The 144,179-nt window shown below is 46.0% G+C and overlaps 1 protein-coding gene across 4 annotated transcripts; it reads left to right on the forward strand.

Annotated features, from left to right (window-relative positions):
• Positions 1–9,294: 9,294 nt before the first annotated feature.
• Positions 9,295–81,621, forward strand: ACTR3B (actin related protein 3B). Of its 4 annotated transcripts, XM_081284707.1 has the most exons (12): positions 9,298–9,499; positions 24,825–24,880; positions 36,547–36,671; positions 37,243–37,353; positions 46,845–46,940; positions 48,127–48,234; positions 51,020–51,163; positions 53,713–53,886; positions 55,288–55,380; positions 79,132–79,257; positions 80,002–80,085; positions 80,747–81,621. In XM_081284707.1, exons 1-12 carry the CDS (start codon positions 9,456–9,458, stop codon positions 80,840–80,842), a joined length of 1,257 nt encoding a protein of 418 aa, XP_081140833.1. In that variant the 5' UTR covers positions 9,298–9,455; the 3' UTR covers positions 80,843–81,621. The 4 variants fall into 4 exon arrangements, with proteins under 4 accessions (XP_081140836.1, XP_081140833.1, XP_081140834.1 ...); XM_081284710.1 differs by lacking the exon at positions 24,825–24,880 and having other exon boundaries at positions 9,295–9,499; XM_081284708.1 differs by lacking the exons at positions 24,825–24,880; positions 36,547–36,671 and having other exon boundaries at positions 9,361–9,499.
• Positions 81,622–144,179: the final 62,558 nt, after the last annotated feature.

The raw sequence follows: 144,179 nt of genomic DNA on the forward strand, positions 1-144,179 counted from the left end.
CTTCTTGGCTTGCAGAATTCTCATTGTGTTCTCACACAGTGTGTCTTTATGCTGTGTCCTTAGAAAATGGCTATCCTCCTTCCTGCTGATTGAACAAAATTCCAGTCAGGTATTGGCAGTCATACACTTCAGAGGACACAGGCCCTTTTAGTCTTATGGGATTGTCTTCAATAGTCCAAATCAATACAGTACTGCTGACTGCTTTTGGCTTGACTGGTGTTATGGGTTAGACTGTGTCCCTTTAAAAAAAATATTGAAGTCCTAACCTTTGGTATCTGTAAATGTGACCCTATTCGGAAACAGGATGTTAGCAGATGTAATTAAGTTAGGATGAGGTCATAAGAGTGACCCTAATCCAATGTGACTGGTGTCCTTATAAGAAGAGAACACCAGGGACGCCACAGAGAAGCGATTAATTAGCAAGCAGGGAGGAAAGTGGCTGCCATTGGGTGGAACCCCGCCGGCCAAGCCTGCACTGACCCCCGGGCTGAGTACGAGATTTCAGACGGGGAAGGAAGTGATACAGTCCCGTCCCCCACAACGGAAACCCCTCCAAGGCAATCAGCGGCCACCATCTTGGAGAGCTGAAGTATCCACCGCCACTCTCCTATAGACTGCAACAATAAAACAGGTCTGTGTCTCCTAGGTTCTCCTAGGCTTTCCGGGGAGGGAGTATCAGAGTGAGCCCGCATAAAGACTAGGGAAAAACTAGAGACACCTGACCTTCAACTCCCCCTCCCATCAGCAGCCAAAACGAAACCTGTCTAGCCAGCGCTGGGGGAGGGGCAAGCAGAAAAAATCAAAATGATAGAGTGCCAGGGATCCCAATAGCCAATTGTGCGACCCCGGGGATCCGGGGTGACTGATTCGCGCGGCCTTCCCCACGGCTACAGAAGGCGGGGCGCCACAGAGAAGTAACTAATTAGCAAGCAGGGGGAAAAGTGGCTGCAATTCTGTGGAATCCTGCTGGATGAGCCTGCACTGACCCCCGGGCTGAGTGCGGGATTTCAGAGGGGGAAGGAAGTGGCACAGTTCTATCCCCCACAACGGGAACAAAACAATAGAGTGCCGGGGTCCCCAATAGACACACTCCACACCCAACAAACGGCAGGTCCAGAGTACAGTTTGAACTGCCGAGAACCATCACTCAGGGGAAATCTGGTCTAGCAGGAGAAACCAAGACTAGCAGGAGAAACTAGGGGACTAGAGGCCAGGCCCTCGCGACTGGGCGGCTGGAAACCGCAGGCCCGCCGGCGACAGTTCACCCACTGCCCGCGTAACTGGCGGTAGGAGAACACCCGCCCACCGGCTACCGACCGCAGGACGGGGTGCCTAGAGATCGCCTGCCCACCAGTGACAGCCGGCCCGCTGCCCGCGCGACTGGGCGGCTGAAGTCCACTCCCCCCGCCGGCGACTGTTCACCCGCCCGCTGCCTGAGATACTGGGCGGCTGGAGACTGCCCGCCTGCCTCGACGGGGAGCTGAAACCAAACAGAGTCAGTCCAGTCACACAGCCCCATTAGGACACCCCAGCAAGGAGCCTGGGGCCCGTCATAGCAGAGTAGTGACGTCACTGGAGCTCGGCCGTCGGAATTCCTTCCCAGCAGAATCCACGTTAGCAGGCACAGTTTAACAACACAAAGAAGAAACAACAGAGTAATACAGAACCAAAACAAACCTATAGAAGAGAGCAGAAACACGGCAATCAAATAGAGCTGGAAAGTAACGTGGACAACATGAGAAAACAAGGGAAAAAAGGAGTACAAACAATACAGGACAACTTAATTCTACAGGAGGACATAGAAACATCAGAAGCAGGGATAGGGAATGAACTCAAGGCCTACCTAACTCAAATGGAAAGGAATATTAGGGAAGACATGAGACAGCAAGTCCAGGCAATAAAAGTATATTTTGAAAACAAATTAAACAAACAAATTCAAATGGCAAAGAACGAGCTCTACCAGGAGATAGAGATCTTAAAAAAAAAATCAAACAATAATCCTAGAATTGCAGGAAAATATAAACCAAATTAAAAACTCAAACGAGAATATTACAAACAGACTTGATCAAGTAGAAGTCAGAACATCAGATAATGAAGACAAGGTTTATCAACTTGAAAAGAATATAGTCAACACAGAAAAGATGCTTAAATCCCATGAGCAATCTATTCAAGAGATATGGGATGTCATAAAAAAACCAAATTTGAGGGTCATTGGGATAGAAGAAGGCACAGAGACTCAAACCAAAGGAATGGACAGCATATTAAATGAAATAATTCTATAAAACTTCCCAGAGATGAAAGATGAAATGGATTGCCAAATCCTGGAAGCCTACAGGACCCCAAACATTCAAAACCATAATAGACCAACTCCAAGACATATAATTATGAAGATAGCTAATGTACAGAACAAGGAGAGAATATTAAAAGCTACGAGAGAAAAGAGGCAGATTACATTCAGGGGTAAACCAATTAGGTTAACGACCGATTTCTCATCACAGACTTTGAAAGCTAGAAGATCCTGGAACAATGTATTTCAAACGCTGAAAAATAATGGATTCCAACCAAGAATACTGTATCCAGCAAAATTAAGCTTCAGATTTGACAATGAAATTAAAATCTTTCACGATAAACAAAAGCTAAAAGAATTCGCAGCAAGAAAACCAGCACTGCAAAGCATTTTGAGCAAAATACTATAAGAAGAGGAATTGAAAAATAGTGCCCAAAACTAACAGCAGGAGGTGCCTCAATAAAGGGGGAGGAAAATAACCAAAAAGTAAAACCAGCCAAACTAAAATAAATAAATAAAGAAGCATGACTGGAAGTACAAATCATATCTCAATTGTAACCTTAAATGTTAATGGCCTAAACTCACCAATCAAGAGACATAGGCTAGTAACCTGGATCAAAAAAACAAATCCAACAATATGCTGCCTTCAAGAGACTCATATGATAGGAAAAGACATACACAGGCTGAAGGTAAAAGGTTGGGAAAAATCATACCACTCACATGGCCCTCGGAAGCAAGCAGGAGTGGCCATACTCATATCGAATAAAATCAACTTTAAACCTAAGTTAATCAAGAAGGATAAAGAAGGACACTATATCCTGTTAAAAGGAACCATCCACCAACATGACATAACAATTATCAATTTGTATGCACCAAACAATGGAGCTGCAACGTTCATAAAACAAACTCTCCTCAAGTTCAAGAGTCAAATAGACCACAACACAATAATTATGGGTGACTTCAACACACCACTCTCGCCATTAGACAGATCCTCTAGGCAAAAACTGAATAAAGAAACTATAGAACTCAACAGCACAATCAATAACCTAGACTTAACCGACATATATAGAATATATCAACCATCATCAAGTGGATACACGTTCTTCTCAGCAGCACATGGATCCTACTCAAAGATAGACCATATATTATGCCATAAGGCAACGCTTAGTGAATATAAAGGCGTGGAGATAATACCATGCACCATATCTGATCACAATGGAATGAAATTGGAAATCAATGATAAAAGAAGGAAGGGAAAATCCTACATCACATGGAAAATGAACAATATGTTACTAAATGATCAATGGGTTATAGAAGACATAAAGGAGGAGATGAAAAAATTCTTAGAGACAAATGATAATACAGACACAACATACCGGAATCTATGGGACACAATGAAAGCAGTTTTAAGAGGAAAATTCATTTATTGGAGTTCTTTCCTCAAAAAAAGAAATAACCAACAAATAAATGAACTCACACTACACCTCAAAAACCTAGAAAAGGAAGAGCAAAACAACAGCAAATGTAGTAGAGGACAAGAAATAATTAAAATTAGAGCAGAAATCAACGAAATTGAAACAAAAAAAACCATTGAAAAGATTGATAAAACTAAAAGTTGGTTCTTTGAAAAAATAAATAAGATAGACAGGCCCTTAGCCATGCTAACGAAGAGAAGAAGAGAGAGAACTCAAATTACCAACATACGGGATGAAAAAGGCAATATCACAACAGACACTACAGAAATACAGAAGATAATTAGAAAGTATTTTGAAACCCTATATTCCAATAAAATAGAAGATAGTGAAGATATCGATAAATTTCTTAAGGCATATGATCTGCCCAGATTGAGACAGGAAGACACACACAATTTAAACAGACCAATAACAAAGGAAGAAATAGAAGAAGCCATCAAAAGACTACCAACCAAGAAAAGCCCTGGACCGGATGGGTATACAGCGGAGTTCTACAAAACCTTCAAAGAAGAATTAATACCAATACTTTTCAAGCTATTTCAAGAAATAGAAAAAGAAGGAGCTCTTCCAAATTCATTCTATGAGGCCAACATCACTCTGATCCCAAAACCAGACAAAGACACTTCAAAGAAAGAAAACTACAGACCAATATCTCTAATGAACTTGGATGCAAAAATTCTCAATAAAATTCTGGCGAATCGAATACAAAAACATATCAAAAAACTTGTGCACCATGATCAAGTAGGATTCATCCCTGGGATGCAAGGCTGGTTCAATATATGGAAATCAATAAATGCTATTCACCACATCAACAGACTTAAAGACAAGAACCATATGATCATCTCGATAGATGCAGAAAAAGCATTTGACAAAGTACAGCATCCCTTTATGTTCAAAACACTAGAAAAACTAGGGATAACAGGAACTTACCTCAACATTGTAAAAGCTATATATGCTAAACCTCAGGCTAGCATCATCCTAAACGGAGAAAAACTGAAGGCATTCCCTCTAAAATCTGGAACAAGACAGGGGTGCCCTCTATCACCACTTCTATTCAATTTAGTTCTCGAAGTACTAGCCAGAGCAATTAGACAGACAAAAGAAATTAAAGGCATAAAAATAGGAAAAGAAGAAATTAAATTATCGCTATTTGCGGATGACATGATAATATACCTAACAGACCCAAAAGGGTCTACAAAGAAGCTGCTAGAGTTAATAAATGAATTCAGCAAAGTAGCAGGTTATAAAATCAACACGCATAAATCAAAGGCATTCCTGTATATCAGCAACAAAACCTCTGAAATGGAAATAAGGAAAACCACTCCATTCACAATATCCTCAAAGAAAATAAGATACTTGGGAATCAACCTAACAAAAGAGGTGAAAGATCTATACAATGAAAACTACAGAACCCTAAATAGAGAAGTAGAAGAAGATCTCAGAAGATGGAAAAATGTACCCTGTTCATGGATAGGCAGAACTAACATCATCAAAATGGCGATATTACCCAAAGTTCTCTACAGGTTTAATGCGATGCCAATCAAAATCCCAACGGCATTTCTTGTTGAAATAGATAAAGCAATCATGAAATTCATATGGAAAGACAAAAGACCCAGAATAGCAAAAGCAATTCTAAGCAGGAAGAGTGAATCTGGAGGTATAGCGATACCAGAGTTCAAACTGTACTACAAAGCAATAGTAACAAAAACAGCATGGTACTGGTACCAGAACAGGCGGGTGGACCAATGGTACAGAATAGAGGACACAGAGACTAATCCACAAAGTTACAACTATCTTATATTTGATAAAGGAGCTAAAAACATGCAATGGAGGAAGGAGAGCATCTTCAACAAATGGTGCTGGGAAAATTGGAAATCCATATGCAACAAAACGAAATTGAATCCCTTTCTCTCGCCATTCACAAAAGTTAACTCAAAATGGATCAAGGAGCTAGATATCAAATCAGAGACGGTGCGTCAGATAGAAGAAAAAGTTGGCTCCGATCTACATATAGTGGGGTCAGGCTCCAAATTCCTTAATAGGATGCCCATAGCCCAAGAGTTAATAACAAGAATAAACAAATGGGACTTACTTAAACTAAAAAGTTTTTTCTCAGCAAGAGAAACAATAAAAGAGGTAAATAGAGAGCCTACATCATGGGAACAAATTTTTACCCCTCACACCTCAGATAGAGCCCTAATATCCAGAATGTACAAAGAACTCAAAAAATTAAACAATAAGATAACAAACAACCCAATCAACAAATGGGCCAAGGACCTGAACAGACACTTCTCAGAGGAGGACATACAATCAATCAACAAGTACATGAAAAAATGCTCACCATCTCTAGCAGTCAGAGAAATGCAAATCAAAACCACCCTAAGATACCATCTCACTCCAGTAAGATTGGCAGCCACTATGAAGTCAAACAACAATAAGTGTTGGCGGGGATGTGGGGAAAAGGATACACTTGTATACTGCTGGTGGGACTGCAAAATGGTGAGGCCAATTTGGAAAGCAGTATGGAGATTCCTGGGTAAGCTGGGAATGGATCCATCATTCGACCCTGCTATTGCCCTTCTCGGACTATTCCCTGAGGACCTTAAAAGAGCGCACTATAGGGATACGGCCACATCAATGATTATAGCGGCACAATTCACAATAGCTAGACTGTGGAACCAACCTAGATGCCCTTCAATAGATGAATGGATAAAAAAAATGTGGCATCTATATACAATGGAGTATTATGCAGCACTAAGAAATGACAAAATCATAGAATTTTCAGGGAAATGGATGGCATTAGAGCAGATTATGCTAAGTGAAGCTAGCCAAGCCCTAAAAAACAAATGCCAAATGTCTTCTCTGATATAAAGAGAGCAACTAAGAACAGAACAGGAAGGAAGAGCATGAGGAAAAGACTAATAGTAAACAAAGACGAATGGGGGGAGAGAAAGGGAGAGAGAAGGGAAAGCATATGGAAATGCTAGGAGACCTTCAATGATACACAAAATTATAAGAGGTTATGAGGGGCAAGGGGGAGGGGGGGAAAAGGGGAGAGAATTGAACAACAGCAGAGGAGGTAGAGAGGGAAGATGGGAGGGGAGGGGAGGGGAGGGGGGATAGTAGGGGATAGGAAAGGAAGCAGAATACAACAGTCACTAATATGCCATTATGTAATATTGTGAGTATGTAACAGTTGTGATTCTGCAATCTGTATCTGGGGGTAAAAATGGGAGTTCAAAACCCAATTGAGTCTAATGTATGAAAGACGATATATCATGAGCTCTGTAATGTTTTGAACAATCAATAAAAAAAAAAAAAAAAGAAGAGAACACCATGTGAAAATGCGGACAGACCTCCGGGGAGAAGGCTGGGTGACAATGCAGATTGAGGCTGAAGTGCTGTGTGTAGAAGCCAAGGAACACGAGGACTGCCAACGCTACCAGAAGGCACAGAACAGACTCTGATGTGTCATCGTCAGAAAGAGCTCGGCTCTGCTGGTGCTTTGATCTTGGACGTCTGGCCTTCAGAACCATGAGAGGGTAGTGTTAAGCCGGCCAGCTTCTTGTACTTGTTGCGGCCACCTGAGGAAATGAGCTGGCTAACAAACAAGAGGGGAGCAGCTGCAGGCTCTGGGAGTAAGCCTTCTCCCTTTTCCTCTCAGAAAGGGACTCAGGATGAGGCGCTGCCCTTTTCGTCCCTTACAGCTTTGGGGCTGGGAGCAGTAATAGCCATCTCAAAAGTGCAAGAAGCCAAGCCTGAGGACAAAGGCCAATGTGCAGAGCCTAATGGAACTGAGTATTTGGGCTCACAATGACATCACCGAGTTGATGACATCACTGAGTTGTGGAATTGTCTGGAGTTATTGGACTTATTATACAAGAAAGTTTGGTTATTACTCATTCTACTTTGAGTTGGTTTTTCTGTTTCCTGCCAACAAAAACATCTTTGATAGTTCAAGGGCTAGTGGTCCCTAGTGGTATCAGTGAAATCAGGAAATCTGTTATCTGTACCAGCTGTTGATGGTGACCACCATTCCCAGTAAGTCCTATACAGAAGTGACACTCTCTGAAAAGGCATACCCTTCATTACTAGCTGGTCCCAAACTTCTACAGAGGCTTCTTCCCTGATGCCGAGAAGCCTTGAGGTCCTCCTGGCCTTGGCACATGTTTCCCATCCTAGGATTACTTTCCAACCTAGCTGCTGTTAACCTACCCTCTAGGTTTTGGCTTAGACTCTATGGCTTTGAAAAACTCCTACAAACCCTCAAACCAGAGTTAGGTACCCTCTAATGGGTTTCTGGGCTCCCTGGACTTGTGCCATGTTAGCATTTACCACATTGTATCACTATGTCTGTTTTCTGGGGCTATCTCTCACTAGACTTGTGGAAGGGGATACTGTGAACATCCTGCTTATTATTACATGACCAGTCTAATATGAAAACTGACTCACACATAGTAGGCATTTGATACATTTGATAAATATGCATTAAGTAAATAAAATAAAAAACATGACAATGACAACATTTTGTAATCTGGAATTTTTCTATGATGTCTTGGCTACTGCCATGACAGAATTGGAGCTGGGAGGAGAGTGGCAAATGCAGTATAGACAAGACAGTCATCGCTGGCCTTGAGGTTCTATAGTGGGATCTTCCACACTCCTAACCTTTAATGTTTCTCCCGTATTCTATGTCTTTCTTCAGTTCTCTTAACATTATCTAGGTCGAGGCCTTATTTAACTCTTGCAGGTAAAAAGAAAAAAAATGTGTTACCTAGGAATTAATCAATTCTGGTTTTTGTAAGAACTTTGGATGACCATATCACCTTTGATACTCGAAAATATTTTCTGGCTATGGTCTGGGTGTGGTGTTGACTCAGTCTAAGGTGGTTCATTCCTTAAGCTTAGCTGTGCATTTTTTTTTTTTTTTTTGCAGATTTTTCTTCTTAGAATAAGTTATGCAGTTCTCTACTAAGATACGGTAATTTTAACAGCAGTTTTTTCCCCCTCTATATAAAGTTATTCATTCATTCGTTCAACATTTGGGTGCTTCCCATGAGAGCACCAAATGCTGTTAAGTTGGCATTGGGTCATCAATAGAAATTTGACAGACTCGAACCCTATTCCGTGCAGCCTATAGTCCAGTAAGGGAGACAGACTATAAATGAACGAATGAACGAACGAACGAACGAATGAATGAGTAAATAAATGAATAAAGCTTTTTTTTTTTTTTGCTTCAAGTCTTAGGAATGAAGCCAACAGATTGTTGAGATAAAGTTCGAGGAGGGAACCTTGGTAGGGTGATCAGGGACAACGTCCCTGAAGGTGATTTTTGAGCCGAGACGTAAAGGAAGAGAGGATGAGAAAGGAGCCAGGCCTCGGAAACCGGGTCACATTGCACTATGAGTCAGTTAAAAATAAACCCCAATCTCTTCCACAGCCAGGTTGGGCGCGTGGGCTAATAAGCCTCACTGCCAGCACTAAAGATGGCGGGCGAGGGGTGGTGCGCCCACGCGTCCTGATTGGCTGTCCCGGAATGACGTCACGTGGTGGCGGCGGCGCATCCGGGCTCCTGGCGGCGGCGCTGCGGGGGCTCGCGGGAGAAGCGGCGTGCGGGGCGAGCTAGCGGGCGGCGGGGCGGACAGCGGCCGGTCGCTCTCAGCGGCTGGCGGGCCCGAGCGCCGTGCGTCCCGAGCATGGCGGGCTCCCTGCCTCCCTGCGTGGTGGACTGTGGCACCGGGTAAGAGCCGCTCGGCGCGCACCCCCGCTCCCGCCCCCGCCATCACCTGGACGCGCCCCCGCTGGGCTCAGGCCCCCGTCACCTGCACAGGTGGGGGCGCGGGCTCCGGCCCCGCTCGGCGCCTGCGGCTTGGCCCCGGGCTTCGCCCCGCGGTCGCCGGCAGGGCCGCGAGGGGACAGGCTCCTGCCGGGACGCGGCGCCCGGTCTAGGTGCGCCCCGTTCGCCTCCGCCCGCTGCGCCCGCCGCTGCGAGGTCTGCCGGCCCGGGTGCGGCGTGGGGCGCGGGGCGCTCAGGTCCTGCGAGCGCTGGTCCACCGGCCGACGTCGCCCTGCCGGTGACATTCTCTTCGCTGGTGCGCCCGTGTCCTCACGTGCGTGTCCCTTCTCCTGGCGGATGATGATTCCTTAACACCGACTCTGGAGACGTTTGCACGGATTTGCCAACTTGACACCCTTTTCTTTTTTCTTTCTTTCTTTCCCTTTTTTAACTGCCCACTCCGCTCTTTTCCTGAAACGGCACACCCAGGCCAAGCTCTTGCATTAGTTTGCCATAGACTTACCTTTTCTCTTAGAGATGATGTATTTAAAGACTCCATTTTGAAGAGGAGCCTAAATTTGGGAAAGTCCTCCCTCCCTTTTTGATTGTGATCGCTTCTTTTGATGTTTAAAGAGACTTTAGGAAAGATCCCGTACTCTCAGCGGCCCAAGATCAGCTGATTTTTAATGTGATTGCTGAATTCACCTCTCTGGGAGTTTGAGGATTACAAGCTTGCTTGCTTGAATTGTGGATGTAGGGCTTAATAAAGTAGCTTGGGAGTAAATTTCGCTTCTTGAATGATATTTCAAGAAGGAATTTAAGTTCTTGTCTCATAAAATATTCCATGGCATGTTCAACTCTCCCGTGATTCTTTTCTATAGAAAAATGTAGTTGGTTTGGTTTCCTTGACAACCTTGTGGGGGTGTTTTCTGATTGCTACAGCCCATCTCCTACTGACGGTCCTTTCTGTTTGCTGTTGAAGGACCACTGTTGGTTACAGACTGGAAAAAACTGCCTCTTCTGCTAATTTTTCTTTTTAAAATAGACATTGTGTTAGAAGTTTAGTGGCTTTCTCTTTTTGAAGCTGCTGTTGCTGCTCAAAACACAAGCCCACATCGAATTGATATTTCAATCCTCCTCCCCCAATTGTTGGCTCCCTTATTCATCCTCTCTCCCTACAGTCCCACGCCCTAGGTCTTGTGTCACCCGGCAAGGCAACCCCTAAAAGTGTTCTATTTACATGGGGGATTTTTGCTTTTGTTTTTTGGTCTTGCCAAAACTATTGAAATGTAAAGCATTTGTTAGTAGTATTGAAGTAATACATTTTGTCATACCTTCAATATTAGTAATCTGGGGACCTTACTCATTCTTGGTGTAAATATCTGAACTGTGCTCAGTTAGGACCTTTTGAGGTAAGTGATTAGTGTAACTTGGCTCACTGGGAAATTTACCTTTGGTAGATCATTGTGGCCCAAACCTGTGCTCCAGGCTGTCACAGGCTTTGAAAGTAACAGCATGGAGTCTTCCCAGAAGGGTTCAGGTGGACATACTTTACCATGGAAGCAGCTGTGTTATGTTGAATTCCCAGTGACCAGTGTAAGGACAGAAGGAGCAGTCAGGAAGAGCCTAAACTTACCCGCTTTAGCACATTAGTAGTTCTTAACATTTCCCAGAAAGCTAAAATTGTTTTTGGATTGAGTTTTACCTCAGAATAGAGGAAAAATTGGTAAAACGCAGATGAAAATAATGAGGACTAAGGAAAAGAGTGGACTTGAAAAGTTGCTGTGAAGTTCACAGTAGTGGCCCTCACATTTGGCTTTAATTTTCCTATCTGATGTCATCCTAAGAGAATCATTGTTTTGTAATCCCTGTTGTCAGAAAAAAAGAGAAATACCTGTAATCCAAGTGAGAATGCCTATTATTTTTTTTTTTTGAATTCTAAGAGAAAAATTTACATTGAGGAAAAATAGTGGGCACTAATGATTTAGTAGACAATTTACCAAGTAGCCAAACATCCCCCCTGCCCTGAACCCCATCCACCCTCAGATCATGCATGCTAGGCAAGTGCTTTACCACCAAGCTGTAGCTCCAACTCCAGTGTTTAGCAAATGAATTTCAGCCTGGTAGCCTCAGAAACTGACGAATCCTATGGCCAACAAAGAGACCAAGGTAATATGGACAGGGGGATCTGCTAGAATCACTGCATCCTGTTATTCCAGTTTCACCAGCTATTAAATATTTATTTTCTCATTCTCTCTGGATAGCCATACATAATATTATGACTTTTCAGAACTGAGAGAATGTTGTAGACATCATACCCTTACACCAGAATACTTCAGTGTTTACTTTCTAAGAACAAGGACTTTCTCTTTTGTAATCACAAACCAATTATTGTTATCAGAAAATCAATCATTTATTCAGTAGTAGTATTCTATATACGGTCTGGATTCATGTGAACAGCCCCATTTATGTCTTTTATAAAGTCTTTCCCTGTCTCCCATCAGCATTTGTGGTCATCATATATTTTAGGTTCCATATAATCGAGAACAACTCCTTAGCCTTTTTTTGTCCTTTAGGATGTTGATATTTTGGATCACCTGTTATGTATAATGCCCCTCAGTTTAGAATGGCTAAGTGTCTGACTATGGTAGGTCTAGTTATGTGTTTTTGTCAAGAACAACACAGGAGTGATGTGATCCTTAGTGTATCCCATCAAAAGGCTTAAGATAGCAATTTGCCTCATTTTCTACATTTCTTTTAAAAACATTTTTTTCTTTTAGTTGTCAGTGGATCTTTATGTATTTATTTATGTATGTGTACGTGGTGCTGAGGATCAAACCCAGTGTCTCACATATGCTAGGCAAGTGCTCTATCACTGAGCTACAACCCCAGCCCATCATTTTCTAGCTTTCTCGTGGGGGAATTCTAAGTCTGATTAGGCTTTGTTTCTGGTAGAAACAATTTTGGTATGTTTTATTTGTCATAAAAAACATTGATTTTTGGGCTGGGGGGTTGTGGCTCTGTGGTAAGAGTGCTTGCCTAGCCCATGTGAGGCACTGGGTTTGATCCTCAGCACTACCAAAAAAAAAAAAAAACCTAAATAAATGAAATGATGGTATTGTGTCCATTTACAACTAAAATACAAATAAATAAATAAAAACAACAAAAGATTGATTTCATCCAGAGTTTTCAAATGTATGTGTAATAACTTCTTGAATTTTGAAAGTCTGTTTTTATGATTATTTCCCTCTGTCACTAAAGTTCTTATATTATGTTTTTATCCTTTTGTTCCTGATACTTTAGTTAGTGGCTTTTCTATGTTGTAGATGTTTTTCAGAGGACAAGCTTTGATTCGATTCATTCATTTTGACTCTTTTCTATTTTTTGACTCATGTATTTGTGTTTTTATGATTATTAATTTATTTTTGTTTTGTTTTTGAATGGGATGTTAAACGTATTTATGTTGAAAAGGTATTTGGTATTACAAAACTTGTAAGCTGTTTTTAGCTTGTATGTATACCTCTGATTTGAAAATTTTAAAATCATTTTCAAGAAATTTATTTATTTTTGTTTTGAATTTCCTCCTTGACTCAACATTTCTATGCTAATATGTTTTAAAACTGTCAGGTGAGACAGCCTTTTTGTTTTTGCTTTTAATTTCTACTTTTATTACTTTATGGCTAGAAGGGTTCTATGTTATTTCTGTTCTTTGGACTTCATTTTTTGCCATCCAAGATTGGTTTGTGAATGTTGTGTGTTCTTAAAAGGAGGTATCGTCTGTGTTAACAGTTTGTTCAGAGTTCAACATATATCTGTATGTGCTACTTTATTAGTGATGTTATTTAGAGCTTCCAGGTTTTATTATTTATTTATTGTTTGTTTGTTTGTTTGTATTTTGTTTGGTCCATTCAGACTGTCTTGGACTGGGGCTAGTGTGTTAAAGTCTTTTGTTACTAGTGTGTTTTTCCTTTCTCCTTGAATCTTTTATAGTTCTGCTTTATGGAAGTTGTTGCTGCCTTACTGAATGCCTAAGGAGAAATAACTTGTGTTTTCACTTGACTTTATGCATTATAAAGTAGCCTTTTAGTGCTTTGGCTGTCAAGATGTGTGATTCCTGTTTGCTTCTTGTGTTTGCCTGGTGTATATATTTGCTTATTCTTTTGTTATTATCCTTTCTCTGTCTCTTACACCCAACATTTTGTTAGATTTTGCTTTGTTAGCCAACATGGAAAAAGTTGTCCTTATTGGGAAACTTAAACTTTTTTTTTAAATAATAAAAACAACTAACATTTATTTTGTGCTTGATTTATATATATATATAAATATATATATGTATAAAAATATAAATTTTGTGGGACTGCCATAACAAGTTACCTACTCCAGGTGGGTAACTTAAACTAAACTTTTTAATAATTATTAACAGATGAGTTAAACACATAGTACTTATTGACATGATCACTATATTTGGCTTTAGTTTTGCTTTATTGGTTTATATTTATACATGTATATTTAAATATAATTTTTTGCCATATAGTCATTTTTATATGATTAATTTTTTGGGAGGGACTTTGGTACAGTTTTTTTTTTTAAATCTAATGGTTACATTTGCATATACCTTTTTTATTTTTTTTAACTTACCCAAGTAGCTGAGGTTACAAGGAGGCACCACTACACCTAGCACACATACCTTTTACTTGTGGCTTTTTCTACTGACTCTCACCTATGAGCGTTGATGAAATGAGTTAGTAATAAACCCCCTTTTCCCTTTCCCCTTTCTAGCATCTGGTTTGGAGGAAAAAATTCCTCTTATTTCTAATTAATAGTTTTAAAGTGATCTCTGAGCTTTTTAAACTTTTTTTTTGTGCTCTTTTTGAATTGTATTGACTATATGTTGTCAGAGAATGGAGCCATTTATTACTACACTTTTCCCCATATAACCTTACAAGTTTCATTTATGAAAAGTTCTCTAAGTCCTTAGTAGCACTGATTGTACCATGTAGCATATATCCTTTTTATACTAAAAGGCTTTTGAGAATTTTGTTGGACATATGGTGGTCTAAATATATATTCACATAACACTTCTTCCTGGAACTTCCTAAAATGAACAAGTCAAATCGGAAATAGAGAAGAAAACAGCTAAAATTTATATTCATTTTATGAAGTTTACAGTAAAATCTGGACCCACTTAACAGGAGTATACTGAGATGTGACATTTCTGCCCATCTCTGGCTGGTTGCAGGTGTCTTAGCGTAAGTGACAAGTCTCTGAAGGCACCATTCAAGCTGGGAGGTGAGGAATGAATAGGCCATTGCCAAAGAAGGCACATTCTCGCAGTGGTTCATTTCCATGCCACCAAATAGCGGGGTCTGCGGGGCTAAAAGAGCCATGGATCATGCCTTAATACTGTTTTTATGTTTTTTGACTTGGCTTCCTGAAGGGAAAAGCCTCTGAGGATGGTCATCTTATATCTGAGTAGGGATTGCTGATTGAGCCATTTCCCCTTAAGCTCCTTCACCCCCACAATGAGCTTTGTAGTTTTATGTGTCCCCAGAACAAAGGATATAATAGAATAACTGTGAAAGTATAATATTCCCAAGTTCAGGCTCTGACAGCCTACTATTCCAGTGAATTCTTAACCTTTTCCTTCCTATCAACACCTAAAGATTTGTACAGAGAATGCTAGACATTGTATTTAGTATCTCTGTAAATGGGAAAAGAGTTATTTGATTGTTGAGCAAGTAGCAAGTCTAGAGAGCAGAAAATACCCTTCATGGGACCTATGCATAAAAAATAAGGAGAGAAAGATGACAAAGGAAAGTAAATGAGAAGTAGATTTTGGAAAAAGGAATGCTTCAGGAATCAGTAACATTTTAAGCAAAGACATTTTGCTCTCAAAAACTTTTCGACAACATGGGTTTAACAATGTTAAAGAACAAAAAAGTAATTTAAAAAATTGGAGATAAAAGGAGGATGTGAAAGTGAGCTGACATCTGTAAGGAAAGAAATAAAAATCATTTCAGAAATGAAAACCGTGTTGGAAGCTAAAGGAAGTCGTACCATGGCTGCTGAAATCTCAGCTGCAGGGAGGATAAGCTTTGGGAAGTTATGGACACAGGCATTTCTGATTGTATCAGTGTGCTTTGGTCCCTGTCTTTGGATTTTTTGTCCTAAGAGTTTTCTCTTTACACACTGCAGAGAATCAACTTGCAGCGAATGCTGGAACCAGGAGAAGCAGGTGCCCACAGTATGGGGCCTGGCCGGGAACTTAGTTTCATTCCCACAAGTACTGTATGGCTTTCAAGTCTGGAGCCTTTAAGGGTCTGTGCTGGTTCTTAGCTTTTTCTTAATGTCAGAATTCCAGGGCCAAAATCTTTCTGTTGTCTCTTCTTTTCTTTGTGGTTTAATATAGCTTTTAAAAAATATGGCTTTAGTTTTAGTGAGGCTTTGGGAAAGTGTGAAGTTAGACTGTTTATTCCACCATTTAAACAGGTAAAGCACTTTCTTACACACCATTTTAACTTGGAAGTCAGAGCTCATTTTATAATAACCAGAAACCCCAAAGTGAGCTGCATGTGGTGCTGTATCCCTGTAATCCCAGTAGCTCAGGAGGATGAAGCAGGAGTATTATTAGTTCAAAGCCAGCCTCAGCAATTTAGCGAAGCCCTAAGCAACTCAGGGAGGCTCTGCTTCTAAATAAATATAAAAAAGGGCTGGGTTGTGACCCAGTGGTTAAGTGCCCCTGGGTTCAATCCCTGAGGGAAAAAAACAAAACAAATAATAATAATAATAATAATAATAATAATAATAATAATAATAAATCTGAAAGGAGAAATAGACAAGTTTATTAGGTAATGTAAAATTTAAGGGTAGATCAAATAGATCAAAGATTGAATTTAGGTAAAATTATTAATAAATGTCAGCTTGTATGTTGAACTCTTTTCTAAACAGAGGTTACAGTTTGCTATATAACAACTCAAAGATAATTTATAAATTGTGTATTAATTTACAGTGCTGTGAAGGATTGTGTATTATTTAAAAACTATCATTAAGATCTGGAAAAAATTTTATGTGAAGATCTTAGGAGACAGTAGTGCTATTGTGGTTGAAGTTTAGGGTTTGAGATAGGACCTCACAAGGATCTCAGTCAAATGAATTTCCCTGCAGGATATAGTCTGAGAACAATATATAAAGATGTAAAAGACATGAAACTGTTTTAAGATACAACATTTCCACTTTGGAACATAAATTAATTGAGAGTACATTGTCACCTTCTGCTAAGACACATGGTTGTAGGAGGAATTTCAATTATATATAAAGATATTGAGTTGACAGTAGATTCAGTTCTCCTGACTTTGCAGAATTGAGAAATGTACATGTTTCTGTTGTTGGAAGATAGTGACATTTAATAGGAAGAGTGAAAGAGTCTTTGTACTAAGAGTGTTTAAAATGTTCAGGGCAAATAAGGATATATTTACAGAAAAAAATGTTAGATAAAAAAGAAAAGAAGGTGGAAGGCAGAAACGTGGGTAGTCACGAGAGTGGGAGTGAGACTTCTTTATAGTACCTTTCATGTTGCTCTGAATTTTAAGCTGCTAGAACATACTTGTTTTAAAGGCAGAGGTGTAACTATTGGTATTGCTTTATGCAGCTATTGATTCTATTGCTTCCTCTTCTTTTTGCTGACTTCTGAATGAGAGAAGATCTCAGGTCAGGGTGCACATGGAAAGTGGTATTGCGTTCCAGAATGCAGCCGGCAGTCTAAGATAGGTTCTGTGGTTTTGAGAATGGTGCCTGCCTCTACAGTGCTGACTGTCTTTGGAAGGTAGTATTAAAATACAAAACCAAGAGCTTTTTTTTCTTTTGGTATCTACCAGGGATTGAACCCAGGGGTGCTTAACTAGTGGGTCACATCCCCAGCCCTTTTATTTTTATTTTTTTTAAAGTTGGTATTTTTTTTTGGACCTTTATTTTGTTTATTTATATGCAGTGCTGATAATTGAACCCAGTATCTTACACATGCTAGGCAAGTGTTCTACCACTGAGCTACAACCCAAGCCGCTTCCCAGCCCTTTTTTTAAAAAAATGTTTTATTCAGAGGCAAGGTCTACCGAGTTGCTTAGGGCCTCGCTACAGTTGCAGAGGCTGGCTTTGAACTTAACATCTTTCCTCAGACTCCTGACATGTGCCTAGCAAAAACCAGGAGCTTTTAATTAAAAATTTATTGTCTTGAATGCTTATACACATGTTTAGGAAAATTTGGTTAGTGTAGTTCTTCCTATTTGGGATAAAAAGATATACATAAAACCAGAAGGGAAATAATATGAAATTTTAGTATGTAGAGGGACTTTCAAAGTAGAAATGATGAATAAATTATTTAGGAAAATGTTTGGTAGATTTGACCACCTAGACTGTTGTATTTCAGAAAATGTATGTTCACACACTGCATAATGGCATTTCAGTGGACTGCATGTAGGATGTTGGTTCTGTAAGATTGTATCAGTGAGGTGATAGCTATCTTAGTTTGTGTAAGTGTGCTCTGTGCTGTTCACAGAGTGATGGAATCAACCATAATACTTTAGAGTCTTATTAAAATCTTGTTGACAGCATGTGACTGAAACTCAAGATAACACACTGAGAAAAAGTATAGAGTAGCTTTGTACATATGAGTAAGCATTAATATCCTCGATGTATAAAGAGGTAACTATGAGTAAGCATTAATATCCTCGATGTATAAAGAGGTAAAATTGGTAAGAAAACACTAAGACTCTAGTGGACATTATCTGAGGATAGTTCATGGAAGAAATGGAGATTAGTAATAGTGTACATAATATATTATTCAGTAGTAGTAAATAAATAAAATCATTGAACTATGAGGTCCTATTTTCGTTTACTGAGTTAGGAAATATTTTCAAAAAATGGTAAAATTCAACATTGCGGTAAGATTGTTCTACACATTTTGCTGATGAAGAAACAGACATGGAGGGATTAATTTACTTGCTTGAAATGATATGGCTAGTGCTAGGATTTGAACCCCAAATTGTGGTCCCATTAAATTGCCTCATGTCACAAATATATATTGCTTGCATCTGCTTGCAACTGTATTATACATCTATTTATGGCAGTAGCTCTCAATCTTCCTTTTAAATATTTGTGTAGCATTTTATTGAATTGATAACATAATTTATTACATCCTCTATTTTGAATGTTTCCAGTTTTTTGTTTTGCTATTTTAGTGTGTCAGTGAACTTTTGTGTGTGTGTGTGTGTGTGTGTGTGTGTGTGCATATCTTTGTATGCACTGCTACCCATGAACAACTCACTACACTTCAGGAGTACCCCTGAGTTTGAATGGGTTTATTAAATTTATAGGTGGGTTTAATGATCTTTTAAGGATATTGATTCTTTCTGTTTAAGGTGAGGGCATATCTCAAATTTTTTTCTTCTTAATATTTGGAGAGCTATCTACAGCATACAGTTTATTCTTTTTTGTGATTGGTTGGTCTTTCTTTTCTTTCTTTTCATTCTTTCCTTTCTTCCTTTCTTTTTTTTACTGGGAACTGAATCCAGGAGCTGGTACATGCTAGGCAAGTGCTCTACCACTGAGCTACATCCCCAGCCCTTTTTGAAACATTTTTATTTCAAGATAGGGTTTCACTAAGTTGCCTAGGTTGACCTCCAACTTGTGATCCTTGTGCTTTAGCTTTCCAAGTAGCTGGGATTACAGGTGTGCACCACTATGCCTGGCTCTTGTAGTTTACTTATTTATTTTTAACATATTATTTTTAGTTGTAGGTGAACACAGTACCTTTATTTTATTTGTATGTGGTGCTGAGTGTCAAACCCAGTTTCAGGCATGCTAGGTGAGCACTCTTCCTGAGTCACAATCCCAGCCCTGTAGTTTATTCTTAAAGGTGATATTCCAGAGTTGATGCCATTTGGTATGGGATCTTTTTATCCAGTATATGTTCTTGTTGACTGTTGTCTTCATTTAGTAACTAGTCATCTTACTGAATTCTCTATATTTAATTTTTCACTTAATTTTCCTCACATAATCTAGGCATACAGTTACTTATAAATGATTAATTTTTTAGATTTTTAAAAATTATTCTTTTTTTAAGAAATATTTTAAAAAATATGGATACAATATCTATTTATTTTTATGTGGTGCTGAGGATCGAACCCAATGCCTCACATGGAATCAACCATAATACTTTAGAGTCTTATTATAATCTCACAATATAGCTCTGCCACTCAAGTCCAAAATTTATTCTTTATAAATATACATGACAGTAGAGTATATTTTGACATATATACATGGAGTATAACTTCCCAAATGATTACATTTTTGTCTCTTATCCAATGTGTATTCATTTTATGTAGTTTTTTAAATTGTTGCTGGTGATTTGTAATATCTAGTTTCTCCAAAACAATGTTAAATGAGAGAGTGATGATTGGTCTCCTTGGCTTAATTTTCACTTTTGTAGAGATATAATAGTATTTTATTATCATTTGGTTTGATTACCCCTCCATCATCTCATAAGGATTAAATGCTTCTGTTTTTCACTATTACTTGAGCCTAGTTTTTTTTTTAAAACGAAGAAACTACATTTCATAAGTAAGTTGAATTGAAAAGCATTTTTAAATAGACATAGAATACTGAAATGCACAGTGTTTCTAAATAATAAGAGAAAATTGTCACATCTGGGTCCCTACTTTTGTACCTCTGATTAGTGTTATACTTCAACACATTGGTATGTTTTATTTGGTGAATGTGGTGAGTGGTGGGTGGTTTGTTGGAATGTGAATGTGAGGTTGGGGGCTTGCATTATATAACAGTGTGAAGATGATTGCCAGTGGTGTAGTTGAGGTCAGGATTTCTCAGCTGGTTGACCTTCAGAACCATGGTGGAAGGGCAGAAGATATTAAAAATACTTGTGTGCAGACCCCTTTGGAGACTCCCATTTGTGAGTCTTTCACAGGACCTTGGAATTTGTATGTTAGGATTTTCACAGGTGTGGCTGATTTTTTTCTGAATGCCTACCAGATGATCTTAAACTTGCCTGCTATATAAAGTGGGCCAGGCTCCCTCGATGTGAAGTCATATTTCTAATAGGTAAACATTTTGAGAATCACTTTGGGGACCTTTGGGCTCCCTTGCTTCCCAGTGTCTTCAGTGACTAATACAGTGCTGGCTATATGGTTTACATTTTGGTAAATTGGTTGAAATGAGAAAAGTTTGTTTTTGTACATGGTGTCTTGACTTTCCAGATTTAAGAATTGTGTTTACTTGTTGACTCTTTTTTGGGGGAGGGTCCTGTGCATTGAGTAGTTGAACTGTCACACAGCCATCCCTCCACCCTCCTCGCCCCCATATTGTGGATCAAACCCTGAACTTCACACATGCTAGGCAAGCACTGGGCTATGTCCACAGCTCCCCTGTGTTTTAAATTTATTTTAAACAGGGTCTCACTAAGTTGCCTAGATTGGCCTCAAACTTGTGATCCTCCTGCCTCAGTCTCCTGAGTAGCAGGAATTAGAGGTGTGTGCTACCACATCTGGCTCTTAAGAGCATTTCTCTCTCTCTCTCTCTCTTTTTCTTTCTTATTGAACCCAGGGCCACTTAGCCACTGAGCCACATCCCCAGTCCTTTTTTAATTTTTTATTTTGAGATAGGGTCTCACTAAGTTGCTTAGGGCCTAACTGAGTTACTGAGGCTGTCTTTGAGCTACTGGGATTATAGGTTTGTGCCACTGCGCCTGGCCATGATCATTTTTGATGGGGTATGATAGTCTAGTATCAGGTTGTCCTTCTAGGAAAGAATTTGAGGGTGTGCAATGTTGCAGTTGATAGATTCTCACTGAAGGTTGGTGTGAGCCTATGTTGATAGTTTATTAAAATTTTAAACTTAAGTGTCTTTTTTGGAAAAATCTTGATAAACACTCATTATATTGTGATTATTCAAAATATACAAAACCTCAGGTGTATTTGATGCTATTTAAAGAATAGTATAGGAAAATTGAAAGATTTTAAATTGCCATAAAGTGATCTAGATCCTATGTACTTTTGCCATTGAATTTAATATGGCTTTAGTTCTGCTAGGATGGTAAGGAAACATCTCACAATAAACTGTTAGTACATAGGAATACAACTATGTCTTCATGTTAGTTTGCCTTAGGCAGGAAAACCACTATTTGTTCAATGTTACTGATGCTTAAAGCATTCCTGAGACTATTAACAGAGGCCTCCTTTCAAGACCTCCTTTTAAGACCTTCCTGTTGTTTGACAGAACCCTGTGGCTTAGGGTCTTCATGTTCCAGCACCTGTTGCTGAGTGGCATTGTCAATATGTAGTTGAATTTTAGAACTGTGAGCCTAAAAGTGCTCCAGTCCATTTCTGTAGTCTGAGCTCTTGTTCTTGGGCCACAGTTCTAGTTCAGGTTTCAGAATGGTGGGAAAGAGATGAGACATAGCTGTTATCTGTTAATGAATATCTGTTATCTTCTAGTGACTCTAGAGATAACAGATATCCTTCAACAGCTGTGTTTCATGGTGTGTACATTCCATCCCACTGCTCCACAAACCAGACTGGCCATGCTGTACTGCAGAAAGAGTGGAAACTATGGCTACTGGGGATTGAGTCAGGGGCACTTGATTACTGAGCCACATCGGCAGCACTGTTTTGTATTTTATTTAGAGATAGGGTCTCCCTGAATTTCTTAATACCTTACTTTTGCTGAGGCTAACTTTAAACTCTTGATCCTCCTGCCTTAAAACTGCTGGGATTATAGGCATGCGCCACACACCCGGCTACTTTTCAAAATTTTAAATAAGAAAATATTTCACAGATACAGAAAAATAATAGAAAGATAAGTGAATCATATAATAACAATGTTGTTCTACCATTCTTACATATATTAACCCCATTATCATACTAACTGTAGGAGGTGGGTTGTATTATTATTTCTATTTTCCAGATGGCAAAACTAACACATATGGAAGAAAAGTAACTCCTCCAAATTTGGCAAATGGCTGAACTGGGATTTGAGCTCAGGCAGTCTGGTGCCAAAGTGCATGGTCTTATTAACTAATAAAAAATATAGGAAATAAAAAAAATAATGTAACAGACATGTGTGGTACTTATGGGATTAAATAGAAAGTCTCCAGTCTTTTCTGGTTCCACCATTTTTTTTCCTGACTTTCTGCATCCCCTTTCAGACATTGGTCCCTATCTCAGCAGTTTGACAGTGCTTACCTTTTCTTACACCTGGGAAGAATTCATTCAGATACATGAACTGTCTGCCACATACCAGGCACCGTGAGTAGATGTGCATTTGTGAAGGATCCAGTTCCCTACATCACGGAACTCATAGTCTTAATGGTGTGGGAAGTTGGATTTACTTAAGTGGTTTAAGTTCAAGTGCATGGTTTCTTTTTAGGGGAGTAAAGTGATAAGACTTGTTAAACACATGATTAGATTTGATGATTTTGGTGGTTTCTGGTCTGCTCATTGGGTTCTATGGGCTGCTTTTGCCTTGGGTTAGTAACTTGTTTACTTAAGTTTATCATCTGGAGTTTATTTCCAGAATGATGTTCAAATTGGGGATGATCTAGAACTTTTTGAAGTTTCTGTTGCTCCATTCTGGAAAGTCCCCAGTTCTGGTTTGGCTTAGAAACCTTCCTTTGTGGGTCTGTGGACCTGGGAGTGACTGCTCTAATTGCTTGTGTACCCTTATCCTAGACCTGAAGTCTGTGGACTTGTGAGGGCTTCAGATGGGTCTTATCCTGTGGGGCCAGGATCTCAGGGCTTGGCCTCATCCTGACTGTGGTGACATGAAGAACTTGTATCCCTGGAGGATGAGCAGTATGGTGTGATTTAAGGACAGCTGACTATTTTTTTTTCTTTTCCCCAATCCTTCCCATTTACTATGTGTTCAGAAATACTAAGATTACCATATTGTAAAGTACATTTAAAAATCATGAAGTTAAATTATTACTACCATGTGATAAGATCCATTTAAAAATCTCAAGGATAAATCTTTAGAAGTATTACCACATTAAAAATTTTCAAAAACTTAATATCAAGGGCTGGGGATGTAGCTGAGTGGCAGAGTGCTTGGCTAGCATACACAAGACCCTGGGTTCAATCCCTACTAGTACAAAACAAAACAAAACAGGCATCTAGAAATAATTAATTGAATAGAATGAGTTCATAAAGCTGCTTTTACACTGCCAAAGCTCTGTTCGGGATCAGTGCTGTTACAGCTTAGGGTGTGGCTGTCCCAACCTGGCTGTGGACGAGAACAGCCCTGATGGGAAGTGCTGAGGAGCCTTCAGTTCACTTGCTGCTTCTCAACTGTTCCTCTCCAGCAGATGGTCGGAGTGGTGCTTTTTTACCCCTCTTTTTATATTTAGGAAATTAGCAAATGCGTTTGGAACAGATAGTAGTATTTTGGCATTTGTTTTAGTGAAGACTTCTGGAATCTATCGTACAGAATATCCTGACAGAAAATGGGCTTCTTCTGAAATGAAATGAAAAAAGAGGTGTTCCTGTCAGATGATTGTCAGAGCAGTAGCTGTTTCTAGACATATGCATGACATTTTAAAAAAATTATGTGATCATTTTCTAACCCCCCCCGCCCCCCCCCTTTACAATACAGGAAGTTTGGGAAATAAATATACTTCCTACAGAACTGTGTGGGAATTAGCCTGCCAAGTTAAATTGGGCTCTTTTTCTGTAGTTCACTGACAATTTGGCCTTGGGCAACTTAACTAACTTCTCAGTGCCTCTGTTTTCTTATCTGCAAAATAGGAAGAACATCAACTTTCTTCATTGCTTTTGTAAAGATGTATAGAGTATGAAAGTAATTTTAAGTGTCATTAGGGATACAAATGAAGCTTTTGTGTGTTACTGTATGTGTTGCCATCATTCTAGTAGAAGTTTAGCATTTTAAGTAGCTATAAACTACTTTCTTTGAGCTTTGCCTAGTGGTGCACACCTGTAATCCCCAATCACTACCCTGGGCTAGTGAGACCCTGTCTCAAAATAAAAAGTAAGCTGGAGATGTACCTCAGTGGTAAAGCCCTTCTGGGTTCAAGCCCCAGTACAAAAACCAACCAAACCAACCTGCTTTCATTGATATTCAGAGATCACAGAGTTTTAAAAAAATTTTCTAGGGAGTGTTCCGAGGCTCACTATTTTAGGACTTGGAGAACTTGATAATAAAAGACATTGGTGGGATACAGACAAGAACATTGTTATCTAAACCTGTGTTGATGACTTTGTGCTTTTAGGTATACCAAGCTTGGCTACGCAGGCAACACTGAGCCACAGTTCATTATTCCTTCATGTAAGTAAAGCTCTACCCTCGGGTGTTTTAAGGGTTGTGTTTCTCAGCATTCTCATTTCTAAGCATTCCAGTTCTGTTTTCCAAGGCATATTATTTTACTCACCATCTTCTTTTAGAAGATTATTCTAGTTTCTGGGAAGGGCTGGCTATTTTGATGCCTGGTTCCTGAATGTCGCTGTTGGTGGTAGCTATGACCTAACTGCAATGCTCTAGTCTTTTGGTTCCCCTGAGAAAGCCCTTTGTCACTCTCAATGGAGTTTCATCTTGGGTGGTTGGCAGGGGACTTTGATTTAATCATAAATGTCTGAACTGCCTAGAAAAAGTGTGTCTGGGTTTTTAAGGCTAATTTGTAACCTTAAAAATACAGTTGTATTAGCTTAGTAACTTCATGTCTATTGAAAGATAGATATTCACTCTATTGAAATTTTTTTTTTTTTTTTTTGTGGTGGAAACGAGTGGCCTGCTGCTTTTTTGAGTCAAGAAGTGTTTTGTTGTTTAATTTTTAGTAGAGCGCGATAAGCTTAAAAGAAGCACCTCACATTTTGTACAAGCTCCTTCTAGGCACTCTTATTTTCCTTAGGACAGGCTGGTTATTTATAGGTAGAATTCTTGGGTGCTACCTAAATCCTAGGTTATATTTGGAGTGAGTATATCAGTCAAGAGTGAAGTAAAGATTGGCCCCTATATGTAACTCTTGTAAGATAAGCTCTGATCTTAAAAATTGTAGGTGGTTAGTAGTTGTGTAATGTCATGACAGTCTCTGTGGGCAGGACAGAACTGGGATGGAGTGGACGGAGGGAGCTTGGGTAGAATTTATTGAAGGGAAGGCCAAGGCCTTATTTGATGATTGTGAGTATGAAGATCACTAGAAAGTATACTCCAGATTCCTTGAGAAGATTTAAAGGAACCTTGTTCCAGTTCCTTTCTTACTGGATAACAGACCGTGATTGTGATTTTCTTGCTCTAAACACTGATGCCCTAATGGATTATCCCTGATAAGAGGCATTATTGGTCTGCTGTGTCCTTATTTTAAATCTATAAATGGGAATATTTGTCTGCCAAGGATGCCAAAACAAAGTACCCTGCGCTGAGTGACTTAAATAGCTGACATTTATTTTATCATAGTTCTGGAGGCTCCAAGTCCAAGTCGCTGTCATGGTTGATGAGGTCTCTTTCCCAGGCTCACAGAGGGCTACCTTCTTTCTCAGTGTTTCCTCCCATGGCCTTTTCTTTGTGAATGTGTAGAGGGAGTGGGGCTACTCTGTGGCCTCTCTTCTTGTAAGGCCATACTCCTGTCACATTAGGATTCCATCCTAATTTGATCTTAATTACCTCCCTAAAATTCCTTTCTCCAAATATTATCACATTGGGAGTTAGGGCTTCAGCGTTTGTGGGACATAGTTCAGTTTATAACAATTGACGTTCTGTAGGATGAATTGCCTTTTGTGAATTTATTAATGTGAATGCCCCAGAACTTGATCATTCCATGCTGAGTGGACAGATTAGACTTTCTGACTTTCAAAGCAGGAGGTTAGATTTTAACTTTGTAAAGTGCATCCACTAAAAAAGACTGACCTTGTACCTTTTGCTTTAATGTGCTGTCGTTTAAAACTGTGAGCAGCACTCATTTGGCTGTGCCATTTAACCTGTCATCATTAATAGGGAGGGGAATTGAAGACAGTTGTTAGTGGGATTTCATTCACTGTCAAAAGACGGGCAAGCTCTCAGACTGGGCTGTCTGAACCTTAGCAGTGGCAGAAGCTAGAAGATGACAAACTGTCAAAGAGGTGGGAGTAAAGAATAGTTATGCTGTTGGCTAAAAGTGTTGAGAGAGAAAGATCCCAGAAGGCAAGGTAAGGTGATGCTTGGGCAAAACGGAGCGGGTGGGACAGGCAGAGGGTACTGGTTCCCTTGCTTGGCCCACTGCTTGTATTGGTACTGGGAGTGGAACCTGTGTTCTGTGTACAGAGACCTTGTTCTGAAGACAAATTCCAGGAGGTACATGGCATCAAATAAGAAAAGCTGGGCTAGAAGTGTAGCTCAGGGGTAAAGAACTTGACTGAAATGTGCAAGGCCCTAGGTTTAACCCATCACTGAACATTAGTAAGTAGAAGAAAAGCTTTTGTGCAGAACCACCTTTTTCTGGTTCTGATGGATCTCGACGTGAGACGGTAGTGAGGGAAGGAGAAGCCCCAGTGATATTGGACTGCAAGTGTGGAGAAGGGCCAGGTGTCTCCTTAAGGCACTTTGTTTGGTACATCAAGAATACTCAGATGGTTTCTGAAGCGTCCGTCTCTCAGGGCCTGGTCCCAGGACTAGACTGGTGCTAAGTCTGTCCTGGGCTCTGCTTTTGTCTGGTTTTATTTGAACTTCTGTGCAGAATTTTCCCAGTTGTTTGAAGAAAGTTCTTTTTCTACTTTTCTTTTTAAATGTTATTGGAAAGCTTTGGAAGTCATTGAACAGTTCCACCAGAGGGGTGGATGGTGACCATGTCACATCTAACCTGGGAGGGGAGAGAGCATCAGAAAGGCAGGGACTTTGTGTGTGAGTTGAGGTGTGAAGGCCTGGAGGCTGCTAGGACAAAGCTTGATGCCCAGAAGAGAGCTCCACACGAGTCATGAGATGCTTTTTTTTTTTTTTTTTCATTAAATAGAGCCTTAAAATTCTGATTTTTCCAAAAAAGTGCCAAAGAATATTAACAAAGACCCATGAACCCACCACCCAGAATGAACATGTTAACTTGTTTCATGTTCATGTCAGAATACAGTCATGCACTCTGTAATGAAGTTTTGGGCAGTGTGGATCACATATATGACTGGTATTGTAAGATTGTGTCACCGAGTAACATTGTAGCTGTTTTACTGTGTGTAGCTGTTTTAGTTTGTGCAAAGTGCGTATATGACTGGTCTTGTACACGGAGTGACGTGTAGCTGTTTTAGTCAGTACAAATGCGCTCTGTGACCACCACTCAGCTGTGCCTCTCACCAGCTGTGCCTGTTGTCAGATGGTGTATAACTGTGAACGACACCTTACGGATGGATCCCAGCCCTCATTTCTGATAGATCCCAGCCCTCATTTCTTTTCCAGTTCTTTCCCTTTCTTTTCTTGCTTTCTTCCTTCTCTGGTGGATTTTTTCTGGTAGATTTCTAATCCATGTTTTATCTCTACACTATGTATATACAAGAATACATGGTTTTATGAGTTGAAACATTTTAAAAATGATTTCATAGTAACTTTCTGTGTTATGTTTAAAATTCTCCTCAATATTGTTTTTAAAACTTATCACTGATAATATACACAGGTTAAGATCAGAATTCTAATGTGAATATATAGCTTTTTCTTTTTTTTTTAATGGCCCTTTCCTAGTTTTTCTCTTTTGCAGAGTAGTTTAGTAGATATCTCCTGAGGTACATGTGCTATTTTCCGAAGAGGAAATAATCAGAGATGGAGTTGTTTCATCAGGTTAGCCCTGCTTCGTCCGTATTAGGTATTGCCAGATTACTTCCAAATAGTTGTTCTGATTTATAACCCATCAGTAGTGTGTGAACGTTTCTGCTTCCATGTGTCCTTGACTTAATTTAGCCAGTCTGATGAATGTAAAATGGTGTTTAAAATTTCCATTTTTTGCCAGATGTGGTGGGGCACACCTGTGATCCCAGGAGCTCGGAGGCTGAGGCAGGAGGATTGTGAGTTCAAAGCCAGCCTCAGCAACTTAGCAAGGCACTTAGAACTCAGTGAGACCCTGTCTCTAAATAAAATAGAAAATAGGGATGGGGATGTTGCTCAGTGGTTAGGAGCCCCTGCTTTCAATCTCTAGTACCCTCACCCACCCCGAATTTACATTTCTTTTGCTGAAGTTGAGCATGATGCCTGTTTATATCTGCCCACTTTTCTCCTGCTTGTTTTGGTCTTTGTTATGGTGTCATGGGAACTCTTCTCTGTGCAAATGCTAATTTGTTGCCAATGTCATATTCTAGTACATGAGTTTCTTCCCCCTGTGGTGCTGGGGTTTGAACCCTTCTTAGTGGCAGGCAATGCTTATCTCTGAGCTTACTTCTAGCCCTGTATGATTTTTTTTTTTTTTTGGTTTCTTTTTCTTTTCTTTTATGCTATGACATTTTAAAAGGATTTTTTTTAACATCTAGAAATTTTAAATTTTGATATAGTTAAAATTTTCACTTTTTTCTTTTTTAGTTTTTTATTTTGGAAAATATACCCCTACTCCAAGACAAAAAGAATTTCTGTGTTTTCCTGTACAAAAATTTTAAATTAATATCTTGAATATGGTATGAAGGAGATAGCTAATTTGATTTGTTTTACAAATGCAAAGCTTGTTGTCTAAACACCATTTATTGAAGAATACATTTCAAGTTGACATTCTTTTTCAATCGTGTTGCGGTAACATTTATGCTTGGGAATATTTTTGGTCTTTGTTTTGTTTCATTGATGTATTTCTCTATTTCTGCTCCAAATATGCAGTGTTGAATACTAGCATTTTGTCATGTGTCTTTTTTAAAAAAATATTTATTGAGTTGTAGATGAACACACAGTAAGTGTGTGTTTTATTTATTTTTATGTGGTGCTGAGGATTGAACCTAGTGCCTCACACATGTGAGGCAAGCTCTTTACCTCTGAGCTACAGCCCCAGCCCCTGTCTTGTGTCTTTATCTAGTAAGTTTGGTTTCTCCTCATCTACTTTCCTTCTTCTCTCCCTTCCTTGTTTTTGAACCCAGGGGCACTTTACTGTTCAGCTACATCTTTTAGCCCTTTTTATTTTTTATTTTGAGCAGTGTCTCTTTAAAAAGTTTCTGAGGCTGGTCTCCCAACTTGTGATCCTCCTCTTTCAGCCTTCTGAGTTGCTGGGATTACAGGTATGCATCACCACAACTAGCTAATTTTTCTTTTAACAATAGCTTTGGCCCGTACTCTTTCCTAAAAATTTTAGAATCAGTTTAAGTGAACTTATGAAGTATTATGGTATTTTGATTAGAGATATGTTATTTATAGATTCGGGAAAAGGTTGACATCACATTGACATTTATGGATAGGAATTGAATATTCCTACTTGGGAATATTTGTAAATTGAATATTTCTATCCATGAATGTGTTATGTGTAATTTATTGTTTATTCATGTCTCTTGGGTTTTCAGTAATGTTTATGTATGTTCCTTATAAGTTTATATAATGTTCCTTGAAATTCTTTTACAGACTTTTTGCTAGATTTATTTTTAGTCACCTTTGTGTTTTGTTGCTGTGAAATTTTTTAAAAAATTATATTTTCAAAGTAGTCTTTGCCTACAGACAGGAGCGCTACTGAGTGTTGCATGTTGTTCTTGACTCCAGCCTCTGAGAGTCCTTAGAGTTTTCTGTGCAGCCTTTTGTATTGCCTGTAAATAATGGTCATGTTCTCTCTTCCTGCCTAGCTTTCTGTGTTTCCTTTCTGCTAAAGTAGTGACCAAGACTGGGGATAGCAGGTGCTCTTGTGTTTCTGACTTCAGAGAGAATAAGACTTTAGAGTTTCATTAGTGATTGCTCTAGGTTTTGTGGAACCTTTATCAGGTTAAATAGTGCTCTTCTATTCCTAATTTAACCAGAGTGTTTTGTTTTTTAACCATGAGTGTTGACCTTTACTTAAGGAAGGCTTTTTATTTGTTGAATTGATCACATAGTTGTGCACTTTTGTGCTTCTTAATGTGATGGATTATATTAATACATTTTCAAGCATTGAACAGTTATTAATTTTATCTTTGGGATAAATCCTACTTGATTATGAAATACAGGTACATGCTGAACTATATTTGCAAATATTTACTGTCACTCAGTGATGGGGGATATATTAGGCGACTTTGTCCTTATGTGAACATCATAGATTGTCCTTGAACTAAGATGACTATGACCTTACTTGATGATGTAATTTTGTGGGACAATAGTCAAGTAAAATGTGCTGTCCATTGTTGACTGAAGCATTTTTTGTGTGGTATATGACTAAATTTAGGATTTTTGCATCAATGTTCAAAAGTCTATACTTTCGTTTCTTACACATTTTTTGTCTGGTTTGTGTATCAGGATGATACTGATTTCATAAAATAAATTTGTTAGCTTTTTAAATCTCTGGAACAGTTTGTATAAGATAGGAATTATTTATTTCTTGAAGTTTTAGTAAAATGGGTAGCATTATTTTGAGAAATATATTAGATATTTTCAATCTTATTAATTTACTGGAGATTAGATCTTGCAGTGTTGCCGGGCTGGTCTTGAACTCCTGGGTTCAAGCTCCCCTGCTTCCATCTCCAAGTAGCTGGATTACTGGGGCGATATATCTCTATATATCTCTCTATATATGTATGATTTTTTAAAACAAAATTACTGGTGGAGTATTTTTTTAAAAAGTTTGTTCTTATTAGTTATACATGACAGTAGAATGCATTTTGACACATCATACGTGGTGTGTTTCTTAATTTCTGTGCCAAGTACAGAATCATAAGTCCTTACGTGTATTATTCCTTATATATGCTCTCTCTAATAATCTTCCTTAGATTATCCTCAGATTGTCCTCAAATTTCTTGGCCCTGGAGTCTGTCTCTTCTAGCTACTCAAATTTTTTATCCATACTTTGTTTTTTTTTTTAAACTAAAGAACTTTGTTCTTTACTAAGTTTGAGAACATTTTTCTTTATTAAGTTTAATCTTGTTAGTTTGATCATCATTAAAACTGAGGTGTTTTATAATTCAGATTGTTTAAATCATTTGTGAGCTTTATTTTACATTATTTTATTTTGAAATAATTGTTGATTCATGGGAAGTTGCAAAGACAGTTTAGAAAAGTCCTGTGTATTCTTTACTCGGTTTATCCCGAAGATCACATCTACAGTGTTAGAGCCGGGGATCTAGTATGGTACAGTATGTGTGCACAGTTCTGTGTGTTTGTAATTGTTCCCTGAAGGGTTTTATGATGGCTCCTGCAATCCTTGCTTGACAATTGTGGTATCTGTGTCATCTTGGTTTGTCACTTGTTTGTCACTTGTATTGTTTCAGTTGAGTCCTCCCCAATTGTTTCTTTGGTGAAATTGATCTGTCTTATCAAAACCTGAACATTTTGGGTGTATGCTTTGAGATTCTGGTCTTATTTTAAGGGGGATGCCTCTTCATGACTGCCAGTGTGGTGTCAGAGTCAGGCTCCCCATTTGGCCTTTGTGGATACCCAGTTGGAGAGGGGCTCAGAGTTACTACTGGGTGGATGGAAGTCAGGATTTTGAAGCAGGCTGTGGGTCCTGGGAATAGCTGGGGTGAAACAGGTCATTATTTTATGAGAAACATGGGCAATCTAGTCTCTTGGAAATATTTCTTTATTTTGTTCCTAAGGACTATTTGGGCCATATCTTGGCTTTCATAGATATATATATGAAAAAAGATCTTGAGTATAAATTTTATGCACATACATATATAACTTATTTATTTTGAGATTAATTCTTGCAGTGTTGCTGTATAGTTTTTTTTTTCTTTTGCCCTCAAATACTCGATTAAACTTAAAGGATATCATGGGTTGCAGAATCATTTTTTCCTTCATCTCTTAGCAATTTTTTATAGTGACTTGGCAGTTTAAATTTACATTTATACATATTAGGTTTGATTCTGCCCAGAGGATAGAATCTGAGATCTGCTGCAAGCCTTCTTGCCAGTTGCCCTTGGGAATATCCAACACATATATCAGATGGTTCTGTGTGGTGTCTGTCAGTATGCCCTTGATTTCGTAGTCAGTTTTTTTTTTTTTTAAAGTGGGCTAAAGGACTGTTTTATAAATCAGTTTTTTTTAAAAACATTAGAGCATTATAGTTATACACAGTAGTTGGGTACATTTTGACAGAATTGTACATGCAAAGAATTTGATTTCAGTTCCCATTCCCTTCCTTTCTTATTCTGTTCCCTCTCCCTGTTCTTCTTCCTCTACTCTACTGATTTTCCTTTCACTTGTTTATTTTTCTCTCCTTTTTTTTGTGGTGCTGGGGATCTAAACCCTGGGCCTTGTACATGTGAGGCAAGCACTCTACCAACTGAGCTATATTCCCAGTCCCTCACTAGTTTAGTTTTGATTGGCAGTTTCTACAAATAAATAAATAAATTCCCTGTGGAACATTTATATGCACATATAACAGTTCTGTTAAATTCATTCCTTATTTCCTCCCCTTTCCCATCCTTCCTCCCTCTTGCTCTCTTTCTGTTCCACTTATCTTCCCTATATCTTTATGATATCTGATTTCCCCTGCCTTCTTTCTCCTTTTTTAAAAATTGCTCTAGCTTCCACATAAGACAGAATATTTTATCTGACCCTTGGTTTTCTGAGTTGGCTTATTTCACTTAGCAAATCAGTAAAACCACTTTGGAAAGCAGTGTGGAAATTCCTCAAAAATCTAGGAATGGAACCACCATATGACCCAGCTATTCTACTCCTTAGTACTTATCGAGAATAACTAAAGTCAGCATGCTATAGTTATACAGCCACTTCACTGTTATAGCAATACAATTCACAAGAGCCAAGTTATGGAATCATCCCAGATGCCCGTCAATAGATTAATGGATCAAGAAAATGTGGTACATATACGGAGTTCTACTCAGTCATAAAGAAGAATGAAATAATAGCAGTCTCATGGTCAGTTTTCAGAGAGGAGTTTCATTTCCTGCTGTGGACTGCCTTGTTAGTTTTGGCCCCTAGATTGTTGCAGCCACAAGGCCTCGATGCTCCAGAGGCTCCAGGGCTTTGCTTCTCTCCTGCTTGCTTCGGTGATGCAGGGTTCTGTCCTTTGGGCTTATGCCCAATTTTTATAACTGGAAAGCTGAGAATTTATTTTTATTATTTTAGGAGGTGCTAAAGATTAAACCTGGGGCCTTGTGCATGCTAGGTAGATGCTCTACCATTTAGCTACATTCCCAGCCCTTTTTATTTTTTTATTTTTTCTTGTAGCAGGGATCAAACCCAGGAGTGCTTAACTGATGAGTCACATCCCAGCCTTTTTAAAATTTTTCTTTCTTTCTTTCTTTCTTTCTTTTTTTTTTTTTTTTTGTGATCCTGGGAATTGAACAAGGCAAGGCAAGCACTCTACCAATTGAACCATATCCCCAGACCATCCTTTTTAATTTTTTATTTTGAGAAAGGGTCTTGCTAAGTTTCTTAGGACCTTGCTAAATTGCTGAGGCTGGCTTTGAACTTGTAATCCTCCTGTCTCAATCTTGTAAGCTGCTAGAATTATAGGTGGGTTCCACTGTGCCTGGTTTTAAAATTTTATTTTTGATGTAGGGTCTTACTTAGTTGCCCAAGTTGGCCTGGAACTTGTGATCTTCCTGCCTCTTCCTCTTAAATAGCTGGTATTTTGGGTATGTGCCACCTAGGAATTATTGGATAAGCACATTTTTATAATGTTTCTTAGTTTCTGTCCTAAGTGATTAAATTTCAGTTCCTCTCAAGTATCTAGCCAGTCACATTTGTAGTCTCCACACTTGTGTAGATAAATTTTTTAAAAAATATTTTTTAATTGTAGATGGACATAATACCTTTATTTATTTTTATGTGGTGCTGATGATCAAACGAAGTGCCTCATACATGCTAGGCAAGTGCTCTACCACTGAGCTACAAGTACTCCAGCCCTTTGTGTAGATAATATTTATTGAGTACTACTCTATAGCAGGTTCTCTACTAAGCACTCCACAAATGATAGGCAGTTTAATCCTCAGCCCTGCCAGGTAAGTGGTGGGATGTGAAATGTAGAGGTGGTATTTGGAGCCTCAGGTCAGCTAGCTTTAAATGCTGAGCCCAGCCTGCAAACCATGGCTTATTTAACTTCAAAGTCCACTCCTTCCACGACATGAAGCCTTCATGTGGAAAAATAAAGTTGGCTGGTCTATTTGAAGAATTAGTTCATATCAGAGACACTATATTTACCTTTCTCTGAAATCTAGTCACAAGCATTTTGATGTTTTAATTATGAGAAACTTTGTCTAGCACTGGTTGGTGCTAGAGAGCTAGGGTTTCACCAAAAATACAGTAAGCCAATAGTGAAATTCCATTAGTGTAGTTATGGGGTTAGGCTTATATTAGAATTATTTAGGTATAGTTTGAACATTTTCCAAATCCACAATGAATATTTTAGTGCAGTAGAATATTAGTTTAACAAATATTTCTGTAATGCCTACTCAGATAGTAACCACCTGCTTAGGAGCCAATCTTGGCTTAGTCTCTCAGAAGCTGTGTGACCTTGGTCATTTGTTAAGCCTTCACCTCTTTGAAGGTGAAATCATAGCACTTAACCTGTGAATTCAGCTGTCATGGGCACTAAATGAAGTAGTGCACGAAAAGAAACTTAGCAGTGCTCAACTAATGTAAGCTACTGTTATTGACATATGTGCCTGCCATTAGAGAAACAGTAAAAGACTTATGGTTATTTGACTTAAAGAAATTTGCAGTCTTGCCAAAAGTGATGATGTACCTGTAATCCCAGCTATTCAGGATGCTGAGGCAGGAGGATCACAACTTTAAGGACAGCCTGGGCAACTTTAGAACTGTCTCAAAATAAAAAATAAAAGAAGGGCTGGGGATGTAGCTCAGTGGTAGACTACCCCTGGATTCAATCCCCAGTTCCTCCAAAAAACCCAAAATACAAAAACCCTACAGTCTCATTGGTAGACTGATGTCAAACATTTACAATTATTTGTGAAAAATGACTTACTGGAAGTTTAGGGCTAGTGGGAACATTAGAAACACTAATTAAACATTAGGAACACTTCACAGGAGTGGTGACCCAGAGACGGGTGGCCAGTGGGAGCTTATGGGAGCTTAGTGTGTGATGGGGTATGGAGTTTGAGCTAGAAATTGAATCTGCGAAGGTTTTTACAGTTTGTTAGATGTCACATTCTAGAATAAAGTTTTACATGATTATTTAGGATCTTATTAAAATAAAAATGTGCAGCCATTGGTATTTACATTGTTACTGTTTGATTATTGTGCTCTTTGCAACAGATACTAGCCAGCACCTTTTGGTTTTTCTTTTCTTTTTCTTTTTTTAAAAAAAAAAAAACTTCATTTTATTTATTTATATGTGGAGCTGAGGATTGAACCCACGGCCTTCCAGGTGCCAGGCGAGTGTTCTGCTGAGCCACAACCCCAGCCCCTGGTTTTTCTTTTTAATGGGATATCACAGCTTTTTGTTTCCCCCTTTTAACAAGACTAGACATTTTTAAAGCTGTGTGATGTAGTATTTTATAAAACGATTAAGAGTATATAGACATTATTTTTCAGTTTACTCTCCTTTTCTGTATTATACAGAATTTTGTCCCCTCTATACTGTATTAAAAAATTTAAACCATTGGTATATAATCCATAGGAATTTTACTTACTATCTTGAGGGATTTTCCTGGATGAAACTGAGAGATTTAGTATCATACCTTCTGTCTAAAAGCCCAGTTCCTTTGTACCATTCTGAAAAAATAACTCGTTTCTGTATCATATGCTCATTGGCAGTGTCTTTTCTGTGAGTACCCTTAACCTCAGATAAAACTGTAACATGGAAAATTTACTTATACATATGTAGGGGTTATATTTTTCTTTCTTGGTCTTTCACATAAATGTGGATACTGATGGAGATCTTTTTGCTTTTTTTTTATTGTTTTATTATTAAGGTATTGCCATCAGAGAGTCAGCAAAGGTGGTTGACCAAGCCCAAAGGAGAGTGTTGAGGGGCGTTGATGACCTTGACTTTTTCATAGGAGATGAAGCCATCGATAAGCCTACCTATGCTACAAAGGTAAATTTCTGACAAGAGTGCCAAACCAAGAATAGAATAGTAAATAGAATGCAGAATGGTTGGATGTCTAGAAATTGTGCTTGTGAGCTGTGGAATATAGTGTTATTCTTACATTTGAGTTGGATATGGTTGTTTTGAATAGGTGTATTTTTGAGTGGTGAATCACATGAATTAACAAAGACCTGGCATGCAAAATTGACTCAGGGAACATGGAGTCACACTTGAAAGCAAAGTCTGCTTTCCTGGAAAATTACTGGTTGACTAATGAACCTGTCAGATATGGAAAATTGCAGATTGAGTCATTAACAAGAAACACTAACATTATTTAAGTAGATATTTCTTCTTCTTCTTCTTCTAAAAAAAAAGAGCCGGGCACCAGATCCAGTTGTGGTGGAGCTGCATCTGCCTCCCCTGTGGAGGCGATTCTTTGTACTGAGAAGTGGGTGGTGTGGAGTATGAGCAGCATGTAGGTAGTTTTTTAATAAGGCCTGTTGTTTCTTCTCATGGTTAACACACAGCCTCGGGACTGTTGCTTTGATTGTTTCCAACATTTTGGTTTCTCTTGCTTCAGTGGCCAATTCGACATGGAATCATTGAAGACTGGGATCTTATGGAAAGGTTCATGGAACAAGTGGTTTTCAAATACCTTAGAGCCGAACCTGAGGACCATTATTTTTTAATGGTGAGTAATTGGCAACTAATGGGAATATATTCTTGTAACCTGTAAGTTCCTGATGCTTAGATTTTACACTCAAGATATTCCCAAGGGAGTTTTTAATTCCTTCTAAAGATATTTACATGAATCAGAATTTATGTTTAATTTTTGCAAATAAACTTAATAAAAACACCCATGATCAAAAGGGGCTTACTGTGTTGCTGTACAGGAAGGATAGAATCAGGCTGCTTGCATTACCAGTCAGAGGTGGAATCCTCCTTTAGTTTGACCTCTTCTGTTCCTCTCAGCTGCAGGATTGCTTCCCAAGTTCTTAGTCAACTCTTCAGATATTTTTGCTCAGATGTAGAGGGGAAGTTTTCCTTATACATCACCTTTTAAGAATTCAGAAACCCCCCACAGATCTGCCCTCTCTGCCCAAACCTGGCCTTGTCACCAGCAAGAGGAATGCAATTGCCAGGTCTGTAGCTTAGTTTAGATTCTCTCTCTGGGACTGGGGACAGTGGTGGACCATGGCTGATTGCTTGGACCCTGGGAGAAACTTAGGTACCTAAACAGCAAATACCATAGGAGGAGACCTGGTTTTGGGAAGGAAACCAACTGTGTTCTTCAGTGTCCTTGAGAAATAGTTAAGACACTCTGATTATTACCACTTGTGATAGCAGAGGAGTCTGTTAAGATGTTCTTTTTTCCTGGGTTTAAATGTTGTCATAAAATAAAACTGAGCTGAGTTGTGGGCTCTGACTATGATGCTTAACTAATTGTGTTCAAACGAAACATTACAGAGGGATGAAATATCTTGGTTAGAGATCTGTTCTAATTGTTGTACTCAGTATTACATATTTTCTCCCATGAAATGTTCCATTTAAAATTAATTGCATATGTAAAAGGTTTGCTTTATAGAGAACATTTCATACAACATAAGCTGCATATTAAAAATATATAATTTAACTTTGTTTTTTTTTTCTATGCAAGTATAATGTCATAAGATTCCAGATCTAAGTATGTGATTCCTTTTAATGTTTGAATATATAATGTTCCTTTAGAATGATCTAGTTTAAAACTGTTATCTATAAGGCTAATAGTGAATAGAATGTAAATATTTAACATTTGTTAAAGTAAGTCCTTGAAAGTGCTCTGATTTTTTTTTTTTTTTGTTGGTGATTGAACCTGTGGCCTCACACATGCTAGGCAAGTGCTCTACCACTGAGGTGCTTTGATCTTTTTCCTCAGTTACATCTTCACAGCGGAATTGTCGAGTATGGCTACCATGTTTTATAGACCACTCTTGTTTTTTCTCCTGGACATGTATAGTAGTTTATATAAAATAAATGGAGCCAAGAAACTGACAGTGTATGAGTGACTTTTTCTTTATGACCCAAGTAAATCACAGATTCCTACCTGTCAGACTTGCCGTGTCCCCTTGTTTAGCATATCATCTCCTATCTGTCTGGAGATGATCTTGGAGCCAGGCACCATGTTTAGCTGCTGCTTTCTGTCTGTTCAGCTTGCTGTGCTGGGAGTTTTCCTCCCTCACTAAAGGGACATCGTGTTCAAACAAAACATGACAGAGGGATGGAATACCTTGGTTAGGGATGTGTTCTTTGTCCTGTAGAGCAAATGCAGGCCACCAGGACACAGCCCGCAGGGCACTTTCCCTAAGAGATGTTCTCTCCCTAATTGAGCTGGCATCTATGAGGAAGTGAAAGTGAGGCATCGTCACTTTCCAAGAAGGGACTGGGGGTGTGTGTGAGCTTGGGAAGTCCATTTGCTGAAAAGGGTACCTACAGCAAACATTGAAAAGTGATCGATCATCATCAAAATATAAGAAGGCATTGTGTTGGTGCTTTGAATTCTGTAAGTTAGTTCCTTTGCATGTGACTGAGGAGGTAATATGGACCAAAATTCCACGATTATTTCCTTATGTATTCAGTTGATGGGATGATTCAAGGGAATGAAATGCTGCATTAGACAGGGCTTCTTGGTTGAAGAGTCCAAGTGACTCAAATGATGGGTCCCTCAGAAGCTCACAGGATAAGCTCTTCTGACATGTACCATGCAGATGAGCTCATGACACTGGATGTTGTCATGAGGGTTGAGTAGGTGGCAGATGGGAATCATACTGCTGTCTCTAACAGTGGGATCATTTTAGTGTGGCAATTGAGTTATGACTTCAGAAGAGATTATCTTGTGCTAGGGGTTGAACCAGGGCCTTACTCAAATTAGCAAAGTCTTGACTGTAACTCACACAAGAACAAGCAAGCAATTTGTGCACGTGACCAGCAGTGAGCACACATGCAGACTTAGAGGAAATGATGAAGTTAGTGTGACAGAAGCCCCGTGGGAGACGGGGAGAGGTCAGGAAGAGGATGTGGGGCAGTGTGGCATGGTATGAGGCACTGGAGCCTGGCTGCTGTTTGAGTGAAGAGGGCACATGACCAACACAGGCTTTGTGGTCACTCCTTGAGAGGGAGCACCTGCCTGAGAGAGGGAAGGTGTGCACACAGGGCAGTAACTGCTCTGTAGGGCTCTTAAAATTGATAAGGTGAAGTCATAGTCCAAGTGACCTGTGAGAATCGCTGAGGAAGGGCCCGTGTAAGAGGCTGGGTGGGAGTCCTCAACAGGTGGAACTCACTTTCCTCCAACACAGAGGAACTTTGTATGCATCAGCTGAGGTAGCAGACTTGGATTTAGGGGAACATTATGGGGTTACATGTCTTTTATTAAAGCTACCCTCAGTCTAGTGATAGGCTCTTGCTTTGAGAGTATGCGGAAAAGGAGACCAGCTAAGGAAACCACCCAGAGCAAATCCTTCTTAGGTAGGGTGGCACAGAAGCATATATGTTTTTCACTTAGTTGTTTTCTTGTTCTCTTTTATTTGGCCTCATCATTCTTGTTTATTCTCTCATGAGCTTATCTGTGTGTTTTTTAAAAAAATTTTAATTGTAATTGGACACAATACCTTTATTTCATTTATTCATTTTTGTGTGATGCTGAGGATCAACCCAGCACCCGACATATGCCAGTCGGGTGAGCCTTAGCCCCTCTTGTTTTTTTTTTTAATACGGGGTTGGGATTGGACCTAGGAGCACTCAATACTGAGCTATGCCTCCAGGCCTTTTTATTTTTGCTTTTGAGAAGGGAGGTATCACTGAATTGCCCAGGCTGGTCTTGAACTTAAGACCCTCCTGCCTCAGCCCTGAGTTGCTGGGATTACAGACATGCATCGCCACTGTCATTTTTTGAAGCAGGTGCAGTTGGTAGGATAGATGGTATGTGGCAGAGATCTATAGGAGGAACAATTGGTGTTTTTTTGTGGTTAGAATTAAGCAGCTAAAAGAGGAATGAAGAATGACCCAGTTTCAGAACTTTTAGTTCTCAGGTGGTCTGGGATTGGGTGAAATGGGGACGTCAGAAGAGACTTAAGGGAAGACGAAGGAGTGTTCCGTTTTGAACACACTGAGGCTTAAGGGTCACTGGGCTGCCCAGACCAAAAAGCCTGGAAGGAGCCAGCTTGGAGCTTCGGGTGTTGATGGAATCATGACAGTCACATGTTGGAAATTAAGTCTGATCATCAAAAATAAAATAAGAGGTGAATGTGAGAATTCATGATTATCTTGAAGTCTTGTATGTAAAATTTAGGTTAGAGCTCTGTGGAAGAAGTTTTTTGGTGAATCTAGTGAAATTAAAACTTGGCAGCTTTGTATTAACAGTGCTGCTCATCTGAATCCTGTGTGCCCCAACTCACTGTAGAGGTCCCTTCCTGCATTTTGGAGAATGGTTTAGATCTGCCTTGTCCACTTCAGTAGCCTCCAGCCCCCACAGAGGTCGATTCCCTGGATTTGCTTACTTAGTACTGCCTCTCAAGCCCTTTGGCTTCTGCATGTTATCACCCTCCCTCCTGCTCCCTTTTTTTTGGGGAGGGGGATAATAGAAATTGAACTCAGGGGCACTCAACCACTGAGCCACATCCCCAGCCCCTTTTTGCATTTTATTTAGAGACAGGGTCTCACTGAGTTGCTTAGGGCCTTGCTAAGTTGCTGAACCTGGCTTTGAACTCGTGATCCTCCTGCCTCAGCCACCCAGCTGCTGGGATTACAGGCGTACGCCATTGTGCTCACCCTACTGATTTCTCTTCCTTGAGCATCTGTATTTTTAAAAATGTTTCTTTACTGCAATTATGGAGGGATGAGGGTGGAATAATATTAGTTCATGTGTTCTTTTGAATTTTTTTTTTGTGGCACTCATTAATTACTCATTTTTTAGTCAGTACCAGGTGGTAATATTACTAGTGCAATGAATAAAAATGTTTATGTAGTTTGCATTCATGAGGTGTTCTGATGATTTGCTTCACTATGAAAAAAAAAAAAAACCCAAATGTGATATCCCACTTTGGATTATGTTGTAATGATGGTTTGGGAAAATTTTACTTAACTTTGCATCCTAAAGGAATAATTACTAAGTCATTGTGGTAGATGAGGAAGAAATGTAACATGGAGGGACAGATGGGCTTATGATGTGGCTTTTAACACATGAAGATGTGGCCCTAATAATGCTGGATTTGATTCAAGAACCAAGGGGATGTAATTGTATGGTCAATATTCCCTAAATGGAAGTATATGGATTTTTATTTTTAAAGGTAGTGAATTGTAATTGGTGGCAAATAATAAGAGGTATAAAAATTAGTAGTTTAAACAAGTTGGGGTTTTTATTTTCCCTAAATAAAATTTTTTTTTTTTTTTTTTTTGGATTCCGGGATTGAACACAGGGTCACTCGACCACTGAAAAACATCCCAACCCTACTTTTTGTATTTTATTTAGAGACAGGGTCTCATTGAGTTGTTTAGCACTTTGCTTTTTGCTGAGGCTGGCTTCGAACTCATGATTTTCCTGTCTCAGCTTCCACCTGGGATTACAGGTGTGGCTAAATTTATAGTAGGGAGTCTGCTGATTTGGCAGCTTCCTGATGTCATTAGGAATTTCTCTTCTCTAGTGTCTTTCATCTGTGGCTTCCATGGTGAGGATGCCTCATGTTCACAGGTAGGTTACTGCAGCTTCTGTCATTACCTCCATGTTCTAGGAAGGAAGAATGAGTTAAGAGAAAAGGGAGTCTACTTCTCTTATTTTGGAGGGTACTGGGGATTGAACTCGGACACTTGACCACTGAGCCACATCCCCAGCTCTATTTTGTATTTTATTTAGAGGCAGGGCTCACTGAGTTGCTTAGTGCCTTGCTTTTGCTGAGGCTGGCTTTGAACTAGCGATCCTCCTGGCTCAGCCTCCTGAGCAGCCGGAATTACAGGTGTGCACCACCATACCCATCTTAGTCATCCCTTTTGACAAGGAGCCTGGGAAATGCCTTTGTCTGGGCCCATAGCTGTTCAGTCAGTAAGAAACTCAAAGAGTGTCAGTGTAGCCTGTGGAGAGTTTGCTGTACTGGGGGACTCACAGGTATGAAGGCCAACAGAACAAGAACTCACTGCTTTCACACCTGTGGCTGGATTCTGCCCACCTAGAGAGTGTCCCGAGGCCAGGGAGTCAGCAGGCCCAAGAGCAGCTGTGGCAGATGTGCACCACCTGGTCCTGTTGTGTGGCCGTCTTGCTTCTGCTCAGGCTCCTCTGTGAATGAGCTGTCCGAGAGTTGCATAGGAGTCTGTGTGGTCTGGCCTGCAGGCCACGATGCAGGCCTGCGTAAAGGGCCCTCATGACACTGCAGCTGTACGACACAGTACATTTGGAAGATGTCCTTACAGCCTTTCACGATGCTGTCACATTATTAACGTAGTTATTGTTAACATTTAGGATTTTTCATTTCATCTTTTTATCCATGTTTTTTATATTTATTTTTTAGTTGTAGTTGGACACAGTACCTTTATTTTATTTATTTATTTTTATGTGGTGCTGAGGATGAAATCCAGGGCCTCACACATGCTAGGTAAGTGCTCTACCACTGAGCCCCAGCCCCAGCCCTTTATCCATGTTTTTATATGATTTTATACATAATATTACAGTTCCTATATTTCCTCCATTTTCTTTATTTTTTTTTTCCTCTTTCTTTTTTCTGTGGTTCTGGGTGTTGAACCCAGGGCCTTGCCCTACTGCTGTGCTACATCACTAGCACTTTTTTGGTCTTTAAATTTTGAGACAAGATCTTTCTAAATTTCGGAGGCTGGCCTTGAACAGCATGTCTTCCTGCCTCAGCCTCCTGAATTGCTGGAATTATAGGCACGCGACACTGTACCTGGCTAAGTTGAGTTCCCTTTTTACTTCAGATGAAACGGGCAGCTCCTGACTGACAAACAGGAAGCATTCCCTGGCTGCCACTTTTCATTTCTTTTTCTTTTTTTTTTTTGGTACCCGGGATTGAACCCCCTAGGGGTGCTTAACCGCTGAACCACATCCCCAGCCCTTTTTTATTTTATTTTTAAATTTGAGACAGGGCCTCACTGAGTTCCTTCTGGCCTTGCTAAACTGCTGAGGCTGGCCTCAAGCTTGCCATCCTCCTGTCAGCCTCTGAGTCCCTGGGATTCCAGTGGGCACCACTGGGCCTGGCTACTTCTCATTTCTTTCTGACCCTCCTTCCTGGATGCCGCCCTCTATTCAGTTCAAGGGCTTGGTTTTGAAAGCTGACTTACAACGCTTGGCTTTTAGTCAGGGTAAGAAACAGTGTCACAGGGTCACTTTGGTAATTGTATGTCATTTCTTCTGGTAGGAGATACATTTTTGGCAATTAGTACCTATGTTTATTAAGCACTTCCTACATGCCTATCCCTGTTCTAAGTATTTACAAGTATTGATTCGTTTATTTAACCCCACCCTCTGGGGTAGGTTATATTATTATGTATGTTTTTCAGATTGATAGGCTATACCGTAAGAGATACATGTGAACAAATACTGTTGGAGTCTGCACTTATTGCTCATGTGTGTGAGTGGTTTTTTTTTTTTTTTTTTTTTTTGGTACTAGGACTCAGGAGCACTTGACCACTGATCCACATCCCCGGCCCTATTTTGTATTTTATTTAGAGACAGGGTCTCACTGAGTTGTTTAGTGCCTCACTGTTGCTGAGGCTGGCTTTGAACTTGTGATCCTCCTGCCTCAGCCTCCTGAACTGCTAGGATTACAGGTGTGCGCCACTGAGCCAGGCTCATGTGCTTAAATGAAAGTAATCTAAAATAGTAATCACATTGGTAGTACTAACTATGTTCTGGACACTAACAGGTATTAGGAGAGTTAGTATTTTTTTTTTTTTTTTTGCATTTTTAAATTTGTCCTTTTTAGACACACATGACAGTAGACATACATATCATTCCTGTGGTTGTACATTATGTGGAGTTACACTGGTCATGTATTCATATATGAAATAGGAAAGTTATGTTTGATTGATTCTACTGTCTTTCCTTTTCCCATCCCTCCTCCTTTCCCCTGTTCCCCTTAGTCTATTCCAGTGAACTTCTGTTCTCCCCTTTGCTATCAGAATATTTGACCTTTGGTTTTGGAATTGGGTTATTTCACTTAGCATGATATTTTCTAGTTTCATCCATTTACCAGCAAATGCCATAATTTCATTCTTTATGGCTGAGTAATATTCCATTGTGTATATTACCACATTTTCTTTATTCATTCATCTGTTGAAAGGCACTGAGGTTGGTTCCATAGCTTACTATTGTGGATTAAGCTGCTATAAACATTGATGTGGCTGTATCACTGTAGTATGCTGATTTTAAGTCCTTTGGGTGCATCCCAAGGTGTGGGATAACTGGGTCTTTATACTGTTTTCCATAGTGATTGCACCAATTTGCAGTCCCACCAGCAATGTATGAGTGTGCCTTTTCCCCTGTGGGAAGGCCTGGGATGCAGGGGACTCCCCCCACTCTCCCCCCAGAAGCCTGGCAGCAGGCTGTGTGCTCACTGGGCTGGCCGAGGCCCGTGGTAAGGTCCCCCATCTCCTTGCCAACATTTATTGTTACTTGAATTCTTGATAAATGCCATTCTGATTGGAGTGAAATGGAAGCCCAGGGTAAGGAAATATTATCTTCATTGCACTTGGAGTTGGGCATATTAAAATAAGTACTGTGCTGTTGAATGCCTTTTAGGTCTCCTCCTTGGAGTCTGCTGTGGAGAAGGATTTCATTGTCTTTTCTCCCACCATCTGAGTTTTCTCTCCATCCGTCCCCGTCCATGGGGCGTATTAAATTCCAGTCACAGTGACTGAGACAGCACGTGTGTTGTAGTTTGAGCTTTGTGCCAGCTGCTGCTCCAGAGTCTGAACTGAAGGGCTGCGTGGGCTGGTGGGTGGATTTGTGGGTACGTCTGACGACTGCTATGCACAGTGTGGAGCATACAGGTCCTGGGGCTTCCCAGCACCCCCTCTGCCCCTTCTGCCCTGGCCCCAGGGAAGAGCTTAGTCAGCTGGTTTCATCTTGGGGAGGTGATGATGTGCGCAGACCTGTGGGTTAGACAGACTTTTTTTTAAAACACAAATGGTAATCCAATACATAAAGCATCTTGAGTTTTTTATTTAAAAATCTTTGTTTAAATTGTAAGCAAAGCAGATGTTATAAAATTCACCATCTTAGCTATTATTAAGTGTACAGTTCACTAATGTTAGCTATATTCACATTGCAGTGCAACATCTTGCACAACAAATTCTGTACCCTTTGAATGGTGACTCTCCATTTCTCACCCTGCTTTTTTAAAAAGTAGTTTGCATTACAGATTGTTGATATAAAAGAATATTTAACTGCATATATAACTGAACAGCTTTCTCTGTTCCATTCAGCAATTCATTGTAGAGATGGTTTTTTAATCACACATATAGTGCTCATCTTTTTAAATCACTGCAAAGTATTATTATATTTTATAGGTTTAGCATCATTTATTTAACCATTTTTTTGGTGATGACTGCATAGGTTATTTTTGATCTTTTATTACACAATACTGACTTTTGATCTTTTGAACCCATCTATTTTAGATGGGTCCTGGCCCCAGAATATAATTCTATTTAATTTTTTTTTTAAAGATTGAGAGGAGAGAGAGAGAGAGAGAGAGAGAGAGAGAGAGAGAGAGAGAGAGAATTTTTTAATATTTATTTTTTAGTTATCGGCAGACACAACATCTTTGTTGGTATGTGGTGCTGAGGATCGAACCCGGGCCGCACGCATGCCAGGCGAGCGCGCTACCACTTGAGCCACATCCCCAGCCCCTCTATTTAATTTTTTTAGTCCTAACTGAGGGGGGTTATCAAAGACCGAGTCTCCATTTCTGTAGCTTATTCCTGTGAGGGTGGGTCCTGAGAAAAGAGGCCTGTAGAAAGGTTTTCATCTTAAAGCTCTTACAACCCATAGACAGATTTCTTTAATTAGTTGCTTTAGGTGTACACTGACTGTGAATTTAGGCAGTGGTATAAATATCCTTGCTAACATGTTTTTATACTAGTCTTTTTATAATTCTGATGTAATTGCATGAAATTTAGGTGAACACTAATAATGTTTTCTTACAGACAGAACCTCCACTGAATACACCAGAAAATAGAGAATATCTTGCAGAAATTATGTTTGAATCTTTCAATGTACCAGGACTCTACATTGCAGTTCAGGTAAAAACAGTTATTTTTATGTTTCCCAAATAACCTTGGCTGTCTGGCAGGGGAAGAAATAGTAGTTTTCGCTGTTGTAAGTTATGCTGTGTGTTTTTCCTTTTCCCACTCCTTCAACACACACGTTCGTGCCATTCAGTTTGAACTAAAGCACTGCAGAGACTGTTCCATGACTGATTTGTATATTTATATCGTTGTTACATGTTTGTCTGGCTTTTTCTTTTTCCATGCAAAGTCTAGTGTATTTTTCTCTGGGTGACAAATGGGAGTGTTCTCTCTTTAGCTTCTTTCACTTATTTCTGATCTAAAACAACAACAGGTACTGTAGAATCTGTTGAAAAATAGAGTGAGTACTGTGGGGGGCCAGTGCGTACTTGCTTCTGTTTGTCCCAGGGCACCCTCCTGCTTCTGAGAGACTCCAGGCTCCCAGGACTTTGCAGAACACCTTTAAAATGAATTTTTTTAAATATTTATTTTTTAGGTGTAGATGGACACAACACAATGCCTTTATTTTTATGTGGTGCTGAGGATCGAACCCGGGTCCCGGCCGTGCTAGGTGGGCGCTCTGCCACTGAGTCACAATCCCAGCCCCTGTTTTTTTTTTTTTTTTTTTTTAAAGCTTTTGGTGATTTTATATGTGCTACCTTATACTAAGGAATTGACTGAGATAGTTGGGAATATATAAGGGTGTTTAGCAGCAGCCCTGGCCTGTACTCATAGGCAGACCCCCACCAGCTTCCCTCCTTCCATAGGCGCCACAGTGAAAAATGGCACCAGGTGTCGCCAGTGTTCCCCAGGTGGTGAAGCTGTGCCTGCTTGAGGACTAGGGTTGACAACCATCATCCTCTGTAATTTTAAAACCTCTGAGTCTGTGGTCCCATGTGAGAGTCAGTGGTCTAATTGAAATGTGGGTCTATCATTAAAGTTCTTTTTTACTGGATTTTCTTTGTAGAATTTTACATTTCATTATTGAAAAATGTGACTCCTAGAGTTGAAGTATGTGAAATTTTGCATTTGATGTCTAAGTTGGAATTGAGTTTGTGGAAAAAGGAGACGGAGGATGGGGAAAGGAAAGACATACTCAGACTCCTTCAGAAAGAAAGAGTTCGTTCATTCACCCTCAGGGCAAGCAGTTGGGGGCTTCAGTGAGAGCCCAGGCACTGAGGCCTCTGTGTCTTCTCTGCAGGCAGTGCTGGCGTTAGCAGCCTCTTGGACATCTCGACAGGTTGGCGAGCGGACGCTGACAGGGATTGTCATTGACAGTGGAGATGGAGTCACCCATGTTATCCCAGTGGTAAGTGTACTAACTCAGGTTTCACTCTCTGAGGCCAGATTCCTGATTGGAGATTAGGGAAGCAGTCAGACAAACAAGCCTAACACTTTTGATAGTTAAAACTCCACTTTTTAAGTACTTACAAAAGGTAACAGGAGTTTTAAAAAACCCAGGTCTGTAGGAAAGAGTGTAGAAGATGGCCAGGTTTATGGCTTTGTCAGTTGTAAATGCTTGGTGGCAGATTCTCCAGTCAGAGTGTCAGTGGTTGCTTGAGATCTCCTGAGGTTTTGCTTGATTCTGGGAGGTGTAACATTCAAAGAAACATTTCCTGGCTTACTGCTCTGAGCAGTTGGGAGATGGGCATCAATTTGGATGTCAACTTTGTAGGTGCAGAGCATACCCATTTATTTGAAAGGTTATATCTATGCTGTTCAAAAAGATGTGAATGGCTTAATTGGCTCATGCTTTAGAAAATTTGCTTCTTGCTTTTAAAATTTATTTAAGAACCACAAGGAGAGATGGTACATTTTGACTTGTAGAAGGCTCTGCAATAGCACCCTTTTTGGTTTTGATTTTTTAAAAATACTAGAGAGGTAACTCCTAATTCAGACTTCAAGAAACTGTTATGTTTTTCTTTTGGTCAAGTAGATTATTTAAAATTTGGATTTTTGAAAATCAATTGGTTATCCAGTGGTAAGTCAGGCTTATTCCTGATTGTCCTCCCCTAGGTCTCCTCAATAACCATAGTTACTAGTTATGTATTTTACAAATATTTTTTCTGCATATATGTGGGTGGGTGTGTAATTATACCTCCTTTTAAAAATGCAAATTAGGGTTTCAAAAGAACCATCCATTTACTTTAATTGAAAAAATAGTCACTATTTCATTTCAAGATTATAAAAGAATGATGTCCTAATGTTGTAATTCTTTTAAAACCTTAAAGGTGAAGATACTGGTGATGGAAAGGCTTGGTGGCTGATGTGCCTGCAGTCAGGAAGGGAAAGCCAGTCCCCCCCACCAATGTGTCCTCAGCATGGGGAAGAGGAGTATGAGCTCCACCTGAGCCCTGTGCACTGAGTTCAGAACACCCCATTGTGTGAATCACTGGGAAGTGCTAGTGCCGTGCTATGTAGGAGAGTTGAGCCCTCTGCTTTCTGCTCATAGAACCACCTTGTACTTTTGATCATATAGTCTTCTTTAAGAGACAAACAGGTATACACACATGACACATGCTTCTACACATTTCCAGCAAAATTAGAATATCCTGACTGGTTTTGTATTCTGATTGTATAAATCTTAAAGTTACATTTTGCATGTTAATTTAACCGTATTTTTTCCCTTTATGATCGAATACTCTGAAAAATATCTAGTAACAACACAGTATGGGCATGACATAACTCACTGGGTGATGTTTCTGTGCTGGGCGTGGATGGAGCGTGTCATAGAGTGCTAGTGCTGTGCTGACACTGGCACTTGTCACTGGTTAATTTTAGAAAATGTTGCATTTTATGCATAGAATAAATTGTGAGTAATTTGTGTGCTGGGAAGCTAACATTTTGTGGGTTCAGGTTGATCTTTACTATATTAATAACTTGTACATATCTTTTATCTCCATCTTTAAACATTTTACAAATATGCTGCAAGGCCATATCTTCTTTGCTTCTAGAAATTAGATAATCCAGAAAAAAATTAGGAGGAATTCAGTAAGTTGTCCTTGTGGCTTAGCTGCGTCCAGTGTGTGTGCAGTCAGAGTCAGTGTGTGCTTCAGTGCTCTGCGACTCTACTGGGTGTTGTGGCACAGAAGCTGTGAAGAGCTGCAGCCTGAAGCGGGAGGGCATCTTTTTGTGTGCCAGTGTGGTGGTGTGTTACCCGCTCTGACCATGACCACCTCCCACCACACCCCAGCAGAGCACCTGGATGGCTACCTACACCGGTGGCTTCTGTGGCAGGTTTGTGCCACAGAGGGGCCACAAGGGAGGCTTGCATCCCTCGCTGCTGTGGGCATGTGGCACCAGTTCTTCTAGTGAGGGGTTGCAGAGTCATGCATGCATCTCTTCCTGGTCCTTGATGGGCAAGTCTTCACTGGTTCAAGAAGGCAGTGGAGAGAGAGAGTCCAGCCTGAGCCATGATGGAGGGTTCAGTTAACTAACCAGGATTGTTTCTTGGTATGATAAATGGAACTATTTTGAGTACTTTAGTATGTATCATAAAATAGTACTATGTGTTTGACATACAGATTTTATTTAATCTCTATTGTAAAGTGCACTTGGTATAATTTGCTCCATATTCTAGATACAGATACTGAGGCTGAGGCATGTTTACCTTGTCCAGTTACTCAGCTAACAAATGTGAAACTGGGATTTGAACCTCAGACCTGTCTACCACACTATTGACTTTTAAATATAAGTAGATTTATAGTTGTTTAACGATTAATAAATAAAGTCTTTTCCTTTTTGCTAGAGAGGAAAAGAAACCCCTGTTGGAGTTACTTTTCTCCCAGGCAGCATTACAGTTTAGAAGTGAACTATCCTGTTTGGTTTCCCCACCATGTTCCTAACATCATCATTTGGTTGCTTATGAAGAACCTCAGGCTATTGGAGTAATTTAGAACTTTCAATATTAGTGAAGCACATGGGTCATTTTGAAGGACCTTTGGAACTGATTGTATGGAGGGGCTTGGCAGATGCTGGCTGTGCCAGGTGGGGGCAGGCACGGAGGCTAGGGCTGGAGATCTTTTGAGTGAGTGCATGTGGTTCCTGACTGGGGGTCACTTACGTGGGCTGTTCTGCCTCCTCTTCTTCCCCAGGCAGAAGGGTATGTCATTGGAAGCTGCATCAAACACATCCCGATTGCAGGTAGAGATATTACGTATTTCATTCAACAGCTGCTAAGGGAGCGGGAGGTGGGAATCCCTCCTGAGCAGTCATTGGAGACGGCAAAAGCCATTAAGGTAAAAACAGACGGGAAACCGGCTGGTTTGGGGGTGGTGTCTGGACACTTGCCCTTGATGCCCTCATTCCTCCCTTCTTTCCTTCCTTCCTTCTTTCTTCCCTGTCCTCTCCTCTCCCTTGTGTGTGGACCTTGGTTTGTTTCCCAGTGAGTTAGGTGGGCTGAAGGCTTTAGGCTCAGCCCCCTCTTCTACTACGGACCCTCTGTTGAGGCTCCGACTGTGAGCAGCAGCTTGATAACGGGTGCTGAGCCACCAGCATGTGTGGAGTATAACTGTGTAATGAAGCCAGTGCACAGCCTTCAGTTAGCTGAACATTGCTTCCATGTTTCCCTCCATGCTTTGTTTTAGAATTAGGAGGCGAATCAGCAGCGGCAGTGACCACCAGGAATCCAGTGGAGTCTACCATGTTTGTGAACACTTCAGAACAATGCCATTCTAGGGTCCAGGATCATTAAACAAAGCTCACTGTAGTGGTGGACTCTAGTTCCCATGCTAGAAAGGTTAACAGGCCATTTTAGAATTTAATAAGATTGGGATAAAAATGGCTTATTGGGCCTTATTTGGAATGTCAGCTTGATCCAGTCTATTAGTTTAGCCTTTGTATTATCCTGTATATGACAGTTACAGATCCTTTAGGTGAATTTTTCTTTTCAGGTTGTACAATCAAGACATTTTTAAAAAAGATCAAAAAGCAAAAAAAAAAAAAAAAAAAAAAAAAGAGTAAGAAGTCCCTTGTAAGCCAAAGCTAATTATCACACAGACACGTAGGGAAGGACTTTGTTTTGGAGAAGAATTTAAATGTGGGGATGTGATGGTGGCCTTGAGCATCTCCTTTCTCGTACAGCTCATAGTTACTGAGCTGCAGGGGAATTGGGGGGCTTGTTGAGTCTAATGCTTTTCTCTTATCTGTGCATCTTGTAACTGAGACTGCTTGTATGGAAGAAAGGACCAGAAATGATTCCCAAGTTTTGATTGACACTAGGTAAAAACAGGCATTCCTAGGGTGAGAGCTGGGAAGAGGTATAGGGAGGCTCTTGCAGGTAGGATGCTCCCAGCCTGGCTTCCCTGGGATGGGAGTTTCCAGGGCTGGGGGCTCAGCACTTCAGTGATGGATCCTGGGTAAATGAGAAGAGTTAGTCCCTTCCCTACATGGGGAGAGTTCCAGAAGAGTCTTTTTTTTTTTTTTTTAAACTAAAATATCCGTAAGGTTTTCCCTTCCTCCTTTCTTTGCCTTTCTTTGATGGAAAAAAATTTGGATATTGGATCTACCCTTCCTTGCCTGCTCAGATCTGTTACAGATGTGAATGAGAACTGAACTTCTGCTGCTGATGCCCAGGATCACTCTGGGAGTCTGAGGGTTCCCTTTCTTAGGGTTCCCAAGCAAGCAATACCACTCATGAGGTGCCTTCCTGAACCTCATGCTGGGCATTTACTTTATTCACTGGCTTTGTTTCAGTTCTGACCCTGAAATCCAGGTATCCTGAAGATGGAATTAGGATTTAGGAGTTTTAAGAACTTCATAGTTAATGTCATGGAAGCACCCGTGGAGGTCCTTACAGAAGGGCCATTCCTTCCAAAATGTGTAGTGAGTGTCCCCTGGGTGCTGATGTTCCCTGGTGTGGCTGTCTCCCCCAGGGAGGTTACTTTGAGAAGCTGGTACTCATCTGCTGCTTTGCTGAGGTGAGCTCTATGGACAGGTGATCAGCACAAAGATCCCAAGAACATCAGTGTTACTTGGTCCTCGGGACTTTGCACATTTCAAGCTGGTTGTTGGTGCCAGGCTGGAAACAACTCACAAGGTCTCTTGAGCGGCCACAGATGAGCACCTCCAATCCCCCTGCCTGTTTCTGTTTTTCCCTTGTTCTGTGGCACCTGTCCCCTTTTGCCATCATGCTGTTTACTTATTGTGGCTGCCTGTTGCCTGACTCTTCTCTGGAGTGTCACCTGGCAGGGATATGTGCATTTTATTCACTGTGTATCCCTGGTGCCGAGACACTTAATGAATGTGTGTTGATCAAGTGACTTAGAATACCTGATCAGCAGGGTACCTCTTCAGGCATGCAGCACTCTAGGTGAATGAGCAGCAGGTGGGTTGGTATCACTCCCTACTGTCACATGCAGTCAGGCATTAGGATGTGGACAGATGTCATGTTCAGTAGATTAGCGTGGTCTTCTATCTAGAGGTGGACCACAGAGAGTTGCCTGGCCGGCACCAGGTGGGGCACCTGCGGGAACAAGCACAGACTGGATAGAGACAAGATACTCTAATGGACACCTAGTGTTTCACATCATCAGGCAGCAGAACTTGAGAGAGCAAGGTTGAGTTTCCTAGCCAAGTTTCAGAGAAAGTAGACTGTCCAAGTGTAGTCATGACTCGTGTGAAAGCTGGCAGAGCATGAGGCTGGGTAGCATCTCCACACTGGAGTTAAGTTGTGGGTGGATCTGATTTCATGGGTGTGTTCAATGCATGGGGCTCCTGTGTATTTGTCATAGGGCAGAGGCACTGGATAGGTGTTAATACCTGGTGATGTCTTTGTGTGCATATACAGGAGAAATACTGTTACATTTGCCCTGATATAGTCAAGGAGTTTGCTAAGTATGATGTGGATCCCCGGAAGTGGATCAAACAGTACACGGGTATCAATGCAATCAACCAAAAGAAGTTTGTTATAGATGTTGGGTATGAGAGGTTCCTGGGACCTGAAATATTCTTTCACCCAGAGGTAAGTTGGTTCTCTTGTGAGTTGTTGGAGTGCAGTGTGTGTGGAGCAGTGCTGCCACCTAGTGTGTGCAAAGAACAGTTTTCAATAAGTGGCCCAACAAGCGAGCCGGCAGGCAGTCTTGCTGGTTTGTCTGCTCAATGGATTGACTAACCGCTCCACAAACTAATGTGCTTTAATAATTGAAGCTGGATTGTCTCTTGAGATGTTAAGAAGAAGTTTTAAGAGTACTAAAAGATGAAACAATTGAAATTGATCTCAAAGTTTGGGGTCATGTGTTAATGACAGCTAGTTAATCTCAAGACCTATATGCAGGTTTCCTCTGCATAAAAGTTGGATACCACATAACCCTTTTTATCTTTGTGATTGTCCTTCCTAAGCCCAATTTCAACCCTAGACATTTGGTCCTGCTGTGTCCCCAACTGCAGTTTGGTGAAGTTTCTATCTGAGGGCTGACATTATTACTATTATTTAGATAGTGCACAAATTACAGATGTTATCATTTTAACTAATAGTCAAAAGGAATTATTAAACTTTTACAGAAAGCAGTAATTAAGAGGCAATATTCTAAGGTTTATATACAATGCATTTTATTTATATTTTGGTGCATTTACCTGCCTAATTCAGTTTATATTTAGTAGGTAGGTTGCAAAGTGCTGCCTGTTTTTAGATACATATATATTTTGTACAAGGAAATGGCACAAAATATATGCCTTACTGGTATTCTAATGGATAATAGTATTCACCTAATGAATAATAATCCAGTGAATACCCACTCTTTTGATGATATTGATTTACAATAGACATAAAACTGACAGATATCTACTTGGTGGATGGCTGGATATTGCCGACTTCTCTGAGACTTTCACATTAAAGCTTTGCTTGATTTTTAAAATAGATTTCAAATGTAGTTGAGTTGAATGACATACTTTAGCTTATTTAACTTACAGAATTGAGTCTAAGGATGTGTCCTCAGTAACACTATTGTTATGTGGATTGTTTCATTTTAGAACCTCCACCATCACATAAAGAACATTTCTCCTTTCTAATATTCTGTGTTGTTGACATTGACAAATGACTGTGTGTGCTTGAACACCACGATGCTTGGGCTCAGGCTCTTTCCTTCCTTGTTGGTGTGAGTCCCACACGTGTTGCAGGGTTGGTGCATATTACTGATTTTGGATATTTTTCCTTCACCCACAGTTTTGTCTCTGAGGAGACTCAGAGCATTACTGTACATGTACATGTGTTCAAGTCACTGGAATTCTTTGACACGCCTTCATTCCAGTGTGACATGTTTTCAGTTATAGTAAATTATGTATTTTTTATTTTTTGGAAGGCTTTTTTTTGTTTTGTGCTGTTGATGAAGGTGTAATATTTCTTTTGAATTTACGTACAATTTAGTTTGCCAACCCAGACTTCATGGAGTCCATCTCGGATGTTGTTGATGAAGTAATACAGAACTGTCCCATTGATGTCCGTCGCCCGCTGTATAAGGTATGAGCTGCTTGGGTCAAGTACTTTGATTTTGTTCCCTACAGTTCTGAGAATGGGTCCCTCCTGTCACTGTGCAGACATCCCCATCTCACCTGATGTATTGGATTTGTTGTAAGCAGTGTAATTGTAAAAGACTACTTGGATGGGAAATGACGTAAATGAAATATGACTCTGCCAACTAAGATATAACTAAATATTGTGTTCTTTTTTTCTTCTTATCTGGCAAGCTGTATTTGAAGTTGGAAAATTTAGCCCCCCCCATATATATATATATATATATATATATATAGATAGATAGATAGATAGATAGATAAAGTGATACCCCTCAGTGTTTTCTGTGAGCTGGTCTGATTTCATGCATCTTTAGAGTCCGATGTGATGCAGGTGGAAATTAGGGCCTGAAATGGAACATTCAGATACAACATTCATGTAGTGTTTTTTCCCAAATTCATTGGTTGTCTGGAATTCTGAAATTGGCAAAGATAAAAATCTGGTCTGGTTAATTATTGCTGATAGTCACATACCAAGAACAGAAGGGGATGGTGCGTCAGCCTTCCTGTTCTTCAGGTCACCCCACATGAGTGCGTTTTGCTCTTTACCTTCAGCCTCGTGGCTCCTCGTACCTCACACAGACTCAGGAGGCTGGATTTTAAAGAGGAGAGAATGAGGCTGGGTCAAGAAGACTCAGTAGATTTTGTTTTATCTTTTTTCTGTATATTCTTTAAAAAGAAGTAGGTAATAAACCGTTGTAAATTCAGATGAAAGGATATCTGTAACATATGTTGTAAAGTGAAAAGGCACGTTATAAAATTTACATATAATATTTCATTTTATATAAAATATAGTTTGCATATTTAACTCTTAAAATATCTTTGGGTAAGGTGAGGGATAATTTTTACTTTCTCTTTTTTGTATTTTAAAATAATTTGAGTTTTTTTCAGTGAACATTTTTATAATTGGAAAATCATTTTTCTATATAGGTAACTTTTATGGGTGAAAGCAAATTAATTCTATTTTTGTTTCATATCCTTTTTTTTTTGGTACTGGGGATTGAACCTAGGGCCTCACATGCTATGCAGGTGCTGTACCTCTGAGCTACATCCCCCTCCACCCTCCCTGCCTCTTTTTGAAGCAGGACCCGCTACATATCCTAGGCTAGCCTTGAATTTGGGATCCTCCTGCCTCAGCCTCCTGAGTAGCTGGTGTGCACCACCAGGCCTCGCTTTGTTTCATATCCTTAATTAAACACATCTCTCTTCCAATAAAACATACCAAGAAAGGGAAGCTAACGAGAGACTGGCTGTAAAAGTTAAGAAAAAGAGTGTGTCTTGCCTGTCGCACTTCTTCTGTCCCACTACCATGGGCGGTGTAGTCCTGTCAGTGAAAGCAAGGGCCGTGCACTTTTGGAGTAATGCTGTCACAGAGGGAATGTCCTCTTTTGATGGGTGAGAGTCTTCCCAATTGACGGTTCAGTTCACTAACTACCTTGGGTTTTATAGAGTCAGAAGTAGCGGTGGCCTTGGAGGTCATGTGGATGATGACGCCAAGCCCAGAGATAGGGAGGGCAGCAGGAACTTGAGGCTCCAGGTGAGCTGTGTGATTGTCTCATGGTGGCGGGTTCCTTGACCTCACTGGCAAGACAAGGCTGAGTAAACCAACACAGTGCTGTGTTGCCTGGAAGAGCTGAGACCGTCTGCTTTTCCTGTGTTGCTAGCAAAGCCCACCTGAAACAGTCTTCCGTCTGTCTGGTAACTTCACCATGATGCCATTTTCAGTCTTGGAATGATTAGATCATTAAATAACATGGCTGAGTGTGCTGACCCTGCACTTATGAAAGTGACCCGAAGGACAAACCGTGTGAGTGCTGTAGGACTCTCAGTCACGTGCCTTTCCTTAGGGGTGTGCTACGTTAGACGAGGCCATGCTCGTGTGTCAGGAGGGAAGTCCATTGTTGGAGAAGATGTCTCCCTGGAGAGAAGGAGGATTGGGGTGGGAGGGAAGGAGACTTATGAAGAAGAGGAGGAAACGAGGCTGGGGGAGACAGTCTTTCTCCTTAGAGGACATATGGCAGGATACTCCGTCCTGAGCCACCCTCTGGACATCCCACCCCAACTTTCCATCTGCTTTCCCCACACCACCAGTTGCTGATCCTAGAGCCACCTTAAAAGCAGTGCATAGACCGTCAGCCCTGTTGATTGCTGTGTTCTTAATTGTGTTGCTCTTTCCCCAGTCACCCTAAATAGGGTGCTAGGAGGCACCAAAGACAGCTGCAGAGTGCTCAGATCATGGTGATCCTAATGGGGTCTCTGTGTCATGAGATAGCATGATCCTAGTTGGGTAAGTGTGTTCTTTCAGAACCATTCCTATAGGAAGTACACAGTCGAGAGAGGAAAGAAGATGTCAACCCTGACGATCTCTGTGTTCAGAGCAGTTATCACGGGTGTTGGTGGGTGTGTAAGTAGCTGTTTCCTGTAGATTGTCTGGCTAGAGGAGGTAAGAATAGAATCCACTGTTGATTCAATGGAAGCATGGCCTCCACAGGGGTTCTACTTGGGTGAGATTTGGGAGAGGTAGCTTAGCAAATACAGGGTATTTAACTTAGTTACTTACATTTCCTAATAGATTTTAAAAGTCTCTGTTTGCATTGGCTGTGTGCTCAAGGAGTGAGAGAGCATGCTTCAACTTAAAAGAGCAACGTCAGCAGTAGGTAATTTCAGACTGGCTTTTTGGAGGCTCATTATTCTCCAGGTATCACACTTTTATTCAGAAATGGCCTTGAGCTTCTTCTATCCAAACAGATTTTGCTCGAAATTACATTAGTAATCATAGACTTAAGCCAGTTTGAGTTGCTTTGTAACATAAGTGGATGTCTGTTTCTCTGTTCTGTTCATGTGGTATCTTGTTAAATTAGGGGATTTTAAGTGTGTGTGAGGTATGGTTCTTGTGTTCAAGAGCTTATTTAAAAAGCTGAAAGTACTGAAATAACTCTAATGGGAACCACTGCAAGCTAAATGTCGTTAAAGTGATTCATGCAAATTATGGTAACACAGAGACAGGGCAGATTGTATTTAATTAGAGAGGATCAGGACAGGCTTTGGGAAGGCGTCATCTGAGCCACATTAGGCATGGCCTATGGAGCTGGTGTGGGAAGATCATGAGCAAGGAAGGAGGACGGGCCAAGGGGAAGTGGCTCTCAACGTCCTCTAGCAGGGGATTGGAAGTTGTTAAAAATTCTGCTCATGATGTTTGTCAAGGTGATGTGAACACCTCTTGATACAATTGGCAGATTTTTTGGTAATAAATTGCTTAAATTGGGCATATATTCTGATTATCTTATTGCCTTTTAAATCAGAAAACTATGTTGCAAAGCAAAAGAGTTAAATACATTTTATTTCTTATTTGTGTCAGATAATTTCAAATATCTTTAATATTTAAAAACAAAATTAGGAAATTTATATAAGATACCATTTTTTTTTTCCAGATAGGCAACCAGATGCATTCTGGTTGAAGTCTAATATGTGAGCAGATGAGAAGGTAGCTCCTGTGGTTTGGGCAGAGGTGGTTTCAGAATTCTGCTCTTTTAGTCCTAACACCACATTCCTATTCCCTCGTAGCTTTTTAAAATTTTTTAAAAATATTGTTTAGTTGTCAATGGATCTTTATTTATTTATATGTGGTGCCAAGAATCAAACCTAGTGCCTCACACAGGCTAGGAAAGTGCTCTACTACGGACCCACAACCCCAGCCCCCACCCATAGCTTTTAATTGATACTTCTGGCTAATATATCCCTAAGTGGCAAGATATTTTTGTCTTCCTGGAAGGGAAGCCTGAGGTCAACAGTTGGTCGTGGACTTGCGCAGTTGGAGAACTTCAAGCAGCTTACTGAAGCCAGGAGCTATGGTACACACCCGTGATCTCAGTGACTTGGGAGGCCGAGGCAGGAGGATTACAAATTTGAATCTAGCATGAGCAACTTAGTGAGACTCTGTCAAAAGAAAAAATCAAAAGGGCTGGGATGTAGGGCAATGGTGGAGGGCTTGTGAGGCCCCGGGTTCCAGGCCCAGTACTTAAAATGGCAGCAGCTTGCTGCAGCGAAAGGGTGACAGAGGCACCAGTGCTGATGCTCCGTGGCCTTGGCAGCACGATGAGCGTTAGCACTGCAGAGTGCTGGGCTCACCACAAGCTCGAGGCTGCCGGTGGGCAGCGTGGCCATGGAGAAGCCTGGGGCCCCTGCCCCCGTGTGGTCTCTGCCACGCTGGAGGCCTCTGTCCAGCTGGAGGGAGGGCACTGGGGGTCTAAGGCAGGGATATGGTGGGACTGACATGAAGGGTTTAGAAGAGTGCTCGGGCTGCACAGGGATGTGGGCTGGAGTCGTAAGGGAAGAGAGTCAGAGGCTACTGTAGTGCCAAGGGCAGGGCCGGACTGACTGCTCTCAGTGGGAAGTGCTGGCAGTCGGTGAGTGGAGAGAGGGAGGGGAGGCTCCACAGTCCAGGTGAGATTTTGGTGAGGCAGCAGGCAAAGGGGCAGAGCTGGGAGGTGTACGGGAGCAGGGGAGCCCCCTGGAGGGGTCAGCGGGGAGTTCTCATTGCTGGAGTGTTGGGTTGCATGTGTAGGTTGAAAGCTCGGAGGAAGATGTGGGCTGGTTGGAACCCGTGGAGTGTCATTAGTCAATGCATGAGACGTGCAGGTTTGTGAAAGGATAGTAGCATCAAGGGGGAGGGGAGGGGGGTGGCAGCATGGGGGAGGTGGCATCAAGGTGGGGGAGGGGAGGTGGCAGCATGTGCAGCCCTTGGGATTGGCAGAGAAAGGTGACCCAAGGCGGTACCAATGACTCTTCTCCATAAAATCAGAACTGTAGGCATATCTCTATCTCTGCGTCTGTCTGTGTATCTATAAATTTGTTTTAAGGAATTAGCTCATGATCAAGGGGCTGGTGAGTCCAAAATTTATAGGGCACACAGGTAGGCTCGAAGCCCAGGCAGGAGTTGGCACTGTGGTCTTGTCTTGTCTTTTTTTGTCCTAAATTAGTTATACATGACAGTAGAATGCATTTTTGACATATTGTACAAAAGTGGAGCACAACTTCTCATTCCTCTGGCTGTATGTGGTGCAGTCACTCCAGGAGTGTAATCATACATGTATAAAGGTAATAGTGTCTGTCTCATTCTACCGTCCTTCCCATCCCGACAGCCCCTCCCCTCCCCTCATTCCCCTCTACACAGTCCAAAGTTCCTCATTCTTCCCATGCCCCCCTACCCCACTGTGGATCAGCATCTGCTTATCAGAGAAAACATTGGGCCTTTGTTTTTTTGGGGATTGGCTTATTTCACTTGGCATAATATTCTCTAGTTCTGTCCATTTACCTGAAAATGCCATAATTTCATTCTTCTTTAAGGCTGAGTAATATTCCATTGTATATCTGTACCACATTTTTAAAATCCATCTGTTGAAGGGCATCTAGATTGGTTCTGTATTTTTGCTATTGTGAATTGAACTGCTATAAACATTGACCTGACTATATTACTGTGGTATGTTGATCTGAAGTCCTTTGGGTGTAAACCAAGGAGTGGGATAGCTGGGTCAAATGGAGGCTCCATTTCCAGTTTTCTGAGGAATCTCCATACTGCTTTCCGTAGTGGTTGTACCAATTTGCAGTCCTACCAGCAATGCATGAGTGTACTTTTTTCCCCACATCCTCGACCACCTTTATTGTTGCTTGTATTCTTGATAATTTCTATTCTGACTGGAGTGAGATAAAATCTTAGAGTAGTTTTGATTTGCGTTTTTCTAATTGCTAGAGATGATGAACGTTTTTTTCATATGTTTGTTGATTGATTGTATATCTTCTTCTGTGAGGTATCTGTTTGGTTCCTTAGCCCATTTATAGATTGGATAATTTGTTTTTTTGGTGTTAAGTTTTTTCAGTTCTTTATATATCCTGGAGTTTAATGCTCTATCTGATGTGCGTGTGGTAAATATTTTTTCTCATTCTGTAGGCTCTCCCTTGATGTTACTGATTGTTTCCTTTGCTGAGAAGAAGATTTTTAGTTTGAATCCATCCCATTTATTGATTCTTGATCTTACTTCTTGTTAAGGAAGTCAGGTCCTAAGCCGACATGGTGAAGATTTGGGCCTGCTTTTTTTTTTTTTCTTTTTTTCTATTAGTTGTAGGGTCTCTGTTCTAGTGTCTAAATCTTTGATCCACTTAGAGTTATTTTTTTTGTGCAGGGTGAGAGGTAGGGGTTTAATTTCATTTTGCTGCATGTGGATTTCCAGTCTTCCCAGCACCATTTGTTGAATAGGCTATCTTTTCTCCAATGTATGTTTTTGGCACTTTTGTCTAGTGTGAGATAACCATGTTTATGTGGGTTTGTCTCTGTGTCCTCTATTCTGTACCGTTGGTCTATCAGTCTATTTTGGTATAATACCATGCCATTTTTGTTACTATAGCTCTTAGTATAGTTTAAGGTTTGGTATTGTGATGCCACCTGCTTTACTTTTCTTGCTAAGGATTGCTTTAGCTATTCTGGGTCCAAATGAATTCCATGATTGCATTTTCTAGTTCTGTGAAGAATGTCATTGGAATTTTTATAGGAATCGCATTAAATCTGTATGACAGTTTTTGTAATATGGCCATTTTGAATATATTAATTCTGCCTCTCCAGGAGCATGGGAGATCTTTCCATCTTCTGAGGTCTTCTTCAGTTCCTTTCTTTAGTGTTTTGTAGTTTTCATTGTAGAGGTCTTTCACCTCTTCTGTTAGATTGATTCCCAAGTATTTTTTTTTTTTTTTAGGCTATTACGAATGGGGTGGTTTTCCTAATTTCTCTTGCAGTGGATTCATCGCTTAGGTATAGAAATGCATTTGATTTATGGGTATTGATTTCATATCCTGCTACTTTGCTAAATTCATTAATTAGTTCTAGAAGTTTCCTTGTGTAATTTTTTGGATCTTCTAAACACAGAATCATGTCATCGGCGAATAGTGATAGTTCAAGTTCTTTTCCTATTTGTACTCCTTTAATTTCTTTCGTCTGATTGTTTTGGCTAGAGTTTCAGGGACTACGTTGAATAGAAGTGGTGAAAGAGGGCACCCTTGTTTGTTCCAGTTTTTAGAGGGAATAGTTTCAATTTTTCTCCATTTAGAACGATGTTGGCCTTGGGCTTAGCATAGATAGCTTTTACAATGTTGAGGTATCTTCCTATTATCCTTAGTTTTTCTAGCATTTTGAACATGAAGAGGTGCTGTATTTTGTCAAATGCTTTCTCTGCATCTATTGAGATATGATTCTTGATTTTACGTCAATTGATGTGATGTATTTTGTTTGTTGATTTCTGTGTATTGAACCAACCTTGCATCCCTGGGATGAACCCCACTTGATGATGGTGCACTATCTTTTTAATATGTTTTTGTATGTGATTTGCCAGAATTTTATTGAGAATTTTTGTGTGTATGTTCATCAGGTATATTGATTGAAGTTTTCTTTCCTTGATGTGTTTTTGTCTGGTTTTGGTATCAGGGTGATACTAGCCTCATAGAATGAGTTTGGAAGGGTTCGCTCCTTTTCTATTTCATGGTATTAATTCTCCTTTGAAGGTCTTGCAGAACTTGGCTGAGAATCCATCTGGTTCTGGGATTTTCTCAGTTGGTAGGCTTTTGATGGTGTCTTCTATTTCATTGCTTGAAATTGCTTGAAACATTTCATTGCTTGAAATGTTTAAATTGTGTATGTCCTCCTGATTCAGTTTGGGTAGGTCATATGTCTCTAGAAATTTGTTAATGTCTTGTGAGATTTTATTGGAGTATAAATTTTCAAAATAGTTTCTTATTATCTTCTGTATTTCAGTAGTAGCTGTTGTGATATTTCCTTTTTCATCATGAATTTTGAATTTTCTCTCTTTTTGTTAGTGTAGCTAAGGGTTTATCAATTTTATTTATTTTTTCAAAGAACCAACTTTTCCTTTTGTCAGTTTTTTGAATTGTTTCTTTTGTTTCAATTTCATTGATTTCAGCTCTGATTTTAATATTTCCTGTCTTCTACTGCTTTTGAGGTTGATTGTTCTTCTTTTTCTAGGGCTTTGAGATGTAATGTTAGGTCATTTATTTGTTGACTTTTTATTCTTTTGATGTGTGAACTCAATGCAGTGAACTTTTCTCTTAGCACTGCCTTCATAGTGTCCCAGAGATTTTGATGTGTTGTATTGGTGTTCTCATTTACCTCTAAGTATTTTTTTAATTTCCTCCCTGATTTCTTCTGCAGTTCATTTGTCATTCAATGGCATGCTATTTAGTCTTCAGGTGTTGAAGTAGCTTCTATTTTTTTTTTATTTCATCGTTGATTTCTAGTTTCATTCCATTATGATCTAATAGAATGCAAGGTAGTATTTCTGTTTTTTTTTTTTTATTTACTGAGAGTTGCTTTGTGGCATAACATATGGTCTATTTTAGAGAAAGATCCATGTGCTGCTGAGAAGTGTATTTTTGGTCAATGATCGATGAAATACTCTATGTCTGTTAAGTCTAAGTCTTTGATTGTATTATTTAGTTCTATAGTTTCTTCATTTAGTTTTTGTTTGGAAGATCTATCCAGTGTTAAGAGAAATATGTTAAAGTCACCCAGTATTATTGTGTTGGTCTATTTGATTCTTGAAATTGAGAAGGGTTGGTTTGATTAATGTAGATGCTTCATTGTTTGAGACATAAATATTTATGATTATTATGTCTTATTGATGTATGGTTCCCTTAAGCAGTATGAAGTGTCCTTCTTTGTCCCTTCTGACTAACTTTGGCTTGAAGTCCACTTTTTCTGACTTGAGGACAGAAACCCCTGCTTGTTTTACACAGTCCATGTGGGTGGTATGTTTTTTCCCAACCTTTCACCTTCAGTCTGTGGATGTCTTTTCCTATGAGTCTGTTGAAGACAGCATATTGTTGGGTCTTTCTTTAAAATCCAGTCTGCCAGTCTTTGTCTTTTGATTGATGACTTTAGGCCATTAACATTCAGGGTTATAACTGAGATATGATTTGTATTTTTGGTTTATTTTTTGTTTTTAGCTTGACTTAGTTTCTCCTTTGATTGTCCTTTCCTTTAGTGTAGTTCCTCCCTTTCTTGGTTTTCATTTTTTTCCCATTCTTCCTCATGGAATATGTTGCTGAGGATGTTCGTAGTGCAGGCTTTCTAATTGTGATTCTTTTAACTTTTGTTTATCATGGAATTTTTTTTTTTTTAATTTTTATTATTTATTTTCAGTTCTCGGCGGACACAACATCTTTGTTGGTATGTGGTGCTGAGGATCGAACCCGGGCCGCACGCATGCCAGGCGAGCGCGCTACCGCTTGAGCCACATCCCCAGCTCATGGAAGGTTTTTATTTTACCTTCAAATCTGAAGCTTAATTTTGCTGGATATAAAATTCTCTGTTGGCATTCATTTTCTTTCAGAGCTCGATGTATGTTATTTAGGACCTCCTGGCACTGAGGGCCTGGGTTGAGAAGTCAGCTGAATTGCGAATTGGTTTCCTCCTCTATGTAAGATGATTTTTTCCTTTCTCCAGCCTTTAAAATTCTATCCTTATTCTGTATATTAGTCATTCTCATTATAATGTGCCTTGGTGTGGGTCTGCTGTAATTTTGTACATTTGGGATCCTGTAAGCCTCTTGTAGTTGATTTTCCATTTCATTCTTTAGGTTTGGGACATTTTCTGTTATTATGTCATTGAAAAGATTGTGTGTTCCTTTGGTTTGTATCTCTACATCTGTGTCTATTCCAATAAATCTAAAATTGGTCTTTTCCTGTTATCCTATATTTCTTGGAAGTTCTCTTTATGGTTTCTTATCATCTTCTCTTCGTGGTTGTCTTCTAAGTGGCCTAGTCTGTTGGTGATGCTTTCCATTGAATTTTTAATTTGGTTTATTGTTGCCTTCATTTTGAGGATTTCTTCTTATAATCTCTGCCTCTATTTAAGTGATCTTTCATTTCCTATATTTTCTCTCTGATACCATCCTTTATTTTGAAGATTAGTCTCACTGTGTACCTTCTAGACTCCTTCTCTGACAGTTCTTCCACTGTGTTGTCTGCATTCTATTGTTGGAACACCTTGGTTTGTTTGAGGTACTTTGTTCCTTTGGTTTTTTCATGTCTTTTGTGTGTCTTCCCATTGTGTGGGCCAGCCAATAGCAAGATGTTCTCATATCCTCTTCCAGTAGTTCCACCCCTTGTAGCCAGCCCCTCTGTCCCTGGGCACTTCCAGGCTCCCTGAGCTGAAGAGAGCCCGGTTTCCTCCACTTTCTCCAACCTGACCTCCCCCAGGGAACTGTCCCTAGTCGCTGGCTTTCCACAGGCTTGCCAGACCCAGACTGGCCCACGCAAACCCAGCTGCAGTCTGATGGACCCGGGATTCAGATTCCCGAGGCTCTGCCTTCTGCAGTACCAAGATCTCAGTGCTGTTTCAACTTGCAGAGAGACCAACAGGGATACGCTCACACAAAGGAGCGACCCTGCAAAGAGGCAGTCAGATGTTAGCCACTAGCACACCCGGCAAAAGGACCTCAGGTGTAACCAGACTTGCAGGTACCCTGACAATATATCTTCAGGCCCTGGCCAGTGTCCCCAGACTGAGGCAGCCGTGTCCCAAGATGGCGGCAGTGGCGGAGGCAAACCTATAGGCCCTGGCGGGTGTCCCAAGGTGGCGGGTGTCCCAAGGTGGCGGCTGCCACTTGTAACCAACCCTGTGGGTACTGTGACAACAGACTTCCAGGCAACAGCTGGCAGCGGGGAATCCGCTGGCCCTCTGCGGGTAGTCTGCAGGCTTACAGCAGGCGATTGGCGGGTGGTCGTCAGGTGGTAGGCATTGGGTAGGTGAAAGGCCAGGGATGCGCAGGCAAGAGGCAGGCAAATGGTAGATGATAGGTGGTCTGTGCTCAAAAAGCAGGTGACACGCTGGCAGGAGTTGCGCGATCGTGGTGGATGAATGAGGGGCAAACATGAGGGGGTCGGTGGGCAGCGATGGCTGCTTCTCAGAGAAACAGTATTACCTTTGCTTGGAATGTAGCCTCCCTCTAGTTCGCCATCTTGGAAAAGGGCACTGCAGTCTTGAGACAGAATTCTCTTCTGGGAAACCTCAGCTTTTGCTTTTAAGGCCCTCAGCCTGGTGGATCATTCCCTACCCTGTTGTGTTACTTAACGTTAGCCACAACTACCCCGTACTGTTTCGGCAACACTAGGTTAGGTTTGGTTAAATCAGCATGTTCGGTGGCCTGGCCAAGTAGACACATAGAATTAACCATTGCAGAGGCCAAGAAGGAGCAGTCTCTAGGAGAAGAGAAGGAAACTGGAAGCTAGGGTAGACAGCTGTCATTCGCCCTGTCAGGTTACACAGAGAGGTCCCACAAGTGAGGGCCGAGTGGCACCACCAACAGATAAACAGTCTTGAGAGAGGAGTTGGGCAGAGCCCCAATCACAGAGTTGAAGAAAAAAGAGTCACAAGGAAGAGAGCTTTGGGGATGATTCCTGCCCGGGTTCAATTTGCAGCATTGAAAAAAAAAAACACCAAAAAACTAAAATTAAAAACCTTTTGTTCCTAGAGAAAGATAAACTTTCTAGAACAAGAATGGGGTCCTAATTAGAATAAGACATATTCTGTGCTTGTATAGTTTTATCAAAATGGATTCTACTGTCATGTATAATTAAGAACAACTAATAAAATATTATTATTTAAAGAAGAACACAATGTAGCAATGACAGGCTTCTCACAGAGTTGGTAGTGTAACCTGTAGCATTGGGACATCTAGTGAGAGATGAGAAGGCAATTCATCTGAAGTGTCTTTTTTTTTTTTTTTGAGGGGGTGTGATACTTGGGGTTGAACCCCTAGGGCCCCCTGCACCCTAGGCGAGTGCTCCACCTCTGAGCCATACCCCTAGTCTGCTGAGCAGTTGTGCCCACAGTTACACACAGTGGCTGATAGGTGGCACTGTGTGTCTGCCACACTGGGCCTCTAGCACAGATACGCTTGGCATCACAATATCATATTAAATATTAAAGAAATGAGCTTGGCTCTTCATGTGGGTTTTATTTCAGATCTTTCTGACTCATGTTTCAGGAGGCTGACAGACTATGTGTGGGGTTCATGCTGTGTGCTGGGTGTTCTCTTGCTGCTGTAGGCGGGACCTTCTCGTTTGCAGGGGTGATTTAACTTGGAGGCTTTTATCTGACGTCCTGAGGTAGACATCTACCCAGGAAGGTGAGGTCTGTGGTACTTGTTGCTGGCTCTTGAAAAAGTCCAGTCACTACAGGGAGCTTCAGCAGATGGTGTCTCTGCACCAAGCCAAAGTACACTTGACCAGTCAGGATTCAGAGCCCCTGAACAGAGAGAGGAGGGCCGCTGGAGAAGTGCCTTGTAAACCAGGTTCAGGGTAGGAAATGTAGATTCTTTATATGGCCAAAGATCATTATTTCTAATTTAAAATTCATACTCATTTTAGAAGATTTTAGATGTACAAAATTTTTTTTATTATTTCCTGAATTATTTGATCTTTATTCAGGTGTGGTAAGATTTTAAATATTTCAGTATATTGTTTTTGTTTGAATGAGTTATTTGGTTATATTTCTCTCCCTCTCTTTTGGTACCAGGGATTGAACTCGGGGGCACTCATTCACTGAGCCACATCTCCAGCCCTATTTTGTATTTTATTTAGAGACTGAGTCTCACTGAGTTGCTCAGCACCTTGCTTTTGCTGAGGTTGGCTTTGAACTGGCAATCCTCCGACTTAGCCTCCCCAGCCACTGGTATTATAGGTGGGCACCACTGTGCCCAGCTTTTGGTTATATTTCAAGATCATCCAAGCATACAACAAATGACATGTAGAAATAATTCCATAAATAAATTACTGTATTCCTTTGCTGATCATCTTGGGATATATTACAAAAACTTCGATAAAAGCAGAAGTCACTCTGTAATCACTGTTATCATTATATCTTTTTCTTTTATTGTCCTGTAGTATAAACAGGTACATAGATGTATTGTGTTTTGATAATATTTTCTATCTTATGACATACTCCTTGGCATTATGTCATAAGCACTTTCCTAAGTAATTAAAACTCTTCAAAAACATTATTTTCAGGGAGGTCTGATGTGCCTTCTCAGTACCAGCTCTTTTCCTATATTTGGGTTCTGATATTTTTCTACCAGGACACTTTTTTTTTTTGGTGGGGGACATAATCTGCTATGTGAGAGTCTGTAATTAAGATTTTTTGATTCAGATGGTTCTGATTTGAGAATTTGCTGTCTTGAATGAAGCAAATAACTTTCTGACTACAAAATTTACCTGGCTCACCGGGTCTTTGAATACACTTGGATTTCCCCTCAAAATTTTAAGTGGACCTGTGGGAGGGAAACTGAGTATTGGGAAAGTGCCTTTCCAGAAGATTTCTAATGGGTAGAACCCTAACCCATGAAATTTTCTGATCTAATGATAAGGAATCATTTTGTTTTCTCAATTGAACTGCCTTTAGAGTGAATCACATTGAGATTTGGCTTTTGTTGAAAGCGTCTTGATCAGTCTTAACTGTCATGTCATCGTCTTTTTTTTTTAATATTTATTTTTTAGTTTTCGGCGGACACAACATCTTTGTTTGTATGTGGTGCTGAGGATCAAACCCAGGCCACACGCACGCCAGGCGAGCGCGCTACTGCTTGAGCCACATCCTCAGCCCCATGTCATCGTCTTTTAAGAGTAGAAGCTCCACAGGTGCACAGCCTGCGTTTTCACACTGACCGGAGCCCCTTCCTAGCATCTCAGTGCCAGCCTCTCAGAGGCGCTGCTTCCCCAGCTGCAGGATGGGTGTGATGGGTGTTATTGGAGGGTGTAATTAGGTAGCCCTTGTAAAGGTTGAAAGCATAGCACTTACTATGCAGTAGATGTTGCTGTTCTCTTAATCCTGGGGCCACGAGTGTGGGAGGGCTTGAGTGGCGGGGCTGCAGCTTCCTAGCTTTGTGGCTTTGGGCTAGTTATTCGACCATTAGTGTTTTAATCTGCAAAATGGGGGTACGGAAACCTACTTCAGCATGTTGTTGTGGTATTTACGTGGGATGAGAAACAGCACAGTCACTGACACTATTAGTATTGATCATAAATGAAGAGGCCCTTACAAGTTAAAAGAAGCAAGACACGTAGAGATAAAAATCTAGTGAATAATCTAAGGTAGTATATGAGCAAGTCCATGACATATACTGCAGTCTACAAATTTGAAATGAACACCAGTTTAGACTTAGTTCAGAGAAAATGCTACAGTTTTAGTTTATTCTGATAGAATAGTTTTATAAAACTATGTTCTTATTTGAATTAATTCCATGGAGGAGGAAGGGAGAAATTGTGTTATATTTTTAATAAATTGATTTGACTTTTACAGATGAGTGCTCTTTGAGTTTTTACCTCTTATCATAAGACTCTGACAAAGACTGTACATTGCAGACATGAAAGGAGTGAGAAAGTCCCCTTTGGCTGAAGGTTTTTTGAAGGTCTAGGGTAGAAGTTGAGGCTTTGGCTGAGTGGAGGTGGACCCAGGGAGAGTGATCATGGTGTCTCACAGGCCCTGCAAGGTCCATTTACTCATTTATTCTCTGATCTATGTTTATGGGACCTGCCATCTCCTGATGGTGGTTCTGGACACTGTAGGATTGGCTGCGACCAAAACAGGATCAAAATTCCTGCCATGGTGGAGGTCACGTCTGTGTAGGGCAGCAGACAGTAAAGCAGTGAGAGTAGGTGCTAAGGAGAAAGTGAAACGGGAACCGGAGCAAAGGCGTGCTGGGCTTGGGGCGTGGGCCTCACTGTCCCCAGGCTGCGCGTGTGGCCTCTGCATGCTGGCTGAGGAGTGGGCTCAGGCAGGAGACTGAGTTTCTGCACTCTGTTCCCACTGCTTTGGATGAAGAGCTTTTTATGGCCACACACCATGCTTATTAAGGGATGGCAGATTGTTTTATTTTAATAGACCCCAAGGGCAGGATTCCGTGTCACCAACTTAGAGTTTGTGTTCTGTTCTGCTGAGACTGTGATGTGTGGATGGGGCTGTGTTTTGTTGGGGGAGGGCTCACATTGTAAGAGGCTGGTTGTTCAGTTTTGAAGTATGTCTGAGGAGGGTCATCAGAACAGTGAGAGGTCTTGAAGGAAGTCCTGGGAGAAATGGTGGAGGGAGATAACATTATTGGGCTTGCAATTTGGTCGGGAACCGTCAGCTCTCTTGGAATCCTGACAGGCAGATGGGTGGACAGGTGGGCAGCGGTGCCAAGGGCCAGCCTAGGGCCAGTGGTTGCAGACTTTAGCCTGTGTGCTGAGAGCCACTTCACAGATGGGTCGCCAGCAGGCTGGGGCTGCATGCTGTATACCTGGAAGGGAGGCACTGTGGACTAGTGTGAGTGTGGTGGTGAGCACGGACGTGGATCTCACTGCTCTAGTACCCTTCTTAGAAGAATGGGGCAGTGTTGTGGGAAGATGCAAGAGTCTGGTTTGCAGAAATGCCTGCAGCAGTGCCCATGACCAGTAGAGCTGTTGCAGTGTTCTTTCAAGGGTAGTAGATGCCTCCTGCAGCCAGGGCCAGGCCAGCAGATTCTGGTCTCTGCTCCCTGGCTTTCCCAGTTTGCAAGTTATTTGCCTATATATTTTTGCAGCAAGCACTGCCTTTTGGAATTGTTGTGCATTTAGGACCACTGGCCTTTTATCCAGCTAATGCTTGTGAGATGCCTTAGTCACTGCATCATTTTCTTTTGCTTAAGTAGCACTCCAGCAAATGGCTACAGCACAACTTGTCCATTTTCCTGCTGATAGACATTTGGGTTGTTTCCAGTTTTTGGTTCTTACAAAAAACTTGTTATGAACATTTGGCTCTGTATCCAAAGGTCTGTGGATATGTTCTGTTTCCCTTGGCTGTATACTTAGGAGTGCAGTTGCTTTGTCACATGGTACATGTATAGTTAATTTTATGAAAATACCCAGCTTTTTCCAAAGTGGTTGTACCACCAGCCTCTACCACGCGGCCTGCGCAGCTCAGTCGGTAGAGCATGAGACTCTTAATCTCAGGGTCGTGGTTTCGAGCCCCACGTTGGGCGCCAATTCTACCACGCGGCCTGCGCAGTGGTTTCATTAATGAGGTTCTAGGCATAAAGTTAGTTAGAAGAGATCGAAATAAAACACACAAACCAGTTACCTTATTTATATTGCTAGGTCCGAGATGGCTCACCTCCCTGGTTCCCACCTCTAGCCACCCAGCAGGGCAGTGACGATTACTCTGGGCTAGCAGGAGAGAGAGAGAGTGAACACGCCTGGAGTAGCCTTTTATTTGGGGAACAAGAGATTCAGGGGAGAATTCCATCCAATGAAGGTTGAGGGGGGGCTGCACTCCAAGGTCAGGGTCAGTGATTGGGTCCCCGGGATCAGTGGTCAGGCACACCCCACACGGATGGGCTCTCTCATCAGGAAAGGGTCGGGAAAGCTTCGACACAGCCAAAGCGCCTCAGGCCCTTAACGGGAGTCACCCAATCACGCGTCAGAATGGCCCCCGACACCAGCCTATGAGAGTCCTTTGTTCATATCTTAGCCTAAATTTGATGTGTGGTGCATTTTATTGGTATGATCTTAATTACAATGAGTGGCTTGCCTTTTTGTGTACTTATCGGTCATTTGTATATCTTTTGTGAAATGACTGAATCTTTTGTCCATTTATGTATTTTTTTATTGAAATTTTATTGATTTATCTTATTGAGTTGTAAATGTTCTTCATATATTTTGAATATAAGTCTTTTGTCAGATGTGGGTATTGTTGTTTTTAATTTTTTAATCATAACTTTTGAAGAATGTAAAAAGTCTAGTTTATCAGTGTTTTTCCTTAATTGTTCATGCTTTTTATGTTCTAAATTATTTTTGCCTACGTCAATATGAAAGTTTTAAATATTCTGTTTTAGAAATTCTATAGTTTTAACCTGCATATTTAAATCCATTATCTATTTTTAAATAATGTGTATATGACATGAATTAATGTGTATAGAACAAGTAGATGCTCTGTGGATGTCAGTTATACCAACAGCTTTTCTGAAAAAGACTGTCCTTTCCTCCTAAAGTACCTGGGCAACTTTATCTAAAATCATTTGACCACAACATGCATAATGCTGCTTTTATGATTTTTGTGAATAAATGAAAAATGACTCATACATTATGCCTCTGATGGCAACTCAAGATCTTGCCGTGCTTCTGAACTATCATGATGAACATTTATTTTCATACCCTGGTGAATTATTTTTTAATTAAAAAATCCATTGCAGAGATGAGACAAGTAATTGCAAAACCTGACCTCACACTGGATCCTGGCCTGGAGAGAAAAACATGCTATAAAGAATATTAATAGATCAAATGACAAGAGTTGAATAGGAATAGTAGATTAAAGTTTTATAATAATGTTAGTATATGAAGTGATAATCGTACTGCGGTTACGTAAGAGAAAGGTTCCTATTTTAGTAACACATACTAAAATATTTAGGAGTACACTGCCAGGATGTGTATAATTTACTTTTAAATGATTCTAAAGAAATGTGTGAGGGAGTAAGGAAGCACTGCTGATAAAGCAAATAAAAACACTTTACCCAGTAGTAAGGTTTGTCACTTATGCTAAATGTAATATTATTTCTAAATAAAAATGTTTCAAAATAGTGTTTTAAAATTTATTATATCATCTTGTTGACTTAAAATTTGCTATTTTGTAAAAAAAAAGAATTTAAATGTATTAAAATAGCTCTTAACAGTGATTTTTTTGAAAAATGTGAATAGAAATTTCTTGGGATTCTGGGAGTTGAACCCAGGGCCTTTGCACACCCTAGGCAGGCAGTCTACCACTGAGCTACACCCTAGCCTGTCAGTAGAAATTTGCTTGAAAAATAAATGGCTATTCTAGATGTAATTTACCATTTAAATTTTTTTTTAATTAAAAAAAAATTGGTACTAGGGAATGAACCCAGGGGCCTTAACCACTGAGCAATATCCCAGCCCTTTTTAATATTTTATTTAGAGACAGAGTCTTACTGAGTTGCTTAGGAGCTTGCTGAGTTGCTGAGGCTGGCTTTGAACATGTGATCCTCCTGCCTCAGCCTCCTGAACCACCATACCCAGCCTAGTTTACTATTTTTTAAAATGCAATGTGATGATGTCTTATATTGCAGGTTCTCTGTCTTTAAAATCATGCTCTTAATGTTTTGGGATAAACTGGCCTCTCTGAAGTTTTCTGATGACAAACGTGTTCTCTTCCAGTATCTTTTTGGATACCTGCTTTGACTGATGTGAATGGTTTAAAATGATCACAGAGCTATGTGCACAAGAACACTTTGTCTGTCCTAGGATGGCAGGATTACTGTGAAGTTCTGATATAGCTCCATGGATCTAATGTGAACCTAGTTGTGTTTTTTTTCCTTATTTTTTTTTATATCTTTATTTATTTTTTTATGTGGTGATGAGAGTTAAAACCAGGACCTCACGCGTGCGAGGCAAGTGCTCTACCACTGAGCTACAACCCCAGGCCCCAGTTTTGTATTTGATCCGTGTTCTGTTACAGCAAAGTCCATATACCTACAGAGCTGCCGGACAGAAGATCTGCTTGTAGCCCGGAAGCCTGAGAGGCTTAGGGCATAGCAGACAGCCAGTCAGGCCTCACGGAGCCTGTGAGCTGGTCTGGTCAGGAGACCATCGTGTCCACTTACGGTGATCCCTGAGGGTCGTCTTATCTACTCAGGATGGTCGGGAAGACACTGAGGGTTGTGTTTTCCCCCGGGTGGTCGCCGAGGCTTGTTTTATCCACTTGGGACAGTTGGGGAGACCACGTGTCGGCTTCATCTTGTCCACCTGTCATGGCCAGGTGGGTCCCTTACTGTATTGTCTCACCGCTTGCCACTTTCAGGGTCTTAGCTGACTCAGTTCTGGTGCTTTATTTTCTCCCCTCCTCGTGTGAAGGGCAAGTGTTCGTCACTGCGGTGCGTGTGGTGCAGGCCTGTCTCACTGTGCCTGGCCTCAGAGCCCCTGATCTGGGGTCTCTGTTCCTGCCCTGTGGCTGTGTCTGCTGTTCCACATTCCTAATGTCTGCTGAATACTTTTTCAACTCCTGAGATTACTGTTGGGATTTCCTGACTTCTCTAGAATCCTCTCAGTGGCGAGGGAGGAATCCGTCCTCATGTGGCCAGTGTTCATGCTCATGTTGTCTTCAGGCTTCACTGTGTTGTGTGGTCTCCTGGTTCTGTCTTCAAAGGAGTGACTTCATCACCCTGGACAGCGCAGTGGCCTGTGAGCTCTAGTCCACGCTGAGCCGCACGGATTGAGCTCCTGCTGCATTCTGCAGTGAGGAAGTAATACTGGCGCCGTCCTCCTGAGCTGAATGCCTGCTGCTGAAGTGGCTCTGCTGAGGGTTGCTTGGCGGTGTCTATGTGTGCACGGTCACGGCACTCTTGTGAGAGAGAGCTATGGGCACTCCAGAGGGACAGTGCTGTTGCTGCTCAGGGCTGTGCCTGCCTTCCGGGCTTCATGGAGACTGAGGAGTGCCTTGCATCCACTCAGCCATGGACATTCACAGCTCCTCTCACGCTCTGCAGTGAGAATCAAGGTTCGCTCAAGAATGACTTGCTTTTTTAAAAAAAAATTGTAGGAAGTGAATAGAATTCCTTCTTAAAAGTCTAAAATGTATTAGGAAATTGAAAATACTGTTTTAAAAATGTATCTCCATATGAGAGACACTGTCTTAAAGGTTGATTTTTGCATTTTAAACTTTTTGAGGTCACAAGCCCCTTTAATCTTTTAATTTATTTTTTGCAGTGCCAAGAGATGGAATGCTGGGTCTCTCATATGCTAGGCAGGTGCCCTACCACCTCGCCGTACCCCCCAGCCACGGGCCTCTAGGAATCTCTAGATGTAGGAGGTCAGGTTTGGATTCTGCCCTCCCGGGTCACTTGCATGCCTCATTTCAGCTCAGGGCCTCTCAGCTCAGGGCCTCTGACCCCACAGGAGGTGCTTGTGGGATGGAGTAGGTTGTCCTCCGTGGATCACTGGTGTGTGTAGATTGCCGAGTTTGTTCAGTGAAGAAGGAAGGACTTCCAGTGGAAGACTAAGCGTTCTTTTTATGAACCAGTCTCATTGAACTTGTTAACCCTGTTTTGCCTGAAGATAGTTCCGTTTCAGCATACCCCCCTCCCACCTGCCTGCCTGCCTTCTAGTATGCAGAATCTGAGGCGGTCAGGAGAATGTATCCAGGACCAAAGGAAGGAACAGCTGGAGGCATCTGGGTAGGAGAAAGCCAGGATGGCAGAACAGTGCAGCCGGGAGAACAGGGGCAGAAGGGTGCACGCATCGCGCGGGCCTGTCTAGTCACAGAAGAGAGGCCTCCAGGGTGCTGCGCTCCCCAGCAGCCCAGGGAAAGAGGGACACCTCCTCTGTAATGAGTCACAGGGTCCGAGAGCAATGTGGTCCCAACCAGGGGGCTTTCCTAACAGGCTGCTTTCCTGACACCGAGACTGGAGAGAGTGTTCGGACCTCCCACTAATCCTTCATCCTGAGTCCCGCAGTAGCCAGGGCAGTGAGCTGCTGGTTCCTCTTCCAGTGGCCTGCGGGCCCCTTGTGGAAGCACATGGCGCATGTGCAGTGCTCCAGTGGGGATGGCAGGGTGAAGCCAGAGCCCTGAGGAGAGGTGAACTCCACGCCTTTCATGTCATCCCTCGCAGGAACACAAGCAAGGGATGTTTCAAGTTTAGCCTCAGAAAATTATTGTTGATGTATGGTGTTGGTATCCAGTGCTGGAATTGAGAGCAGACCCATGTCTTCTGTTGTCTGGGGAGGAACAAGCTTCCCACGCATTTCTGTGGTAATCCCGGAGCCTGGCTCTGTGGCTCTCTACACTGAGGGGAGCAAGGGAGCCTCCATACTGGCCTGGCCCCCAGGAGCCACTGCAGGGACCCTGGCACAGGGGCTGTTAGGAGACCAGAGCTGGGACTTCCGTGCCAGAGAAAGGCTGCGGTAATCATAGCCTGCAAACCTTGAATGGAGTGGTGCAGCGCACTCTAGGAAAACCAAAGAGAACAGAACCACGGCTGATGCAGAGTCCTGTCTTGCTTCCTCCCCCACCTCTGTGATTCTTTTTTTTGTGTGTGTGATGCTGGGGATTGAACCCGGGGCTTTGTGCATATGAGGTAAGCACTCTACCAACCGAGCCACATCCCCAGCCCCTCTCGTAATTCTGAATTGAGTGGAACCATTAGAGGTTTATCCTAAGGTAGGACGGTCAAGGTATCAGGAATGCTTTGAAATCATGATTCTTAATAGTAAAGAGGTCCGATGTGTCTCCAGAAGTGTTATAGGCTAAGATGCCTGTCTGAAAGGGAACCTGTTGTACATTATTTAAAATTGTTCCCCTGACTTGCCATTCCGTGTCATCTTGCATGAGTGTGGCCACCAGGGGCTGCCTCTGACTGCAACTGTGGATGACGGTCCCTGGGCTCTGACAGTAGGTCCCTGCTGCACTGAGGGATTTCCCTCTGTGGTGACGGGATGGCAGTGATCATTCATGATGTTGACCTGGAGATAGGATGGGGCTTGGGAAGTCCAGGTTTGCAGTTTTTTAGGACGGAGGCAGGTTCTCTGTGGCCCCTCGTCTGGGTGGAAAGGGGAATCAGAAGGCCTCTCCAAGAAGGGGTTGACTGCAGCGCAGGTTCCCTCCTGTGCCTGGGTCTTCTAACTCCAGGGACCAATCCCCAGTACCCCCCATGGGGCATCTTGGCATCGAAGCCCTGGGGTGCTGGCAGACTGCCTCTTCTATGGCAGGGAGCCTCAGCAGGTGCTTGCCCCAACATCTGTCACTAGGTGGGCTCCCTGACGGAGGTGCCCCAGGGTCTGCCCCACCCCTGCTGGGAGTTGAGAAAAGCACCAAGGGATGGGTCAGGGCTTGGGCTTCCTGAATACTACTCACCTCTGCAGAGAGCCTGGGGGGTTGACTCAGAGCCTGCCTCGCCCTGGCCCTCAGCCAAGCCCTCCCTTAAGAATGCATTAGACTCACTGGTAAAAGACTATTAGCACAGTTGGTGAGACCACCAGTGGCCACTTGGCTTCCCAAGGCCCCTGCCATGGTCTTACGATAGCCTTGGGCCGTCCTCTTCACCCAGCAACTGGAGCGTCGGGCTACAGGTTATCCAGGACTTGTTAGGGGGTTGTTAGAGCTGACGCTTCTCTGCAGGCTCAGCGCGCAGCTGGAAAAGGTCCCCAGGCGGAAGGCCAGATGGCAGGTGGGCTGTCTGCCTGCTGCTCTTCCTTCTCCACCCTCAGCTGTCTAATACTGGGTGCCTGTGGTGCGGTTGGTGTTGCAGGGGTCAGCTTGGGAACCCATCCCTTCTGCCCAGTACTGGCTGTTGTTTCTGGGGGCAGCAGTAAATGGGAGAGCCTGTTCCCAGTTGCATGACTTACAACCTGGGTGCTCTGGTTCCTTGAGACATCTGCTTTCCTGTGAACTTGGTGAGGGGTTTGCTGTTCAGACACAGAGCTGACTGAGTGCTGCTGGGAGAAATGCCCGGCGGCAGTTGGTCCTGCAGTGACTCAAGTCATGTGGGAAGGTTAGGGAGGAATGCGTGTAATTCCACCACCTCAAGGAGGGCCTTTTTGGCTCTTTTTTTTTTTTTTTTTGGTACCAGGATTGAACTCGGGCACTTGACCGCTGAGCTGCATCCCCAGTCCTATTTTGTATTTTATTTAGAGACGGACTCACTTGCTTTTTGCTGAGGCTGGCTTTGAACTCTTGATCCTCCTGTCTCAGACTCCTGAGGCGCTGGGATTATAGGCGTGTGCCATTGCACCCGGCCCTTTTTGGCTCTTTGATGGAAGGATTATTTTGTTTTTCTTATAGTTTCTTCAAATGGCATTTTTTTGTAAGGGAGGTAAATCAGGTTATATTTAATCACTTTCATTGTTCTACACATCATCCTGTAGTCCTAGAGCGACAGCTTTTCTATCCTCAAACTCTGATAGGCAGTTTAATGACATTTGCCCCCACTGCCACACAAGTGCCTGGTGTGGCCACTTGGCAGGCCTCTGCAGGCAGAGGGATGGCTCACTTGACGTGTCTCCAGGTAAGTTGGGTGTGCTTCCTTCCCACTGAGAAAGTTCAGGAGTTAGTTGGAAGTCGCTGAGGCAGAGCAGCTAGAGATCCAGTGTTCGTAAGGTTCATAAGGTGGCCTCAGTCTGTTTGCCAGCTTGTGCAGGCTTTTTTTTTGGGGGCGGGGGTGGTACTGGGGATTGAGCCCAGGGACACTTAACCACTGAGCCACATCCCCAGCCCTTGTCCATATTTTATTTAGAGAGAGAATCTCACTGTTACTGAGGCTGGCTTTGAACTTGGGATTCTCCTACTTCAGACTCCCGAGTTGCTAGGATTACAGGAGTGTGCCACCGCACCCAGAAGCTTGTGCTGTTTGTTTGGGCTTCTTGATCCTCACAGGGGTTCTGCCGGGTCCAGAGGGAGCATGCAACAGAGGTGAAGAAAAGTGCTGGGAGGACAGTTGGTAGCACATGGTTGTCACAGGAAAAAAAATAGATAACATCTTTTGGGTAGCATTGACTTGCTAGTTAGTGTGTTCGTCTAGGATTGCCTGTGTGTTGCATGTGGGAACTCTGCTGTGGGGCAGTTCCTGGAACATGGTGGGCAGGTGATCTCATCCAGGGCAACCTTCTGCTTTGTGTCTTTTAGAATGTCGTTCTTTCAGGAGGCTCGACAATGTTCAGGGATTTTGGACGTCGACTGCAGAGAGATTTAAAAAGAGTGGTGGATGCCAGATTAAAACTTAGTGAAGAGCTCAGCGGCGGCAGAATAAAGGTAGGAGAGGCGAGTGCCTCTTGGTGACTTGCCCTTACACAGAGCTGTAGGAGCGTGTCTGTTTGGAGCTCAGAACGAGCCGGAAGCTCTTTCTCATCACACAGAGGCGCAGCAGGGGCTCTTCCTGAGCTCACTCCAGGCCTGTGGTTACGACTGAGCCCTGCACCAGGGCAGCGGCCGTCTTGGCTCTCAGCAGCCCCCAGTGCCAGTAGTGTTCTTCTGTGTTTTAAGAGTTCCGAGCATGTAGCGTGATGACCAGGACCCTTTCGTTGACAGTGGGGATCTTTGGAAATGTTCTCATTAAACTAAAACAACCAAGATTTCTCCAGCATAATTCCTAACTAGCTGGTGACTTCATTTGGATGTCTGACCAAGATTGGGCTTTGTTAGGGAAGGAGAGCAAGGAGGGAAGCCCACTGACGTGGAGACAGCTGCTGGAAAGGACGGTGTCCTTTGGTGTTGCAGGTGGCTTTCGTCACTAGAATTGCCTCTGCAGGGCTCAGCCATTGGGCTGGCCAGGGTGTTTTCCCATTCAGATGCTTTAGTGTAAGTGGTGACCTCTGCTGGCCCATCTGCTTTGGTCCCTGGACCACCTGCCGCAGGGGGGAGTGCGATGAATGCGAGGGAAGGTTTCCTTACCCTCATGGTGGAGGGAAGGCCCAGAGGGAGCCATCGTCTTACCAGCTGGTAGAATAAGATCTGCTTGCACTGCTTGGACTAAATGTGAGCTGGTTCATTTTGCAGCCCAAGCCCGTGGAGGTGCAGGTGATAACACATCACATGCAGCGCTACGCCGTGTGGTTTGGAGGCTCGATGCTGGCCTCCACGGTGAGTCCCTTCCTGGATGGTTCTGGGTTTTGGTTTTTGTTTTGCATTCTTTGTTGAATTTGGATAAACATTGTCTCTGAGGGTTAAATAGTAAGTATTGTACTTATATGGCTTTAAACAGACACATGTTTAATTTTGTCAGATACAAACATATTTTAATGATCATTTAAATTGAACAGCTAATTACTAAGTATCATTGCTTGGGATGTAGATAACATGAATAAGTAAAATCTGAAAAAAAAAATCTTTCATTAATCACTAATTCCAATGATTTTCCCAAGTGATGATTTCTTTCACCCTCAAATTTGTTAATATAAGGCCAGCACATATTTGGTCCTAAATAAATGGAGGCTGAGTAAAAATTTTTGGTGTGTGGTGCTGGAGGTCAGCGAGGGGTATGTTTCTTTTCCTGAGTCGCTGGGATCAGACCCAGGCCTCACGCACGTGGGGCAAGGGCTCTGCTGCTGTAGCACGCCCCAGTGAACTTGTGAAAGTGATATAGACTGCTGTTTAGTTCAGCATGAGAAAGAGGCAGGACCTGACCACTGTGGCCTGGAGATAGCGTGGAGGTTTGCATCGGGAGGTTCTCTGTGCCCAGCAGTTGCTTTAGCTTATCTCCCTCTGAGCACCTGGGCTGCCTTCTCACTGCTGCCTCTCGCAGCCCGAGTTCTTTCAGGTCTGCCACACCAAGAAGGACTATGAGGAGTACGGCCCCAGCATCTGCCGCCACAACCCCGTCTTCGGAGTCATGTCTTAGTGTCTGCCTTGAAGTCGCATTCGATAGTGTCATGTTGGGAACGAGTGTCCTCAGAGCCCAGAGAAGACTGCAGCTCCTGTACAGGCGACGCATTGTGTGGGGTCCCGCCGCGAGCTGGCAGCGCCCAGTGCATGAGGCACCATGCTGTCTTCACGAAGCCATTCTTGATGTGCTGGCGGCAATCTGCCCTTCTGCCTCCCTCCCTCTCTGCCCTCCCCATCTGAGCTTCTAGTCGACAAATACAATTCTGAAGGAATTCAAATGCAACTTTAAAAATTATTAGAGAAAAAAATGGTGTGAAATAGTCCCCCCCCTGGAAATATCGTGGGGGCGTAAACACTGATCCTCCCAGCTTATTTTTGTAAATAAAACGTTATAAACTTGAAATACAAATCGATGTTTATATTTCCTATCATTTTGTATTTTATGGTATTTGGTACAACTGGCTGGTACTAAGCACGAGTAGATATTGATGTCATGGAGTGCTGTAATAAAGTTTTTAATTGTGAGGCATGTTCCGATATGTTTATAGACAAACAGAATAAAGCGAAGACTTTTTGCCACACGTTTACTAGAAAATGATACACTTTCCTGGGGTGATGTGAAGTCTGAACACTAAACAGTGTTGTGTGAGAGTCATCGTGGGTACTGTGTCTGTTAGGTGTTCTGTTTGAGCTTTCTGGAATTGTTTTATAGAGATGATGGTTCGATGTTGGTGAGTGTTGGATGAAATGCTACCTTGCATCTTGTAATAAAAGCTGTTAGAATCTTTATAAATATTTTCCTGCTGTGGTGTGGTGGTCTTTTGATCCCCTTCCCCCCAAACTTTTAAAGAATATTAAAGTTTGTTTCACATGGGTGGAGAATTTGGTGATTAATGCATTGTTGGTGGAAGGGGGTGTCTAAAATGACTCACACTGCCAGTTCTGCAGCAGCCACCCCATCGCTGGAGTGGACGGCAGCTAACATGTCAGATGTGGTTTGGGCTGGGGTGTGGGATGGTCCTGTGGACCTCCGGTGCCCCTTCTTGGAATATAAGAGTTGTGCTTTTAAGCTTTCAGCAACTACTTGGGCATTTGCTGAGTTGGTTGCTGGCTTGAAAGGTAATTTGCCAGATTAATAGATTTAGATTTATTCTATTCTTCATATGATCCTTATGATTCTTTTAAAGCTGATATTTATGATTTTCCCTTTAAGTTGCCAGATATACTTTATTCTCAGAAGATTTGCCTTTGTAACCATTTTGGTTTTAATATTTAAAATTAGAAACAGGTTGAGGAGTAATAAATCTAGCCCTTATCACGGCTTCATCTTCTAAAGTTTCATTTATCCATAGTCACCTGCAGTCTGAAAATATTTAATGGGAAATTCAGAGAGAGACACATTCATGTAACTTTAACTGGAGTATATGATTATGATTCTTATAATTTATTATTATTTGCTAATCTCTTACTGTGCCTACTTTATAAGTTGAACTTTATTGTAGACTTGGCCATGGCCACGCACCACAGCGAGAGCCGCTTGGCGCTTCACCCAACACTCTCGCTTCTGGTGTTGGTCAGCATTTGTTACTGTAATGATATACCTCAGGCAATCTGCTATGAAGGACATATTTCAAGTTCAAGGGTGTGGCCCCTGCATCAGTTCAGTTCTGGTGGGGCCCTCAGCTGCTCAGTGGGGGTAGGTGGCCATGACAGGTGCCTGTGTAGGAGCAGTGGCCACCACTGAGTGCAGGAAAGCACTGGGTGGGGCTCTCGGCTGGTTGTGGAGTGTGGTCATGGCCAATGGCCACTCTCAGTGCAGGAGCCAGAGGCTGGGTAGGGCTGGCTCAGGCTTTCCCTCCTTAATGCTGATTATGGGCAGTGACCCCAGGGATCCCAGGGCCCCCTTCTGGGCTCTGCTTCTCAATAATTCCACACTACCGCCCAATACCGGTGTCCTGGGAACCAGGCCTCCAACAGGAAACTTGGGGTCAAAACATCCAGACCACAGGGGTAAGCATGTGTGGGTGGGAAAGCAGTATGTACAGGGCCTGTGTCTGTGGTGTCGACGTGGAGCGGGGCTGGGGACATGTCCCCTTTCCTCTGCCCACATGCCAGTTAGGCCTGTGTTCCTCACCAACTGACGTCCTTGAAAGAGGGGCAGCTGGGTTCATGGCAGGTTAACTCCCTCCTCAGCAGAGTCCCCCTGATCGTCCCTGAGCGTCTCTAGGCCGGGGAGCGCTGGTTTTCCTCCCGGGTTTCAATGGTCTCATAAAGTCTGACTCCTAAATTCGGACACTAGCAGGTGTTTAGTGGACACTTTAACCCGGGTGATGCCACAGTGCATCTCTTGTGGGTGGCCTTCTGTCCACTCTTACTCATGGAGTGTGGCCACCGGCATGTGACCTCAGCCTGAGACCAGCGAGGACACTGAGTGGTAAGGGTGTTCTGTGGCAGTGAGTGTGCTCGGCAGCTTCCCCAGCGCCACCCCTGAGCCCCTGTGGGGAGAGGGCGTTCTGTGATTAACACCTTCTTCATGAGCCTTCCATTCCATCTCATTTGTAAAAGTTACGATTGTGCCAAACAAGATTGTGAGGTTAATCAAGTTCACAGCTGGTTTAAGACCACGAGAGAGGCCCATTAAGAATATTTATCTGTTAAATAATTCTTTACTTAATTAAAGAATATTTCATGATGTTTCTTTTAAAAGTAGCTGTCAGGCCTGTTAAATAGAAATATAAATTGATTAGCAAAATAATCGTGTGGAGCTCTAATTGGCGATTACATCAATTTTAGTTGGTCAGGTGGAAATAAATCATTTTAAAGAGAAGACGCTAAGTTGATCTTAGCATTATTATGAAAGGTTTTAAAATATTACCTGACCCTGTGTTGTTTCTCAAGTAAGCGCTGTTTATCCTCTGTAGGTTGACTTCTTAGGGTTTATGTTTTGTTTGGGGATGACATTTTTTTCTGTGGGCTTGTGTCTATAGCATATTCTACTGAGAATTTCAAAATTTTTAATTGATGAGAGGAATATAGGTTTAAATTATTAAAAATTAGTTGCAAACCTGGGGGTTTATGACGTCAAGTAAAATTTTAATGATATGGCATTGGCTGTATTTCTGATATTTAGGAGTCAGTTGTAACTGGTCAGAGCTCCCTTTGACTCACTCTTGCTTCTCTGGCACTTAGTGCACGTAAATCCTCAGGGGTTTCCCTTCAGACGGATTTTGGCCTGAGTAGTCCCTTCTGCCCCTGGACTTGCGTGGAGACAGTGGCAGAGTGGTGCTGCACTGTGTTGTTGCAGTGACGTCATTTGTGTATTCTGGTGCAGCAGAACTTGGGCTGAGCAGTGAGAAGGGCTCCTGTCTGGTTCTGCAAGTGGGACTTAGGCAGGGTACAAGAAGTAGGGACAGGCAGGAAGGAGTACAGGGAGGGAAGGGGCCTGTGGCGTCCATCGGCGAGCTCCTTCCTCCAGCTGGGCCTGTTCTCCTGCAGCTGGACTCCTACAAGGCCCAGGAAGCCCAGTGAGCCAGTGCCTGGGCACCTTGCATGTGGTTTAGACTGATGAGGAAGCTGGGGGAGAGACTGTTGGGGACCAGAGACACACGCACAGTCCAGCGCCCTGTACGAGCTGGGTGACGTCAACCTGGAGGTCTGAGAGGAGCAGAGGCCCAGCCCCCGCTGCTCCACCACCAACGCCAGCGAGCTCATTGGCCTGACACCCCGAGCACGGCTCTCCCTCTTTCTCATGGCCACAGTCCTCTCCCTGTGAGTGTGTGTCCTGCTCACCTTCCTGAGTAGATCTTTGCTTGTCCTTCTCTGTAGGCCAAGAACCTTTTCCCCTCTGGGCACCTCCTGAGACCTGGACCATCATCCTGGCAGCAGGCATCCCCTCCCCTCCCCTCGTCAAACCCAGGCCTCCTCCCGTTGCAGGCCCTGAAACCAGCAGAAGGTGTCAGCTCTGGGTTGCGCATTTACTAGGTGCCTTCATGGGAGGCCTGACAGTCTGAGCATGCTCGTCGATGGACATGGTGGGGGCCGCGAGGAGGGGGTACAGGTGCAGTGAGATGTGATGGACCATGACTGGGTGACTGGGGGGGGTGAGGGAATGGGTGGTGTCAGAGGCCTCTGGGAGGGGTTGCAACTAGGTCACAGGAGAGAATGGAGGCTGGTGGCAGGAGGTGGAGAAGGGGAGCCATCTAAAAGAGAAAAGGGCACACATTAGGTTCTATAAGTCAAAAAAAGCAAAATATCAGTTTCCTAAAACAAATGTCTGGAGCAGAAGCTAGCCCGGCTTTTGGGACATGGAGAGAAACTGGGTGCTGGGATGTTGGAGCTCCGTCCAGAATGGGGCTGGGCTAAGGGGGAGGTCTTCATCTGGAGAGCAAGGTCCTGGACATGGAGAGAATTTAGTGGGTGGTCAGATCAGCACTACAGAAAGCAGACACACCTAGAAGCTTCCCTCTAAGTCATGATCCCACCTGGGAGAGGGAGGAGAAACCTGCCAAGCGCCATGGCTACCCTCGAGACTTCTCTCAGGGCACCAGAGAAGTGCTGTAAATAGGTCCGAGAGCAGGTGATGTGGTACCTGTAGGCAGGAAGGGAGGGAGAAACCCGTGGAGCCATGGGCGAAGCTACTGTGGCTGGGAGGGGGCCTGGCCAGATGCTGTTCTTTGTAGATGAACCTGGCAGATGAACCTTTTGAAGCGTGGTAGAGGAATACACAGCCACTGGATGCAGTTAGTTTTTTTTTTTTTAACGGAAACTACCAATAAGATATTTTTTTCTTATTGAATTTAGAATTAGTCTATGTCTTATTGCATTTTATTTCTTGTAAAAAAGAAAGCTTTTGTGATCTCTCCAGGATCAGTGGAATTTGATAGCTATTAAAGAAGAACTTAGGACAAGCACCTCGACAGGTTAGTAATGATTAGAAGTACGCTAGTGGAGGGACAAGCTGTGAGCTGCAGGTGGAGTGACCAGTTGGTGTTCCACTGACATCTTTCATCTTGATTAGGGCAGGACACCGAGCTTGCTGTTCTGATTATGGAGTCATTTTCTTGAGTGTGTAAACATATTTATTCACTTATTTATTTAATATTACGTCCCTGATAAATTAAACTTTATAGGTAACCAAAGCATCATTGCATGAAATAATCACAGCTCTGAATCATACTGTGTGTGATTCCGATGTCCCCAGTGGCAGGGAGTGATGGCATGACCGCTCCATGGCAACGGGCAGTTTACGCTGGCCTTGATGACGGAGCCCTGGTGCTGAGGCTTCAGGAGCAGTGGGAGCGTTTCCAGGTGGCTGTCCTCTGCCCTGGGTGCTTGTGGCCAAGCTGCTCCTAGCCACTCTGTGTGCCAGTTTTATTGCGTCGGTGCTCCCAGTTGTCAGTTCACGACGTGGTGAGGGCGGAGCTTGATTCCCCCAGGAAGTGGGAGTGGCCTTCATGTGGACGGGCTTAGTGGCCACCCTCCAGGATATCTTTGCAGGTCTCTCTCCTTTTCTTCTTTTCCTTCGCCAGTACATTCACACCAAGGGCACCCCAGGCCAGGCCATCACAGTGGACTGCTCTCACAAGGAAGTGGGCTTGGCATTCCTTCCCAGCATTGAGTTGTGGCCAGCTCGCCTCTTCCTGCTCGCTCCACTCGGGTGACTGGGAAGTGTGACCAGCAGACTGTTGATGCTCGCCTTCCGCAGTGTGCCCCTGGGAGGTGTCCGTCAGTGCCCTGGAGGAGCCAGTGAGAATCCTCTGCTCCTGTTCCCAGGTGAGCTGTGGCGTCTTACCGAGCAGGTGCTCTGGAGCATGCTTGGGATGGCAGATGCACAAAGCAAGTCCCAGTGTCTAGGACACCCTTGGGTTGGCAAGGTTAGACGTGTTGTCACCCAGGGCTTGTGGAGCTCGAGCATGCCGAGATGGGTGGTGTTGAGTGGTGGGGTAAGATCGCAGTCCATGGCCTTTCCGAAATCTTTCCCACCCTGGAACGCACGTCCATCGCCCCCTGGAAACCAGTAGCTCTCCCAGGGTGGCACGGGCAGTTGTGGAGGACCCCGGCAGAGCTCCCCCAGCAGGGGCCTTGGAGACCCCTCCCTCCCGCCCCAGTTGATCCTATGAGTGTCACAGATGCAGAGAGACTCAGGGAGGAATTGTGTTCCTTGATTTCAGAATATTGCTTTTATTTTACTTGGACTGAAGAACATTAATGGTGCTTTGGATGAATAGTGGTGGTAAAACTGAGGGAGATTTAAATTACAGAGGGTCCTTTGCAGAAAGATTGTGGTTCATAACGGGTGCCACTTGGTGCTTCTTGTCTTTTTAAATTTCTTTCTCGTGCTCATATTTGTCTACCAAGATAGTGAAAGTCCAGTCAGCTGTGTGCTTCAGACTGCATTTAACTGCCTTTAAGGAAAGGACTCGAGTTTGACTACTAGAATTTCATTTTTAAAAACAAGCAAAACACTCTGAAGGGGGTGGATTATTGACATTGGTGACTTCAACAGGGTTACGCTGTGGGAAGATGAGTGTGGCTGTGGTGGTCACTGTGACACCAGATCTGTCTCTTTTGGAGAACTCGTAGGTGACTGTGATAAAGGGTGCGGTGCCCAGCGAGGACCTGTGTTCCTTACTTGTGTTTGTTTTGTTTTACTGTTTGCAGTGCTGGGCTTGAGCCAGGGCCTCGTGCGCGCTACCGCGAGCCACACCCCCAGCCTGTGTGTGTGTTTTCACATTCAGAATTACATACGTTGGGAATGTTCTGAAAGAGAACGTCATTTCTGTTCATTTTGGTGATTTCAGTGGCATCATATTTGTGGTTTGGACAAAGAGTTTCTGATGTTGCTGACTTTTAGCTATTGTCTGTCCACAGCCTGAAGACCTAGTCAGTGCCCAGCTGCACGGACTCTGCCCCGGGTGCAGTGGCCTCTGGTGGTCTTGCCCCTTCCTGCCCTGCCATGTTGCATTTTATGGCAGCCTTTCTTTTGGGGAATGCAGAGGAAAAGTCAGGAATTGAAATTGCTTTCCTTTTAGTTTTGGGGAAAACAATCTGTAGCAAGAAGTTGAACCTTATGTGAAAATAAATGAAAATCAAGCAAAAGAGAGCAGACCGTCTGATCACAGAGGGCCTGATCCCCAGGGGAGCTGGCCTCTTGCAGACCCAGGAGGGTGGAAGAGTGGGAGCTGTGTAGAAGAGAGGAGGGTGTTGGGAGCCCAGGGGAGGCTGCTGGACTGGGGAGGCAGCAGGCAGCTTACCGGAGTTGGGTGTCCTTTGTGACTAAAGGGGCATGTGGCTTTTTCCAGTGGGTCCCAGATGGGAAGCTGTGGGTATCGATCAAGACCTGATGGTTTTGGGCCAACTGCTGCAGGAGCAGAGTGATACAACTGAGCTGCAGATTGTGGGTCAAAGTGCTACTTTAGAATACAGTCTGTAAATTTAGTCTCTCGACTGGAAAGATGAAATTTTGATGACTGTGTGGCTGGGCTGTTCTGTTTTTCTACGACTGATCCTGAATCCATGCCCTGAAGCTGCTATTTATCCTAGTTACTTAAATAAAAACCTTCCAAGCGTTTTTATTATATCACATATTTTCCTTTAAAAGACTGTATGTTCCCAGTTACGGCCTCGTGGGATTGTGAGCAGAGCCTCAGATTGAGACTGGAGATCCGAGTTCTAATCCTGATGCAGCTTTTTGTGTGCTGTGTCGGGAGGGCGACATACCCTGCTCCCTGGGCCTGTGCCCTTGCTGCTCCTGGGACGTCCTGGTGACACAGTGAGCACACTGCGGAGGCTTTCAGAGGAGCGTGGCCAAGCACAGAAGCTGGCTGGCTAAACAGCTGTCCAAGATCCAGGTGCCCCGGCTCCATCCCTCTACTCCGGGTCTCTCTCCAGTTTCTGCTGGACCCTCGGTGGTGGCAACATTGCTGCAGCCTGCACAGGGCCTTGTCCCTGTGGGCCGTTGGCCTCTGTGCTCCTTTCATAAGGACATGTCACACAGGGTCAGGACCGCCTTCGTCCTCTTTGACCTTGCCTCCGCTCATGGCGTCTGCACAATCCTGTTTCCAGCATGGTTCCATATTGAGTTTCTGGGATCAAGGACTGGGGCAGATGGAGTTTGGAGGATGTGTTTCCATCCACAGCAAGGCCTTGAACACAGCTGTCGACCCCAAGCACACAAGTCCCCTTGCACTGTAGGGCCCTCCGTGCCCGGGGGGTTCCCAGGCCCCTCTGGCTCTGTTTCCTGTCTGTGAAGTAGGGTTCTGCACACCTCGTGGTGTGGGGATTAAGAGGACGTTCGTGGAAAGGGCTGAGCGCAGGCTACAGGCTGTTGAGAGGAGACCTGTGTCCACCGCCCGCAGGCTGTGTGGAGACTGCACACACTGCTTTACACTGAGGGACTCGGGCATGTTGGCTCAGGGGACAGCGCCTTCCTCCCCCAGTCTCTGGCCTCACTTTTCCCGTGTTCCCCGTCTTGCTGAGACCTGGCAGCATTCTGCAGTCGGGTGGACTCACTCTGGCATTGCTTCTTCCTGTATCTGTCCACCCTACCTGGGGGTTCTCTTCCTCAAGGGCAGGCCCTTGTGAGAGGCTCCTCCACACACCGGGCACCAAGTAGCCTCATGCGCAGGACTCTTGGCCTGTGATGGACAGGCATGGAATGAAACAAGGGGCCACCTGTTAGGAGACTCTTCAGAACTTCATGAGGCAAGAAGTCCATCACCCATGTAGAGTCCTGTGTGACTGCACAGGTTGGCCGTCCACGAAGCTGGCCCTGGCTGGTGTCACCTCAGCCAGTGTCTCCCAGTAACAAATGCTTTCCAAACCACTGCAGACATCCCAGGGTGCAGATGAGCATGCTGAGGGAGAAGACACCAGCTTGGTGGGCCCTGCCTGGCCTCACCCCACAGCTGGCTGCCAGCCGAGAGCGCATCCCTCCCAGAGGGAGGTGACTTTGCAGCAAAGCCTCTAATTCCCTTCAGTGCGTGCTTAATGATACCTATTATTAAAAGTGCCATGTTCCTTCCAGAGGAGCAGGCCGCGAGACAGATGGCTTGCAGATAAATAAGCCACAGGGTGTCTGGGCTGTGGTATTTATTGATTCCTGGGTCTTCTTGTAAAGCAGAGGAGAAAAGAAACAATCATATCCTGAAAAACACATTTTAATTTTTTAAGTGGATCCATTAAACTTCTACGCTTGAATAATGAATCGGAGTGGGGCAGGCTTCCTGGAAGCCTGTTTCTTGCCCACATTGCCCAAGTGCCCTCAAGTTCAGGGGCACAGATCTCTCCTGGCCCCCTCTGAGCCAGCGCATTGTACCATAATTATGTGGTTCTTTTTATATGGTAGAGGATTAATCTTGCCCAAGAGGCCATCAGCAACCCTCCCTAATAGACACCCTCACTGCCTGGGGCTGGGCCACTCCCCACAGGCGGTCTGTGCTGACTAGGGGCCTTGGGGGGGGGCCTTGGGCTGGAGATGGAAGGTCAGACATGAGGGCGAACCTGCCTGGTGCCCAGGAGAGCCTGCACCCGAGCCCTGGGGGAGGGCCGAGGTGGGCAGTGCTCCGTGCTCTCGCACCTCGGGCTCTGAGGGGCTAGCGACAGTGCTGTGGGGTACCCGCCAGTCTCCATTCTGAGAAGCTTCCTGGTGCCGCCCCATGTGGCCCTTCCTGGAGGATTCAAGAGTGGGCCTAGAAGGGCCCCTTAGGCACAGAGGTACATTCCAAGACCCCAGGGGACACCCCAAATCAAGGAGAAAACCCAACCACACCCATGCATACTGTGTTTTCCTGTATTGTCTACCTGTGAGCGATTGAAAAATTTAATTGAAAAATTAGGTACAGTAGGCGATGACCGCTAAATGAATAGAACATTTGTAGTGGCACCCTGAATGACAGCTACGGGAAGCTGGTGTCCGTTTCTAGAAAGATGTAGGCTTGTGACAAAGCAGTAGGCCACTACCTAAGGGTCACTTGAACACAAGCTGATCCATTTGGCCCAGGTCATCCTTCCGGAGCTGACCCCAGAAGTGACTGCCTGGTCAGCCCCTGTCAGGAGTGGCTTCCCCGGCTGCTCAGCTGTGGCAGTGGGTCAGGTTTTCTTGGCCTGGGGTCCCTGGAAGGCGGAGACCCAGCTGCAGTGCAGGGCTTCTGGTGAGTGTGCTTGTGGCCAGCAGAGGGAGGGCTGGGGATGAGGCTGGTGAGGCCGGCAGGGCATGAGGAATCATTGCCCGGTGGCTGGCACAGGGTGCTGGCTACACTACGCTGTGGGACCGTCTGTGTGGCATGTGCTTCAGAATCGCCCTCCGTGGTGGCAGAAGATGAAGCATGTAGCCCTCCTGCTGCCCCTGCCGAGCGCCTGCCCAGAGACGGTTTCATCTCTGTTTCCCTGAGCCGCCAGGCTGCTCCTCTGATGTCCTCTACCATGTGGAAGCAGAGGCCATGGGCAGGGGTGACAGTGTGCACTTGGGCTCATGTGGGCTTGGCTGCCGCTGCAGGAAGCCTCTCCCTGCAGCAGTGGCTGGGGGAAGGGCCAGCTGAGGCCATGCTGTCCACTGGGCCTCATAGGAGGTGCCTCTGGGGGCCTTCTGAGAGGAGGTGGAGGGGAGGCTCGGGAGGGGCAGAAGCAGCATCTGAGTGGCCGTTTCAGAGCAGCCCTGAGAGGGAAGGAGGAGTTGTACAGTAGGAGATGGCCACTAAACAAATGGAGCATCTGTAACGAGAGCACCCCGCACTGACAGTTACGGGAGCCCCAGGTGCTGGCTGTGTGCAAACAGGCTCAGGTTTCCTCACAGTGACGCTGCTGTCCCTGTGATGCTCACTACCAAATGACCAGCCACTCCCACAGCTCCTGGGAACTTGCCAGGCCCCCAGTCCTGCCGAAGCCCACTCCCCATCTGAGCAACCTGGAGAGAGCCACAGTGCCTCGGGCTTGATACCAACGTGCTTTGTCAAGGCCAGCTGGAAGGGCTGCCGGTCACCACTGAGGTGCCCACACTGAGAGTGAGTGGACGAAGGCAGGCCGCCCACCATGGGTCGGGGTAGGGCAGAGCCGCGTGCTGACGTCACTGTGACACCTGCCCTGCTGGGTTCCCATGCAGCCAGGGGAGGAGCCCAAGGACATGTGTGCACAGTGTCCAGGGCAGGACCAGGGAAGTCCAGGAGCTGCCCCAGAGGGTGTTGGCAGCATCTCTTCTCCAACCCACTCACAGCTAACAGTCCTCTCCCAAATTTACGATTCCTTTTAAGTGACTCCATTTTGAATAGATCAGAGTTTTAAATTTTACGGTAAGAAATACCTCGCTTAAAATGCAAATCTAGTTGAGACAAATAGCTCCCTGAGTGGTAAAGTGACAGGTGACAAAAGTCCCTTCTCCAGAAGGATAAGTGACCTTGGAAAGGTGGAGGGAGGAGAAGTCAAGGAAGCCAGAGGCCCGTGCTGGCCAGTGCCCGGCCGGCTACTTCCAGTTCTGGAAGGCCCTGGAAGCCTGGGAGGCTCTACAGACTGGAAGGCTGTATGGACCAGCCCCTCCTCACGCCCACCCACCCGCCCTCACACTCCAGCTCACAGGCGGCCTGGGTCCTCACTGCTTCGTGGAGAAGAGCGCGGGGCTTGGATTCCAAGGTCAGAGAGCCCAGGATGCGCGTCCCAGGCTGGGTAACCAGACGCAGGATCTCGTTTCCCCTGCGATGAAGTGAGAAGCCGCCTTCCTCCCCAACAGGGTTTCAAGAATCAAGATGACAATATGTCACGGTGCTTGGTCAAGTATCTGCTCAGTTACTGCTGTTGGGATGGCCTTGCCTTAGGCAGATGTCCTCAGAGTATTCGTTGGCCAAAATAGTGGGGTCTCGGGTGGCCACTGTTCTCAAAGCGTGTGATTTTGATGCAGACATCAGGAATGACATGCAGGTAACACAAGGCAATATCTAAGTGCCCAGAGATGCTATGCACAGGGATCCTCAGGGTCGCAGCAAGCTGAGCCATAGGTCTCTAGTGGCCAGAGGACAGGCATTTAAGATGCCTTGGGTCAGTTGTAGAGATGAAGCTTAGCAAGCTGCAAACCCCACTGGCTACCTGGCTCCCAGATGGTATGGCCCAGGGTGGGAAGATGGTGGCCGTCCACAGGGAGAACTGATCGTGCAGGTTTGACGGGAGGGTGTGTTGGGGACCACCTGGAGAGGCTGGCTGCCCACGTTTGAGCAAGGTTAGAGAATGACTGAGGAGTGTGTGATTGGTTTTTGCAGTGGTGCTCTTGGACATTTTAATTAGCAGTAGCAATTGGTTTCTGTAATTTTTTCTTTCTGTGCTGTCCCAGCAAAACCGGTGAACTCTTCTTGCATCTGTACATCGTCATGGACGTAGGCCACGAGGAGAGAAAGTATATTTAGTGTGGCTGTTGCCTTCTGGCTTTTAATGGAAAATCAATTTATTTCAGCATATTAAGCCATTAGTGCTGATTGGATATTAACTTCCACTTTTTTCTTTAAATTTATCTCCCACTTGGGCCTCTTCATCCTGGGGAGGAGACTCCCGACTCTATCAGTGGTGGACAGCGTCCTGGGAAGCAGGGAAGGCACCCGTGCTCTCGGGACGCTTCTTCAGCCCTCAAGGAACTTTCTGGTTAATTCATTAAACTCCTCAAGGCTTCTGGCTCTGTGGTTGAGCATCACCTTTATTAATTCCATGCCTGTCAAGAAGAGGCTCAACAAGAGCCTTTTGTGCAAATGACTTATTGCAGAGGGTTGCCCAGAGCCGTGGCCAATGAGAGGAAGCACTTTCTCAAACAGGGAGGGGGCTTCGTGCACCTGGGAGTTAGCATTGTGTCACCTGGCCAGGCATGATGCCCAGTCATTTGGTCGGCCACTGGTCTGCGTGCCACTGTGAGGGTGTTTTGAAGATATGGTTAATTTCTCTACTCAGTGAAGTTCAAGTAGAGGCCGTGATCCTCCATTGTATGGGTGGGTCTTGACCCATCGGCTGAGGGCCCAAGACCAGGAACTGGGGCTTCCTGGGGGAGGAGTTCTACTCCAGACGTGACTTGGAAGCCCCGCCCCAGCTCCCAGCCATGAGTTGGCCCCCCAAGTCTCAACTTGCCGCAGTCCTGGGAGCCAGTTCCTTAACCCCCACCCCCCACCCCCGGCTGGTGTCTCCCCACAGGAGGGTCCACTGGCTGTGTTTCTTGGGACTCCTACAGACATGGGCCAGAACTTGGGTGGGTGCTGCCACTGCTGTTCTTCTGGGCAGATACAGCAGCTGCAGGGTCTTGTAGAAGAGGGAGCAAAGGACCTAGGGCCTGGGGTGCAGAGGGGGTCCTGGGACAGGAACAGAACTTTCATGTCCCTCATCAGTGTCTGCCATTCAGCTCTGGGTGGGTCCCCTGCTAACCATGTCTGCTCTCGGTGCCTGTGAGCTGGGCCTTCTTAGGCTCCACGTGTAAGTGGGGTCATGTGGCACTTGCCTTTCTGCGCCTGACTCTTTCCACTCCAGGTGCATGCACGTTGTCAGGAACGACAAGACTCCTTCTCGTCACGGCTGAGTCGTATCCTCCTGGACACACACCACCTTTCTGTACCTGCCCATCCTCTGGTGGGCATCTAGCCTGCCTCCACGTCTGGCTCTGTGCCTGGTGCTGCAGTGAGCAGGGGGTGCAGGGGTCTGTCCCAGAGGTGGGGTTGCTGGATCATACTGTGGCTCTCTCCTTAACCTCTCGAGGAGTCTCCACACTGTTTTCCATATGGCTGTTCTTGATCTACATCCCATTAACAACACACAAGCTTCCTTTTATGACTGAGCCAGGCCTGTTTTGTCCACTGCACAGCATGCATAAAAGGGGGAGCTCATTTACAAGATGTCTGAGAGTGGAGGGGGACACCCAGGCCTCGGATCTGCCTCCCAAGGGAGGGGTTCAGGGACATTGTGGGGTGAAGCAGGGTGATTTAAGGCCTGGGGAAGGCTGATTGGAGGTGAAGTAATCGATGGTGTGCACGGGTAGTCAGATTCCATGGCTCTTCATAGGACGCGTGTGCAGAATGTGGCAGTGGAGCCACAGTAGGAGAGGAGGAGGTTTTGGCCTTCTGAAGTCAAAAGGTCCCCATTGGACACTGAGTAGATCCAAATAAAGAGTCAGTGCTGACAAGAATGGCCTCAAATCCCTGAAAAGTAACCTAGGCCACCGTTATCATCATGACCCACGGGTCAGAGGTGTCATCTACAGCAGAGCTGGTGGGAGACTAATAATACAGAGCTCAGCCCTGCAGCCTCCAAAGTCAGTGATTTTTAAAACCAACAGCAAATGACTAAGGGGAGCATGCATGCCCAGAGTTAGGGAAGTGGAAAGTATGCAGCCTGGTGAGTGGTGAGTGCTGAGCCTGGGCCAGCTCCGTTTGCTGGCTGGTAACCAGCAGAGTTGGGATTGCGTCCCCGCCCAGAGTCCTACAGATGAGGCCTTCTTCTGATGGTTATCTTCCTGAGCATGGCTCCCAGGCCCTTCAGAGATGCGTCTGGGCTGCAGAAGAGGCATCTGCACAGCTGTGAATGTCCTGCGGAGGGTGTGGCCATGGGGCAGGCGCTGGGCTTTACCTTCTCCACATCCTCACCAGCACTTGGTATCTTCGTCTCTTTGGTGGCGGCCACTCTGACTGGAGCCAGGCCACATCTCCTTGTGGTCTTGATCTGCATTTCCCTGATCAGTGATGTCGAGCCCTTTTTCATACACTCGTTGCTGTTTTTAAGTCGTCTTTGGAGAAACGTCTGTTCAGGTCCTTTGCCCATTTATGAAGTGGGGTCCCACATTTTCGTGCTATTGAAATGCTTGAGATTCTTACGTATTTTGGATATTAGCCTCAGATCAGACGTCTGGTTTGAAAATGTCCCTTTCTGTAGGTGTCTCTTCACCCAGTTGCTTGTTTCCACTGAAGGGCAAGAGCTTTTTGTAATCTCATCTACTTTTGCTTTGTGTTGCCTATGCTGCTTTTGGGGTCACATAGAAAACCCCACCACCCGGACCAGTGTCCTGGGGCTTCTCTTCTTGTAGGCCACAGTTCCCAGGAGGTGTCTTCTGCTCCCCTCAAGGGCCCTTCCTTGGTAGAGCACTGGGAGGGTAGAGTGGGAGGGAGAGCGAGCTTATCTTTCTGTTTTATCAGGACACGAATCCCCTCAGGGGCTCCCACCTGCGTGACCTCACTAACCCTGATCACCTCCAGGGCCCCACCTCCATCACACTGCAGATGAGGGCTTGAAGTTCTGAATTTTGGGGGAGACACACATATTCAATGCACAGCAGGTGGATTCTCGGTGGTTCATGACCCCTGGGGACAGAAGTGTGATTCCTCATGATGGCCGAGAGGACAGACCCTGAACTTCTTGCCTGTTGGCTGCCCGCTAGGCCATGACGGTCACTCCAGGCGGGATTGATTGTGTAACCCTAGGTCCACTGAAGGCTTAGATCTGTGTTGTCTGCCTAGAGATGGGGAAATGGAGATGGCACACTGTCACGTGGCACAAGTGGGGGCAGCAGGGTGACGTGCCAGGCCCCCGTGAGCGCAGTGCCACAGAGTGTGCCTCAGCAGGAGCTGCTGAGGGGGAGCATGGCGGGGCCAGGACAGGAGGCACCAGACCCTGGAGACGGAGGGGCATGCTCCACGAAGACATCGTTAGGGTGAATTGTGGGCTCTGAGAACCCGAATGCCGGGCCCTCACCCAGGACCTCAGAGTGTGGCCGGGTCTGGAGAGAGGGTCTTTAAGGAGCTGTGTTCAGAGGAGGCTGTGTGGGCGGACCCTAATCCAACTTAACAGCGTCCTCATAGGAAGAGGCCAGCAGGAGAGACACCCAGGTGACGGAGCTGAAGACGGCCATCCACAGGCCAGGAGGAGGGCCTGGGGGAAGCCAGCCTGCCCACACCTTCCTGGGCGTCCAGCCTCCAGAGCTGGGAGGAAGTAGGTTTCTGTTGTCTGTGACTCTGGGTTTATGGTGCTTTGTCCATCAGCCCTAGCAAACCAGCACGGTGCTCACATTTGAAATCTTTACAAATGCCGACACCTGTCACACCAGACCAAAGTGGCCTGCTCCCTGACTTCCGCCACCACAGAGCTTCAGCTGTGGAATTCTGAATGGTCGGGCTCTTGGTAGAACCGTCCACAGACTCCAGGTGCCCAGTCTCAGGTGGAGGGTTCTTGCTATTGACATAGAAAAGGACAAGGCGAGAATTTTGCTTCTACTCAGGAAAGGTGCTTCCTCCAGGATGTCACCTTTTAAATGACAACAGCAATGTGGGTGGCCTGAGCCTTCTCCCTGCCAGGCCTGGCTTCAAATGCTCTGCGTGGGTTCACTATGCTGGTTCTTAGTAAAATGTGGATCAGTGTTACCACGCCCACTTTTCCCATGAGGCCGAGACAAGGAGAGTCACTTCCTGACTCATATGCACTTAGTAACCGCTACTAATTTTACTTACTTAGACCTGAGAGACCTGAGTTTTGCTCACGGCTGGATGAAGGAACGGACTTGCTGGAAGCTGTCTGAGCACTAGTATTTGAGTGACCCGTAACTTTGTTTTCCTTGTGATTCTGAATAATGAACACCATGTAAATCCTTAGCCCCTTGATGCCAAGGTAGAATCTCAACAAGTTAACCACCAGCAATTCCAAATAGGGTAAAATGTTTTATTATGTTCAGGCATTTAATGACTGTCTCATTTTGAATGTAAAGAAGTATCAAATGTTTTTTAATAGTAAGTTATTTCTTCTACCCCTGTTAAATGTACACAGGTCAAACATCTGAAGGCCGCTGCTCCAGGGGCACCTGGTGACCAGGCTCTTGGTGCACCGTGGTTCTCTCAGGTGCTTGCAGGTGTCCTTCTCCTCTCTGCTCACCTCCCACATTCCGGTTGCTTCTCTTCTCCACTCCTCACATTCCCAGTATCCTGAGAACTGGAAGATCGTCCCAGCTGGTTTGCAAATAGGGTTGCCAGATAAAATACAGGACAACCAGTTAAAGTTAGGCTTCTGATAAACAGCACGTGATTTTTTTTTTAAGTACAAACGTGTCCCATGCATTATTCACGACACACTCTCGGCATTGCATGAGACATGCTTATGCTCAAAAATTATTCATTGTTTATCTGAAATTCAAATTTACCTAAATGTCTTGAATTTTTATTTGCTAAATGTGACAAACATATTTGTAAGGATTGGCCCTGTTAGTGATTTCTTGGAAGAGAAGACTGTGAGACTGTGTGTATGTGTGTGTGTGTGTGTGTGTGTGTGTGTGTGTGTGTGTGTTGGACTTGTAGGAGTTCCTGGCTGGGCAGGTTCATCTTGTTTATAATTTCACAGTAAACTCACTGATCTTATTAGGAGTAATGAATGTACGAGCGGCAGCTGCCTCACAGAAGGCCTTCCTCACACCCCACCTCAGTTATCCCTTCACAAGGCCCTGAGGCCTCTCTTTGCCACCAGGCCAAGTTCTCGCCCACTGGGCCCTGCCTCTCAACCACTGCTGGTCTTCCCTCCGCTCTTCTCCAGTGACTGGTTCATTGTGGTCAAAAGCCCTGATGTGAAGACCCAGAGCCCAGGGTGCTAACCTGGGCCCATCATGCACGACCTGTGTGAACCTCAGAGTGTTTCTCCACTTCTCTGGCCAACCCCCTCACCCCCCAGCTTCCAGGTTTCCAAAAAGGAGGCTGGGAATGGAGCTGTCAGGAGGGCAGGCGGGGAAGGTGGCAGGAAAGCAATCGTCTGAGCGACAACACCGCCAGGTGCCCCCTCCTCGTCCTCTGACTCCCTCAGGTTTGCAGGAGGGAGAGCCACAGGTCGGTCATGTCCATATGCCCCCCAGTTCCTTGGTCGGCGCCCTTGGATCCTGGGCAGCAGTTTCCAGGCCCGCCTGTCCCAGAGGCAGACACCAGAGGGCGCCCCGCCACTGTCTCCTGCTGGGAGCTCGGGAGGAGGACTGTGTGCAGAGCACTGTGATCTGAGGTGTTGAACCAGTCTGCAGAGGTGGGTTTTGAGTTGAAATCTGGAAGGAGAAGGGGAAGAGGACCTGTGTAACTCTTCTGGGTTATTTAGAAACCTTTGCACTGCATGGCGTCGTGGTGAACAAGTGGCTCCTGGGTGGCAGGACCTGCTTTCTGGTTGACCTGCCCAGGGAAGGTGTCCTAAAACCCTCTGAACTCCTTGAAAACCAAGTGCAGACCTGGGATGGTGGCGCCACGCTTGTGGGCCACACGTCCAGCAGCCTCCTGCTGTTTGGAACTCAGTGGAGGGAGGGTCCCAAGGGGCCTGAGCCACCCAGAAGGCTGAAGTCAGCCACCTGCCAGACCTGTGAGGCCCAGGAGCGGAGCCCAGACCTCTTGCCTCCTGCCTCCTGCCTCCTGCACACCTCTGGCTCTCCAGAACAGCGAGTTAGGCGGGAGCAGGGCTGCGCGGGGCTGCAGAGGGGGAAGGACCCAGGCTCTGCCCACTCAGCCCTGGCGTGTGGCATCCTCGCGGAGTCGGAGTGATTGATGTGGTTAAAGTGAGGAGTGAAGAATGAGCAACTGGAACCAATTTGGCCATCTCGAGATGTGATTTGAGGTGGCGTCTTAGGTATTAGGGTGCCTTGAAAACAGAACCAGCTGCGGTGATTGCAACCACCAGTTCTTATGAAGATTCCTGTGCCGTGTGAGCCTTTGAGGGCTTTAATGGAGGGGAGTGATTTTTTTAAAAAAGCCTCTCCTGCCTTCTGCTTGGGCAGGTTGTTGGGGTGGGGATGGAGAGATGATGTGGCAGTGAGCAGGTGGCAGTCTGGGTCTTTGCAGTCGTTGTCAGGCCCTGACAAATTCGAGGTTCCCCAGCAGGCCACCTGCCTGACGTCAGCCCCCCGCCTGACCTGTGAGGCCCAGCAGCCCCTCTCGGAGCCCTGATCCTGCACACCTCTGGCTCTCCGGAACACATTTAGGAGGGAGGATCCTCGCAGCAGGAGGGAGGACCCCACAGGCTCCCGGATGGACGAGGTCAACAGTTCTGACCACTTGCCCGTGCACTGGGAAGCTCTGCCCCAGGTCGGGTGGGACACAGGAGGACACTGATGGCTGAAGAGGAGGCCAGGGGCGACGGGAGGTGTGGTTTACTGTTGAACACTTCACCCCAGAGTATTGAGCTGTCCTTGGTGCTCCCTCCAGGTGAGCTGGACAGACCTCGGTGGGAAGGAAGTCACACCGCAGGGGTGGGGGGAGGGCGGTGTGCCCCACAGCATGATGGTGTGGAAAAATGACCCGGTCTTCATGCAGCTGAGAGGCAAGCCACTCCTGTGTTTGTCTGTGTCCCTCCTCAGAGCATGGACACATATCAACGGAGGTGCACGTTCCCCTGTGGGACCAGAGCAGAGCTGGGGCTCCGTGGAGCGGCCACTCTCCGGCCTGCAGGGTGCTTGCTGCAATGGTTGCTGCAGGCTGTGTCAGGCCCTGCCTGCCAGACACAGAGCTGGTGGACAGAGCCCAGACTCACACCCATCAGTGTCCCTCCCCAGGGTGGCTTTCCCCAGCCCAGCAGGGGCCCAGGCTTGGCTTGTTTCTCCAGATCGCCAGGGTCAGCGCATTCCCTTCTGTCCATTGGGCGGGGAGGGGGGTTTAGGGCGGTGGTACTGGGCTTCTCTTTTTCCCTTCACCTCCATAGGAGTCTAAAAGCCACCGTGAGATTTAATTGAAGCTATTTTCAAAAGAGCATGTGATCTGCATTGGGATTAAGCACTAAAACTGGAAAGCCAGGGAGACCTTCTCGTGACTCTATAGAGTCAGGCTTTTGAGGTGGGTGGCCGCCTGGCTATGCCCTGGGCTCCGCAGCCTTTTCCTTGGAGAGAGACATTCGAATGTTTTCCTTTACCAGCAGGTGCCTCGGTTGGGGGCTGCAGGCAGCTCCCAGGAGGAGAAATCCTACCTTTCCTTTCCACCTCTGCACTCAGAGCTGATCTGTTGGTCACAGGGGACACCCAAGAGCAGAGGAAAGCCCTGTGTTCCTGAAGACTCTGGGAGAAGAAGAAATCCCAGAATATTTAGTCCAAAGAAACAAAAATTGTTACCTTCCTCTTTCAAAGATATTGTGGCTAGGTAATGGAATTCAAAGGCGAGTTCGTTGGGCTCCACCCTCAGGGGGCCTGAGGGGCTGCGGTGGACCCCCGCCACCAAGGTCCTGCACCCAGCAGACATGCTCAGCTTGTGGCGTCTCCTGCGGTACTTGAGGAATCTTACGGGGTGGACCCTATTTGGGGCTGCGTGTGCTTTCTAGGCCAGGTCAGACTCTGGTTTTTAAAAATTGCAATGAGAGAGACATCGTAGGACACTGAGAGCCGGAAGCATCTGGCCTGTTTGGAATGCTCTACAGGGCAGCTCTCAGGGTCTCTGGCTTGCTCTGCTTCTCAGCCCCGGAGGTGGGCATCCAGGTGCCTGCTCCGAGGATCTGCTCAGGGGTGGCAGAGAGTCAGCACCGAACCCCAGGCAGAGGGAGAGGCTGTGTCAACATCTTTATTACTTTCTAGTAATCATGGATTTGAGGTGAAAGCCAACCACAACTTCCTTTTATGTTTTGGGGAACTTCTTTTGCTCTCTGTGCGTCTCTCCCTAATCTACACCTTCCCCAGGACAGAAGTTTCCTCCTTGGAGGAATCTAAGTTCGGCTTCCTCTTCTCTGGTTTGCATGTGCCGTGGTGGCAGGATTTCACCAAAGGGAGGAAACATGGGAGACGTGGAGACGCCACCCTTGCCTGCAGGTTCACGCAGGGCCTGACTGCCCGAGAGTGCAGGGCCCTCGGGTGGACCTAGCTCACGACAATGTCTACCCGGGTTGTCCTCACTGACCCTGGAGGAGGGGAAAGAGCGACCCAGAAGTGCAGGCTGCACTGATGTATTCATCAGCACAAGTTTGCCGAGGACCTGTCGTGTGCCAGGGGCTCAGGTTCCTGGGGCCGCTGTGACAGGCCGGAGGGCTTGACCAGCAGACATTATTGTCACACAGTCCTGGAAGCCGGAGGCCAGAGTGTGGCTGGGTTGGTTCCTTCCGCAGCCTCTCTCCCTGGCTTGTGGGTGGAGCGCTCTTCTCCATGTGGCCGGACCCCGGTGCTTTTCTGGGTCCAAATTCCTCTTTAATTAATTAGGGCACCATTCAGACTGGATTAGGGCCACCCTAATGACCTCATTTTACCTTAAGGATCCCTTAGGGACCCCATGTGCACATACAGCCATATCCTGAGGTCCTGGAGGTTAGCACAGCTGGTGAGGGCTGATGTTCTTTCCCTTGCCCTCTGTGTGTGCGAGTGCACATGTGCACACCCAAGCACACTGTGGATCGTGTGCTGTCTCCTCCAAAGCTCATGTTGAAATTTAATGGCCATTTTAACAGGTTGAGAGGAGGGTCCTTGAAGAGGTGAAGGGCTCCACCCTCTGGGGCGGACTCAGTCCTCTTTCTCGTTCCTTCCTCCTGTCTTCTGCCAAGTGGCAACACAGCAACAAGACCTGGGCTTGCCGTGTGCTGCACCTTGATGTTGAATTTCTCAGCCTCTAGAACTGTGACCCAAAAAGTTTCTGTTCATTATAAATGACCCAGTTTTAGGCATTCAAAGTAGCGCCCAGTGGACTAAGTGCGTGTGTGTCTCTGTCTCTGTCTCTGTTTCTGTCTCTCTGTCTGTGCCTGTGTTTATATTGCAACGAGTGACCACATACTTCCTGGGACCATGTCACGAGATGTGCACTCCACTCCTAGGACCAGGGCAGTATTATGACACGTGCTGGTGTGGTGCTGTGTGACGTGTGACTCTCCATCCTCTGCTTGTCACCTGCAGAGTGTCCCCCACAGGAATGTCTGTCCCCTGGACCCTGCTTCTCTCAGGAGCTGGAAGTCCGGCCCTGCACAGCTGTGCAGTCCAAGTCCTTGGTCCTGACTCGGGTGCCTCTTTTGTGTTCTTTTCTAACAAAAATCCTCAAACTGGGAGTCAGTAACTTCCTTTTTGGCAAAACATAAAGTCCCTGTGGGACATTTGCAATTCTAAGACAGGTTAAATCTTCTAAATCCTGAGTTCCGGCCCTGGGGCTGGGCTCTGGACAGGTGTCCAGGGAGGACATGGTGCCTTCTGGGCATTTCCCCCGGGAGTGGGGCCTCTTGTGTGAGCAGCAAAGAGGAGATGGCGTGGCTTTAGGAATATGTTTGCAGATTTTCTTCTACAGTTTGGAAACCATCTGGCAGTGTTATTTGGACTGTTTTAAAGAATCCAGTCACCTGTACAAACTCTCCAGCTCAGGGCTGCAGACGGTGTTTTGGTTTCAGGCTGTTTTCCAGGATGATGTGTGTAGAACTGGATCTGTAAGAACTAGCTCAGGTGCACCTGGAGCAGGCAGGGCCATCCCTGTGGGCCAACGCAGCTGTGCTGGCCTGGCTGGCCTCCCTGCACCTCACACTGCCGCCCCGGGCTCTGGGGACCCTTGGCATCTCCAAGATGCTCCTAGGTCTGAGTGTCTGCTGGGCTCTGCGTCTGCTTGGCCAGCTGCCAGTCGAGATGCCACTGCAGCTTCTAGAGTGTTCTGGGAACCTCGGAGGGATTCTAAGAATTAACAGTGCACCATTCGAGGAGTCTCGTCAGCCTGTCATTCCCTTTCTCACCGTGAAGTCTGCCAGGGACGCCACGGGAGAGAACCAGGCATCTGGCTCTATTCACAGGGCTACAGCACTGTTCAGGTAGCATCTCCCGACCACGCTCACAGGTGGGTTCCGAGAGCCCAGATCCACAGGACACCTGTGCTTCTCACCCCCTCTCCTCTACATTTGTTATATTATCTACCTTATTCTTTTACTTATTTCCCCAAAAGTGGCCTCCAGCTTCCTTGAGCTCAGTCATGCTATTGACTTCTGCTCTTGGGCAGGGATGAGGGGCAGATTTAGGGGGTGGGTAGTAGGGGACAACTAGGTTGGACTGATGGGGACAGTAGGTATGAAGAAGCATGTGGCTCACTGTGGGGACAGGAGGAGGGACAGGGTGTTGGTGGCTCACTGAGACTACGGAGCCTGCATGTGTCAGCAGCAGGCGAGGCTCCTGGGCCACCAGAGGGTGTCGGGTGGTTTGGGGCAGTGGTGGGGTTAGGGGTGGTGGTATGGAGGGCTGGGCTCTGGGGTGTGATAGGCTTGTGGTGGGCATGGTTTCCCAGAGGACTGCGCTTGCTGAACCCCCTGGGCAGCCTGTGTGAGGCCAGTGCCGGCCTCTCTGGCAACTCTGAGTGCCGCTGGCGTGCGGCTGCTCCGTGAGTCTCCTGTGGGGCTCAGATGCTGTCTGTCTGAGGAGGTGGCATCAGGTGCGAGGCCTCTGTCCCAAAACCGCAGCCATAGATGCCAGCCGTCACACCCAAGCAAGAGTCCCTGTCCAGTCAAGGACAGCATGGACGTGTCGATGGCCACCGGACCTTCCCACGACAGGGGCCCTGCCTCTCTGCACTGCTCCTCCTCTTGGCCTTTCCTGACACCTGCCTGTCATCCGTCCATCGCACTGGGCAGCTAACCAGCCTGACAGATGGCAGCAGCACTGGCGCGAGGGTGGTACCACGATGGACAGGACAGGTGGCTTGGTGACTCTGTCCTTCCTGGGAGCAGGCCGTGGTGCCTTGTGAGGGCTGTGTGCCGTGTCAGTGCTCACACCGGCTTCCGGCAGCCCCTGTTGTCCACGCCTGGAGCTGCCGCACGGTGTCCCTGGCCGCCCTGGCCTGCTGCCTGCAGTGGGCCCACAGGCAGGGTCCCAGTGGCCACGGGGTCAGAACAGACTTTCCCGTGAGCCATAATGGCAGATGAAGACTTAAGAGCACGTCCCTCTGTTTTCCCACTGTCTGTCAGCATAGTTTTGACGGTTAGATGTGATCCTAGTGCACAGGACGATGAGAGCGTCACCCACAGGGGGGAGAAGAGGCGGTGTCTGGGGAGAGGTGACAGTCCCAGCCCTGCTCCTTGCCACCAGTGCCGTTGGCAGGGCTTGACCTCCCTGCCCCTCCCCCTCTCCCCTTGTCGGATGGAGACAGCAGGAGCGAGCTCACAGGCCGGGGTGAGGATGAAGGGGCTTTCCGTGTTGAGGGCAGCTGGCTCGATGCAAGGCCAGTGCTTTCATTCAGCTGTTTCCTGTGAAAGGGAAGAGGCAGAGAAGCACGCGCAGCTTCCTTCAGGTTGTGGGTCTGAGAAGACCTGGGGAGGATGGGGAGGGCAGTGGGAGGTGGGTGAGGGACAAGGGCAGAGCAAAGGGCGAATACAGGCCCAGAGAGTCCTCAGGGCTTCAGGCCATCTGATGGCACTGTGGTGACATGATCAAACCATCATGATGGCTTTGTGATGGCATCATCAAGGTACTGTGATGACATCATCAGGCCATCAAGATGACATCATGGAACTGTGATGACATCATTAAGCCACCATAAAGCCATTGTCATGTCACCGCAGTGACATCATCAAGACACAATGATGACATCATTAAGACACCATCACGGCACCACAATGACATCATTGATACCACTGTGCCATCACAATGACACCATAATGATGACATCAAGCTGTCATGATGACACCATGATGACATCATCAAGCCATCATGATGTCTCCATGGGAACATCACCAAGACAATGGTGTAGGGAAGGAGATGGAGCTGCTGCTTCTTTGAACTCCAGCCGGATGCCCACAGAGCAGACCCGGGCAGACCTCTTCCTGCCACTCCCAGGCCCTTCCAGGCTAGCAGCGTCCCCCACCCCTCAGCCTTCCTCCTTGTGCTCTTCTCTTTAGAGTACGTAATGACAAAGAGGAGGCCTTTTGTGGCTCCTTGGCACCGAGCACCTTGGAGGAGAGGGTGGTCTTGGCAGGCACGCAGCACACAGGAAGAAGCTGGTTGCACTGCGGGTGCAGAAAATGCAGCAGAGCCAGGGGAGCAGGGGACTTGGTGCTGGGGTGCGCAGGTGAGGAGTTTCTGCTTGTGGCGCCCTTTGCTGTGCCTGGGCGACCATCTGCGTGGCGTCAGAGAAGTCCCAGGCTTGCATGGCAGCCCCAGGCAGCTTGCTCAGAACACCAGGTCAGATGCCTTTACCCGGGGCCTCTGTGTGAGGCGCGTGCCGGGACATGGTGGGCTCCAGTGGTTTTCTGAAATGAGCTCTCGAACCTCCATTTAAACTCACGTGTTTAGTTGGCAGTAGGAAAGATCTAGGCTCTTAATCCAAGATGTTTTATAAGCTAACAAGAGAATTTATTCAATTTTATAAGGGTAATTTTACTCACAAGAGATTGTTAGGTCAAAGTTATTGAGTTAATTATAACACGGTTGGCAGTAAACTCAATTTTCCAGGGCAAACATCATTCATGACTCTAAGAGAACAGACTTGACATTCCAACACAGACAATTTCCTATAACTAACATTTAAGGGAATCTCCAGTTAAAGCAGATTTAAGGTTACAGGTAGGTAATGAGGGCAGATTCTCTGAGGATGGAGGAAGCATGTGCCCAATTGTACTTAGCAGACAGAGCAGTTCAAATTTAATCTTAGGAAGATTTCATCCCTCTTGGCAGAGAGTCTGTTTTGTTCTGCTACAGCACATGTTGTTGTAGTGTGAATGAACCCCATGCAAGTGGCTGGCAAGAGAGCGTTCAGTGTAACAGACGCTACATTTTCATAGGTGATAGTTACCGTTTGGATGTGAGGTGTCCCTCAGAAGCTCATGTGCGAGACAATGCAAGAAGGTTCCGAGGTGAAATGATGGGGTTGTGAGAGCCTTAACCAACTCAGTGCATTAATGTGCTGATAGGGATTAACTGGGTGGTGACTGTAGGCAGGGAGGGTGTGGCTGGAGGAGGTGGGTCCCTAGGGTGTGCCTGTGGGGTTTAGCAGAGAGCTCTCCCTCTCCCTCTCCCTCTTTCTCTCCCTCTCCCTCTCTCTCTCCCTCCCCCTCCCCCTCTTGGTGCCAAGTCCTGAGCACCTTCCCACCACCACACACTTCGGTCATGATTTTTGCCTCAGGCCTTGAGGAATGGAGTCGGCCACCTATGGACTGAGGCTTCTAAAACTGTGAGTCCCCAAATAAACTTTTCCTGTTCTTGTCAGGTGTTTTGGTCACAGCAGCAAAAATGCTGACCAAAACAGTCATTTTTGCTAGCGTGCAAACCATGAGCAAAAGAAGAGCAGGAAAAAGCCAAAATAAACAGAAGAAAAGGGACTAAAGATCAGCAATCAGTGAAATACACCAGCAGGTAAACAAGAGAGAAGATCAACGAAAGGAAACGCAAGGTTGGTTCTTGGAGAAGATCAACAGAATTGGTAAATCTCCATAAGACTGACTGGGGAATAAAGGGATACGGTCACCAATGGCAAGCCTGAGAAGGGAATGTCCCCAGGGTAACAGATTTTACAAGGCTAAAAGATTCATGATTTAGATGAAATGGATGAGTTTCTTCAAAGACACAGACATAGGAACTCGCTTCGGAAGAAACAGAGGTATTGAATATCCCTACATCTATTAAAAAATCAAATTGGTAATTACAAATCTCCACATAAAGAAAATGTAACCTAACCAGTGAATTCTACCAAAATTTAAGGAAGAGTTAATACCAGTTCTTAGGAACCTGCAGAGTCCCTCCCCCAAGGCCAGCAGCACTGGGCCCCAGTCCGGAGAAAGACCTTGCAAGACGTGAAACCCCGCCCCACCTTGGTCCACCGTGGAGTTGGATGCACACGTTCCCAACAGATTTTAGTGACTTGAATCTAAAAATACATGAAAATGTACATCTTGACTGTGGTGGTTAACTTTGGCAATCAGCTTGTCTGGAAGCTGGGTGTCTGTGAGGGTGTTTTTGGAGGAGATGGACGCTTGAGTAAGTGGACTGGGTGAAGAACATCCAGGTGGGCAGGCGTCCCCCAGCACGCCAGGGTGGGGACAGAACATTCACTTTCTCCTCTGAGGCTGGGACACCCATCTTCTAGCTTTGGAGGCCAGAATTCTAGGGTCTCAGGCCCTTGAACTCAGAGTGAATCATACCTCTGACTTCCTTGCTTCCCCCAGCTTGCAGACGCAGAGTGGGACTTCCCAGCCCAGCCCCAGTGTTGTGGGAGGAAACTCATGCCACATCCTTTCTGTCTCCCATCTAGTATCTATCCATCTGTCTATCTATCTATCTATCTATCTATCTATCTATCTATCTATCCATCCTTCTGTCTATTATATCTATCTATTCATCCATCCTATCTATTCTTCCATCATATCGATCTATCTATCATATCTATCTATCATCTATCTATCTATCTATCCATCCATCCATCCATCTGTCATATCTACCTATCCATCCTGTCACCTATTGGTCCTATTTCTCTGGAGAATCCTACCAAAATAACAATCAACAGGGTTTTAATCTTAGGAATGTGAAGTTGGTTTAATATTAAAAAATCGTGCCAGCTGAGCCAGAAGAATTGCAAGTTCGAGGCCAGTCTGGGCAACTTAGTGAGACCCTGTCTAAAAATAAGAAATAGAAAAAGGGCTTTGGATATAACTTAGTAGTAAAGAGCACTCTTGGGTTTAGTTCCAGTACTACAGAAAAACAAATCAGTGTCATTTAGCATATTTGCAAATTAGATAAGCACAAAGCCCATACTGTCACCTCTTTAGAGGCAGAAGGGACACTTGACAAAATCTAACTTGTGTTTCTGATGAAGACTTCCAGTGACTGCTGTATGGCTGTGACCACCCTGCCTGGGTTCTGGTAACAGCTTTCCCCTTGCCCCGGGGGCTGGGGCTGGGATCCTCCCCCAGCACTGGCTCAGGGAGTATGTTCCCTCTGTCCCACCACAGCTTACCAACAGTCCCTTCACTACACTCAGTCAATCCCCTCCAGTGTACTCTGTGTTCATGGGACCTTGATTGATGTGGTCTATCTAGAGACTGTATTACATCCTTGGGAATTGCCTAGTAAATCTATACTTTATAAACAACACAGCAGCACATGTATTTCCAAGTGTATGCACAATCAATACTAGCGATTTGGTATTCAATCAGCGCTTGGTTTAAATACAGATTTGTAGACCCCTTGTTATTATTTCTCAGACACCCAGCCAGTGTGCGGAGCCCTCAGCCTGGGAGCCCATGTTAGAGATCATTGCAGACTGCAGGGCTTGACTATTTCCTTAGAAATTACTTGTGACTTAAGTTGTGGTCCCAACCTGGCGGTCAGTAGAATCCCCAAGTCCTTTAAAAGGCTGGTTCCTAGGTGCCACCCCATACCTTCAGAGTTTTGCCCCCAGTCACCTCTGATGATCAACATATCTGTGACCAATGACGTGAGGATCCAAGAGCTCCCCAGGGACTGGGAAGCTGGACTCGCACGGCCTGGTTTTTGAAAACACAGCTGAGCAGCTAGAATGCACCATTCATGTGGTGAAGCCAGCAAGTCAGGCTCGGGAGACTCACGGTCTGCTGTCCCTTTCCCATCCTGGACACACAGAAGACTTTCCCAGCCCTGTGGAGGCAGTGGGCCCCGGCCACAGGCTGGGGCAGAGGCGAGTGGGTCACCCAGGAGGCGGTGGGTAGAACTGTGTTCGACTCTGTCCCCTCCCTCCTGCAGACATTCAGGAGTCACAGTCCCAGGAGGGGCCACAAAACCCAACAGCTTGCACCTGCACGGGTCCCTTGGGGGCAGCCACCTGGACAGTCTTCAGACACATGGTGGACTTGAGTGAGCACACAGTGAACCTCATGTGACAGTCTAGAGTTGATTCTGACCCCGGCAAAACCCAGCCTGACTTAATGGATGTGCTGATGCTGAGGTGCTGCACAACTACAATAAATCATAATTTAAAATATTATATGTATCTTGGGAAAATGTTTATTATGAGGTTTGTGAAAAAAAATCAAGCTACAAAGTTGCTTGAAGTTGATTTATAGTTGTGTAAAAACATACATGTCCATGGACCCAAGTTCCTTGGGAATACATAGAAATTAAAATACTTGTGTTAAGATGATGGGAATCAGGAGGCATTAAAAAGAAAAAGAGTCTTGCCTTTGAAACCTTTGACATGATTAGTTCTTCCTCCTCTTCCTCCCATGTCTGTCTGTCTGAAGAGCGGGAGGTGGGCATGCGGGGCTGCTCTGTGGGGGGGTGTGGGAGAGGAACTGGGAGTCGGCAGCCTCAGGGCCGGCCCGCAGCTGTCCTGGGCCTGGATGTCATGAACTTGTGTGAGGATTTGGGTGAGATTTCCAGGAGCAAACCTAGACTTCTGGTTGATCATTTCTCTGCTGTTCGTGTTTCCTATAATCATCACTTTGTTCTGCGCCAGGCTCTAGTTAGGGTGCATCAGAGGGTGACCTGCCTCAGGTGGCGGTCCCCAACCAGGGACAGTTTTGCCTTCCAGGCAGCTCTGCCATCGTGGAGATATTTTTGATTGCTGGCATCTGGTGGGTGGTGGCCAGGGCTGCTGATCGTCTGTGATGGACAGGATACTGCGTCTCAAAGTGCCCAGCAGTGCCCTGGATAGGCCCCTGGTGGGCAAGAGGAGGACTTTGTCTTTCCTGCTTCGCAGCTTTATAGGAAGAGCAGGGTGTTGCTACCCTGGTAGCTGACGACCTTGGAAAATCGAAGTCCCAGAACTCCAAGGGAAGATTAAGGTCTGGGCCACCTGCCCGAGAAGCCCTTTGTTAGAGGCCCTGAGCTTGTTCCTCCTGGAGGAAGGGTCTCATCAACATCACGTTTTAACTTGTAGGCAGGCAGGACCAGAGTGGTGCGGGAGGGTGAGTTCTGTGTTCCAAACCTGCCTCCCTGATCTTGCTGCTCGATTGACCTTGCCCTGATCCTCCCCACAGGAGAGCACTGACCTTGACCTTGCCCTGATCCTCCCCACAGGAGAGCACTGACCTTGACCTTGCCCTGACCCTCCCCACAGGAGAGCACTGACCTTGCCCTTGCCCTGATCCTCCCCACAGGAGAGCACTGACCTTGACCTTGTCCTGATCCTCCCCACAGGAGAGCACTGACCTTGACCTTGCCCTGATCCTCCCCACAGGAGAGCACTGACCTTGACCTTGCCCTGATCCTCCCCACAGGAGAGCACTGACCTTGCCCTTGCCCTGATCCTCCCCACAGGAGAGCACTGACCTTGACCTTGCCCTGATCCTCCCCACAGGAGAGCACTGACCTTGACCTTGCCCTGATCCTCCCCACAGGAGAGCACTGACCTTGACCTTGCCCTGATCCTCCCCACAGGAGAGCACTGACCTTGACCTTGCCCTGATCCTCCCCACAGGAGAGCACTGACCTTGACCTTGCCCTGATCCTCCCCACAGGAGAACACTGACCTTGACCTTGCCCTGATCCTCCCCACAGGAGAGCACTGACCTTGACCTTGCCCTGACCCTCCCCACAGGAGAGCACTGACCTTGCCCTTGCCCTGATCCTCCCCACAGGAGAGCACTGACCTTGACCTTGCCCTGATCCTCCCCACAGGAGAGCACTGACCTTGACCTTGCCCTGATCCTCCCCACAGGAGAGCACTGACCTTGCCCTTGCCCTGATCCTCCCCACAGGAGAGCACTGACCTTGACCTTGCCCTGATCCTCCCCACAGGAGAGCACTGACCTTGACCTTGCCCTGATCCTCCCCACAGGAGAGCACTGACCTTGACCTTGCCCTGATCCTCCCCACAGGAGAGCACTGACCTTGACCTTGCCCTGATCCTCCCCACAGGAGAGCACTGACCTTGACCTTGCCCTGATCCTCCCCACAGGAGAACACTGACCTTGACCTTGTCCTAATCCTCCCCACAGGAGAGCACTGACCTTGCCCTTGCCCTGATCCTCCCCACAGGAGAGCACTGACCTTGACCTTGCCCTGATCCTCCCCACAGGAGAGCACTGACCTTGACCTTGCCCTGATCCTCCCCACAGGAGAGCACTGACCTTGACCTTGCCCTGATCCTCCCCACAGGAGAGCACTGACCTTGACCTTGCCCTGATCCTCCCCACAGGAGAGCACTGACCTTGACCTTGCCCTGATCCTCCCCACAGGAGAACACTGACCTTGACCTTGTCCTAATCCTCCCCACAGGAGAGCACTGACCTTGCCCTTGCCCTGATCCTCCCCACAGGAGAGCACTGACCTTGACCTTGCCCTGATCCTCCCCACAGGAGAGCACTGACCTTGACCTTTCCCTGATCCTCCCCACAGGAGAGCACTGACCTTGACCTTGCCCTGATCCTCCCCACAGGAGAGCACTGACCTTGACCTTGCCCTGATCCTCCCCACAGGAGAGCACTGACCTTGACCTTTCCCTGATCCTCCCCACAGGAGAGCACTGACCTTGACCTTGCCCGGATCCTCCCCACAGGAGAGCACTGACCTTGACCTTGCCCTGATCCTCCCCACAGGAGAGCACTGACCTTGACCTTTCCCTGATCCTCCCCACAGGAGAGCACTGACCTTGACCTTGCCCTGATCCTCCCCACAGGAGAGCACTGACCTTGACCTTGCCCTGATCCTCCCCACAGGAGAGCACTGACCTTGACCTTGCCCTGATCCTCCCCACAGGAGAGCACTGACCTTGACCTTGCCGTAATCCTCCCCACAGGAGAGCACTGACCTTGACCTTGCCCTGATCCTCCCCACAGGAGAGCACTGACCTTGACCTTGCCCTAATCCTCCCCACAGGGAGAACATTGACCTTGCCCTGATCCTCCCCACAGGGAGAACATTGACCTTGCCCTGATCCTCCCCACAGGAGAGCACTGACCTTGACCTTGCCCTAATCCTCCCCACAGGGAGAACATTGACCTTGCCCTAATCCTTCCCACAGGGAGAACATTGACCTTGCCCTAATCCTCCCCACAGGGAGAACATTGACCTTGCCCTAATCCTTCCCACAGGGAGAACATTGACCTTGCCCTAATCCTTCCCACAGGGAGAACATTGACCTTGCCCTGATCCTCCCCACAGGAGAACATTGACCTTGCCCTGATCCTCCCCACAGGGAGAACATTGACCTTGCCCTGATCCTCCCCACAGGAGAACATTGACCTTGCCCTGATCCTCCCCACAGGGAGAACATTGACCTTGCCCTGATCCTCCCCACAGGAGAACATTGACCTTGCCCTAATCCTCCCCACAGGGAGAACATTGACCTTGCCCTGATCCTCCCCACAGGAGAACATTGACCTTGCCCTGATCCTCCCCACAGGGAGAACATTGACCTTGCCCTGATCCTCCCCACAGGGAGAACATTGACCTTGCCCTAATCCTCCCCACAGGGAGAACATTGACCTTGCCCTGATCCTTCCCACAGGGAGAACATTGACCTTGCCCTGATCCTCCCCACAGCGAGAACATTGACCTTGCCCTGATCCTCCCCACAGGAGAACATTGACCTTGCCCTGATCCTCCCCACAGGAGAACATTGACCTTGCCCTGATCCTCCCCACAGGGAGAACATTGACCTTGCCCTGATCCTCCCCACAGGAGAACATTGACCTTGCCCTGATCCTCCCCACAGGAGAACATTGACCTTGCCCTAATCCTCCCCACAGGGAGAACATTGACCTTTCCCTGATCCTCCCCACAGGAGAGCACTCACTGTTCTTTTTACACATTGTGAAGGTCAAATGAAGGGGGATAGTTGAACTCCTGGCAAGGGCTGCGTGTATTTTGGGTCGTCTTATGGGGGTGTGAATACGCTCACTAGACCCCTAATGGAGGCCCTGCTGCTTCTGATGTTGGGGCAGTGGGGTGCCAGGAGTTGCCTCAGTGACAGAGGGTCGTCAGTTACAAAGACCCACTCCCTTCCCGGAGTGGGAGTCAGGTCGCATTGGCTGACTGTGATGCGGACACCCCGCATCCTGGCCCCGCTGCCTCACACACCCTGCAGTTCCGTGGGGTGGTGGTGGCTTTGTGAGCTGGTCCTGTGGGGGTCCTCTTCTTCTGCCCTCCCTGTCCACTTAGATCTCCTCAGGAGGGGTCAGGGGTAGAGTACTCCAGATGCTCAGCCCTCTCCACGTCCAGGCCTCTGAGCTGTGTAAAGAAGCCACCAGGGCTGGAACCGCCGAGCCGCTGACCCGGAGCTGCTGGGAAGTGCTGAGCCGGCGTTCGGCGGGCTTCGCTCCAGGGCGATTATTCACTTCGGGCTGTATATTTTCCTGGCCTGCTGCTTCTGACAAGATAAAGTGCTTTCCTGACATGCAGAATTTTCCAATAAAGATTTCATTGTCTTGTTCCCCTGTGAGAAGTGGTGGGTGAACTTGATATTTCTCTCTTCAACCTTCATCAATAAAAAATTTTTCTGGTTGGGTTATTCCTGTCGATTCTTAATGAAGTGGCGTTTTATGAGGTGCCATTCTGTCTTAAACTTCAGAAAGAGCCAGGGATAGATGGCACGTTGAAGTGGGGGCATTAAATGTCGGAATGTGTATTAATGGCCGTGTGCATACATAACACGGGAGTAAATACACAGTTATTGGGGATTTAATGCACCTCGTCCAGAGGAGGATAGATCACACATTAAAGCATAATTACTGGCTGGAAGGAGGAATAGATCACCTGCGCAGCCAGATTCATCAGCCTGACTCCAACACGTCAGCCGCCGAGCCAGGTGGGTGCCCATGGCGTCTGCCATCCGCCACTCAGCCTGACACACAGACTGGCTTAGCTCCAGAGCTAAGCTGGTGACCTCTCCGACTGAAAGGCATTGTCACCTGGTGAAAAACATCTTTGTGATGGAGCACGTGGCTGAAGTGTGGCGTGTGGTGCTCAGGGTGGCCTGGACCAGCAGGTGGCCTGGCCTTGAGGGTGGGGAGGTGGCTCGGGCTGCGGTCAGTCAGCATTGATGGCCACACAGAGCCCAGCTCCCTGCAGACGGGTCTCTCGGGCCATCAGGGCCTGGGGGCGGCAGGCAGTGGCAGAGGGCCCGGGCAGCTTTTCTAACCTAAGTTCAGCCTGGGGCCTCCTTTCATCCCCAGCTGGTTCTGCGTGGGTCCCAGGGGGGAAGAGCCTCCCAGGAAGTGCTTCCCAGGAAGCTCCGAGATTCTCCTCCTCCCAGGCCACCTGTCACCACTCCTCCAAGTGTAACCCCCAGGGGGATGCGTGCATGTGACAGATGGTGGTGTAGCATGTACGTGTGAGCTGTGTGTGTGTGAGGTTAGTGTGTGTGTGGTGTTTGTGTGTATATACGTGAATACGTGGGTGTGAGGTTAGTGTGTTTGGGTTGTATGTGTAGGATGATGGTATGTGTGGGTGTGTGGTATTTGTGTGCATATGTGTGAGTGTATGTGTGTGAGGTTAGTGTGTGTAGGTTGTGTAGGGTGATGTGATAGTACTTTTGTGTGTATGTATGTTAGTGTGTGCATGAGGTTAGAATGTAGTATATATGCATTATATGTGTGTGTAGGGTGATGGTGGGAATGTGTGTGTGTGCATGTGTGAGCTTAGTGTGCATGGGTTATGTGTGTAGGGTGATATGATAGTATGTTTGTGTACAATATGTGTGGGTGCATGTGCAGGTTGGTGTGTGTGCTTTGTGTGTGTGGGGGGGTGATGGTGGTAGTAGTGGGTGTTTTTGTATTTATGCATAAGTGTATGTGTGTGTGAGGTTAGTGTGTGGGAGTTATGTGTGTGGGGGTTATGTGTGGGGGGTGAGGTGATAGTATGTGTGTATATGTGTGGGTGCATGTGCAGATTAGTATGTGTGCTTTGTGTGTGGGGGGCGATGGTGGTTGTGGTGTGTGTGTGTGTGTGTGTGTATGCATGTGTGTGAGGTCAGTGTGTGTGGGTGGTGGTGTGTGTGGACTCCAGGTCTGTATACAGAGGCTGTCAATGGAGTGCACTGAGGGCGTGGAGCTGGGGAGCTGGAGGCCAGGGATGGGAGAGCGTCTTTGTTTTGCAGGAGAGGAGGGGGACTGCTAAAGAGGGGACCGCCTTGACCACGGTCCCACTCACTCCTGGAGAACCAAGCTCTCCTGCTCCTTGGGAGAGGCCACATTGCCCAGAATATCACCTGAGCCTTCAGCATGTATGCAGCAGGTGCTAAATGTGCTGCAAGAGGCCACGGGAGGACAGACAGACTTTCACACCTCTGGAGCCTGAAGCTGCATTTCCTCACAGCCTTGCCAATAGCAGTGAGCACACAGATGAGACCTGACCAAGGAAAGGAGGTCTACGAATGTAGACTCCAAAGTTAATTTTGCCAAAGTTTTTGTACAAAACATCCATTAGCTGGAGATGGGGAGAGGAGCCTGTGGCCTCTGGACCGTTCTGCACCCGCTCCTCCCACCAGGCACCCTGTCTTTGCTTCCAGTGAACTGGCTGGGGGAGAGACGGCATCACGTGTGGCACTCATGGCACACATTCTGTGCTGGGGCTCGAGGAGGCAGCATGAATTGCATCCAGTTCTACACATGTCACACTCTTGTCCCTCACAGATGGAGAGGGGATGAGGTGAGCTGATGACCGTGTGGGGGACATCCCAAGAGGGAGGCTGGTAGAGGACAAAAAGGACCATGAGATGCGCTGGAGGAAACTCAAGACTGGGAGTGGGCAAGTGAGAGACAGTGAGACAGCCCCCAAAGGAGAGAGGGTTTTGTGGGAAGGTATGCACTGGGGGCACAGAGACACCCCCTGGTGATGTCATCGCCATCACCAGCATCAGCAGCATAAACATCATCATCAATATCACCAGCAGCACAGCAGCAGCATCATCTCCACCACCACCATTGTCAGCATCGCCATCATCATCATCATCATGAGCAGCATCCTTACGTTCAACGCCAGCACCATCGTCATCTTCACTTGCACAGAACACTGAAGACTCAAAGTCGTCTCACAGTCAGAACACAGTCATTTGTGTGAACTTCAAGGCATGATGAACTTTCTGTTTATAATATAATACTGAGGCCCAGAGGATCAGAGCCCAGTCATGCCTGGCACAACAGAGTGTCTGCAGAGAGCACAGAGAAACCTGTGAGCCAGGATGGTGGAGAGGACGCGCCTGGCTCTCAGCTGCAGCCTCTCCTGAAGGCCACACTCCACCTGCAGGTGTGGACAGGATCTGGAGCCACTGACATGTTTGAGGCTGGGTAATCCCGACAACCTCTACTTCCAGGTTAGGAACAAGACAAGAAAACAGGAGAGGGGAGCGGCCCCCATGAGGATGACAGAGGCCTGTGCAGACTCCACTGGCTCCTGACGGGCAAGGAGGGGAGGAAAGGAAAGGTCAGGGCTGTGTGAGCCAAGGGCCTCGCCTGGGGTTTTCCAACGCTGGAGGGGGGAAGTGGAGCTGGTACAGAACTGGCCTCATGGTTTGCTGAGATGAGGCAACTCGCATGGAGCACTGAAGCAGGCAGGAGCTCCTGGAAGGGGCTCAGTGTCCCTGGCAGTGTGCTCTCCCTCCCCTCCCTCCCCTCGTCTCCCTTCTCCCACTTCCCCTTCTCCACTCCTCTCCTCTTCCCTCCCTGCTGCTCTGCCTGGGTGGCACTCGGGAGGTAGACTGCAGGAGGCCACCTGTCCTCCCACCGGCAGCCAGGGCACAGTGCTCTCTCACACCCAGGGCTGCAGGCCGCCTTCCAGTGTCCACTGGTCGGAAAGGCAGAGAGGGCTGTCCTCGGGCCCAGGACTCCTCGTGAGGGGGTCCCTCGCCCCCCTCTGCCCTCAGTGGCAGCTGAGCAGTGAAGTGGCATTGGGGGCTTGGTGAATCTGCCACCACCCCACCCTGGACAAATGTGCAAGCATGGCTGGGGGTGTGGGGCATGGTCCTCCCACTTCCTGTGTGTAGGAAGCCACGTGATCACACCTCCTGCCACGTGATCACACCGCCACGTCACTGCCTAGGGCTGCCTCGAAGCCGAGTTGCTTTTCTGGTTTGGTTCAAGTTTGGGCGTTGGGAGCGCACGTGGATTTTGCTGGGGATCCGCTGTGAGCAGTGTGATTCCTCCGGCAGACCTGACGTTAGGGTTCACTCTTGGTGCTGTGCATTCTGGGGCTTGGATAACTGTAAAGACATGTCTATGTCCACCGTGGCACCACGCAGGAAGGTTCCCTGTGCAGCATCGTCAACATCTCTCTCCATCCCGCCTCACTACCCCCTGGTTGATGGCTTTCTCCGGTCTCTGCAGCTTTGCCTTTCCCAGAATGTGGAATGGTGGCCTCAGCGTGCAGCCTTCCATGGGCTTCTCCCCTGGGCAATGGCGTTCAGCTTCTTGTGTCTTCTGTGGCTTCATGGTTCATTCCATTGTCCAGGTGTCCCTGGGCCTTGCTGTCCATTCACCTGCTGAAGACATCTGGAGTGCTTTCCAGTTTTGGAGACTAAGTAAAGCTTCTCTAAATATCTGTGTGCAGATTCTTACGTGGATATAAATTTTCACCCGCTTGGGCCAACACCAGGAATGTGATTGCGGGATCTTGTGGGAAGAGTCTGTTCAGTTTTGGGAAATGCCAACGTCTTCTGCATCCCTGTACTCTTGACTGGCTCCATCTTGCTGTGTCACCTCACACTCTGTGTCCCCATCAGCACCCCAGGACCCCCAGGGAAAGAGGATCCATGGACCCCAGGTGGCTCCCCACCAGGGGGGTTTCATAAGAGGTGACCCAGTCCTACTCTCACCTAAGCCCCTTTCCTCAGTTGTCTGGGCTGTTAGAAAAGAAAGTGCTCAATTTACCCAATTCACAAAGAATTGAGGCCGCTGATAAGCCCTGACTTCCTCTGTGGTTGCATTCTGAAAATACCAGTCTGCTGTCTGTTCAGTCTGAATTTTGATGCTAAAGACTCAAATTAATTAAAACCCAGAATTCCTAGGTCTCTTGATTTGTTTTCTCACCTAGAAAATGATCCTCTTGGATTCTGAGAATGAGTTTCTAATGTCTTTTCTGACCAAATCAAAGACGAGACAGTGGGATGAAGCTAGGAGGACTTTGGCGAGGCCAGGCGGAGAGGCATCTGCAGCAGAGGCAGAAAGCCCTCTCCCTCTCACACCCTCCCGGTCTCTGCTTTTAAAGGTGTGGGGTCTGAAAGCCCCTCGGGCTGTCTTTCCAGGCCTGCGGAGGCTGCCCTGGATCTATGGCTGTGTGTCCCTGGTAAGCAGGGCTTCCGGGCTCCTCGGCTGTTTAGTCCTCCTGTGAGGAGCTCCACTGAGCGGGGGTGCAGAGCAATGCCGGTCTGTCTGCAGCCTGCCCAGGCGTTCCCAGAAGCCAGTGTGCAGGGCAGCCCCAGGGGTGGGGTGGGAGGGCAAGCCTGGACAGACGCCCTCTTACTGGGTTCTGATTCAGTAGGCTTGGGAGGGGGCACTGGAACCTGGACCATTATCAGCAATACAAGTGACTCACTCTGCAAGGTCATCTTATGAGCAAAGAAACCAAGGTTGAATGCTGTGGCTGAGTCGGGCTGTTTATGCTGCAGAATCGATACTTGACCTTGGCCCCTTGGGCTCCAGGGCCAAGTTCCTTCCACTCCACCATCCTGCCTCTCTGTTGGGCCCACATGGGATTCGCCTTCATGATTGGTGATGGAAGGGAGTGAGGGACCCGCAGGTGCCTGAGCCCCGTGGGTGCTCTGCACACATTGCCTCACACCAGCCGCAAGCTGTTCTCCACGGTGCTGTTCTTCACAGTCTCCTGACGCAGCAGGTTGCTCTGCTCCCGTTTCACAGATGAGCATGTGAGGGCCGGAGAGGAGGCTCAAGGTCACAGCCAGACAATGGCAGAGTCAGGAAGACCGGGCCCAAGAGGACCTTCTTTTTATCAGATGGACATTGCAGCCTCCCCAGGTGTCCTCTCAGCCTCTGTTGATTACCCCCTGCCCCGTGGCGTCTCCGGCCAACTCTTTTCTCCCCTGTGCCTGCGATAGGGCCTGTGAATATCTGAGCCTCCCTTTCTGAAGCCCTGAATTTACGGGGCCCCTTTCCTCTGTCGGTTCCTTTCCCTTCTGGTGTCTGAAGGTCAGTGAGTAGCCTTTCCTTGAGCCATGAACCTAGGGATATTTTACAAGGCTGCTTCGTGGACCTTCCTCGGTGCTGGTCAGGTTGTTCTTTCACCCTAGGTGGAGAGCACATTCCGGGAAGGTACATATATTTCTTTCCAATTGATTTCTTGTCAGGTCTAACAAGATCAATCAAATCATATGGCCAATAAAGCTGATTTAGCACTCATAAAGCTCCGGGACATCTCCTGGAGCTGAGGATGAATGACAAAGAGGCGGACCTGTGTGTCCCTTCAGCCCCCTGTCACGGAGAGCTTTGCATCCAAGACCCCCTGCCCATCCACCAGGGGATGCCAGGGAGGACTCTGGTGGGAAGCAAAGCTGGCAAGAGAGGTGACGGGGCAGATGTCACCCTGGCTGCAGGAGCAGCAGCCTCACACGGCAGTGCTGGGGGGGGGCACAGCAGGGAAACAGGCTCTTTCCCTCTGGATCTTGTTTTGGGAAGCTCTGTTCTTCTACGGTCCTTGGTCTAATGTAGCCGCACAGCTGGAACGGGAACCCACCCCTGGCCCTTCTTGGCCACCACTGCTGGGTCCAGGGTGGGCGCTGGATCTGAGATAGGCCCCAAGAATCCTCCCTCTGGAATTTGAAAGTGGGCATAAGAGACTGAGCCAAGAGCAGAGCGGCAGGGAAGAGCTGGTGCTGGGTAGTTCGTCTCGTCGGTGGTGAGCAGCCGGGCCGAAGGTCAGCACATCCTTTAAGTCCTGGAAATGTCCCTGTCCCTGTTTCTTCAGCTCTTTGGTGGTGGTGGGGATCCTCAGCACTTGTAGCCTGCAACAGATCCCTCATTGGTGGAGACAGCCCCGTGGAGTTACTCCACACAACCAGACACATCTGGGAGAAGCAGGTTTCTTTGGGGCATGCTCTGCCCCAGCTAATGCAGGTCTGGAGAAGTCTTATAAAAAGGGGACTTTAGGGACTGTGCAGCCCTGGCACTCCTGGCTCCTGCAGGGGTATTTCTTAGGACATCCTTGTGGAGTACTGAGTCTTGTTAGGTGCTTGGGCAGCCCTCCCGCTAACCGTGACACTCTCTCGTGCCTCACACCCTGCCTGCTCCACACAGGGGACATTCAGCCTGGGCTGCCGCAGTCTGGCTGGGCACAAAATAACCGAGCCACCACAAAAACTTGTAGATTCCAACAGCAACTCTTTATTCCCAAACTCTCACTGGCACTCTACATGCACGTTCTGGGAAAATCCACACCTCCACTGGGCTCTGCATCCCAAATACTCTCTGAATCCCGGGAGAACTCAACGGGAACTCAAGGAGTGGGCGCCTGAGGCAGCAGGATATGCCCTATTCCCAGCAGGATCCACTCTAAACCCCGATCTACCCTAAACCCGGATCCGCCCTAATCCCTGAGCAAGGTCACCTTTCAAATCAAAACTCTCAAACATTCATTCAATGTCACTGCAAATGACCTGGGTCCAAGGCAAGCCCATTTCCACAATGGAGAGTCCTCCCTCTAAGCAACATTGGGTAGGCTGACAAGGAAATTGCCATGCGTCATTTCTACTTGGCTATGGCTCTCAGCACTGGGCTCCTGATGAGCCCAACCCTCCAGCTTTGCAGAAAGGTGCTGTGATGTCCCCAAGGTCACTCAGTTAGGCATTATCATGGTCCAGGGGTTAGAATGAAGAATCCCCGGACTTCCAGGAAAGGTGGCATGAGATGCAGGCCCACGAAGGAATCTGTGCTGAGCATGCTGAGGTCGAGTTCTACTGCACATACTGGTTGGTGCTGGAAATACAGCAGTGAACCAGATGAAGACTTGCTCTGGGGGAGCTCACATTCTAGTGGAGGGAGACGTCGTGTTCCTCCATAGTGTCTACACTACATTGCACTAGGCTGCAGCAGTTGGTGTCATGCAGGAAAACAAGGCCCAGTGTGTATGCATGAGGACGAGTGAGAGGGAGGCCCTGCTCTTCTGCCTCGGGGTCTGAGGAGGCCCTGGCAAAGGTGAGCATGAACAGCTGGATCACAGGGGACCAGATGGGGAGGTCGGCCCAGGGGTTTGAAAGCAGCTGGAGGGCTGGGTTGGCTGGAGCCAGGGGAAGGAGCTGGATGATGGAGGTGAGGCTGGAAAGGGAGGCCCAGAGTGTGCAGGTGTGTGGGGCCAAGGGAGAGCTGGAGCACTATTTCCAAGGGGGTGGAGAAGATGCCGGAGGGAGTTGAACCCAAGTGTGAACTCACCATCCTTGTGACTGAAAAGCACCTGTGGACTGGCCGGGAGGCTGAAGGCATCCTGGGGAGGCTGGGACCTGGGATGCTCTGCGGGTGAGGGAGGCAGTGACAGATGCAGACAGGTGTGGGTGTTGTGGTCCCCGTGATACCTTCTTGGAACCTCACAGCACACAGTGCTCACAGGTCCCAGCAGCAATGACAACCCAAGCCCTCCCCCCTGTGGTCTAACCCTGTGGTCTAACCCCGTGTCTCTGGGTCATGAAGCCCCTTTCTTACATGATTACTGTTGACATCCTGCAAAACTAGTTTCCAGAAAACACCATCTGGAGTCACTCTGTCCCATGCAATTTAAAATAATCAGGTCATGGGGAGAGTGGTGGCTGAAGATAGGCGCAACTCAAGGCATTTGTTATGCATAGCTTGGATGGCCTTGGGGACGTCACCTCGCCTTTCTGCAAAGTTGGAGGGTTGGGCTCAATCAGGAGCCACAGGCTGCATGTCCTCGGGTTTAAAGGGAGAGCCCTTGGAGTGTACTCACCCCGTCCTCTGCAGTCTGGGGAGGCAGAGTTTAAGAGTCCATGGTGGCTCCGCACTCAGTTCTGCTCTGCTGAGAGGTGGAGGGTGGTAGTGCTTTACAAGGATCCCCAGTCCCTGTGGGGTAATTTGGGCCCAGGCTGACCCTTCTCGTTGTCCCGCATGCCCCCGGCTGTTCCTGAGGCTGCAGGTGCACAAAAGCACAGTGGCCCCTGGAAAGGTCTCACAAGGCAAACACCTGCCTACTTCCTTCCCCTCAAATCATTGGCTCGTTAATTACCATCTGGCCAACCCTGAGCTGACCTCCAGTTTTATGGCTGTTTTCCAGCGTCTGTGAAGGTTTCTGACTTGAAGGGTGCACTGGGCAATATCAGAGAGTCTGGCTTTAGAGCTCTGAGGCCCGGAAAGGCTGAGCTGGGCAGCTCTCAGTGGCTCAGGCCGGTGTGGGGGGTAGGAAGACAGCTGCTTCCACACGGGTGAGACGGAGGTCAGTCAGGGCTTTTTTAAAGTTCTTTTTGCTCTAACATGCTGGAGAGAGGTAGTGTGGAATTCCTGTTGGTGGCCCTGCCATTGTGTCACCTGGGGATGTCACCTTGCCTTTCTGCAAATTTGGAGGGTTGGGCTCAGTCAGGAGCCACTCCTGCCTTTGGTGAGTGACTCTGGGTTGCATATTTGTGGACATGGACCACCGGGGTTCCCTGAGGCCTCCTGGAAGTGTTGCCTGGGCCTCCTGCGTCACTGGGCAGGAGTTTCACCAGGGCTGCCTGTGACCTCTGTGCCCAGTGTCCTGTGCTCCGGGTGCAATGCTATCCTATGTACCACCTTATTTTGGGTTTTCACTCATTCCCAGAAGTGGACTTGCTGGGGACAATCATATCCTTTTGTCATCTGGCCATCTCCCCCTTAATCAATGATTGGAAGCTCACAATGGGAGTGGGTGAGCTTGGATCCCTCAGGGCAGCTCATCAATGCATGTGTGTCATTCCTCAGAGCTGCTGGCACTGCCGGCCACTGCAAGCTGCACAGGCGCACACTGGCCAGCCCTGCACACATGTGTGCACGTCTGTCTTTTCATCTCCCCTTTGCCTGAGGCTCAGCCAACAATTCAGAAGCAGTCGGGGGAAAAGCAACTCGCAACTGGAATGACAGAGTCATAAATGTGTGCAAGAGAGAGAAGTCCCCTCCAGCCCCCTGACTCTCTGCATGGTGACGAATAGGACCAGTTCACCAGGGCACATTGTTCTAATTGATAAACAACCTATGAGTTTTTGAAGACTAATAGCAGCAAAACATATATCTCAACAGTTCCTGAGCAGTGCCCTGTAACAAATGGGTGCTGTTGGTGGCATTGATGGAGTGGTGATTCTGTGCCTCAGAGTCAGACTCCTGTGATGTCTGCGGGCCCCTCTGGCAGCAGCTGTTTCCTGTGCAGGATGTAGCATCCTGGGGTGCTGGGCACGTGGGGCTCCAGCCTGAGATGGGGGAGCACATCTGCTCCCTCAAAAGGGCTCTTGCTTCTGCTCCATGACTCGTGCACGTAACCCTGGGAGGGAGAAGTAGAACTTGGGGGAGATGTTGGTGCCCACCGAGGCACACTCCATTAAACAAAACCCAGTGGAAAGTGGCCCCCGTAGAGGGAAGGAGCCACGCCCCCGCTGCGTGCACCTCAGGCTGGCCACTAGCTTTCCAGATTCCAGGTGGGCCACAACACACGCCTGTCAACATTAAGAGTTTCATTCCTCAGATGTTAGGATCAGACTGAATTCCAGGGGAGCATCTCCCCAGAGTGGTTGCCACGCCACCACGGGGCCATTCTGGGCATGCATGCCACCAGCGCCCTTCTCTCCTCACCCTGCGTGTGCGCGGACAGGGGCTGTGTGGGATGGGGGCAGCTTAGTTCCTTCTCAGTCCATCGGCAGGGTCCAGACTCTTCATTCCTGCTCACCCCATGTGGGGTGAGCCCCGCAGGGGAATCTAGGTCCACGCACCCTGGCCCTCAGAAACACTGTCAGCGCTCCGGCCCTTGGGCGCCGCCCTCCTCCGCTCCTCTGTGGGAAGGGGCTGCCGTAGCTTGGGTTGGAGATGATCTCTTGCTGTCGCAGGCGATGCTGTTGGAGGCATTTGGGGTTATGGGCAGTTGGTGGTTTTCCTATAACTTTGGTTTAGGGAACCAACTCTGAGAAGCAGAGTCTCCCCGTTTGTCAAGCCCCCTCCCCAGCCCCCTGCTTTTCTGGGAGAGTCCTCTCTTCCCGCAGGGTGGGGTGCAGCACCTCAGGCTTGCGTACCCTTGGAGAAGGAGGTGAGTAGAGGGGTGGAGAGGAGCAGAGCAGGCCCAGTGGGAGCTGGCAGGCTGTCCTGCTCTGCCTGGATGTGGGGACCCTGGCACCCTGGAAAGAAGAACAGTGCAGTCAGCTTCAGTTCAGTCAGTTCAGTCAGGTTCAGCTGCAGGGGGGCTGGCAGGGGAGACCATGAGGAAGGAGGGTGGGGTGGGTGAGGGGAGGGGCAGGCCAGCACAAGGAAGGGACGCCTGGGCTGGACACGCCGTGGGCAGGTGTCTCTGGCCAGCTCTGACTGCACAGAGTAGAAGCTTCATAAATGTTTCCTGTCTGCCGGCAAAATGTCACTGATTTCCTGTCCCCTTGGAAGCAGGGCTGGTGTTATGAGAGGGGAACAGCAGGATTTCTTTTTTTTTTTTTTTAGAATTTTTAGTATTTATTTTTTTAGCAGACACAACATCTTTGTTTGTATGTGGTGCTGAGGATCGAACCCGGGCCGCATGCATGCCAGTAGAGCGCGCTACCGCTTGAGCCACATCCCCAGCCCCAACAGTAGGATTTCTGAGCGTCAGTGCGGAAGGTGACATTAATCGGGAGAGCGTGTGTGGCTGGAGCTGTGAAGTGTGGGGAGGATAAGAACCTGCTGATAGAGAGGGATAAAATAAAACACGGATGAATGTAATTTCAGCAGAACAGGAAGTCTTAGGAGTTACTGCCCAGAGCCAGGGAATCAGAGGGAGCAGGGAGGATGGCCCCAGTGGACAGGCAGGGAACACTGGGCCACTCTGGGGGACCGGCTTCAGGAGCAGCCTTACCTGCCGAGTGGCTGGAGAGTCCCAGCCAGAGGGGTGCGGCTCCAGGGCAGGGCTGCATCTTCTTAAAGAATTCCTGTGTCCCTAGCCAGCACCCCACTCCCAGCAGCTCTCAGGGTGGGCGACTTTCCCGTGAGAAGTCAGGCTGCTGCACTGGGTAGGTCTCTTTGGCTTCCTCTTCTTCCTGGGCAGTCCCTGAGCAGCCTTGTCCCCCAGCCCTCACCTGTGGGAACAAATGAGAGCTGTGCCCAGGACCCGACCACAGTGACTCTGTGGGAAGAGAGGCCAAGATGTGCAGGCCAAGCAGAGGGGAGGCTGGGGACAGCCTGCTGCTCCCCAGGACGTCCTGCTGGGGGAGGGGACGGCAGGCAGCACCTGCAGGAGGCTCAGCTCTCCAGGTGCCCCTCCTCCCAGCTTACTTCTCTGTAGTTATGTATTTGTGGTGAGTCAGGAAACTCAGTTAAGTTTTGCATTTAATTTTTATGAAATAAAGTCAGCATTATTTTGGGGGGGAGGTTAGGAAAATCTTAACTACTTATTGGGTGGAATTTCTGAACACTCACCAAAGTTACTTGAATAAAGTAGAAAATTCTTGTCCTCTGACTATACGTTTAGCCAATGCAGATATTTTCATGGATAAACTTAAAGAATTTAAGATCAAAACAGATATTACTATGTAATGCTTTGCAAACTGTTTTTTTTCATGAGCCCCTTACATAGTCTGTCACTTAATTAGATAGTTATATCATGAGTTTTATTATTTATGATTACTAATTTTCACTTCTTATCTTACTTTTTGAGACACGATATCTCTGTGTTGCCCAGACTGGTCTCAAATTCCTGGGCTCAACCCATCCTCTTGGGTTCAGCCATCCTGCGTCCCTGGGACCACAGGTGCCTACCACCATACCTGGCTTATGATTTTTATTATTTTCTTTTTTGTATTTTGAAGAAATATCATTTTTTCTTTGTATTTACATTTAAACCTTTTGTAAGGATTAAAAATTTCAGTTAGACAGGAGGAGTGATTCAGGAGATCTATTACACAACATGGTGACTACAGCTAGTAATGATGTACTCTGGGCTTGGAAATTGCCAAGAGAATAGATTCTAAATGTTCTCCTACAAGCGATGGTGAATATGGAGATGATGCGAAGGTCAACAGCATGTTTAGCTGCTCCACAATTTATACGTAGACAAAAACATCACAAATATACGATTTTATTCATTGATTAAAATAGTTTTACCTTTTTATAAAGTTTCATCTTTCTAATGCATTTTGAGAAATCTGAGTTTCTGTGGATGTGTCCCCTCCCACAGATAGTTGGTGCGTACAGTTTGGACATGTGCACACGCTGGTGTTCCCATCACCACCTTCCAAAAGCGTTCCCACGCCTGGGTTCCTGGTGAAGTTGTTTCTTCCTGTTGCTTGGTTCTACCCCTACCTGAGTTTCCTTCAGGGAGTCCATGACTGTCCTAGCAGGCACCCTGAGCTCTCTCTGGGTGAGGCGTAGGGTGTGCTCTGACCCAGCCCACCTGCTCTATCGTGACTCTGTCTTCCCCCGTCTGAAGTGCTCTCTCCATCCTTTTTTCCTCAACTTCTCCATCCTGTGTGGAGGTTGCCCTGTTATGGTGACCCACGTGCCCTGCTTCTGAAAACCCAGGTGCTTCTTTGGGTCCTGCCCGTTTGCCAATAGAAGAGTGTAGCTTTGTGAGAGCTTTGGTGTCATGAGCTAGTGACAGGCTTTGATAGAGTTTCTGCTTTTCCTATGTGTATGTGTGTGCATGTCGGAGTTCAGTTGTAAGTTCCCAGGGGAAGAAGTCACCATCTTCTGTAGCAGGATGATGGCAGCTGGAGTGAACGTAAGTACCGCTGAGACTCGCTGCTCGGACCACTGGTTAGCAGGAGCATCTGTGCCACGTGTGATAGCTCTTAGTGTTCCCACCTTCAAGTTTACACAGGGCTCCAGAGGGCTCTGTGTCATCTTGCAGACTCCAAGGCTGTTTTAATGAGTGAATGGATCTTTAACAAGGACCTGTATTAGGTTTTGGCTTATTTTATGTTAACAGGCTCCTGTACACATTCAAAAAGTTTCCTCTATTAAATTCAGTTAAGAATGCCTCTTGCAATCTTGTTCTATTTCTTAGCAAACTTTCTTCTTTTATATTTATACTATATTTGTAACTTGCAGATAATTCAGAGGAAGTTCTAGATTTGATTTAGAATACATTCCAGGATTTTGGTGGCCGGGACCTTCCCTCAGTGGACAGCCGTTTGGAATGAGTGGGCTCTGGGAAAGGAAAGCTTCATTTGCCAACCCTGGCTCCAGGAGCTGGAGCCCAAGATGAGAAGTCGGAACACTTGGCTCCCAGTGTCCTGCTGTCACAGAGCTGGCTGCTTCCATTTCCACACTGAGCGGGTCCAGTGACCACCAGGCTGTCTTGTGGGTCAGTGAGTTTGCATGGGAATGGGTCCAAAGGACGTTTGGGAGGCAGGAACTCAAACATGGAAGCCCCTGGTTTGAGAGGCCCAGTGTGGGGTGGTCTCCAGACTCCCGGGCCATCCTTGATTTGAGTGTGGGAAACAGCGCTCCAAGCAAGGGCCGCAGGTTGTCTTAGAGAATGTCTTCATCTTGCTCTCCCTGGTCTGCCGCAGCACGAGGACGGGAAACCAGAGTGGCTGCAGCTGGAGTGCAGCTCTAGAGTTTTCGGACACATCACATTCAGGGCCTGGGGACACCCGCAGCAGCAGGGCCAGGGCCACCCACCCAGTGATGTCCCCAGTGGTTTCTGCACATTTGGGGCATGGACACTTCCGCCCAACTCCCCCTGACCGCCTGAAAGTCTCTTGGGTGGTTGAAATAAAACAGAAGCAATTAAACCATCAATACGAATTACTGGCTCTTCGGTAGCTCCAGGGGTATTGATTCCAGCCCTACAAGAATGATTTGTCATCCTCCTTGACTTATCTGGGATTGTGTGTCACCCTGATTGAAGTTCACCTGGGGAGTGGACTCTACATTCAAGGGAGTATGAAGAACTTCTGACTCGGGTGGAGTCGGGGAGCCGGGGTTTGCTGAAGGAGAGCCAGGCCCCGCCGCAGCTGCAGACCTCGGGATCTGGCGCGGCAGATGGTCACCATCGCAGCTTGCTGCTTTGTTTGGAATCCCAGGACATCATCTGATTTAATAAAATGGACACAACGTCCTCATGGCGAAGGGAGTTTTCTTGGCCCACGATTTCCTGAGGTTGACTTCACAGCTGACAGCAAGCCAGCCGCTGGCTACTTTTCATTAATGGTGCTACGATCAAATCTAAATGGAAAATGCAATAAAGTCAGCGATAATTTGTGTTGACCCAGACTGTCTCATTATTTGGAGGATAGATCGTTTCAAAGAGCCGAGCAGAGATACGGTTGCCTTTAGTTTTGCGATATTAGCAATCTCGCCTTGGTGAATTTTAATACCATTTGGTTTAAATGCAAATGTTAAAATAAATAACTGCTTCACTACGGGCTGTGGTTGAGCAGGTGGAGAGGATCTTACAATTAGGCACATGGGTAAGATGAATGTTTTAAAGGAAAGCTTGACATGTTATCAATTATTTCACGTAGTAGAATTAACAGAGAGAAAAGCTCGTTACAGCAACTTCCTGTTTTCCAACCATGCACCAAGCGGCTGCGGTTATCTGGACTTGGGAAGCATCTCACATCCCAGGTGGACGGGGGTTGGGAAGGTGGGGGGTGGGGTGTCGGGTGGGGGCGATGTTCTCGAAGTTATTTACTTTTTATATACAAGATGCTTTATTTACTACTTCTACTTTTAACATGCTTTGTGTACTTCTAAACATCTAGAAAGTCCAGTTGTTTCAAATAAGGACTGAAATTTGCCTACTACATACACAGTAGTGTTGAATAAACGGTGCACACATGGCGGTGTTGTACCTGAAGTGTCTTCTAAGGGGGAATATTTTGACTTCAAATCCTGCATTTGTTCCATTTCCTTCCTCCTGGACACATGGGATATACGCACGTGCATCTCTCAGATGGGATGTGAAAACCTAACTTCCTAAAGTCCTTTTCAGAAGAATGCCTCTCAACAGAAAGTACAAAATGCATTAGTGTACTACCTCCGCTGTTTTAAAATTTGTTGTTCTTAGATGTACGTGACAGAAGAGTGTATTTTGACATATTATACATACATAGAGCACAACCCATTCCAATCAGGATCCCATTCTTAGGATTGTGCATATGTGGAGTTACACTGGTCATGTGTTCATTTATGAGCAAAGTGAAGTGGTGTCTGATTCATTCTACTGTCTTTGCTATTCCCACCCCTCACTTTCCTTCATTCCCTTTTCTGCTCCAGTGAACTTCTACTCTTCCCCTCCTACCCTCCTTTGTTGTGCGCTTGCATCCACATGTCAGAATGTCCCATTTTTGGTTTTGGGTACTGGCTTATTTCACTTAGCTTGATGTTTTCCAGTTTCATCCATTTATCAGCAAACACCATAATTTCATTCTTCTTTATGGCTAATATTCCATTGTGTATGTAAACCACATTTTCTTTATCCATTCATCTGTTGAAGGGCATCTGTTGAATAGCCTTGCTATTATGAATTGAGCTACTATAAACATTGATGTGGCTGTGTCACTGTGGTATGCTAATTTTAAGTCCTTTGGGTATAAAACAAGGAGTGGGATAACTGGGTCAAATGGTGGTTCCATTCCAAGTTTTTAAGGAATCTCTATACTGCTTTCCATAGTGGTTGCAGTTCCACCAGCAATGTGTGAGTGTGCCTTTTCCCCCACACCCTTGCCAACATTTATTGGTACTTGCATTCTTGATAATTGCCATTCTGACTGGATGGACTCACAGTGTGGTTTTAATTCACATTTCTCTAATTGCTAGAGAAGTTGAACATTTTTTTCATGTATTTGTTGACCATTCATAATTTCTTCTGTGAAGTGCCTGTTCAGTTCCTTTGCCTTTTGTTGATTGGGTCATTTGTTTTTATGGTGTTAAGTTTTTTTGAGTTCTTTGTATGTCCTGGAGATTAATGCTCTACCAGAGGTGCAGGTGGCAAAGATTTTCTCCCATTCTGTAGGCTCTCTTCATGTTCTTGATTGTTTGCTTTCCTGTGAAGAAGCTTTTTAGATTGATACCATCCCATTTATTGATTTGTGATTTTACTTCTTGTGCTTTAGGACTCTTGTTTAGGAAGCTGGTTTCTAAGCTGACATGATGGAGAGTTGGGCCTACTTTTTCTTCTAGTAGGTACAGGATCTCTGTTCTAATGCCTAGGTCCTTGATCCACTTTGAGTTAAGTTTTGTGCAGGGTGAGAGAGGGGGTTTCATTTCATTCTGCTACAAATGGATTTCCCGTTTTCCCAGCACCATTTGTTGAAGAGGCTATCTTTTCTCCAATGTAGGTTTATGGTTCTTTTGTCTAGTATGAGCTAACTGTATTTATGTGGTTTGTCTCTGTGTCTTCTATTCTGTACCATTGGTCTTCATGTCTGTTTTGGTGCCAAACAAATGCCATTTTTGTTACTACAGCTCTGTAGTGTAATTTAAAGTCTGGTATTGTGATGCCTCCTGCATCACTTTTCTTGCAGAGGATTGCTTTGTCTATTCTGGGCCTCTTATTTTTCCAAATGAATTTCATGAGTGCTTTTTCTATTTCTATGAAGAATGTCATTAGAATTTTAATAAGAATTCCATTACATCTGTATAGTGCTTTTGGTAGTAGGGCCATTTTGACAATTCTGCCTAAGACTATGGGAGATCTTTCCATTTTCTAAGGTCTTCATCAATTTCTTTCTTTAGTGTTCTGTAGTTTTCATTGTAGAGAAAACTCTATCATCTGTTTTGTTAGGTTAATTCCCAGTATTTTATTTTTTCAAGGCTATTATGAACGGGATCGTTTTCTTGATTTGTCTTTCAGCTGATTCATCACTAATGTATAAGAACGCAATTGATTTATGGGTGTTGATTTTATGTCGTCCTACTTTGTGAATTCATTTATGAGTTCTAGAGGTTTTCTGGTGAGGTTTTTTGGGTCTTCTAAACATAGAATCAGTTGGTAATCAGGCATCGTTTGAGTCTTCTTTTCCTATCTGTATCCCTTTAATCTCTTGCTTTGTCTACTTGCTCTAGCCAGGGTTTCAAGGACTATGTGGAATAGGGGTGGTGAGAGAGAGCACCCCTGTCTTGTTCCAGTTTTCAGAGGGAATGCTTTCAGTTTTTCTCCATTCAGAATGGTGCTGGCCTTGGGTTTAGCATAGATGGCTTTCACAACGTAGAGGTATGTTGCTGCTGTCCCCAGCTGCAGCCCAGCTGGCCTGGCCACTACCTCTGCTTTTGTCACGAGTTGGCAAGCTCTTTAGTGCCTGGAGACTAGGCATAATGACATCAGGACTCCTCTGCAGGCGGGGACCCAACGTACACACACGGCAGGGCACGTGACGCACAGGAGCACGCAGGGCAGGGGTGAGCTCAAGTGCAGCCCTCTTTCAAAACGCCCTCTGCCGCTTCTGCCCCCGTCTTCCCTCAGCCCAGTGAACAAGGGACCTGGGACACTGTTCCGGGGGCTAATGATTCCAACACAGCACTTCCCACCAGTTTTTAAAGGCTATTTACAATGAGTAAATACTATTAAATATGTAAAGAACTTCTAAACATCTAGACGGACTAGATAGTCCACATAGGAACCTGACCGGTGTCCCTGTGTCTTCTTTACTCACCCTCCAGGACTGGTCAGGCCTTTGCTTGTCCTTGTGGGGAGGAGGGGGTCTCGTCCACCTGGCAGGGGTTATGACCCTGGGTCCAGGTCTGTGTGGCGTAGTGTCCAGGTACTGCTGAGCCTCAGGTATCCTTGCTTCCTTGGGCCTTAAGCCCCTGACCCACCTGTGGCCACTAGGCCATTGGGGTGCAGGGAGTCATCCTGCCAGGCCAGTGGGCTCAGGGCATCTGCAGGGCAGAGGCCTGAGCCTGTCCTGTCACCTAGCTCATCTGCCACCTGGGGTGGGACGTTCCAGGGAGCCTCTGGGAGCAGCTGTGGAGCATTTCTCACCACAGCCCTGCGGGAACTCAGAGCTCTCACACTCACGAAATATGTGTGTCACACACTACACCACCTCCTGGGTGAGTTCAGTGTCTATTTTCCTGGTCAACCTTCTCACGGCCTGTGACTCCCACCGTCAGGCTGTGAGGCCCCACATGCCCTTGCCGCTGCGTCCTGGCCAACCCCCTCCTACAGGAGGCCAATGGAGGACGTGGCACTGATGAGACTCAGCCCTGGGCAGGAGTCATGTTTCTCCATGCTAGCCCTTTAGGTCCTTGTGTGTCACCACCCGGTGCGCCCATACCTGTCCTGCCTCCTCTTTGTGGCTTTAGCATCTTGTCTCACCTGGCCCTTTGCATGAAGGACACCAAGGGTCCTCCACAGCCACTGCTCCTCATCTCAGGCCTGCTCCCTGTGTCTGGCCCTGGCTATGGGAAACAGGTGTTCCAGCCCTTCCTGAATGTGCCTCACCTGAAGTCAGCCAAGTCCTAGTCTCCTGCCCTGGAGACCCTTGACATCATGGTGTAGGAAACACTCATACCTGTGTGACCTAAAGAGAGGAACCCATGGCCTATGTCCATAGAACCCATCTGCACCCATGTAAACCCAACTGCACCCATCATGGAAACCCAGCTGTGCCCATGGAACCCATCTGTGCCCATATAAACCCATCTGTGCCCATGGAACCCATCTGTGCCCATATAAACCCATCTGTGCTCATATAAACCCAACTGTACCCATGGAACCCATCTGTGCCCATATAAACCCAACTGCACCCATCATGGAAACCCAACTGTGCCCATGGAACCCATCTGTGCCCATATAAACCCAACTGCACCCATCATGGAAACCCAACTGTGCCCATGGAACCCATCTGTGCCCATATAAACCCAACTGCACCCATGGAACCCATCTGTGCCCATATAAACCCATCTGCACCCATGTAAACCCAACTGCACCCATCATGGAAACCCAGCTGTGCCCATGGAACCCATCTGTGCCCATATAAACCCATCTGTGCTCATATAAACCCAACTGTACCCATGTAAATCCAACTGCAACCATCATGGAAACTCAACTGCACCCATTGAAACCCAACTGCACCTATGGAGACCCAACTGAACCCATGGAAACCCAACTGTGGCCATGGAAAACCAACCATGGCCATAGAAATTCAATTGCACCCATGGGAACCCAACTGCAACCATCATGGAAACCCAGCTGTGCCCATGGAACACAACTGTATCCATGAAAACCCAATCATGGCCATGGACAGTGGGAACCTGTGCAAAAATGCTCCTCTCTTTCCCCTTGGGTGAGTGACACCTTTAGGATGGCTCCCCAGAAGTTTCCAGAAGGAGGGAGCACCCGGCAGTCCACTAACAGGTGTCAGCTTCCCAACAACCCTTCCAGATTCCCCATTCCTGCATCTCGAGATGGCTTCCTAAAGAAACTATATGCATGGTCAGGAGCGGTGACGCACACCTGTGATCCCAGTGGCTCGGGAGGCTGAGGTAGGAGGATCACGAGTTCAAAGCCAGACTCAGGAATGGCAAGGCACTAAGCAACTCAGTGAGACTCTGTATCTAAATAAAATACAAATACACTGGGAATGTGGCTCAGTGGTCAAATACCCCTGAGTTCAATTCCTGATAACAAAGAAAGAAAGAAATTAGGCAACTTTTGCCTGGGGCTCTGCTTTTGGGGGAACAAAGGCTCAGGCACTGGGGAAAAGACTGGGAATATTACAATCGAAAAAAACTTATCATATTGACTAATTTGCTTTTAGTCAAATTGCTTTCAGACAATTGTTCTCTGGCTGAAATAAGGGCCCCTAAATGACTGCTGCTTCTCCCCTTCTGGCCACTACTAGTCACACCTGCACCCATGTCTACCTCTGCTTTCAGCCAAACTCCTTTTATCTTGCTCAAGCACCGGAACTCTGTGAGGCTGTGGCACAAATTTGGACATGATGCGGTTGGCTACCACCCTCACTCTCTGCATGGTCCCCACCTCTCACATGGAGTGGACTGAAGCTTGGGCCATCAAGGAGGGAGGCTGATGCTGAGGGGCCCCGAATGGCCATGGCTGCCTCAGCAGAGCTGGCCTCAGATGGGCTTCCTCTACTCTGGCCCCACCTCCCTTCCTTGGACACTTGTCTTAGGACACTTGGAATTATAAATCCCTTTCTTCCCCTTGGGGTCATAAATATCTCAAAAGCCCTCTTTCCAGAGTCACAACCCAGGAATGTCTTTCTCAAGGACCAGAGAGTCATCTCTTGGAAGTGCACCCACAACAGGTGGTGGCATTCCTGGGAGGTGGAGCCAAACCCCTGCAGGTGCCCTGCTCCATGCTGCGAACTGTCACCTGTCACGTACTCTGGCATCTGCTTTCCCTGTGGGACAAGGAAATCAGCAGACGCAGGTGCCCCTTCTCTTCCCCTCGCCCCGGCCCTTGGCACCCTCTGGGTTTCAGCACAGTCGAGCTCACACTGGGTCCTGGCCCCTCTTGCAATAGTCTTGAATGAAGGCTCCCTTGCCTGTCCAACTTTTTCAGGTGCAATTTTTACTATGACATTGCAGACCAAAGAAAGTGGGTCATGCAAAGTGGATCACTTCACTTTGCAGACGTGGAGAGATGGAGGGCGAGTCCCCGAGTCCTTAATATTTTGTGACTCATTTTCTGTGGATTGGGCAGTTAGAATGGAAGGTCCTGGGTGTCCCAGCCACAGGACCAAAGCATTCCTACTGATACTCAGTCCCAAAGGGGTGTGCCCACTAATTGGCACCAAATCGCAGCTGGGACCGAGACCCCCTGGGATCTTGCCGCTGTGTCTCCCTCAGGGAGGGGAGCTCAGCTGGCCATGCTGACTTTGTCCAGAGCCTTCATCACGTTTTCTGGGGTCCACCTATAACAAGGCACTGAACTTCACCCTTACTGACCTGTCTTCCTTATGAGATGCACAAGGAAAGGAGGCTTTCAGAGCTACGCCTGGGGGAAACTGGTTACTCAAGCTGACTGGCCGAGCACACGGCAGTGCTGTGGGAGATCTCACTCCACACGATGCAGATGACTGTGGCTTTGATCTGAAATAGAAGTCAAAGATTCAACTCAGCATTTAAGTGGCCCTCCAAGAGCTGTACATTTTTTCTGGGTCTTTTGTGGTGTTACATGTACCTCGCCTATTTAAAACGAATCTTTTCCCCTCTGTGTATAAGAGCCTCTTAGCATTCTATTAAGTATATTCCCCTTTTTACTTTAAAAAATATTTTCCACTGGGGCTTGAAATTATCCCAGGATTTTCCCTTTATCCCCCAAGTCTGTCAGGATTGCAGGTTTCACCAGACACCAGTGGACACAGCTCACTAGCAGATGCCCAGGCAGAAATTCCAAAGATCGCCTTCCTCCAAGAACTTGCTTACTATCCTGCTCAGGGTGAGAGCGATTATCCTTCTAGAACTCCGACGTCTGCAGCTGATGACACTGTGTGGGGAATGTTCTCTGGGATCAGTCCTTCCCAGTGTCTACTTTGTGACAGCTCTGGAGAGAAGGCATGGACTGCTGCTTTGGGATTTCAGGATATTTGGGACCTCCTGGGCTTTCTTTTCTGGTTTCGAATTAGAAGCAAAATGGTGGAGTAAGCAAGGGTGTGAAAAAAGAGCATTGCAGGGGCATAAAGGTATTTATAGAACCTGTGATTATCACTGGGACATCACTTGACTCTTACTAACAAAGAGGTGCTTGCTCGAGTGGCCAGTGGTTCAGGGCTTAAAGAAGAGGGAGCCTGGGACAAGGAGGTAAAGGCACATTATCACCCTACGTATTGAAACAATCAAGAACGTGAAAAGAAGAGCCTACAGAATGGAGAAAATCTTTACCACACTCACCTCAGACAGAGCACTAATCTCCACAATATGTAAAGAGCTGAAAAAACTCAAGACCAAAAACAAATAACCCAATCAATAATGGACTAAGGAACTGAACATGCGCTTCACAGAAGAAGAACTACAGTCGATCAACAAATACATGAAAAAATGTTCAACATCTCTAGCAATTAGAGAAATGCAAATTAAAACCACACTGAGATTTCATCTCACTCCAATCAGAATGGCAATTATCAAGAAGAGAAGTAATGATGAATATTGGCATGTGGGGGAAAAGGCACACTCATTCACTGCTAGTGGGACTGCAAATTGGTGCAGCCACTACGGAAATGAACCATTACAGTAGGAAGATTCTCAGAAAACTTGGAATGGAACCGCCATTTGACTCAGCTACCCCACTCCTTGGTTTACACCCAAAGGACTTAACAACAGCATACTACAGTGACGAAGCCACATCAATGTTTATAGCAGCTCAATTCACAGTAGCTAAGCTATGGAACCAACCTAGGTGCCCCTCAACAGATGAATAAAGAAAATGTGGCATATATACACAATGGAATATTACTCAGCTTTAAAGAAGAATTATGGCATTTGCAGGTAAATGGATGGAGCTGGAGAATATCATGCTAAGTGAGATAACCAATCCCCAAAAAAACCAAATGCTGAATATTTTCTCTGATATGAGGATGCTAGTTCACAATAAGGTGGGGGAGCTAGGGAAGAATAGAGGTACTTTGTAAAGGCAGAGGGGAGTGAAAGGAGGTAAGAGGGATGGGGGTACGAAGGAAAGTAGAATGAATCAGACATTATTACCCTATGTACATATTTAATCACATGACTGGCGGGATTCTACATCATGTTCAACCAGAAGAATGAGAAGTTATGCTCCATTTATGTATGATGTGTTCAGGTGCATTCTACTGTCATGGATAAGTGATTAGAACAACAACAACAAAAAGATGCTTGCCCGAAGAGGAGTCTGTTGAGTTAAGTGGACTAATTCTTGGGATGGGTTCTAGCTGGTGGTGTCTGGTGTGTGCAGTATCTAACACACAAGGCAACATTGAAATTTCGGGGGTCGCCATCTGGGATCTGGGTGTCTGGCTTCTCCTGGAAGCAGACCTCTGACCCTGTCGTCTGTCCCTCCAATAGTCACAGCCAGGGCCTCAGCGGGAGGGAGCCGGCCAGGGCTGGGAGTTGGCCAGGGCTGGGAGCTGGCCAGGGCTGGGAGCTCTGCAGTCCCCCTGGAGGGCCCTGGTTCCCTCATTCATCCACAGGCCTTCAGTGAGCACCTGTCATGACGGGCAGAACAGCTCCACAGGATCCTGCAGGAGGCTGCTTGCAGTTGGAGGCTGGGCTTGTGGTTCTGGGAGGCCCAGAGGCCAGGGATTCAGGGCTTAAAGAAGAGGGAGCCTGGGACAAGGAGGCAAGGCACAGTTTCCTGCAGTCCCTGCCCCTTTCTACTTGGTGACTTGGGTGCATTGAATCGTTCTGCATCAGACTCGTCACCTACCGGGGCAGCTGTATTTAAAGATAGTAACCGTGGCAGTAGCCGACATTTGCAGGACGCAGGCCCCGCTCAGCCGCAGCCTAAGCCCTGTGTGGTGTGGACCCCTCTGCCTGTCAGCCCCCTGCAGTTTTAAACTACCTTCCGGGAGCTCAGTTTCCCTGCTTGACTTTCCGCCCTTGTCTCCTTGGCTTGTTGACTGGATCCCTCCCCCACTCCGGGCTTGGGTCATGGGCATACTGACAGGCACAGCTTTTTAGGGTGAGTTTCTGTCCGACTCTGCTGGAGTCTCTGGACGTTGTGCTGGGGCTCCGGCTGACGGTGCTCTCCTCCTCGCTCTTCTCGGCTGTGGGCTCCCCCTGCCCCTGGCCTGAGCTTGCCCTTGGCTCTCCGGGCTGCAGCGTCCCTGCCCGTGAGTTCCGCGGCAGCGATGCCTGGCCTTGCCGTGTGCTTCAGGAACCTCTTTGTGTCCAGCTGCACAGGCCCTGACCTCCCTCACGGTCCCCTGCTCTGACACAGCTGTGTGGCCGAGGAAGGAGGCAGGGAAGCCACCACGCCCACGATGCCATTAGATGTCACAGCAGTAAGATGTCTGAAATCGGTCTCTTGCAGGTTTTTGGTTTGTTTTCAGTTTGAACAGATTGAAAAATAACAGGACAACTAGGGGCACTTTCAAGCCTTCTGCAGTCCCGGGGAGTTAATTTATCCCTTTGTAATTCAAGATTAGATCCAAACATTATTTTTAGCTGTAGGCTTTCTTAAGTCATGTAGAATTATTGGCAATTGCATATTTTAAATGCTTTTTTCCTCTCTTGAATTTCTTTTTACTAATTTCTGACTGGATTGAGGCACAGACAGATGGATTTTTTTTTTTCTAATGGTCTGGTTGATGCTGGGAAATAATATACTTTCCCCCTTCTCCTTAGTAATTAAAATAAAATTGAAATGTCTTCTATGTGTGGGATAATTTAGCAGATCCGTGGGAGTGAGTGACAGAAGTCCCTGGAGAGGTGGCCCCAGGTGAAGGGCCCACAGCCAGACAGCCTGGGCCCGGGTCTCTGCTGCTTGTTAGCCGTGCAAATATGCAATGGAAAAATGACTTAATCTCCCTGTTTTCAGATTTCTTCACCTGTAAAATGAGGATTATGATGAAACATATCTCACGGAATTATTGTAAAAATTCAAAATAATATTTACAGTTCAGAACAATGTCCTGGTACCTTGCAAGTAATTAATAATCATAAAATGGTGGTTATTTTGGGGGTGTGTTTTGTTTCTGGGAAACAGCATAATTGGTGGGAGAGTCTGACCTCCATTGGGAGCACTGTGAGAGGGGGCTGTGGGGAGCGGCTAGCTCTATCAGTAGCTCAGTGCCTATGGTGATGCCTGAGGGCTTCTCCCTCCTCCTCCTCGTGCCCCGCCTGCTCCGTGCCCACCGCAACCAAAGGGTGGGGATACTGAGACCCGAGGGTCATGTGATCTCTCAAGGTCACAACAAGGGGCAGAGCTGGGGTCCTGCCTGGTGTGAATGACGTCAGAATATGTGCTGGTGACAATGGCCTCGTGACAAATGACGGCTTGTGGAGTCAGGAGATGGACTAGAAGCTGCTCCTCCTGAGCCCACGCTCTGCCCTGGCTTGCTCTCCAGGTGACGCCTGTTCTCACTCTAGTCAGGTCTAGAAAGTCTCACTTCCCATCTGAGAATCCTGGGGAGAAAGACGCCATGGAAATCCTGGGGAGAAAGACGCTGGATTGCCTCCTTAGAACGAGGGACGGCTGTGAGAGCGTGGCCGGCACTTGTCCAGCACCTCTGAGCGCCAGCTCTGCCTGGGTCTGTGGCAGTGGGCCCAGAAGGATGGTGATTGTCTGCTCAGCGGTACCTTCCGGTTGGTGGGAAAAGCCACACAAGCAAAAAGACCAGCCAGAGGCCAGAGCCTAAGACACGGGGGACATCAGCCTTTGGGTCGTTTTTTTCTAAAGTGTCACAGCTTGAGCCACATGCTGGTCTGAATGTGGCTAGCAAACCTACTTCCCATGCACCTCTGAGCACAGAATTCCTCTCCCTCTCCAGTCTGGGAAGGTCGCAGAGCATGGGAGGCTGCCAGAAGTTACGTAGGCTTAAATGGTCCTTGCAGGACACGGTTACCCTTGGAGAAGGGCCAATTCCAGACCCCCGAGTCCCCACACTGAGGGCACAGAGAAGGAGCCCCTTGGCTGCAGGTGTGGGCTGTGAGGTACTGGTGCCCTGAAGTTCCCCCCTGGCTCTCCAGCTGGCACCAGCGTGGCTTGTTGGGCCCCTTGAGAGGTGGTGCTGCTGGGGATGCCCGGCTTCACACACCCAGGCCTGCACATGGCCGACTTTCAAAAGGACCCTGCTTAGAGCTTGCCACCCGGGCTGAGCATTTCCTTCAGTGTTAGGAAGAACTGGACCATTGGTGGGCGAAAGTGTGTCATTGAGCCACAGGGAACTTGTCACCTGAAATCCAGGCAGGAAACAGGGAGATGCTGATGACAGGGCACCTTTGCAGGGATCTGCCCACTTTTCAGGCCTAGAAGAGCAAGTTCTGGTGACCTAATGTCCAGCAGGGTGGCTATGGTCGACGATACTGTGTTGCACACTTGGAATTTGCTAAGAAGGTAGATGGCAATGTTCTCACCAAATGCACAAAAGGGCAGCTCCGAGGGGTGACCACTGTCATTGGCTTGATTGTGATGGTCACTTCACAGTGTATCCATTTCTCAAAACATCACCTAGTACATGCTAAATACATGGGGTTTTCATTTGTCAACCACACCTCACTAAAGCTGGGAAAAAAAATTCTTTCAAGTTAATCGACAGAGGAGGTGACCTGGGAGTTCTCGGGTCAAAGAAGTAGACATTTGGCTGTGACAGCAAGTGTACCATGGCCCTGATCCCTGAACTCACTGAGCGCTACTCCCTGGGACTGGCGCCAGCTAAGGCGGAGGTGGGGAGAAGCCACTGCCTCATGCTCTGTGGTCCGTGAGCCCAACTGCGGTTCTGGAAGGCCAGCAGAAGAGAACCCCAAGCCTCTGTCTGGGACCATCCTCATGGGGAGTCTTCCCTCCTTACCTCCTTCCCTTTTAATGCCACCTAAGTGCACTCTTCCTGTCTTTCAGACTCTCATGCGTTCACTCATTTAATAACATGAGGGTAGATGGGTAGATTTTGCTGGTCCCTGTGTCTTCCCATGCAATATCCAGGGATGATCCACCTACCAAGTGTTTCATGTCCTGTGTGTTCTAGAAACTCCAGGTTATCCAGTGGCCAGGTTTCTTTGCTGGAGAACTGCATAGAGCCGTTAGCATGCTGGTAGGTGTAGCCAGACTCTGGGAAGAGGGAAGTGCACGCCATTACCCAAACCTGGGGAATGTTCAGGAATCACGGGCAGCGTGACACGCTCCTCCAGGGACTGGCCCCACAGTCCCAGGGAGGATGCCCCCAGGCTCAGCTCTTCGCCCCTTGTTTCTTAGCTTTTCTTTGGCTTGGTTTTTATTTTGCTCTGTAATATGAATGTGTGAGATAGTTCACTCCCAGAATCCATAGTCAACTTTGCTCTAATTTGACATGGGTTTTCCTAAACATCACCATTTGAAGCAAAATCTTGCAATAAAAGCCACGGGGCTGATGTGAAAAATGGCATAGAGAAGTAACACTCGACATGTTAAACAAACATCAGCACCCCGTAAAGAGAGTAGTGCCATTGTGCAATCGCTGAATGCTTCAGAAACGTCTAAATGCTACAATCACTCTGGCCCTTGACCTTTCTGAATTTTTCTTGCTCCTGGATGACCATGAAGTGGTGCTGGGGGTCACCTGTGGTCAGAGCAGCAGGTGGGGTAGGGGGCTCTGAATACTCAGGCATCAGAACCATCCAGGAGATGCTTGAGGGGAGCAATTGCACCACGTGTTTTATGTGCTCCCTGGGGCTCAGCTGGGCTGGGGGCAGACTTCTGCATTCATTTAGTATTTCTTGTGGACAAAAATTGCAACATAAGCAAATGAAAAATTCTTGTTATGCTGAAAATGTTCCCTAATGTATCAAATACATTGGAACAACTATGTGTTTTTAAGAGAAGCCGTTATGTGGCAGAACTGAGTGGAGTGTTAATATTTCAGATTATTTCCTAGTAGATGTTTTCCTGTGCGCATAACAAATCAACACAAGTAGAATTCTTCTTTTCCTTAAGCAGGTTACTGCACTTCCTGTGTTCCATTTTAATCTTTGTACAGCATGGCTTGTCTCTGCCAGTGTGTATACCCTGTCTTAATCTTTTCCATGTGGGCCAGTTTTCCAGGGTACAAATACACCACATTCATTTAATTCTTTCCCTTCTGATAGTCCCCTAAGTTTTTGCCATATTTTTGTTGATAGGTTGTAATGAAGACTATCTTTCTTGAATATGCACCTTCAATGAAGGCTACTCCAGCTTTTGCTTGGGGCGTAGCAAGATGGAAGGAACATGGCTCCTAGCTTTACAACAGCAGCAATGTTACTCGACGGCCCAGCTCCAACGTTTCTTGAATTCATTAGGAAGCTGAAACCACAGGGCAACCGACTGAGCCGAGGTCTAAGGGAAGCTGGGAATGCTGTAGAGAGGGGTGCCACAGGGCACTTGCTACCTTGGGCAGAGGCTACCAGGCGCCGGAGGAGGAAGTCCGAAGAGATCAGCTTAAATTTCTAAGGAGCTATTAAAGCCTGGTGTGGGACCTGTGCCCCCTCATGGACCCTCCACAGACCCCGTGGGGTGCTCTCAAGGAAGAGCTACTCCTTGGGAATGGCACCGGCCAAGGCAGGGGCTGGGGAGCTGCCATTGTCTCATGCTCTGTGGTCCAGTGAGCCCAGCTGCGTTCTGGGGGGCCGGCAGAAGAGAACCCCAAGCCTCTGTCTGGGACCACCCTCAGCTTCAGCCCTTCTCTTTGTGTGGCACTTCAGAGAGGGTTTCCTCCACCCTTTCCCATCCCAGTTTTGCTGGTTATCTAAAGATTGCCCTAGGTGTTATCCTCTTCTGGGTTTCCGCCCTCCTGGGGTGTGCACGGCACCTTTCTAACGTGGAGTGAGGGGCTGATGACTTCCATAGGCTTTGGTTAGATGACGGTCCTCTTTGGTGCTTTCCTGTGGAGTCTAAGCCTATTTGAAAAATCCTTTCTTTCTTTATGATTTGTAGGAGTTGTACAAGTCTGTACAAGCCCTCTGTCAACACACATGTCTCAGCCTGTGGCTCAACTTTCCAACCTCTTCATGGTGCCTTTTGCTGGATAAAAGTTCTTAATTTCACTGCAGGCCAATGTACCTTGTAGGTTGTAGTTTTGATGTTCTCTGTAAGAATTATTTTTCTCCTGGGAGAATAGTCTCTGTTTTCTCCTGGAAGCTATTGTCTCATTTTTCAGGAGGTCTCGGGTGCATTTTGAGCTAATTTTTGTACACAGTACAAGTTAGGACTGGAGGCCAGGCGTTGGCCATGCAGATGTGCGGCTGACGGGCCTGGCCTTCCAGTGGACGCTTTGTTCTAATTAGCGCCTCAGGAAGCCAGAATACGTGGCCTTTCTCTAGACTTGTCCACTGCTGCATTTGTCTGCTCTTTCATCAGGAAGGACTGACCCTCAATGCAGTTGGTCAAACCTGCGATGGTTTCCCCGACAGCTGGAGGACTAGAGGATTCTGGAACTCATGATCTTTTTGGGTCCCATGATTTATCAGAGTCAGTGCTGCCCTGCCCGCTGGGTCCTCTCTGGCTCTGGCTTTCTCTGTCTGGTCCCTGGGTTCCGCCCATTTGCTTCTCTTGGCGCCGTCTTGGTCTCTGCCTGCAGACCACACTGACTCCACCAGAAGAACACATTACCCCAGACTCTGGCCTTCAAAGCTGGCCATCCCTATGCTCACGAACCTGCAATTTGTGCAGGAGTTGGTGGGCACACGAGTGTGTGCTCCCTGCAGCATCTGCTAGGGAGGGTGGGCGGCTGGACGGGACTCTGCTGAAGGCTCTCGTGGTCACTCTAGAGTTGATGCCAGCTGAAACCTCACCTGGGTCTCTTGGATGGCACATTCCATGTGGCTGGGCTTTAAACCATGTGGTGGCTGGTTTCTAGGGCGTGTCCTTCACGACACAG

The sequence above is a fragment of the Spermophilus citellus genome (assembly GCF_964194105.1).
Source record: "Spermophilus citellus genome assembly, chromosome: 3".
In the NCBI taxonomy this organism is placed as follows: domain Eukaryota; kingdom Metazoa; phylum Chordata; class Mammalia; order Rodentia; family Sciuridae; genus Spermophilus; species Spermophilus citellus.

Excerpts from the sequence above, each read along its gene's own strand:
- ACTR3B (XM_081284707.1), top strand. The coding sequence starts at position 9,456 with ATGGCGGGCTCCCTGCCTCCCTGCGTGGTGGACTGTGGCACCGG. Across the intron at positions 37,354-46,844 it reads AGGACCATTATTTTTTAATG|ACAGAACCTCCACTGAATAC; the intron begins GTGAGTAATTGG and ends GTTTTCTTACAG. Across the intron at positions 48,235-51,019 it reads TCACCCATGTTATCCCAGTG|GCAGAAGGGTATGTCATTGG; the intron begins GTAAGTGTACTA and ends CTTCTTCCCCAG.